The sequence below is a fragment of the Pongo abelii genome, chromosome 18 (genome assembly GCF_028885655.2).
Source record: "Pongo abelii isolate AG06213 chromosome 18, NHGRI_mPonAbe1-v2.0_pri, whole genome shotgun sequence".
In the NCBI taxonomy this organism is placed as follows: domain Eukaryota; kingdom Metazoa; phylum Chordata; class Mammalia; order Primates; family Hominidae; genus Pongo; species Pongo abelii.
This window is the reverse complement of record NC_072003.2, coordinates 25,645,176-25,772,928: the sequence shown is the minus strand read 5'-3', so window position 1 is coordinate 25,772,928 and position 127,753 is coordinate 25,645,176. Positions and strand designations below refer to the sequence as shown.

Here is a 127,753-nt window from a genome sequence, read left to right as displayed (position 1 = left end):
CAGAAGACTTCTAACTGGAGTTGAGCATTCCAGTAACAGGACAGTGATGGTGGGCCAACACACCTACAAAGTGCTTTGGGATCAGGTTTGCTCAAAACCTGTTAGAATGCATGGCTTTTGGTGTCTGAGAACTACAAAAGTTTTACTGTTTTTGTCCTGGGCAGTAAAATAAGCATAATTGTTTTCAAAGCTGGTTGTGGAGGTTCCCTGGGGGGAAAAATAATCTATTTGCATAACAAGTTAGACAATACGAGGGATATCTGTATTAAAGAATGCTGGGATGGCGGCTGGGCGCAGTGGCTCACGCCTGTAATCCCAGCACTTTGGGAGGCCGAGGTGGACAGATCACAAGGTCAGGAGATCGAGAACATCCTGGCTAACACAGTGAAACCGTGTCTCTACTAAAAATACAAAAAATTAGTCGGGCGTAGTGGCGGGCGCCTGTAGTCCCAGCTACTTGGGAGGCTGAGGCATGGTAACTCCAGTGTGGGTAACAGAGAGAGACTCTGTCTTAAAAAAAAAAACAATTAAATAAATACATAAAATTTAAAAAGGGCTGTCAAACTTTTTCAGTAAGGGAACATGGAATACATATTTTGAGCTTTGGAGGCCGTGTGGTCCCTGTCCCAAGTACTCAACTCTGCTATGGTAGCAGGAAGCTGCCATGGACAATAGGCCAATGAATGGGCATGGACATGTGCCAATAAAACTTTATTTATAGACACTGAAATTTAAATTTCACACAGGAAATTTTCATGTGTCAATAAATGTTATTCTTTTGGTTTTAAAAAACTATTTAAACAACCTAAAATATCATTTTAAGCTCATGAGCCACGCAAAATCAGGCGGCCATTTCGATTTGGCCCGTGGGTGATACTTTATTAACCCCTCCTTGAAACAATAACGACTCCTTTAAAAATATAACCACGGTTTCATTATCATACTTAAAACTATTAACAATAATTCTTTAAAATCTTCAAATATCTAATCAGGGATTCAAATTTCCTCAACTGTCTCACAATTTTTTGGGTTTTTTTGAGACAGGATCTTGTTCTGTCACTCAGGCTGGAGTGCTGTGGCATGATCATAGCTCACTGCAGCCTCAAATTCTGGAGCTTAAGAGATTGTCCCATCTCAGCCTCCTCCTGAGTGGCTAGGACTACAGGTGTGCACCACCACGCCAGGCTAAATTTTAAATATTTTTATAGAGAAGGAGTCATGCTATGTTGCCCAGGCTGGTCTCAAACTCCTGGCCTCAAACAATCCTCCTGCCTTGGCCTCTCAAAGCACTGGGATTAGGTGTGAGCCACTGTGCCTGGCCTAATTTTTTATTTTATTTTATGGTATTTTTTGTTTGTTTGCTTTGTTTCTTTTTTTTTTTTTTTTTGAAACAGAGTTTCACTCTTGTCATCCAGGCTGGAGTGCAATGGGATGATCTAGGGTCACTGCAACCTCTGCCTCCCAGGTTCAAGAGATTCTCCTGCCTCAGCCTCCCGAGTAGCTGGGATTACTAGTATGCGCCACCATGCCCAGCTAAGTTTTTGTATTTTTAGTAGAGATGGGTTTTCACCGTGTTGGCCAGGCTGGTCTCAAACTCCTGACCTCAAGTGATCTGCCCGCCTCGGCCTCCCAAAGTGCTGGGATTACAGGTGTGAGCCACCGTGCCCAGACATGATGTGTTTGAATCAGGATCCAAATAAAGTCTAGATTCTACAAGGGATCAATCTTTTGTTTTTGAGTTAATAGGTTCTCTTTCTCTCTCTCTCTGTAATATATTGGCTAAAGAAACTAGGTTGTTTGTTTTGGGGAGTTTTCCACAGTCTTGATTTCTCTGGCTGCACCTAGTCTACTCAATGTCTTGGCAATGGGGGTGCCAAGGGTCTCAGTCCTTAAAACTCACCTAATTTCTCCGTAAATTTACTTTCTTGGTGATGTCATTCAGGGTTTAAATACATGCTGACTATCTGGGGCCGGGTGCAGTGGGATTACATGCCTGTAATCTCAGCACTTTGGGAGCCCATGTCAGGTGGATCCCGTGAGGTCAGGAGTTTGAGACCAGCCTGGCCAACATGGTGAAACCCCGTCTCTACTAAAAATACAAAAATTAGCTGGTGTGGTGGCACAAGCCTGTAGTCCCAGCTACTCGGGAGGTTGAGGCATGAGAATCGCTTGAACCCGGGAGGCAGAGGTTGCAGTGAGCTGAGATCGCGCCACTGCACTCCAGCATGGGTGAAAGAGCGAGACTCTGTCCCCCACCCCCAAAAAACCCCAAAAACAAAAGAAAAAACAAACAAACAAACAAAAACCACTGATTATCTCTGTTTAGATAGCTGCTTCTGACAGCACCTCTCCCCAACCTGCAGGCTGAAACATCAAACTGCCTACTTGCTGTGCTGTCTGCACTCTAAAAGGCTTCTCAAGCTTAGTATGTCCAAAACTGAGCTCCAGGGATCCTCCCCTAAATTTGGAACGCCCATGGTTTTCCCATCTCCCTCTCTATGTGCTCAGGCCAAGTCTTTGTCGTTGTCTTTGACCTGTCTATTTCTTTTATTCCCTACATTCGATCTTTTGGTTGCGCCTTCCAAATACCTCCAAAATCCAACCACTTCTCACCACCTTCACTGCTATCAATGACCAAGTTATTGTCATCTCTTTCCTAGATTGGTCTGCCTGCTACAGCCATTGTTCCACTCCAGGGTATTCTCAACACAGCGATCAATGTGCTTGATGTGCTTGATCCAGTTAAAATAAAAGTCAGGGCCAGGCACAGTGGCTCACACCTGTAATCCCAGCGCTTTGGGAGGCTGAGGTGGGTGGATCACTTGAGGTTAGGAGTTCGAGACCAGCCTGGCTAACAGGGTGAAACCCCGTCTCTACCAAATATACAAAAATTAGCTGGGTGTGGTGGTGGGCACCTATAATCCCGGCTACTAGAGAGGCTGAGGCAAGAGAATCACTTGAGCCATGGAGGCAGAGGTTGCAGTGAGCTGAGATTGTGCCACTGCACTCTAGCCTGGGCGACAGAGTGAGACACCATCTCAAACAAAACAAAACAAAAAACAAAAACAAGTCAGAGCATCCATCCTGGCTAATATCCCTTCAGTGGCTCCCACCTCCCTCCAAGTAAAAGTACGAGTGCTCACAATGGCCTGAAAGACCCTACTCACTCTGGCCCTGATACCTCTCCAACCCCATGTCCTACTGTTATATCCTCTTCATGCAATTTACTGAAGAACATGCAAATTATGCTCCTAATGTCAAAGCCTTTGCACTGTCATTTTCTTTTCTTTCTGGAACTTTCTTTCTCCAGATATTCCCATGATTCATTCCTTCACTTCCTGAGGTCTCTGCTTAAATGTCACCTCCTCAGGTCTTCCCTGACCAAACTGTCTATAATAGTACCTGCTCCTTCTTTGGCTCCTTTTTCCTACCCTGTTGTATTTTTCTCCATGGCACTCATCACTCCCTGACATAATATAGTTATTTGATTATCTATTTATTTTCTGCCTGGTTCATTCCAACACACCAGCAGTTTTGTAAACTGCTGTATTCTCAGAGCATAGAATAATGCCTGGCTCACAGCAGTACTCAACAAATATTTGAAGAATGAAAGCATGAAATAATTACACAAACATAAATATGTATTATAGCTGTGCTTGGTGCTATAAAAGAGAAGTATTGGCCTTTTCTTCTGGCTAATTGCTTTGGCCTGGTCAGAGAATTCAGGGAAGGCTTCATTGAAGACTTGAAATTTACAGTGAATTGATCTTAGCTGGGCAAAGAGGAAGGGGAAGAATCCTCTGGGCCGAGGAACAGCCTGTGAGAGGGTCTTAATTTGGGGAGGATAGCACCTTGGAGGGACAGACAGATGGCCCGGGCAGGAACCTTGGGGAATGAGGGGCAAAGAGGCGGGTGATACAGCCACTGAAAAAGCTTTGGGCTTTATCTTGAGGGTAATGGGGAGAGGAGGAGGGTGACATGAGTTTATTGAGATGGTGTTTTTCAAAACAGCATCTGTTTGAAAACAGCAATCTGGTTTATTTGCTTATTTAATAAACTTGTATACAGAGCTGACTTTTTGTCAAGCCCTGTTTGAAATGATTCACTATTAACAACTCATTTTACCCTCATACGACACAATGATGCTGGTACCATCATTAATCTCATTTTACAGACGAGAAAATTGGAGTGCAGAGAGATTAAGAAACTTGTCCAAGGCCGGGCGCAGTGGCTCACACCTGTAATCTCAGCACTTTGGGAGGCCAAAGCAGGTGGATCACTTGAGGTCAGGAGTTCGAGATCAGCCTGGCCAACATGGTGGGAGCCTGTCTCTACTAGAAATACAAAAATTAGCCTGGTGTGGTGGTGGGTACCTGTAATCCTAGCTACTCAGGAGGCTGAGGCAGGAGAATCTCTTGAACCCGGGAAGCAGAGGTTGCAGTGAGCCTACATTGCACCACTGCACTGCATATCAAAAAAAAAAAAAAAAAGAAGAAAAAAGAAAAAAAAAAAAAGAAATATGTCCAACATCTCACAGCTAGTAAGTGGCAGAGATATGATTCAGAACAGGTGACTGGCTCCACAGTCCATGCTTTTCCATTTCTGTTTGATACTGACTTGTGAGGTATAAATTTACAGGCAATACAATGCACGCTAAGTGTACAGTTCAGTGAGATCTGATAAATATATGTATCTGTGTGACAACCACCACAATCAAGATACAAAAAATGGGGGCTGGGTGCAATGGCATCCACCTGTAATCCTAGGACTTTGGGAAGCTTGAAGGGAGGATTGCTTGAAACCAGGAGTTTGAGACTAGCTTGGGCAATATAGTGAGACCCTATCTCTAGAAAAAAAATTTTCCATCACCCCAAGAAGTTCCCTTGTGCCCTGTTGCAATAAACTTTTCCCATTGCACCCTAATAATGCCCCAGACCATTCCTAATTTGTTTTGTGTCACTGAAGATTATTCTGCATAACCTAGAGTTTCACAGAAATTGAATCATATGTTATGTGGTTTTTTTTGACTGGCTTATTTTGCTCAGCATAAGCACAATGTTTCTGAGGTTCATCTGTGTTGTTGCCTATATCAGTAGTGTGTTCCTTTTCCTATGCATATAATTGTGTTTTTTCCCTTTGGGTGCTTAAAAATTTATTATTTTATTTATTTAAAAAATTGACATATACGCCGGGCACGGTGGCTCACACCTGTAATCCCAGCACTTTGGGAGGCCGAAGCAGGCAGATCACCAGAGGTCAGGAGTTCCAGACCAGCCTGACCAACATGGTGAAACCCCGTCTCTACTAAAAATACAAAAATTAGCTGGGTGTGGTGGCGCATGCCTGTTATCCCAGCTACTCGGGAGGCTGAGGCAGGAGAATCGCTTGCACCTGGGAGGCAGAGGTTGCAGTGAGCGGAGATTGTGCCACTACACTCCAGCCTGGGTGACAGAGTGAGACTCCATCTCAAAAATAAAAATTGACATGTAATAATTGTACATATTTATGGGGTACATAATGATGTTTTGATGTGTGTAATGTATGGTGATCAGATCAGGGTAATTAGCATGTCTGCCGTCTCAAACATTTCTCATTTCTTTCTGTTCAATATCCTCCTTCTAGCTATTTGAAACTATATATTATTGTTAACTATTGTCATCCTACAGTGGTACAGAATACTATAACTAAATTAAAAAAAAATTGTGTGGCCAGGGATGGTGGCTCATGCCTGTATTCCTAGCACTTTGGGAGGCCGAGGTGGGAGGATTGCTTGAGGCCAGGAGTTTGAGATCAGCCTGGGAAACATAGCAAGAACCCATTTCTACAAGAACTGAAAAAGTTAGCTGGGCATGGTAGTGCATGCCTGTAGTCTCAGCTCCTCAGGAGGCTGAGGCCAGAGGATCGCTTGAACCCAGGAGTTCAAGGCTGCAGTAAGCCATGATCATGCCACTGCACTGCAGGCTGGGTGACAGAGAAACACTCTGTCTCTCAAAAAAATAAAAAAGAATTTGAAATAACTACAGATTCATAGCGAAGTTGCAAAAGAAATATCCTGTGTACTCTTCACCCAGTTTCCCCCATTGGTTACATGTTATGTAACAACAGTACCATATAAAATTCAGGAAATCATGGTACAAATTCAGGGCTTATTCAGATTTCACTAGTTTTACATGCACTTCTTTGTGTGTATATTTTATATCGTTTTCTTCAATTTTGTGACGTGTAGATTAATGTAAAGCTACCCTAATCAGGACCCAGAACTCTCCTGGTGATCACAAGCCTCCTTCATGCATCCCTTGATAGCCTTATCTCCCTCTCCCCATGGCAAATACTAACCTGTTCTGCATTTCTATAATTTTGTTTCAAGAATGTTTTATAATTGGAATCGTCAGTATATAACTTACAGTGATTGGTTTTCTTCCCTCAGCATAATTCCCTTTAGGTCCATCAAAGTTGTTGCCTGTATCAATAGCTCATCCCTTTTCATTGCTGAGTAGTATTCAATGGCATGGACTTACCACAGTTAGTTTAACCATTCACCTATGGAATGACATTTAGATTGATTCAATTTTTTGACTACTATGGATAAAGATGCTATGAACATTTGTGTACAGGTTTTTTTGTTGTTTGTTTTCTTTTTTTTTTTTTTTTGAGATGGAGTCTTGCACTGTCGCCCAGGCTGGAGTGTGGTGGTGCAATCTTGGCTCACTGCATCACTGCAAGCTCTGTCTCCTGGGTTCATGCCATTCTCCTGCCTCAGCCTCCCAAGTAGCTGGGACTACAGGCACCCGCCACCAGGCCTAGCTAATTTTTTTGCATTTTTAGTAGAGATGGGGTTTCACTGTGTTAGCCAGGATGGTCTCGATCTCCTGACCTCATGATCCACCCGCCTCAGCCTCCCAAAGTGCTAGGATTACAGGCGTGAGCCACCGTGCCAGGCCTGTGTCCAGGTTTTTATGTGAACATAAATTTTCATTTTTCTGGGATAAATGCCCAAGAGTGCAATTGTTAGGCTGTATGTTAAGTACACATTTAATTTTATAAGAAACAACAAAACTATTTTCCAGAATAGCTGTACCATGTTATATTCTCATCAGCAATGTGTGAGTGATCCAGTTTCTCCTCATCCTTTCCAGTTAATGGCATTATGGTTATATTTACTTATTTATTTTTGAGATGAAGTCTCACTCTGTTGCCCAGGCTGGAGTGCAGTGGCGCAATCTTGGCTCACTGCAACCTCTGCCTCCCAGTCACTGCAACCTCCACCTCCTTGGTTCAAGCAATTCTCCTGCCTTAGCCTCCTGAGTAGCTGGGACTACAGGGATGAGCCACCACGCCCGGTGGTGTATTTTTGTATTTTTAGTAGAGATGGGTTTTCACCATGTTTGCCAGGCTGGTCTCGAACTCCTGATCTCAGGTGGTTCACCCACCTCAGCCTTCCAAAGTGCTGGGATTACAGGCGTGATTTGCTGCACCTGGCTTCATTATGGTTATTTTTTATTTTAGCCATCTGATAGGTCTGTGATTATATTGTAGTTTCAATGGTCATTTTCCTAATGGCTAATAATGCTGAGTATCTTCCCATGTGTTTATTTGCTATCTGTATATATACTTTGATGATATATCTGCTCATGTCTTCTGCTCATTTTCTGATTGGATTGCTTATTTATTTATTTTTTAGTTTTGAGAGTTTTTTCAATATAGTCTAGATGCAACTCCTTTTTGTTGGATTTAAATTTTTTTTTTTTTTTTTTTTTTTTAGCGATTTGATTATTATATGCCTTGGCATGGCTTTATTCATGATTCCTCTGCTTGGGGTTGGTTGAGCTTCTTGGATCTGTGGATCTGTAGTTCTATCAAACTTTACACAAATTTGGTCATGATATCATGTTTTTTTTCTCTTTCTTTCTTTCTTTCTTTCTTTCTTTCTTTCCTTCCTTCCTTCCTTCCTTCCTTCTTTCTTTCTTTCTCTCTCTCTCTTTCTTTCTTTCTTTCTATCTTTCCCTCCCTCCCTCCTTTCTTCCTTCCTTCCTTCCTTCCTTCTTTCCTTCCTTCCTTCTTTCTTTTTCTTTCTCTTTCTCTTTTTTTTTCAGTCTCGCTCTGTCACCCAGGCTGGAGTGCAGTGGTGCAATCTTGGCTCACTACAACTTCCGCCTCCCAGGTTCAAGTGATTCTTGTGCCCAGGCTCCTGAGTAGCTGGGATTACAACCACCACACCTGGCTAATTTTTTTTTTTTTTTTGTAGAGATGGGGCTTCACCATGTTGGCCAGGCTGGTTTTGAACTCTTGGCCTCTAGTGATTTGCCCGCCTCAACCTTCCAAAGTGTTGGGATTACAGGCATGAGCCACTGTGCCCTGCTAATGATTTATTCAGATATTTTTCTGCCACCCCCTCCTTTCCTGGGACTCCAATTACACAATTTCAAATAGTTTCATATTGCTCCAGAGCCCTCTTAATTTTTTCAGTCTTTTTCTCCCTGCATTTTACTTTGGGTAATTTATTTTGCTATGACTTCAAGTTCACTATTTTTTCTTCTGCAGGGTCTAATATGCTGTTAACTCTATCCAGTGTATTTTCATTTCAGATATTGTATTTTTATCTCTAGAAGTTCCTCTTGGGGTTTTTTTCATACCTACCATGTCTCTTCCTTTAACATGTTCACAGTTTTGCCTACTTTCTTGAACTTACAGAGTATATTTATAATAAACATCCTTGTCCATTAATTGGATCTTCTGTGTCATTTCTGGATCTGTTCTATTGATTGGATTTTTCTCCTGATAATCAGCCATATTTTCCTGCTTCCTAGTATGCCTGATAATTTTTATTTATTTATTAAAAAATTTCTTTGGGACAGGGTCTCGCTCTGTCACCCTGGCTGGAGTGCAGTGGCATAATCATGGCTCACTGCAGCCTCAACTTTCCAGGCTTCAGTGATCCTCCCACCTCAGCCTCCTGAGTAGTTGGGCACCTGCCACATCCCTGGCAAATTTTTGCATTTTTGGTAAAGACAGAGTTTCACCATGTTGCCCAGGCTGGTCACAAACTCCAGAGCTCAGGCAGTTCACCCTCCTTGGCCTCCCAAAGGGCTAGGATTATAGGCATGAGCCACTGTGCCTAGTCTGCCTGATAATTTTTGATTGGATACTGGACACTTTGGATTTTACATTGCTGGATTTTTTTTTTCTTTTTTTTCTTGTTCCATCTTCTGGTTTTCTAAAGTTTCTGGGTTTTATGATACTGCTTTAAATATTATTGGGTTTTGTTCTGGAATGCAATTCAGTTACTTGGAATCAATTAGATCCTTCCAAGACTTGCTTTTGAGCTTTGTTAGGGCACATCTGGAATAAACTTTAGCCTAGGGCTAATTTGGCCTATCGTGGAGGCAATTATTCTTTGATGATTGACCCTGTTGCCCAATGTATTTGGAGGTTTTTCCATTGCAGCTTGTAGGAGCTATTCTCATTCCCCTGTGAGGTCCAAGGATTGTTCTGCCTACTGGTGGTTCATTCTCCAGCCTCAGATGGTTTCTTACATGCATAGGTAGATAAGTATTCAGGCAAAGTCTCAAAAGACCCTTCTTCAGATCTCCAGAACTTTCTCTCTGTGCAACTTCCTCCTCTCCAAGTATTCTTCTTATGGATTCTAGCTGCCTTGATTTCCCTGAAGTTCCACTCTGTCTCTTCTGCTCAGTGAGACCTGTAGGCTGTTTGGATTCTCCCTCCTTGTGCTATGGAATGGAGACTCCAGGAAGTGATCAGGAGCAATTATAGAGCTCAGCTTGTTTGCTTTCCTTGCTCAGGGATCTTAGTCTTGTGCTACCTGCTGCCCAATGTCTGAAAAACATTTGCGTCCACATATTTCAGCCAGCTTTTTAATTATTTGAGGCAGGAAGGTTTACCCACTACCAATTACTCCATCATAGCTAGAATAAAATTATAACTAATTTCTTTTTACTGTTATTACTGAGTGGTATCCCACTGAATGGAGATACCATGTTTAACCTTTCACCTGTTATTGGATATATGATTGTTTCCAACATCTGGCTACTATGAATGAAGCTATATAAATCTTTGTGTAGACATGTTTTCATTTCTCTTGCTTAAATACCTAGGGGTGGCATTTCTTGATCATAGGGTATTGTATATTTAACTCTGTAAGACACTGTCAAACAGTTTTTCCAAGTAGCTGTATCAGAGTTTCTGTTGTTCCATATCATCACCAACATTTGATAGTCAGTCTTTGAAATTTTTGCCCATTCTAGTGCCTTTTAGTGGTCTCGTTTTGAGTTTAATTTGCTAGTTCTTGTTAGCTAATGTTGTGATAATCGTTTGTGTGCTTATTAGCCATTTTTACATCTGTTTTTATGAAGTTTAGCTTCATATCTTTTTTTTTTTTTTTTTTGAGACGGAGTCTTGCTCTGTCGCCCAGGCTGGAGTGCAGTGGTGTGATCTCGGCTTACTGCAAGCTCTGCCTCCAGGGTTCACGCCATTCTCCTGCCTCAGCCTCCCAAGTAGCTGGGACTACAGGTGCGTGCCACCACGCCCGTCTAATTTTTTTGTATTTTTATTAGAGATGGGGTTTCACCGTGTTAGCCAGGATGGTCTGGATCTCCTGACCTTGTGATCCACCCACCTCGGCCTCCCAAAGTGCTGGGATTACAGGCGTGAGCCACTGCGCCTGGCCAACTTCATATCTTTTTAACATTTTTTCCCCTTGGCTTGTATATCTTCTTATTGAATTATAAGAGTAGTTTTTATATTCTGGATATAAATTTCTTGCAGATAAAATAGAGTCTAAACTTTTTTTTTTTCCAGACAGAGTCTTGCTCTGTTGCCCAGGCTGGAGTGCAGTGGCACAATCTTGGCTCACTGCAACCTCTACCTCACAGATTCAGGCACTTCTCCTGTCTCAGCCTCCCAAGTAGCTGGGTCTACAGACATGCGCCACCATACCCAGTTAATTTTTTATTTTTAGTAGAGACAGGGTTTCACTATGTTGGCCAGGCTGGTGTCGAACTCCTGACCTCAAGTGATCCACCCACCTTGGCCTCCCAAAGTGCTGGGATTACAGGTGTGAGCCACCATGCTTGGCCCAGAGTCTACTTTTGACTATACCTTTTTGCTGGATTGAGAGGAGTTGGGGGTAGTGGTAAGATAAACAGGCCACTGTAGTCACCAAGAAGAGAGATGATAGTGTCTTAGACTAGAATGGGGGTTTAGAAGGAGGAAAGTAGGTGAGTTTTAAAATTATTTTTTAAAAAGACTTCAAGGGATTCTGAGTCTACTTGGTTTTTCCTTTTGTCTTCTGAATGTCCATATATATATATATGTTTATATACATGTATATATGTGTATGTGTATATATATATTAAAAAAACATGAATAACTTCTATTCTTAAATTAACTACAGGAGAATGTCTCAGGAACCTACAACATACTCCCTTTTCCTATTCCTTTTTCTGAGCCATGGAGTGTCGAGTTATACAGTGCCAAATTCCAGGCAGGGTAAGTCCTGAGGGAAGAACACCCTTTGTGGTTTCCACACAGTTTAGGGAATGAGGTGGGATAGATACATTAGGTACATGATGCTGTAAGTTGTTTTTGGGGGTGTGTGTGTGCATGTATGATTTTTCAGGATTATTCTAAGAGGATTTTTCAAGCCATGGTTTTCTCAGAGTGGACAGTTATAATTAAAATTCACTAAAAATTTCCTTCATGAGTGGCTTTCTGGGGCTTTTCCTCTAACCCATATTTGTAGTTTTGAAGGTCACATAATTCAATTCTAGTTATACATTCAATGGCTTTCTTACAGATTTGCATCCATTGTTGCAAAAAATGGCGGTGAGTATTCTATTTTCTGTTAATCAGAGTCCCCTCTACTGGAATTGCCAACTTTTGGATGTTATACTTGATGTTATCTCTTTGCCTTTTAGGAAGAAATAATAGATGGAAGCTATCTGAATGGTAATGTGCCCCCTTGATCTCCACTTGCTTCTTCTAAGAGTTTCAAACAGAATTCAGCTGTGATGTCTCTGGAATGATTCCTTTTAAAGATGTCTCTTCATTTTATTCCCATTGTAGCACTGCTGGATCTCATACAGTTTCAAAGGTAACCTGCCCTAGAGGAGAGGGGAAGGGATGGTATAGATTTTTAATAAAAATTCTTAATGGAAGTCTCTTAATTGTAAAAAGTAATATGTGCTCATTACAAAAAATGTCAATCAATGCACAATGTTTTAAAAGTCAACACCCTTGCTCCACGGACATCATTCCTCCTCACTCTAGCATAAGAGCCGATTTTTTTTTTTTTTTTGGACGGAGTTTTGCTCTTGTTGCCCAGGCTGGAGTGCAGTGGTGCTATCTTGGCTCACTACTGCAACCTCTGCCTGTGGGGTTCAAGCAATTTTCCTGCCTCAGCCTCCTGAGTAGCTGGGATTACAGGCACCTGTCACCATGCCCGACTAATTTTTCTATTTTTAGTAGAGATGGGTTTTCACCACGTTGGCCAGGCTGGTCTCAAACTCCTGACCTCAGGTGATCCGCCTGCCTCGGCCTCCCAAAGTGCTGGGATTACAGGCGTTAGCCACCACACCCGGCCTAAGAGCTGAAATTTATTGAGTGCTTTCTATATAGTGGGTATTCTACTAAGTGCTTGGTATAGAAACAATCTAATCCTCACAAGTGCCACACAAGGTAGGTCCTGTTGTTATCCCATTGCACACAATGGTGAAACTGAGGTCCAGGGAGGGTAAATCAAGGACAAACAACTGGGATGTGAACCAGTGGCCTGGCTCCAGGACCCATTCCCTTTACTGTTGCGCTATAAGCTGCATACAGACAGATACCACGGACATGGGGCAGGGAACTAGGTAGTGTGGAAACGCCAATATTAAGAAACAATTCTAATATGATGAGTACTATGATGGATAAGAAATAGGGATCTTGGGGCCCCAAGTCAGGGATACCCAGTTAAAGTGAAAGATCCCCATAACCACTCCTTTCCCTAAGATAACACCAATGGGTAATTTTGGATATATTCTTTCAGTCTAAGTATTTTATTTATTTATTAATTTATCCATCCATCCATCCATCCATCCATCCATCCATCCATCCATCCATCCATCTCTTTATAAGATTACAGGCTGGGTGCGGTGGCTCATCCCTGTAATCCCAGCACTTTGGGAGGCCAAGGTGGGAGGATCACTTAAGGCCAGGAGTTCCAGCCCAGCCTGGCCAACATGGCAAAACTCAGTCTCTACTAAAAATAGAAAAATGAGCTGGGTGTGGTGGTGCACGCCTGTAATTCCATCTACTTGGAAGGCTGAGGCAGGAGAATCGCTTGAACCTGGGAGGCGGAGGTTGCAGTGAGCTGAGATTGCACCACTGCACTCCAGCCTGGGTGACAGAGTGAGACTCTGTCTCCAAAAAAAAAAAAAAAAAAAAAACGAGAAAAGGCTATTCATGGGCATTTACTGGTTGGGCACTGTCTTACACAATTTTCATGTGTGAACAAATTTTAATCTCACAGTCGTTAGCCATATTTCATATAAAGGGAAACTGAGGCATAAGAAAATTTAGCAAATTGTCTCAAGTCACACAACTAAGCGATGGAACTAGGATTCAAATCCACTTTGGAGCCCACACTCCTAACTATGCTATTCCAGCCTCTCATGGTATACCTAGCATCTTCTTTTTTAAATGTACATCTTTCTAACGCAATCAGTTTGGATTTCAGTCAATCTAAGCAGATTGTTACAGGAATTAGAATATTGCATACAGCTTAGAAATTTGGGAATTGGCTTTGAGAGAATGGGATCCAGGTAGATTCCTAGAATTGGAAACTCTCCTGTCACTGTGCCTGGTTAAGAAATTTTTTACTTCAGGCTGGATGCGGTGGCTCACTCCTGTAATCCCAGCACTTTGGGAGGCAGAGGTGGGAGGATCGCTTGAGCCCAGGAGTTTGAGACCAGCCTGGGCAACATAGTGAGACCCCATCTCTACAAAAAATAAACAAAATTAGCTGGGTGTGGTGGCATGCACCTGTGATCCCAGCTGCTTGGGTAGCTGAGGTTGGAAGATCACTTGGGCTGGGGAGATTGAGGCTGCAGTGAGCCGTGATCGCGCAACAGAGCAAGATCCTGTTTCAAAAAAAAAAGAAAAGAAAAAAGGAAGGAAAAGAAAAGAGAAACCTCCCACTTCCAAGAACAAAGTCCTAACACCCCTGGTCCATCCCTACCTGTTCCCTGGGCACTTAGCTAGTACAGTAGTGCTTGTAGGAGAATCTGTCATTGTGATCTTTTCCTGTCTATCTTCAACTGAAGCTCCCACTTGTGGACGGATGACCTGTCCCACAGAGTCCTGGCCTATCTGAATTCCCGGAATGTTGCCTTCACCATCCCCAGCCTGCAGGTGTGTACCTGAGACCCATCTATATGTTCCCATCTCAGTGCTCAGGGATTGCAAACTCAGGGGCCAGGTAAGTTGGAGAAGTGGGCTGGATGTAGAGATAGTCTTTGCTTCTGCAAGGAAAAGGGTTCTGTCCAGTTTTTCTTGAATCGTGATATAAGCTATTTTGTCTTTCTTTCATTTTCCCACCTTTGATGAAGACATGGTATATTAGGATATAGGCTGAGCTGCTATAACAAAAAGACCCCCCAGATGACAGCAGCTCAAACAATTTAGTTTATTTCTTTCTCGTACAATAGTCCAGAGCTAAGTGGGAAAGCCACAGAGAAAAGGCAGCTCTATTCCATGAGGTTCTCCAAGGACCCAGGTTCCTTTTATCTTTTTGCTTTGTCATCTCCTGGGGAGTTATTGCCATGTGGTGGAAACACCTCTTCCCTTCTCCAATCCAGGGGAGGGGTGGGAAGAAGAAGACAAGGATAAGCATCTTCTCTTCTGAGGATATGACTTGCAAGTTACACAATTCCCTCTGCACACATTAGCTTGGCTCACACACCGTAGTCACATCTTACTGCAAAGGAGCCATGTACCCAACTAAAAGTTGAAGGGTTCAATTGATGAAAAGCAGCGAGAGAGTGGCTATTTGGATATAGTGATCAGTCTTTCTACCATGGGTCCAAGAAATGTACTTTTTCCTCTTTTAACTCTACTGTAATGAAAACAATAGCACAAGTGTGTTGATAGGTGGCAAAGGATATTTGCCTTAAGGGGAAATAGGGCTCATGCCTGTGGTGGTGACTGCGGTGAACTGCACAGCACCTGCCCGACTATTAGCCTAGTGTGGCATGTTGTGTCTTTATCATCACACTGTGGATAACACAGAAAATTGGAGAAAAATTCTTTCAGTATTGAGAAACAATTATTCAGTTTAGCAAAAGGCCATTTATGTCATTAATTAATGAATAAAGTTCTGACATATGTCTTCATTGTTTCCATTTTTACTTAGGTTTTAATGAAAATGGAAACATCAACCAACATTGATATCACAAATATACTCAGAGAGCTTGTTGTCTGCCAGGTCCCAGGACAGCCACTAGCTGGAGGTGGCTGTTGGCCCCACATGGCATCTGCTTTTCTTCTCTTCTTCATCAGTCAGGGCAAATGAAAGAGAAGCAATGCTTGCCCCTTTTCTCTCTAGCAGTAATGGATACTCATGAGATGTATCTACTTTAACCTGATACGTCTCTTCCTGTGTATATGCCATATTTATTTATTCATTCAATATCTACTGAGTTAACATCTGCTTTCTGCCAGGCATAGCTCCAGACACTGAGGACTCAGTAGAGAACAAGACAGTCATGATACTACCCACAAGGACCTTTCATTTTAAGGGTGAGGCTTTAAGTAAGCTATTATTCACCTTGGTCAAGATAGAGAATAATAGCTGGCACTACTGAGCACCTACTGTGTGCTAGCCACTATTGAAAACACTTTACACACTCAATCCTCATAATAACTCTATGTGGTAAGTCCTCTTATTGCCTCCATTTTGCAGGTAAGAAAACTGAGGCCCAGAAGTGTTGCTGATTTAGCAAATAAAAATACAGATATGGCTCTGTGTGGTGGCTCATGCCTGTAATCCCAAGACTTTGGGAGGCATAGGTGGGAGGATTGCTTGATACTAGGAGTTGGAGACAACCCCTGGCAACATAGCGAGACCCTGTCTCTACAAAAACAAACAAAAAATTAGCTGAGTATGGTGGTGTGGCCTGTAGTCCCAGCTTCTTGGAAGACTGAGGCAGGAGGATTGCTTGAGCCCAGGAGTTTGAGGTTACAGTGAGCTATGATCATACCACTGCATTCCAGCCTGGGCAGCAGAGCAAGACCCCATCTCTAAAACAAAAACAAAAAACAAATGTCCAATTTCGTTTCAATTTCAGATAAATAATGCGTGATTTTTTTTTCGAGACAGAGTCTCACTCTATTGCCCAGGCTGGAGTGCAGTGGTGCCACCTCAGCTCACCGCAACCTCTGCCTCTCAGGTTCAAGCGATTCTCTTGCCTCAGCCTCCTGAGTAGCTGATCCGCCTGTCTTGGCCTCCCAAAATGCTGGGATTACAGGTGTGGACCACCGTGCCTGGCAAACAATGAGTGATTTTTTAAGTTAAGTATGTCCTATGCAACATTTGAGACATACTTATACTAAAAAAAAAATGTGTAATTTTTCCCGAAATTCAAATTTAACTGAGCATCCTCTATTTAACCCAGCAACCCTAGTTAAGTAACTTGTCCAAGCCACACAGCTAGTAAGTGTCAAGGCGGGGATTTGCACGTGGCTTGTCTGGGTCTAGAGTTCACCTTTTGCCCATGACATCACACTGGGCATGTCTGTTTAAGGGAGGTTTAGAGAACAATTCCCCAGACAGCAGAGGAAATCTCTTTCAGGAGAGGCTGACGGCTTCTGCTCCTTTCCCTGTACAGGGCGCCACAGAGTTTGTTCATTTCGCCTGTATTTTGCTCCTGCGCTGGTAGCTTGGGTTTGGCCACAGTGCCATCTGGGGTTCTAAACTTCCTGGACAAAGGCCAGCTGCTGTGGATGGGAAACTCAATCACCTACAGGGACCAGGCAGGCCATGGAATGGGGGAATCGGGCAGGCTGGGCCTGAGAGTTACTTCAACAAGCAGCTGTCCCTTGGCTTGCCAATTATTACCAAAAAGGGGATGTGCGCCCGGTGTTGCCAAACCTTTATGTTTTTCAGGAGAAGTTGGAAATCTTGATCTTCTGAGGAATCCCCTTATTATTATTTTTTTTTAGATGGAGTCTCGCCCTGTCACCAGGCTGGAGTGCAGTGGCGTGATCTCGGCTCACTGCAACCTCCGCCTCCCGGGTTTAAGCGATTCTCCTGCCTCAGCCTCCCGAGTAGCTGGGACTACAGGCGTGTGCCACCACACCCAGCTAATTTTTGTATTTTTAGTAGAGACGGGGTTTCACCATGTTGGCCAGGATGGTCTTGATCTCTTGACCTCGTGATCCACCTGCCTCGGCCTCCCAAAGTGCTGGGATTACAGGCATGAGCCACTGCGCCCGGCCTCTCCTTTTTAAATGTTGGCTGCTAATGAGGAAATTTGGAGGTGGCCAAACGAGACTGCTGGCCACTAGTTGTGGTCTCTGCAGGGAATGAGGTGGCCGGGCCGGGCTGCTGGCCATGGTGCTGACCATGTGCTCCTGCTCTTTCTGTTCTCACCGAGTCTCCCAACACCCCAAATACAGGCAGCCGTGGAAAACCACCTGGAGCAGCGTCTGCATCAGCCCCAGAAGCTGCTGGAGGACCTGAGGAAGACAGACGCCCAGCAGTTCCGCACTGCCATGAAATGCCTCTTAGAAGACAAGAAGGACCGCTTGGTGAGGCGCCCTTGGCATCCCGGGGATAGAGGAAGTCTAGCACCACGTGGTGTTTGTTGAATTGAATAAAATGGAGCCTGACTTAGGCCTTGGCCCTTCATTGTCTCTTCCTCTCTCCTTCTGCCTCCTCCAACCCCTGGGAGCTTTAGGATCTAAGTTTTCTCACTTACTTTCTCCAAAGTTAAAATGAAGAGCCTTACAATTTTTTATTTTATTTTTGTTTTAGACAGAGTCTCACTCTCACTCAGGCTGGAGTGCAGTGGCACAATCTCAGCTCACTGTAACTTCTGCCTCCTGGGTTTAAGTGATTCTTGTGCCTCAGCCTCCCAAGTAGCTGGGATTACAAGTGTGCCCCACCATGCCTGGCTAATTTTTGTATTTTTAGTGGAGACGAGATTTTGCCAGGCTGGTCTCAAACTCCTGGCCTCAGGCAATTTGCCTGCCTTGGCCTCCCAAAGTGCTGGGATTACAGGTGTGAGCCACTATGCCTGTCCTAATTCATATTTTTGTCAGTACTAAGAAATGAGGGGTCCTAATTAAGGATCTGAGGATCTGCTGGTTGTTTGGGTCAATAAACATCCACTAATAAAAATTACTATGCACCAGTGGACACAGAGATCCTTCTGCACTCAAGGAGCTCACAGTCTGGAGGGGAGACAAAAAACAGAAACAGTTAATTTCCACAGAATGAGGTTAGTGATCCAAGAATATCACAAAGCAAGGCCTCTGAGACCTTAAAAACTGGGACTTAAAAAAGGTAAGTCATTTGCTCAGGACACACAGATAATGGAGGCCCTGGGATTGGAACCTGGGAATGCCTGACCCTAGTACCCATGGGGCTTAACCTGTAGGAGTGTCATGAAAATTAATCAGATGATGCGTTTGCTCCAAGCTTGGCACAGTAGAGTCAATGCTCAGTAAAATGGAGGCTTTTTTTTTTTTTTCTTAGAGACAGGGACTTGCTCTGTCATCCAGGCTGGAGTGCAGTGGTGTAATTATAGCTCACTGCAGCCTTGATGTCCTGAGCCCAAGTGATCCTCCCACCTCAGCCTCTCAAGCAGCTAGGACTACAGGTGTGCACTAGCACACCCAGCTAATTTAAAAAAATTTATTTTTTAGGGATGGGGTCTCCCTATGTTGCCCAGGCTGGTCTCAAACTCCTGGGCTCAAGCGATCAACCTGCCTCAGCCTCCCGACATGCTGGGGTTATAGATGTGAGCCACTGTGCCAGGCCAATCAGTCCTTTTCAAAAGCTCCCCAGATGGGCTGGGCATGGTGGCTCATACCTGTAACCCTAGCACTTTGGGAGGTTGTAGGCAGATTGCTTGATCCCGGTAGTTTGAGACCAGCCTGGACAACATGGCAAAACTCCATCTCTACAAAAAACAGCTGAGCGTGGTGGTGTGTGCCTGTAGTCCCAGCTACTTGGGATCCTGAGGTGGGAGGATTGCTCAATCCCAGGAGGTTGAGGCTGCAGTGAGCTATAATCACACCACTGCACTGCAGACTGGGTGACAGAGCGAGACCCTGTCTCAAAAATAAAATAAAACTTTAAAAAAGCTCCCCAGGTGATTCTGATGTGCACCCAGAGATGAGAACCATGGGCTTGGAGGAAAGACACATGAGTTCCTTTAATGCATTATAGAGTTTGGTTCACGATGCCCTGGGGCCACATAAGGGAGGGAAATCTGATCTGAAGTAGGAAGTTGGAGAGATCAGAGACTTCACCAAGGAAATGGCAATGGAGCCCAGACTTAAAGGATGAGCTAGATTTCGCCAGAAAAAGGAAAGATGCAGAATTCCAGGTAGACCAAGGGCCTGAGGTATGCCGGTCAGGTGTATCTGGAGAGTGGGGAGGCTCCAGAGTTAGTGGAGCAGGTAAAGGCCTTCACTTTGTTCTGCAGGGAATGTAAAGTTCTAGAAGTTTCAACATAGCAGCATGGTGTTAAACAGTGATCCTGACTTTCCCCACTGTTGCAATGTGTGGTCCCACCCAGGACTTCCAGATTGAGAGGCAACTCTCAAGCTGACCCTGGCTTCTGTCATTGCTTTAGGACCTGAAAGACATCATCATCGACTTAGGAGAGATTCGAGAACGAGCCTTGCAGAGCCCTGGCGTGAACCGCAGCCTGTTTCTCATCACACTGGAGAGGTGTTTCCAGGTGCTGAACTCCCTGGAGTGTGTGGAGATCCTGGGCAAGGTGCTGAGGGGTTCCTCAGGCAGCTTTCTCCAGCCAGACATCACAGAGCGGCTCCCTCGGGATCTGCGCGAGGATGCCTTTAAGAACCTGTGAGTGGTTCCTCCGACCTTTTTTTTTTTTTTTTTTGGAGATGGAGTTTCACTCTGTCGCCCAGGTTGGAGTGCGGTGGCGCAGTCTCGGCTCACTGCAACCTCCGCCTCCCAGGTTCAAGTGATTCTCTTGCCTCGATTCCAAGTAGCTGGGACTACAGGGGCACCTACCACACCCGACTAAGTTTTGTATTTTTGTAGAGATGGAGTTTCACCATGTTGGCCAGGCTGGTTTTGAACTCCTGACCTCAAGTGATCCACCTGCCTTGGCCTCCCAAAGTGCTTGGATTACAGGCGTGAGCCACTGTACCCAGCCGCTCCCACCTTCTTAACTCATCACACTATCCTTCAGGGGCTGACGTGAGAATTCAAAGAGATATCACCTGGCAGCAGGGAGAAGACAGGTGGGGACAGGTTGATATGCACGTTTTGGAGCAAAAGCTTAACATCTGTAGAGTTAGGCTGGGTGTGGTAGCTCACACCTGTGATCTCAGCACTTTGGGAAGCAGAGGTGGGGGGATCATGAGGTCAGCAGTTTGAGACCAGCCTGGCCAACATGGCGAAACCACGTCTCTACTAAAAATACAAAAATTAGCTGGGCATGGTGGTGGGTGCCTGTAATCTCAGCTACTTGGGAGGCTTGAGGCAGGAGAATTGCTTGAACCTGCAAGGTGGAGGTTGCAGTGAGTCGGGATCAGCTGCACTCCAGCCTGGGTGACAGAGTGAGACTCCATCTCAAAAACAAAAACAAACAAACAAACAAAAAACAAAAAAACCCACATAAATAAATACAGTGGGCAAAAAAGTGTTACTAAATCCTAGCTAGATATGTTGCTTGCTTAAGTGTGTTAGTCAGGTTGGGCTGTTATAACAAAAATACCATAGACTGTGTGGCTAATAAACAACAAGCATTTATTTCTCATGGTTCTAGAGGCTGGGAAGTCCAAGATCAAGGTGCTGACAGACTTGGTGTCTGGTGAGGGCTCGCTTTCTGGTTTATAGGTGGCACCTTCTCGCTGTGTCCACTTGTGGTGGAAGGGGTGAGCAAGCCCTCTGGGATCTCTTTTATAAGGGCACTAATCCCATTCATGAGGTATCCAGCCTCATGACCAAACCACCTCCTCAAAACTCCACCTCTTAATACCTTCATGTTGGGAGTTAGGATTTCAACACATGAAATTTGGGGAAACGCAAACATTCAGTCCACAGCACAAAGGCTCTGAGCCTGGGTCTTTTTCTATTGATTTAAAAACAATCTGAGTGTGTTTTAAAGATTCACTGGCACTAAACTGAGACTTCGTTCTTGAGGGATAGCAGAAGGAGTAACAGAGCACTGAAAAAGGAGGACTTTTCTTCTTTTGAGACGCCATGCCAGCTTAGATTGGTTACACCTAGCCCTGCATGAAATTGCGCTTTGATGTAAACCAAATTCGAGGACAGTGTCTAGGACTTGAAGGGCCATAGGCATGACAACCACCACCAACTCCCTCCTTTTACTAATCGTAGCACTTTATGGCCATAAAGCACTCTTTCTAAATCTAAAAATGATTTAGAAGAAGGAAAAGACCAATATGATGATAACAATGTGGGAGATTCCTTTTATCTTTTGCAGCCAAAGGACAGCAGGGAAAATAGACAGTATGCTGACCTCATCGTTTCTCTAGGTTGTCAGTTTTTTTTCACTAAGATATATATACATGAAACCCTTTTGCTCTGCAGGCTATTACACTATTCCTTTCAAATTCAGCATCTCCTCTCTCCTCCGTTCATGCAGGTTGTGGAAGAGAACATCATTGGGAGAGAGAGTTTATTGGTTACTGCTCACCTGAGTAAGCAGTAAGCCCAAGTGGCAGAAAAACCCATTCAAACTGGCTTGAAGCAAAAAAGGAATTATTGGAACACGTAATTGAATAGTTTTAGGTGTAGGGCTGACTTCAGACACAGCTGGATCCAGAGACTCAAATGATGCCATCAGGAACATCTTTGGCTCTTTGTCTTATATGCTGAAAACCACTGAATTGTGTACTTTATTTATTTAAATTTTTTTTTTTTTTGAGACAGAGTTTCACTCTTGTTGCCCAGGCTGGGAGTGCAATGGCCCCATCTCGGCTCAGTGCAACCTCCACCTCCCAGGTTCAAGTGATTCTCCTGTCTCAGCCTCCCAAGTAGCTGGGATTACAGGTGCATGCCACCACGCCTGGCTACTTTTTGTATTTTTAGTAGAGACAGAGTTTCATCATATTGGTCAGGCTGGTCTCGAACTCCTGACCTCAGGTGATTGGCCTGCCTTGACCTCCCAAAGTGCTGGGATTACAGGTGTGAGCCACTGCACCCGGCCCAATTGTGTACTTTAAATGGGTGAATTGTAAGGTGTGTGAATTATATCTCAACAGAGCTGCCCCCACTTCCCCAAAAAAGGACCAAGAGGTGAGGAAGTGGAGACAATATGTATGGAATATTCTTCGGAAGGTGTTTAGCTGTGAGGGGGAAGAGGAAAATGGGAAAAATAGTTACATATAGCTAAGGAGTGTGTTGTGGGGGTATTTTTTATTTTTAAGTTCTGGGGTACACGTGCAAGATGTGCAGGTTTGTTACATAGGTAAATGTGTGCCATGGTGGTTTGCTGTACCTATCAACCCATCACCTAGGTATTAAGCCCAGCATGCATTAGATATTTTTCCTAATGCTCTCCCTTCCCCCATCCCACTCCCTAACAGGCCCCAGTGTGTGTTGTTCCCCTCCCTGTGTCCATGTGATCTCATTGTTCAGCTTCCACTTATAAGTGAGAACATGGGGTGTTTCATTTTCTGTTCCTGCGTTAGTTTGCTGAGGATAATGGCTTCCAGGTCCATTCATGTCCCTGCAAAAGACATAATCTTGTTCATTTTTACGGCTGCATAGTATTCCATGGTATATGTGTACCACATTTTCTTTATCCAGTCTATTATTGATGGGCATTTGTGTTGACTACATGTCTTTACTATTGTGAACAGTGCTGCAATGAACATGTGTGCATTTATCTTTGTGACAGAATGATTTATATTTTCTTTGGGTATATACCCTGTAATGGGATTGCTGGATCAAATGGTATTTCTAGTTCTAGATCTTTGAGGAATCGCTACACTGTCTTCCACAATGGTTGAACCAATTCACATTCAGGAAAGGGAAGGTTTTTTTTTTTTTTAAATATACTTTAATTTCTAGGGTACATGTGCACGACGTGCAGGTTTGATACATAGGTATACATGTGCCATGTTGGTTTGCTGCACCCATCAACTCATCATTTACATTAGGTATGTCTCCTAATGCTATCCCTTCCCTCTCCCCCCACCCCCCGACAGGCCCTGGTGTGTGATGTTCCCCTTCCTGTGCCCAGGTGATCTCATTGTTCAATTCCCACCTATGAGTGAGAACATGTGGTGTTTGGTTTTTTGTCCTTGTGATAGTTTGCTGAGAATGATGGTTTCCAGCTTCATCCGTGTCCCTGCAAAGGACATGAACTCATCCTTTTTTAGGGCTGCATAGTATTCCATGGTGTATATGTGCCACATTTTCTTAATCCAGTCCATCATTGATGGACATTCGGGTTGGTTCCAAGTCTTTGCTATTGTGAATAGTGCCGCAGTAAATATACGTGTGCATATGTCTTTATAGTAGCATGATTTATAATCCTTTGGGTACATACCCAGTAATGGGATTGCTGGGTCAAATGGTAATTCTAGGTCTAGATCCTTGAGGAATCGCCACACTGTCTTCCACAATCGTTGAATCAATTTACATTCCAACCAACAGTGTAAAAGCATTCCTATTTCTCCACATCCAGGAGAGGGAAGAGTTTTAACACAAGACAGCTTTGGGTCACATTTGCTGTTGTGACTCCCTCTTTAAAGCAGCCTCCACCTGCTTGTTATTAATTGATGCCTGTGTTTGTGTCATTTAGATCTGCAGTGTTCAAAGATCTTTACGACAAAACCTCGGCTCATTCCCAGAGAGCTCTCTATTCCTGGATGACTGGAATATTGCAGACATCCTCCAATGCCACTGGTGAGCCTGTACTCGGAGGTGGGGTCACTTTTTGGGGGAAGAATATCTTCAAAAGAGGTGCTTCATCTCCGAAAACATGGATTTGATGTTGTTCTCTTCTGATTTTTACCACCTCCCACCACTTTGAAAAACAGTTTGACACGGCTTATGGAGTAAAACACACACCCCATTTCGTCAATGCAATTCGCACATGTGGAAGTCTCTGAAATAATGATGTGTTTGTATTTCACAATCCATGTTGTGTCCTAGTTTTTCAGTGGAATATAAATAATGATGGTAATTTAGATTCAATGTGAACCTTGAGTAGGGTTACAAGTTCAAAATCTGTATTAAAAAATCTATATTAAAATGAGAGAAGAGGCTGGGTGCGGTGGCTCATGCCTGCAATCCCAGCACTTTGGGAGGCTGAGGTGGGAGGATTACTTGAGGTCAGGAGTTTGAGACCAGCCTGGCCAACATGGTGAAACCCCATCTCTACTAAAAATACAAAAATTAACCGGGCGTGGTGGTGGGCACCTGTAATCCCAGCTACTCAGGAGGCTGAGGCAGGAGAATCGCTTCAACCGGGGAGGCAGAGATTGCAGTGAGCTGAGATTGCACCACTGCACTCTGGCCTGGGTGACAGAGTGAGGATCCATCTCAAAAAAGAAAAAAAAAAGAGAGAGAGAGAGAGAAGAGAATTTTGTTAGGAAATCTAGGCAATAAAGCACAGAAATTTAACTCTAAGTGTCCTGGCAACCAAAGCAGATAGGTCAGGATTTATTTATTTGATGGATGTTGATTAAAAGCCTCCTTGTGTCCTACAGCAGTCAAATTCATAGAGACAGAAATTAGAATGGTGGTAGAGTTTTGATTTTGCAAGGTGCAAAAAATTCTGGATATGGCTGGTGGTGACGGTTGCACAATAATGTGAATGTGAATGTACTTACTACTGCTCAACTGTACACTTAAAAATGGGGCCAGGTGGGCTGGGCACGGTGGCTCATGCCTGCAATCCTGGCATTTTGGGAGGCTGAGGCAGGCAGATCAACTGAGGTCAGGAGTTGAAGACCAGCCTGACCAACATGGTGAACCCCCCTCTCTACTAAAAATACAAAAAATTAGCCTGGCGTGGTGGTGCGTGTCTGTAATCCCAGCTACTTAGGAGGCTGAGGCAGGAGAATCGCTTGAACCCAGGAGGCGGAGGTTGCAGTGAGCTGAGATCACACAATTGCACTGTGTCTTGGATGACAGAGAAAGACTCTGTCTCAAAAAAAAAAAAAAAAAAAAAAAAAAGAAAAGAAAATTGGGGCCGAGTGCGGTGGCTCACACCTGTAATCCCAGCACTTTGGGAGGCTGAGATGGGTGGATCACTTGAGGTTAGGAGTTTGAGACCAGCCTGGCCAACATGGCGAAACTCTGTCTTTACCAAAAAAATACAAAAAAAAAAAAAAAAAAAAAAAAAAGCCAGGTGTGGTGACGCACACCTGTGGTCCCAGCTACTCAGGAGGCTGAGGCGGGAGAATCGCTTGAACCCGGGAGGCAGAAGTTGCAGTGAGCTGGGATTGTGCCACTGCACTCCAGCCTGAGTGATGGAGTGAGACCTTGTCTCAAAACAAACAAACAAACAAACAAACAAACAAAAAGGACAGAAAAGAATGGCTATATAGATTAGCAATACAAACAATTTCTCAGATCGCTTCAATTTGTTAAACCTTTAATGTCAGTAATGTAAACAGAATAAACTTTTTAAAAGCCCATTATGTATCAATAGCTGAAGATAGAGAAGGAAACAAAACAAAGTCTCTGCTCTTACGGCCCTATTGTTTTATTGTGGGAGGGTTGGTGGAGAAAATTTTTTTAAACATGTAAGTAAATAAAGAGAGAGAGAGAGAACTTAGAAGTTTAGATACTGGTAGCTGCTATGAAGAAAATAAAATAGTTTGTTGAGACGGAATCTTGCTCTGTCACCCAGGCTGGAGTGCAGTGGCACAATCTCAGCTCACTGCAACCTCTGCCTCCCCGGTTCAAGTGATTCTCTTTTCTCAGCTCCCAAATAGCTGAGATTATAGGTGCCTGCCACCATGCCCAGCTAATTTTTGTATTTTTAGTAGAGACCTGATTCCTCCATGTTGGCCAGGCTGGTCTCCAACTCCTGACCTCAAGTGATCCAGCCGGCTTGCCTCCCAAAGTGCTGGGATTACAGGCATGAGCCACTGCACCCAGCCAGAAAGGATTACTACAGGTACTTTAGACTAGAAGAGCGCTTGGCAAATGTTTTCTGTAAAGGACCAGGTAAATATTTTAGGCTTTGTAAGCCTACCATCTCTGCCTCAACTATTCAGCTCTGATATTGCAGCTTGAAAACAGCTGTAGACAATAGATGAACGAGCATGCCTGTGTCCCAGTAAAGCTTTATTAATGGATGCTGAAATTTGAAATTTGTATAATTTTCATGTGTCACCAAACAGGATTCTTCTTTTGATTTTACTTTCAGCTATTAAAAAAGGTAAAAAGCAGGCAGGGTGCAGTGGCTCATGCTTGTAATCCCAGCACTTTGGGAGGCCCAGGCAGGAGGATTACTTGAAGCCAAAAGTTCAAGACTAGCCTAGGCAACATAGCAAGACCCCATTTCTTAAAAAATTAAAAAAAAATAGCCGGTGTCCTGGTACATGCCTGTAGTCCCAGCTACTCTGGAGGCTGAGGCGGGGAGGATCCCTTGAACCTAGGAGTTTGAGGCTGCTGTGAGCCGTGATGGCGCCACTGGACTCCAGCCTGGGTGACAGAGTGAGACCTTGTCTCTAAAAAAAAGTCCAAAATAATAAATGTAAAAACCACTTTTGGCTCACGGGCTGTATAAAAACAGGTGGTGGGCTGAGTTTGCCCCATGGATTGTAGTTTGCCAACTCTTGGACTAAGGAATCAGGGAAGACTCTCTCAAGTGGGTGACATTTGAATCAATACCAAAATGAGGAGATGGAACCAGTCATGTAAGGCTCTGGAGAAAAGGCATCCCAGAGAGAAAGCCCAGGAAATACAAAGATCCTGAGATGGGAATGAGCTCGGCGTGGGGAAAACAGAAGGAAAGCAGATGGGGCTGGAGGATGGGGAATGCCAATCAATCTTTTCCTGGGATTCAGCTCTGAGATTTGTGCATAATGAACATTAAACAACATCATAATCAAAGTCTCAAATGCATAGTAGAATTCCCTCTGCCTGGTGCATAATTATGGTCTCCAGGAATCAGAGTCTCACACTGGGTAACCATGAGAAAGCCGCTCAACCTTCAGACTTCTCTGTCTTTATTGCCAGAGTTTAATTAGGCACAGACTTTCCTTCTAAAATTCTTATACGGTGTGCTTCATTATTAAACTACAGTGAGTTAAAATTAATTCTGTTTGGACTTAAATTTTTTTTTCCATGAAGGCCCTTGAGGGAACTGGAAATACGTTGGCTGTTAAAAATATCCCAACCTTGCTGGCCAGGTGTGGTCGCTTACACCTGTAATCCTAGCATTTTGGAAGGCTGAGGAAGGAGGATTGCTTGAGGCCAGGAGTTCAAGGCCAGCCTGGGCAATGTAGTGAGACCCCTCTCTATACAAAAAAATTAAAAGATTAGCCTGATATGGTGATGTGTGCCTGTAGTCCTAGCTACTAGGGAGGCTGAGGCAGGAGTTTGAGGCTTCAGTGAGCTATGATCATCCCACTGCACTCCAGCCTGGACAACAGAGGAAAAAAAAATCCCAAGCTTGGGGATGATTGGTCTGCAGAAATACAGTTTATACTTAGTAATGAGTTAAAAAATAAACAACTAAGCTTGGTTCTTTGTGAATGTGTGGTTCTAGCTTCAAAATTTTCCAGCCCTCTATATAGGCAAGGCAAATGTCCAGGGTCCCCATCTAGAGGATCGTAGGAGTCTGCCTGTGTCACCCCAACATCTTTGATTTCTGGTTTGGGGGAGGCACTCCATATTTTCTTGTGAATCAGTCCATATAAAAGTTGATTCTCCATCTCGTTTGGGCATCTGTCATTGCCCACGGCTTCTGCAAATAGCTCTTGGTGTTAAGAGTCACTGCACCCTGTAAATGCTCCCCACTTCTTTCATTTTCCCCAAATGCCTCCAATACAATGTTGTTGTGTGTAAATGTCTTTCGCTAAAGAACTGGGGAGCATTGGCAGCCACTTACAGCTCAGTGAAACTTGAAGTCTGATCCTAGACTTGAGATATATATATATATATATTTTTTTTTTTTCTGAGATGAAATCTGGCTCTCTCACTCAGGCTGGAGTGCAGTGGTACGATCTCAGCTCACTGCAACTTCTGCCTCCTGGGTTCAAGCGATTCTCTTGCCTCAGCTTCCTGAGTAGCTGGGACTACAGGCGTGCGCTACCACGCCTGGGTAATTTTTGTAGTTTTAGTAGAGATGGTGTTTCACCATGTTGATCAGTATGGTCTCAATCTCCTGACCTTGTGATCCACCTGCCTCGGCCTCCCAAAGTTCTGGGATTACAGGCGTGAGCCACCGCACCCGGCTGACTTGATGGTTTTTAAAATTCCACTGACATCTCAGTGGTGGGGAATTTCAAAAGCCAGAACAGGGTGTCAGAGAGAGTCCTCTGGGAATTCAGTGGAGGGAGGAGGTACTTCTTGTGAAGGAGATAAGAGAAGGCTTTAAGGGAGAGGAAAATTTGAGCTTGATCTTAAAGTAGGATTTGCATGCAGAAGGGTTAAGGAAAAGCATTGCAGGTGGTGAGCAGGGCCAAGGCCAGCCAAGATTTGGAGAACGTTTTGGGGAGGTACAAGTAGTTTGCTTTGGTTCAAGTACAGTAACATGGTGATAATCAGTGAAGATGATCCTTATTAGTGGTAGTGATGCAAGAGAGTCAAACATATTTCATGTTGCCAGATTATTATTATTATTAGAGTCTTGCTCTGTCGCCCAGGCTGGAATGCAGTGATGTGATCCCGGCTCACTGCAACCTCCACCTCCCGGGCTCAAGAGATTCTCCTGCCTCAGCCTTCCAGGTAGCTGGGATTACAGGCACCACTACCCCCGGCTAATTTTTCTTTGTATTTTTAGTAGAGACGGGATTTCGTGATTACAGGTGTGAGCCACTACACCTGGCCTCTTGTTTCCAGATTATTTAGTAACCAATTGAATGAAAAAATAAAACTACATTTTGTAGGTTTTAAGTATTAAAAATAATCTGCGTTTCTTATTTATTTATTTTTAATTATTATTATTTTTTAAAGAGACAGGGTCTCACTCTGTTGCCCAGGCTGGAGTGCAGCAGAGTGAGCGCATAGCTCACTGTAGCCTCAAATTCCTGGTTTCAAGCGATCCTCCCTTCTCAGTTTCCTGAGTAGCTGGGACTACAAGTACATGTCACGGCAGCTGGCTTTTTTTTTTTTTTTGTAGCGATGAGGGTCTTGATATATTGCTCAGGCTGGTCTCAAACTCCTGGCCTCAAGCAATCCTCCTGCCTCAGCCTCCCAAAGTGCTGAGATTACAGGTGCCTGCCCAGAAAGAAAAATCTGCATTTCTAACAAGTGGCCAGGTAACACTGATGCAATTCCAAAGACCACACTATTGAGTAATGAGGTCTGAGGTGGTGCGAATCTGTGGTCACATCCTACGTGTGATCTCACAGGTAGGCCCTATGTGTATGGTTGTTGAATGAGTTAATAATAAATTAATGTGGCTGGGCGCGGTGGCTCATGCCTGTAATCCCAGCACTTGGGGAGGTGGAGGCGGGCAGATCACCTGAGGTCAGGAGTTTGAGACCAACCTGGCCAACATGGTGAAATCCTGTTTCTACTAAAAATACAAAAATTAGCTGGGCATGGTGGTGGGTGTCTGTAATCCCAGCTACTTGGGAGACTGAGGCAGGAGAATCACTTGAACTGGGAGGCGGATGTTGCAATGAGCTGAGATCACACCACTGCATTCCAACCTAGGCAACAGAGTGAGATTCCATCTCAAAAAACCCCGAAAAACAAAATAATGAATTAATGAATGCAAGAAGGAGATCTTGACAGCAAAGATGCTGTTGACTATCACATACCAGTGTAAAGGCTTTTATTTATTTATTACTCATTTATTCATTTCTTATTTTTTGTAGATGACTCTGCTTCATGGGTCAGTGCGGAACACTTATGGGTTTTGGGCAGATACATTGTTCACCTATCGTTTGAAGAAATTATGAAAATTAGTCCTATAGAAGTAAGTTGGAAAAGTACATTTATATGTCACCATTACTAATACACTTGGGGTAAGGTGTATTCTCAAACTCTAATGTTCATCCAGCCAGTCAAGGTGCCTTGGAAACTGTATACCCTCCTCAGCCCAATAGAGCTTGGGCCTCTGAAGAAAACTATTGGAAGAAAGTTTCAAGTGGGCAGTCATGGGATTGTTTTAGTGTGGAAGGGCTAAGAAAAGAAAAAGAATTGTGGACAATTAAGATCACATCTCTGATGTGAGCAAACATGATTTAAAGGAATTGTTGGCTATGAACCAAAAATCACTTAAGGGTATTTTTGTACTGGAGAAGGCCAAGGACAAAAGATATAAAGTTTCCCATCCTTGGAAGCATGAACTCAAAGCAAAAGCAAAATGGATTAATAGCTACTTCTATTTATAGCTACTTCTGTTAATAGCTACTTGAGCATGAGCAATGGTTAGATTTTAATTCTAGAGTTTACAGTGGAGAAATACACACAGTCTAGGATTACTTAACTCACTAGTTAACCTGTCCCTCTCCTTTTGATGTTGACCCAATGACACTAAAATCCCTTAGGCATCATGATTCTTGAATGCGGTCTCCAAAGAATGCTGCCAACACAAAGGGATTCATGAAGAGACTGTGGGCCTTGCTTCCAATTTTTCTTCTTCTTCTTTTTTTTTTTTAAATCATATGTGCCCTGACTCTTCTGGCTAGTGAGAGAAGTGTTTGCATCAAATGACTGGCCTGTTCAAGGACCCGTTGACCCAGCAATATCTGGTTATTATGAAACCAGAGGCAGAATGAGGTTTCTGTCTTTTACCTAGGGGGCTGGGAGTATTTCGAGTGTCTTCTGATTTTTATAACCCGCAGTCCTAGAATTAACCCCCCACCCCACTGCCATTTACTCTCTCAATGTAGAGTTGCTTTGAGTAGGTAACAGCTTAAATTCTTAGACAGCTGAGCCCCCTAGAGGAAATTTCTAAGATCAAGCACTCATTTGCAACTTTTTATTCTTTACAAATGTAGAGAAGGGAGAAGTCAAGAATAACACTGCTAAAAGGGAATTTTATTTTATTTTATTTGTTTATTTATGAGACGGAGTCTTGTTCTGTCATCCAGGCTGAAGTGCAGTGGCATGATCTCAACTCACTGCAACCTCCTTCTCCCAGATTCAACTGATTCTCCTGCCTCAGCCTCTTGAGTAGCTGGGATTACAGGCACGTGCCACCACGCCTGGCTAATTTTTGTATTTTTAGTAGAGACGGGGTTTCGCCATGTTGGCCAGGCTGGTCTTGAACTCTTGACCTCAGGTGATCTGCCTTGCCTCAGCCTCCCAAAGTGCTGGTATTACAGGTGTGAGCCACCGCACCCAGCCTAAAAAGGAATTTTATATGGACAAAGAGTACAATCCACAAAGGAGAGACAACTTTATGAGCCCCTTTGAGCACAGTGTAATAGTACCTCAAAATATAGAATGTGCCAGCTGCTGTGGCCCATGCTGGTAATCCCAGCACTTTGGGAGGCCAAGGTGGGAGGATCACTTGAGCCCAGAAGTGCAAGACCAGCCTGGGCAACATAGTGAAACCTCATCTCTACAAAAAAAATTTAAAAATTAGCCAGGTGTAGTGGTGTGTGCCTGTAGTCTCAGTTACTTGGGAGGCTGAGGTGGGAGGATCAGTTGAGCCCAGGAGGTTGAGGCTGCAATAAGCCATGATCACACCACTGCACCCAAGCCTGGGTAAAAGAGTGAGACCGTGTCTTGGCTGGGCGTGGTGGCTCACACCTGTACTCCCAGCACTTTGGGAGGCTGAGGCGGGTGGATCATGTGAGGTCAGGTGTTCGAGACCAGCCTGGCCAACATGGCGAAACCCCATCTCTACTAAAAATACAAAAATTAGCCGGGCATGGTGGCACATGCCTGTAATCCCAGCTACTGGGGAGGCTGAGGCAGGAGTATCACTTGAACCTGGGAGGCTGAGGTTGCAGTGAGCTGAGATCGTGCCACTGCACTTTAGCCTGGGTGACAGAGCGAGACTCCATCTCAAAAAAGTAAAAGTAAAAATAAAAATAAAAATAAAAATAAAAAGAGTGAGTCAGTGTCCCCCCAAAATTATGTATATAATGTATAATCTGCTAGAAATACAAGGAAGAATAGATAGATATGAGTCCTATAGTAGTAGAAGACTTGCATATGGCACCCTTGGACATGTCGGCCAAAAAGGAACAAGAATGTCGGGAATCTGTATAGTATATTTAATAAGTTGAATATATATGCACCAAACTCTGTGTCTTACAAAGAGAACACATACTCTTTTCCATCACCCAAGGGCCATTTATAAACTCATTCATCTATTAAAAAAATTCTGATTCTTCAAAGCAGAAAGTTTGTGGACCACATTCTCTGACCTCAATATAACAAATCTAGAAATAAATGTGCAAAGATTAGCTTTTAAAAAGCTCAGTTTCTCAGATATTAAAAAATATTTCTTTCCTAAAGAATAGTTAGGTTGAGGAGGAAGCCAAAGTAGCAGTTACAGACCACTAAGAAATCAGTGACAATGAGGCCAGGAACGGTGGCTCACGCCTGTAATCCCTGCACTTTGGGAGGCCGAGGCGGGTGGATCACTTGATGTCGGGAGTTCAAGACCAGCCTGGACAACATGGTGAATCTCCATCTCTACTAAAAATACAAATATTAGCCAAGCATGGTGGTGGGCACCTGTAGTCCCAGCTACTCTGCAGGCTGAGGCAGGAGAATTGCTTGAACTCAGGAGGTGGAGGTTGCAGTGAACTGAGATCATGTCACTGCACTCCAGCCTGGGCGACAGAGCAAGACTCCATCTAAAAAAAAAAAAAATAAAAAAAAAAATAAAAAAAAAGACATCAATGACAATGAGAACCAGGAACGAGGAGGTGTATCCAAGTGTCCATGATGCGGCACAGTGCAGACCACCAGGGTGGGGCCACACTGGGCCACTTCCACCCTCCTCACTGATATTCTCGTCCTTGTCCACCGACCAGATTGGGCTGTTTATTAGCTATGACAACGCCACCAAGCAGCTGGACACGGTCTATGACATCACACCTGAACTGGCCCAGGCGTTTCTGGAGAGGATCAGCTCCTCCAACTTTAACATGAGGAATACCTCCACCATCCACAGGCAAGGGCATGGGGTTCTGGGCCTTGGAGCTCTTTCCCAAGATGTGATCTAAGCATCAGAATTCTCTGAGTAGCAAAACACCCACGGAGAGAAGGGAGGTGGCTGGTCCATCTCTTTGAATAGTCCCATGTTTCTCTGTGCATGTGAGGAGAGGTGTCTGCAACGTTTTTTATGAAGAGGTTATGAAGCAGGGTCAAAAGGTAAATGCTTTCTGAGCATCTCCTGTGTGCCAGGCATTTTATGCAACCTTATCAAGTGCTAATTCTGGCTCTCAGCACAGAAATGAAACATTTTAAATACTCAGGACTGGGTCCTGTTCCAAAGTGAATGTGTGATTTCTGTTTAAGTTGAGTCAAGTGTTGGAAATAACTCATGGGTCCCCGTATTTGGGAACCGCTTATCAGACTCTTAGCTGGGGAGCCCCTGGATGAGATCAGCTCTAGAATTTAGTGACTGTAATGTGATCCTCCCTAAAACCATTCCCAGCAGGGGAGGAGGGACAGGAACTCTACATTCCAGGGGTGTCAGGAAGGGAGTGGGCAATGGGAAGGAGGTGGTGAGTACAGCTCAATATGCCCTCCTTTTCCTTTTATTTATTTATTTTTTTGAGACAGAGTCTTGTCCTGTCACCCAGGCTGGAGTGCAGTGAGGTGATCTTGGCTCACTGCAACCTCCACCTCCTGGGTTCAAGCAATCCTCACGCCTCAGCCTCCAGAGTAGCTGGGACTACAGATGTGTGCCACCATGCCCAGCTAATTTTTTTTGTATTTTTAGTAGAGATGGGGTTTTGCCGTGTTGGTCAGGCTGGTCTCAAACTCCTGACCTCTTGAACTCCTGACCTCAGGTGGTCTGCCTGCCTTGGCCTCCCAAAGTGCTGGGATTACAGGCATGAGCCACCACACCTGGCCCATTCAAGCCTCTTCTTTTTTTTTTTTTTTTTTGAGACAGAGTCTCACTTTATTGTCCAGGCTGGAGGGCAGTGGTGCAATATCAGCTCACTACAACCTCCACCTCCGGGTTCAAGAGATTCTCCTGCCTCAGCCTCCCAAGTAGCTGGGATTACAGGCACGTGCCACCACACCCAGCTAATTTTTGTATTTTTAGTGGAGACTGGGTTTCGCCATGTTGGCCAGGCTGTTCTCAAACTCCTGACCTCAAGTGATCCACCCATCTTGGACTTCCAAAGTGCTGAGATTATAGGCGTGAGCCACTGTGCTGGGCCATCATTCAATCCTCTTCTGTCCGTCTCTCAAGGTCTTATTGCCACACTGCTCCCATCCCATATTACCTTAAGGTTTTTCAAATGAGCCACTCTTAGGGAATGTACTCATAGGAAACAATTACATCTGTTTCACCTACCTTTAGGAATTTTCACTTATTAGCATGTGTCCCATTTTTCTATGGTTTCAGACACACAAAAATAGCCTCATGATTAAGAACATGGGACGTTGAGCCAGACTTTGTGGCTTAATCCTGCCCTGCTGCTTACTAATGGTGTGATCTTTGCTATTTTTACATCACCTCTCTATGCTTCCACTTCCCCGTCTGTAAAATGGGAGATAAAAATATGCCTACTGAATTAAGGTCTTTGTAGGGATTTGCACACTTGACACATAGTAAGTGCTCAATAAATAATATTTTTTCTTTTTTTTTCTTTTTATTTATTTATTTTTTGAGATGGAGTCTCACTCTGTCGCCAGGCTGGAGTGCAGTAGCACAATCTTGGCTCACTGCAACCTCCGCCACCTGGGTTCAAGTGATTCTCCTGCCTCAGCCTCCCGAGTAGCTGGGACTACAGGCACACGCCACCACGCCCAGCTAATTTTTGTATTTTTAGTAGAGACGGGGTTGGCCAGGATGGTCTTGATCTCTTGACCTTGTGATCTGCCCACCTCGGCCTCCCAAAGTGCTGGGATTACAGGCGTGAACCACCGGGCCCAGCCTATTTTTTCTTTTATAATTTATTTTTTTAAATTGATAAATAAAAATTATATCTATGGTGTGCAACATGATGTTTTGAGATATATATTCATTGTGGAATGGCTAAATCAAGCTAATTATCATTACCTCACATACTTTTTTTGCGATGAGAACACTTAAAATCTATTCTTAGCAATTTTCGAGTATATGATACATTGTTATTAACTGTAGTCAGCATGTACAATAGATCTCCAGAACCTATTTTCCTATTTAACTGAAACATTGTATCCTTTGTCCAAGTCTCTCCAACTCCCTTCCCACCTCCAGCCCCTGGTAACAACCATTCTAAGGCTCTGCTTCCATGAGTATGACGTTTGTTTATTTGTTTGTTTTTCAGATTCATAATATAAATGAGGTCATACAGTATTTGTCTTTCTGTGCCTGGCTTATTGCAATTAGCATGAGATCCTTCAAGTTCATCCATGGGGTCTCATATGATAGAATTTCCTTCTTTATCAAAGCTGAAGAGCATTCCGTTGTGTATCCACCAAATTAAAAAAAAAATCCATTCATCCACTGACTTGTCAGACACTTAGGATGATTCCATGTCTTGGCTATTGTGAATAGTTATTCTCAACGTGGTTATTAACACTCAGCCCTCGCTTCCCCTGAGCCTTCTTTTCTCGAAGTTAAGCAGATCTCTTTTCCTCATGAGACACAATTTCAAATCTTTTCCCTGGACCTGGCAGCTCTCCTGTGGGCATGTCTGAATATGTCAATATCGCTCTGAGAGGGTGGAGCCAGGCTGACTGTGGTCAACTACGTAGTCTTCATTCCAACTCTAAGAGCATTCATTAATGAATGAGTGCTTGGTATCCACCAGGAAGTATGCAGATCAGTTGGTATACCACTTCTCATTTAAGTTTCACAATCATCCTCTTTCTTTCACTCATATTTATTATGATGTGCTGCGATGAACAAAGAAAACCTCCCATTTATTAGAGGCTCAGAGAGGGAGAGGCATCCTGTCTCTGTACAGTACAGGAGTACAGAGTGTGCACTGCAGAACTGTGTATAGCAGTCTCACAGAGAAGTTAAGTAACTTGGTGGAGATCAAACATCTCACAGAGCTGGGCTGCAGACTGCAGTAGGCCTGAAAATGCTCTTAATGATTAGACACATTGCTCTCAGTTATACTAGGGTTCCAATCCCACTTCTGCCCTTTCATTGTTTTCCTCCAGTCTTTTTTGTTTTCCTTCTGAAATCTTTGCATCATCTGGGTGGGTACCAGAAGGCATCCTAGAAACAGATCTCTGCCTCAGAAAATCCCTCAGGGTGAGATCAGCTCTAGAATTTAGTGATTGTAATGTGGAAAATGGGGAGTTTTCTGTGGCTACTGGCACCTTTCTTTCCTTATTCCCTTTATTCATCCCAGGTGGAGAGATGGCATAGGTGGATGGATCTACATTTAAGTCCCAGCTCCACCGACTTGCCTTGGACAAATCAAATCTCAGTTTCCCCATCTGTGAAATGGGGCTGAGAGCACCTGCCTTGTAGGGTTGCTGTGATGAGATAATGCAGGTAAACGGCTCAGCGCAAGACCTGATAAGTGGTAGCTGCTATTAATATGATCAGGACCCCATTGGTTTGGACTGGGGAGGGGGTGTCATTGTGTCCACCAGCTCTCAGCCCTCTGTTATGGAACCAAACTGGGTCTGTTTGCCCATGCACAATGGAAAACCAAACACTGAAGCACCAGGTTTTTGTAGAGAGAAACATTTACTGTGAATCAACTGCCAAGGAGACAGAAGGCAGTGCTCAAATCTGTGTCTCTGAGCTGGGGACTGGGGCAGGTTTTATAGGCAGAGGGTAACGAGACTTGATCTGATTGGGTCTTGCTATGAGGTGATGCTGGGAGGTGTGATCTGATTGGATCATGCCATGAGGTGATGCCAGGGCTCAATCTGATTGGATCATGGACCATGCCATGTGGTGTCCACTTCATAATTCAGCCCCCATTCCTCGGTCCTGTCTGAGCACTTAGGTTCCACCTGTGGTTGCACATTTTGTTCATCTGAGGATGTTCAGGTTATGTGACCTTCAACCTGGGAGTCCGTGGCAACTGAAAAACAACTCACCATTTTATTGCACAAAATTGAACCAGAATGGGCTGGTTCTGCGGTTACACCTCCACCACCATCCCTCCTCTTCTCACACAGGCTGGGGCTGCTGGTTTGTTTCTACAATGACCTGGAATTGCTGGATGCCACTGTGGCTCAAGTCCTGCTTCACCAGATGATCAAGTGCAGCCACCTGAGGGGCTTCCAGGCTGGCGTCCAGAAGGTACAGCTGGGGTGCAAGGCCCTGAGGCCTCTGCTGCAGTTTCACTAGCCAGAGAAATGGGGAGAACAGCCTAGCTTAGCCTTTGAGAGAAAACACACAGCACTAGTCGGGATTTAAGTCCAGTCACAGCAGATGGCATCTCAAATACTGAGATAAGTGTAACATCGAAGCCCAGACAGAAAATGGCAAAGGAACAGACCCTGGGGAGATCAAAATTTAATCAGAACAGCTGTCTCAGCCAGGTGCGGTGGCTCATGCCTGTAATCCCATCACTTTGGGAGGCCAAGGCGGGCAGATCACCTGAGGTCAGTTTGAGACCAGCATGGCCAACATGGTGAAACCCTGTCTCTACTAAAAATACAAAAATTAGCCAGGCGTGGTGGCATGCGCCTGTAATCCGAGCTACTCAGGAGGCTGAGGCAGGAGAATTGCTTGAGCCTGGGAGGTAGAGGTTGTGGCGAGCTGAGATCGTGCCACTGCACTCCAGCCTGGGTGACAGAGTGAGACTCTGTCTCAAAAGAAAAAAAAAAGCCATGTGCCTATAGTGCCAGCTACTTGGGAGGCTGAGGTAGGAGGATTGCTTGAGCCCAGGAGTGCCAGCCTGCAGTGAGCTATGATAGTGACTTTGCACTCCAGCTGGATGACAGAGCAGCTATCTAAAAAAAAAGAAAAGAAAAGGAAAGAAAAGAAAGGGACAGCTACCTCAAACTTAAATATGCATACAGATCACCTGGGGATCTTAAATGCAGATTCTGATTCAGGAGCTCTTGGTTGAGGCCCAGGACTCCCATCTTCCTCTTCTTCCTCCTTCTTCCCTTGGCCTCCCAAAGTGTTGGGATTACAGGTGTGAGCCATTGCGCCCAGCTGACGCTGCACTTCCAACAAGCTTCCGGGTGATTCTGGAACCGCTGCTCTGGTGAGCACGCCTGGAGTGGCAGGAGATAAAGCAGTGGTTCTCAACCTGCCTCTAGATTAGTAACATCCCTGCCAGGTGCCACCCCCAGAGAATCTGATGTTATTGTTCTGGGGTGTGGCCTGAGGTATGGCCTGATTTTAATGCTTCTCAGGTGATTTCAATGCAGCCAGGATTGAGAACACTGGATTGCAGAGTGGTTATGAGTTCCCAAGACCAGATGAGCAAACACATTCTCTCTCATTTTCCTTCCTCTCCATCTCTCTCTTCTTCCTTCCAGTCAAGTCTCAAATCTACCCCCTTCCATTCCACTTTTTGTGGCCCTTTTCAATTTGCTTAAAATCGAAAAGATGACATGAAAATCATATTAAATGAAATTTTGATAAAGCCATCAATAATTTCTCAGCAGTTTTCCACACATCACCATAAAGTCCCCAAACACATTTGACATTTGAGAGTGTGGTCATCTATCTTGGTCAGCGCATCTTTTTTTTTTTAAGATTCATTTTTTTTTTTTTTGAGTTTCATTCTGTCACCCAGGGTGGAATGCAGTGGCATAATCTCAGCTCACTGCAACCTCTGCCTTCCGGGTTCAAGTGGCACAATCTCAGCTCATTGCAACCTTCGCCTTGCCTCAGCCTCTGGAGTAGCTAGGACTACAGGTGCATGCCACCATGCCTGGCTAATTTTTTGTATTTTTAGTAGAGATGGGGTTTCACCATGTTGACCAGGCTGGTCTTGAACTCCTGATCTCAAGTGATCCACCTGCCTTGGCCTCCCAAAGTACTGGGATTACAGGCATGAGCCACTGAGCCTGGCCTGTGAATGCATATTTTTGTTTCCAAGGAAAAGAATCCCTCCCAAGCAAGCTCAAGCAAAAATAAGAAGATAAATGTATTTTAAGGCCCAGGGGTCTCAACATGTGGCAGCCCTGACCAAGGAGAAGGTGGCATACAATTAGATATGAGGGAGCCCTTTCATCTAGCTCAATCGTTCTCAAACTGGAGAGTGCATCTAAATCACAGGGAGGGCCTGTTAAAATACAGCTTGTGGCAGTGGTCCAGTTTTGTGGAAGACAATTTTTTGGCCAGGGACCGGTTTTGTGGAAGACAATTTTTTCCATGGACTGGGGCCGGGGGATTGTTTCAGGATGATTCAAGTGCATTACATTTATTGTGCTCTTCCTTCCTTCCCTCCCTTCCTCCCTCCCTTCCTCCCTCCCTTCCTCCCTTCCTTCCTTCCTTCTCCTTCCTTCCTTCCTTCTCCTTCCTTCCTTCTTTTCTTTCTTTCTCTTTCTTTCTTCCTTCCTTTCTTCTCTTTCTCACTCTCTCTCTTTCCTCCTTCCCTTCCTCCCTCCCCCTTCCCTCCCCCTCCCCCCCGTCCCCTTCCCCTTCCCCTCTCCTCTCCTCTCTTGATGGAGTCTCGCTCTGTTGCCAGGCTGAAGTGCAGTAGCACGATCTTGGCTCACTGCAACCTCTGCCTCCCAGGTTCAAGCAATTCTCTGCCTCAGCCTCCCGAGTAGCTGGGACTACAGGTGCACGCCACCATGCCCAGCTATTTATTGTATTTGTAGTAGAGACGGGGTTTCACCATGTGGCCAGGATGGTCTCATTCTCTTGACCTCATGATCCGCCTGCCATGGCTTCTTAAAGTACTGGGACTACAGGTGTGAGCCACCGCGCCTAGTCTGTGTACTTTATTTCTATTATTACATTGTAATACATAACGAAATAACTATTCAACTCACCATAATGTGAAATCAGTGGGAGCTCTGAGCTTGTTTTCCTGCAACTAGACAGTCCCATCTGGGGGTGATGAGAGACAGTGACAGATCATCAGGCATTAGATTCTCAGAAGAAGCACACAGACTAGGTCCCTCACATGCACAGTTCACAACAGGGTCTGCTCTTATGAGGATCTAATGCTGCCTCTGATCTGGCAGGAGGCAGAGCTCAGGCGGTAATGCTCACTGGCCTGCTGCTCACCTCCTGCTGTGGCTGGTTCCTAACAGGCCAGGGTCCCGGTGGTCCCCATCTGTGACCCGGGGGCTGGGGATCCCCGGATTTCAGAGCCCCACCCAGTCTCTGATTCAGGAGGTCCGGGAGCAGCCTGGCAATCTGCATTTCTAACAAGTTCCCAGGTGTTGCAGATGCCGCTGGGTGTGCTCCACACTTTGAGAGCTGCCACTGTAGTCCACCCCTTCGTTTTACAGATGTGAAAACTGATTTCTAGGGAAGGCAGTTGCTGAACTTAGAGAACCCAGGCGCTGACAGTTGTTTCTTCTACTTCACTCTGCTGCCCCCCAGTGGCTATTTCAATATGGCCAGAAACCCGTTTTGTGCACCTGTCTGAAATGACTACGTTATTACGTAAATTCGGGTGTTAAAACATGAACCATTCTTGTTTTTTGTTACAGAGCTCATTGTATAGTAGGTGACTTTATCACATTCCTTACCGAAAGCAGTTGTAATGCACACTTTACTATCACTAGGCAGGCATATTGCAATAAAATAATTATTAAAATGATCATAGAAACGTGCAAACAGGTGCAAGAGATAATTTTAAGGAGAAATATAGAAGAGCAAATTGTGCTGCTGTTCATATTACAACTCTGTAAAAACTACATCGTGTCTGTATAAAAGTATAAGAAATCTTGGAAGCATATACATCCAATTGCTAATCATGGTTATTTTTATGAGGTAGGATGTTCAGGAGACTTTTACTTTCTTGTACTGTGAAGAGTTATTTTTGGCCGGGTGTGGTGGCTTGTGCCTGTAATCCCAGCACTTTGGGAGGCTGAGGTGGGCGGATCACTTGAGGTCAGGAGCTGGAGATCAGCCTGGCCAATGTGGTGAAACCCCGTCTCTACTAAAAATACAAAAATTAGCCTGGTGTGGTGGTGGGTGCCTGTAATCCCAGCTACTCAGAAGACTGAGGCAGGAGAATTGCTTGAACCTGGAAGGTGGAGGTTGCAGTGTTGCAGTGAGCCGAGACCATGCTATTATACTCCAGTCTGGGTGACAAGAGCAAAACTGTCTTAAGAAAAAAAAAAGTTATTTTTACACAGATTATAAATTATTGTGAAAAGGCCCATGGCTATTTCATGAAAGGAAAACAGCCTATATATATGAATATAGAGTTCAAGGTCACCAGAGGACAATAGATGCTATAAGAGTGTGGTGGAGTTATAAAGGGAACATTTCTTTCTGACATGGATTAAGGTTGATTTAATAACAAATTAATATTTAAATGAAGTACAAAGGGAATTTTTGGCACATGAAAGGCAAGGCCAGAGGAGGTGTCCTCCGTGTGATGTCTCACTGTCTGGGCATGGCAGGAGTCCCTTTCCTTCCTTGTTTCTGGGCCCAGAAGCTTTGATGGGACAGGGTCGAGGGAGGGTCCTGTGGAGTCCTAATAGCCCTGGATATGGTCAGAGGGAGTCACCGCCCTGCTTCCTGTCAACACTCATTCCAGTTTGCTCTCCTTCCAGCTCAAAGCAGAACTCCTGGACATTGCCGTGGAGAACCAGACCCTCAATGAGACCCTGGGTTCTTTGTCGGATGCAGTTGTAGGTTTGACCTACAGCCAACTGGAATCCCTCTCCCCCGAGGCTGTGCACGGAGCCATCTCCACCCTCAGCCAGGTCTCAGGTTGGGCCAAGAGCCAGGTCATCATCTTGTCTGCCAAATACTTGGCCCATGAGAAGGTCAGCTGGAGTTTTAAACTCTTCTTTATTTTCCTGAGATGACCTAAATGTATTAGTCCTCCCAGGCTGCCATAACAATATACCGTAGATTGAGTGGCATAAACAACATAAATTTATTTCTCACAGTTGCGGAGACGGGGAAGTCCAACATCGAGGTGTCAGAAAGGTAGGTTTTATTCTGACGCCTCTTCTCTTGGCCTGTAGGTGGCCGCCATCTTGCTGTGTGCTCACCTGACCACACGAGAGCAAGCTCTCTGGTGTTGCTTCTTACAAGGAAACTAATCCCATTGGATCAGGGCCCCACCTGACCCTCATTATCTCATGACCTCATCTAACCCTTAAAGGCCTCTTAAAGGTCCTTCCTCCCAATGCCATCACGTTAGAGGTTAGGACTTTGACATATGAATTCTTGGGAAACACAAATATTTAATCCATAACAGTCAGTTATACACACACAGCAGGGGGCAACCAATCAGTAAGAAGATGATGCTGAGGAGGACTGCCTGGGTTCAAATCCTTGCTCTGCCATTTACTAGCTGTGTGACACTAGGCAATTTGCTACTTTCACTTTGACTCAGTTTCTTTATTTGTAAAATGTGGACAACAATAGCACTTACTGCCAGGCAAGGTGGCTCACAGCTGCAATCCCAGCACTTTGGAAGGCTGAGGTGGGAGGATCACCTGAGGCCAGGAGTTTGGGATCAGCCTGATCAACATGGTGAAATCCTGTCTCTACTAAAAATACAAAAATTAGCTGGGCGTGGTGGTGCATGCCTGTAATCCCAGCTACTTGGGAGGCTGAGGCAGGAGGATGGCTTGAATCTGGGAGGCAGAGGTTGCAGTGAGCAGAGATTGTGCCACTGCACTCCAGCCTGGGCGACAGAGCAAGACTCCGTTTCAAAAAAAATTAAACAACAACAACAAATCAGTAGCACTTATCCTGTAGCATTGCTGTGAATATTATGTGAGTTGGTACACATGAAGAAGCTAGACCACCAGGTAACACCACAGAGTATGAGCTCAAGGGGCGTTAGCCGTCCCTGAGTGGGATCAACATGTGGGACTCATCCCAGGATTTTCCTGCCTGCTGTTAAGCTGCTATTAGGTTGATGCAAAAAGTAATTGCGGTTTTTGCCATTACTTTGGGATTAGGGATGATGCTATTTTATTCCAATCTTGGGCTGCAGAGAGGGAACTGTCAGGCAGACAGTCCTTTTTGGTGGGGACAGGAGTCTTAATCTGTGTTCTAGCTGCTCCTGGGGTGGAAAATGGACATTCTTTTGAGGACAATTAATGTCCCTGGGTTGAGTCCAGTCCAGAGGGCTCCAAATCTGGGAGACTTGAGTTCTAAGCATTTTGGTGTCATCTATTTTTTTTTTTTTTGAGATGGAGTCTTGCCCTTGTCGCCCATGCTGGAGTGCAATGGCACAACCTCAGCTCATTGCAACCTCCGCCTCCCAGGTTCAAGCAATTCTCCTGCCTCAGCCTTCTGAGTAGCTGGGATTACAGGCACCCACCACCACACCCAGTGAATTTTTGTGTTTTTAGTAGAGACAAGGTTTCGCCATGTTGGCCAGGCTGGTCTTGAACTCCTGACCTCGTAATCCACCCGCCTCAGCCTCCCAAAGTGCTAGGATTACAGGCATTAGCCACCGCGCCTGGCTTTTGGTGTCCTTCTCATTTAGTCCACACTCATGGCCACTTCCCAGGATGCAAACTGGCTCACAAGGATTGGATTAGGACCCATTCCAATCAAATAATAGTAACAAACATTTATTTATTTTTGGCTTCTGGATATTAATTTTAATTACCTTGAAACAACATAATTTACTACCAAGATGTTTAACAAGCACCCATTATAATTGCTAAACTGTGAATTTAGTTTTAACTGTGTCTGACCAACTATACAAAACTCATCAATTTTTCTTTTGACAAAAGGTAGTAGGCTGGACGTGGTGGCTCATGCCTGCAATCCCAGCAGTTTGGGAGGCCAAGATGAATGGATCACTTGAGGCTAGGAGTTTGAGACCAGCCTGGACAACATGGTGAAACCCTGTCTCTATTAAAAATAGAAAAATTAGCTGGCCATGATGGTGCACGTCCGTAATTTCAGCTACTTGGAAGGCCGAAGCAGGAGAATCACTTGAACCCAGGAGGCGGAGGAGGTTGTAGTGAGCCGAGATCGTGCCACTGTACTCCAGACTGGGCTGGGCTACAGAGCAAGACTCTGTCTTAAAAAAAAAAAAAGTAGTAGAAATCCCAAAGAATAAAGGAGAGACTACTCCATAAACGTCATGTTTATTAACCTAGCACCATAATTCCAGTGTTAGTACCTCCCATGCAGCTGGAAGGAGAATATGGGAAGAGGTGAAGATGTTGAAAATGTAAGGGGCCCCATTTTGCTTGCTCTAAAGCAAAATACCACAGTGTCTCACAAAGAAGAAAATCACTGAGGTTGGAAATGAAAACAAAAGCTTTTGATTCAGGTAGTAAAGGGGTTTAAGGGTTATAGAGTAGAATCCATGCATCCGGAAGGCAGTGCTGGAGTCAGCCTCAGGAACTGGGGGGTTTCTTCTTCTTTTTTTCTTTTTTGAGACAGGGTCTCACTATTTTGCCCAGGCTGGAGTGCAGTGATCTGATCTTGGGTCAATTCAGCCTTGACCCCCCAGGCTCAGGTGATCCTCCCACCTGAGCCTCCTGAGTAGCTGGGACCACAGACGCATGCCACAATGCTGGGCTGATTTTTGCGTTTTTTTGTAGAGATGGGATTTTGCAATGTTGCCCAGGCAGATCTCAAACTCCTGGGCTCAAGCAATCTACTCGCCTTGGCCTCCCAAAGAGCAGGAGTAGGGGATTTCTTCTTGGCATCCAAGTCTTTTTAAATTTCTTCAGATTTTTAAAACTGGGTTTGGTATGTCATGGTTCTGAGCCAGATATATTCCAACCACATTCCCCAAAGTAAATCCAAGTGGGAACTGGAGCAGGATGTCAGCAGAGAGGGCGAGGGAGGGATGAAGGGCAGCTGCAGCTCTGAGGGCTGGTCCTAGCCTGCTTCCTCCATCGTGGGGCCAAGGGAGTGGGGGTGTGGAATAACAAACATTTACTGAACACTTACTATGTGCCAGGTTGTGTTCTAAGTGAGTTAATCATTTAATCCAACAATCCTCTGAAGTCAGGAGTGCTATAGTCTTCATTTTCCAGTTCATTCATGTGAGGTACAGAGTGTGTAAGGGAACTGGAAAAGGCCACGTGAAAGTTACACAGCTGGGATTGAACCCAGGGCACCTGGCCTCAGAGCCATCTTGTTTAACTCCCGTGCTCACTGTCTCCGTCATGGCACCAGGACCAATGTCCACCCATTCCCACTTTCTGACTCAGGTACCAGGCCAGCCCATTCATCTGGTCTCTTCTAGCCTCGTGGTGACTTTATGTTGAAGGCTTTGAATCCTTGTTTCTGGAACTTGATTGGGGCTCCATGGGTCCACCTTGACAGTCCTCTCTGAATTTGATTTTAGGGAGTTGAGGGAGACTGTTTTGTTCCCTCCCAGCCCAGGACAAAGTGGTTTGTCTCTTTCCTAATATCCAACTCTTCCTACTGAGGGGTGAGGCCACTTTTACTCAGAAGGCAAGTGGTCAAAAGGTCTTGCCTTCTTTGAAGGCAGCATGAGATCACCCATTATACACAGAATAACTAAAGGAACCCACTCAGCTGTCTTTTCATAGAACCAAAGCATGTCCTTGATTATATGGAAAACTTTCTAGCATCTTCACTCTAAAGGAAGGAAAAGAACCCAAGTATAATTTCTTTCTTTCTTTTTTTTGAGATGGAGTTTTGCTCTTGTTGCCCAGTCTGGAGTGCCATGGCACAATCTCAGCTCACTGCAACCTCCGCCTCATGGGTTCAAGCAATTCTTCTGCCTCAGTCTCCCAAGTAGCTTGGATTACAGGAACCTGCTACCACGCCTGGCTAATTTTTGTATTTTTAGTAGAGATGGGGTTGCACCACGTTGGCCAGGCTGGTCTCGAACTCCTGACCTCAGGTGATCCACCTGCCTTGGCCTCTTAAAGTGCTGGGATTACAGGCGTGAGCCACCACGCCCAGCCAACTCTCTTTCTTGACAGAAGGAAGGAAGGCCTGTGGAGGCAGCATCTGTCTGGCTCACTGCTGTGCCCCTAAGGTGTCACCCATCCCTATACTTGGCACATAGATGGGCTGAGTGCACGTTGGAGAGGTGAAAGGCAGGAGCAGAGCCTGAATGCGCGGCCGCTCCTCTTCCAGGTGCTGTCTTTCTACAATGTCAGCCAGATGGGCGCGCTGCTGGCTGGGGTCAGCACCCAGGCCTTCTGTAGCATGAACCGCAAGGACCTCTCGCAGGTCCTGAGAAGTGCCGTCTCCCAGTATGTATCCGAATTGTCACCTGCCCAGCAGCAAGGTATCCTCAGCAAGGTGAGAGGAAGATGTCTGGTGCTCAGCCACATGTCACAGGGGGTGTGTTTTTGGGGTTGGTGAGTGGGCTGTGACTTTGGGCCATGAACCCAGGGCTGGGATTGTCTCAGCTGTTGGTGTCTGGGGTTGCTCTGCCTTCTCCTGGTGGCACACCTTCCTTCCTTTCCAGACGGAGCCCTTCGGTCATGCTGTCATTCTTCCCAGACCGCTTTGTTCTCCCAGACAGTCTAATCTGGGAGACTTTTCTTAAATCAGGTTTACTGATCTTATAACACTTCAAGTTTTTTTTTTTTGAGACTGTCTTTTTGTGTTGCCCAGGCTGGAGTACAGTGGTGTGATCATAGCTCACCACAGTCTCCTGGGGTCAAGCAATCCTCCTGCCTCAACCTCCTAAGTAGCTGGGACCACAGGCATACAACACCATGCCTGGCTAATTTTTTTAACTTTTTGTAGAGACATGGTCTTGCTATGTTGCCCAGGCTAGTCTCAAACTCCTGGCCTCAAGCCACCATGTCTGGCTAATTTATTAATTTTTTGTAGAGATGGAGTATTGCTATATTGACCAGGCTGGTCTTCAACTCCTGGCCTCAAATAATCCTTCTGCATCGGCCTCCCAAAGTGCTGGGATTACAGGTGTGAGCCACTGTGCCTGGCCTAAAATTTGTTTTTCAAATCTAAAAATAAACCCCAAAATTCTAGGGTGCATCTGAAAGCCCTTTTCATGGTCCACAGCCATGTCCATATTCTGTTTTTTTGTTTGTTTGTTTAGATAGGGTCTTCCTCTATTACCCCAGTCAGCATGCAGTGACATGATCTTGGTTGGCTGCAGCCTCGACCTCTGGGGCTGAAGTGATCCTCCCACCTCAGCCTCCCAAGTAGTTGGGACTACAGACCTGTGCTGCTCACTAATTTTTGTTTTTCTAGAGATGGGGTCTTGCCATGTTGCCCAGGCTGGTCTCAAACTCCTAGGCTCAAGTGATCCACCCGCCTCGGCCTCCTACAGTGCTGGGATTACAGGTGTAAGCCACCATGCCTGGCCCCTTTTTTACTTGTCAGGAGTCTTTTGGCATCTTGCTCTATCAGGTCCGTTCTGTCCAATGGCAAAATCTGTTAAGAAACCAAAACTTGGCCAGGTGAGGTGGCTCACGCCTGTAATCCCAGCACTTTGGGAGGCCAAGGTGGGTGGATCAAGAGGTTAGGAAATCGAGACCAGCCTGGCCAACGTGGTGAAACCCCGTCTCTACTAAAAATACAAAAAATTAGCCGGGTGTTGTGGTGCACTCCTGTAGTCCCAGCTACTCGGGAGGCTGAGGCAGGGAAATTGCTTGAACCCAGGAGGCGGAGATTGCAGCGAGCCAAGATCGTGCCACTGAACTCCACCCTGGTGACAGAGGGAGACTCTCATCTCAAAAAAAAAAAAAAAAAAAAAAAAAAAAAAGAAAGAAAGAAAAAAGAAAAAAAACCCTAAAACCTAAAGGGTTTGGCCTAAAACACCAATACCTTGCAGACAGCAAGTAGCCCATACAGTTAAAATAAAGAAATAAGGAGCATGGGTTTTGGAATCAGACAGACTTGGGCTTGAATCTCACTTACTGACTTTCAACTCATCACACTTGAAGTCTCTGTTTCCTCACCTGTGAAATGGGGATGATGCTACTCTCCACTTCCTAGGGTTGCTGAGCGGGTCTGATGGATTTTATTGCCTGTGATGTAGTGCCTGGCCCTTCCTCAAAGCTCAATGCATTTTTTACAATGTTGTTTTGTTGCTTCTCACTTTTGGCAGATGGTCCAAGCGGAAGACACTGCCCCAGGCATCGTGGAGATACAAGGGGCTTTCTTTAAGGAAGTGTCTCTGTTTGATTTAAGGAGGCAACCTGGATTCAACTCTACAGTCCTGAAGGATAAGGAACTTGGAAGGAGCCAGGTATTACCATGAAGCACAGACTGATCCTGTATTTCTGACTATCTGTCTTGTGAGAATGAATGGTCTGTTTAAAGGTTAATTTGATAAAAGAAATTTATTTCTGTGTGATTAATATAGGAGGCAGAATAGTATAGTGTTAAGAAGTTGGACAGGCTGAGGCAGGAGGATCGCTTGACGCCAGGAGTTTGAGACCAGCCTGGGCAACATAGCAAGATCCCGTCTCTACAAAAAGTTAAAAAATTAGCCAGGCATGATGATGCATGTCTGTGTTCCCAGCTACTCAGGAGGCTGAGGCAGGAGGATCACATGAGCCTGGGAGTTCCCCAATGCAGTGAGTTATGGTCACGCTACTGCACTCCAGTCTGGGCAACAGAGCAAGACCCTGTCTCTTAAAAAAAAGTTAGACAAGATCTGAGCATGAATTCTGGCTCCCACTTATTTATTAGCTTTGGAGAAGTTCCTTATATGGCCTCAGTTTTCTCATGTGCAAAATGGGGATAATTTTTATAATAAAATGAGGGTCACTGATACATGCCACCTGGGCCGTGTGCTGTAAATATTCGCGGCTATTATGTGTATTATTAAATGCTGTGAGCATTGAGGCCACTTGGGGGGATGGTGCTGTTGAAGTAGATGCTCTGCCTTAGTACCATTGTTGACTACCTTTGTATTCAGTCAGTCTTCATTACATGCACCCAGCAAATGTTTATCAAGCACCGCCCAACAATGCGCCAGGCGCTGCTCACAGTGCTGAGTGTGCAAAAGTGAATGAAACAGACACAAATCCGTCTGTTCCAGGGGCTCTTGCTCAGGGTCTCTCATGAGGCTGGATGATGTCCCGCTGATCTATTGCTGTGTCACAAACCACCTCTAAATTTAGTGACAGTGACAACCATTTTATTTTATTTTGTTTTATTTTTTGAGACAGAGTCTCTCTCGGTCACCCAGGCTGGAGTGCAGTGGCACAATCTTGGCTCACTGTAACCTCCTCCTCCCGAGTTCAAGCAATCCTCATGGCTCTGCCTCCTGAGTAGCTTGGATTACAGGCACACGCCGTCATGCCTGGCTAATTTTTTGTATTTTTTACAGAGACAGGGTTTCACCATGTTGGCCAAGCTGGTGTCGAACTCTTGACCTCAAGTGACCTGCCCGCCTTGGCCTCCCAAAGTCCTGGGATTACAGGCATGAACCAGGGCACCCGGCCAATAGTTTTATTTGGAAAATACATCCTGCCACCGAAGACTTCAAGATACTTTTGTCTCGGCCATTGAGCTGATGGGATTGCCATTTCCTGAGATGGGGAAGACTGTGGAAGGGTCCCAGAATTTGACCCTGAGCCCAAGGAAATCTCTGGGGCCACAGTGTCCAGAACTTCCCTCCATCGCCCACCCCTTTTGCCTGGGCTACCATGTCTAACGCTAGCTCATAATTTATTCTGTTTAGGGAATGATGCTCAAAGTTTCAGAGTCTATAAAATAGACAAATGTAGTACTTGATTGCGTCTGCAAGTTAGGGATTCTGTAAAATTATATTCCTTAAAACAAATGACTCCCCTGTCTACTTGGCATTGTTCTAGAGTGCTCATCGGGGGGTGGTTTGAAGGGAGTGCATGCTGCTAGCTGCAGGTACTTTATTGCTGGTGCTTTCTAGCCCATCCTGGTCTATTCTGGGATGCTTGGTGTTCAGGACCTGGCAGGTGCACATGTAAATAGGAGCCACAGGGAGTTCTCAACTGGTCAGCAGCTTCCTAAAGCACAGGAAGTAAAACTCCAGCCCTGCCACCAATGTCTTTGCCTCTCATCTGCCTCATGGGGTGTAGAGAATCACCTGGAGTGTGAGAGTGGGGCTCTGGAATTACCTTGACAGTGGTTCAAATCCAGGCACTGCCACTTAGCAATGATCTAGTCCTAGGTAACTCACATAGCCTGTTAAGCCTCCATTTCCCCATCTGTAAAATGGGATTGTGGAGCGCCTTCCTGATAGGGCCTCGCAGTGTTGGGCACACGCTGAGTGTGCCATCAGTGCTAACGATCATTCTCTTCTCGCAGGCTCTCTTCCTGTATGAGCTTCTGTTAAAGACCACCAGAAGGCCTGAGGAGCTTTTGAGGTAGGAAAATGTAACTCAGCCTGGGTGCCAAACAGGCCTTTCAGAGCCTTCTGCCAGAGCAGCCTACTTTCCCAGGAGGGAGAGTTAGGCAGTCATGTCTGTAGCTTGTATCTGATCATATCTGCCTTCTCTTGTTCTTTCTTTCCTCTCTTCCTCACCTCCTTTCTCTCCTGAGTCCCTTGTTTTGTTTTCTAGTGCTGGGCAGCTGGTCAAAGGCGTGACCTGCTCACACATTGATGCCATGAGCACTGACTTCTTTCTGGCTCATTTCCAGGATTTTCAGAACAACTTCGCCCTGCTTTCACCCTATCAGGTACCGTTAAAGCATTTTCCAGCTTCTAATTCTCTCTCCCTACCCCAGTCACTGGGCCTGGATTGGCTGTGGCATCTAAAGATCTTCATGCCAGAATTATTCAGATCCAAGTGATGACTTAGGGCCAAAGATTGAGCCAGGTTTTTTCCAGTTTCTTTTTAAACAGCTCCAAATACCCACATCTCTACAGCCAAAGTATCAACGGATTGGTTATTCCATACTCAAATTTGAGCCTTAAAATATATTCATAAGGGATAGTATTTTGTGTGTTCGTAATTATGTTCCCGTGGGATGGAAGGTACTCCTTCAGCTAATATTCCAACACTTTCCAGGAGTAGCTGTGAATGCAAACAGTACTCTGAGAACATTTTCTTTCTCACTTAAAACTTCATTTTCCAAAAGGTTATGGAGGCTATTTAACCCTTTGGGGAGACTAGAAGCAGTAACTGAATTTTTTTTTTTTTTTTTTTTTTTTTTTTTTTTTTTGAGACACGGTCTTGCCCTGTCACCCAGGCTGGAGTACAGTGGCATAATCATGGTTCATTGCAGCCTCAACCTCCTGGGCTCAAGAGATCCTTCCGACTCAACTTCTTGAGTAGCTGGGACTAAAGGCACACACCACCATGCCTGGCTAATTTATTTATTTTTTGCAGAGATAGGGTCTTGATATGTTGCCTAGGCTGGTCTCAAATTCCTGGGCTCAAGTGATCCTCCTGCCTCAGCCTCTCAAAGTGCTGGGATGACAGGCATGAGCCACTGCACCCAGCCAGTGACTGATTTTTCAGTGTCTAAGCTAGTAAACACGGGCTTTGCAACATTTGAACTTTTGGTGTGAACCGTTGGCTTACAGACTCCTGTAATGGATATTAAAAAGCACCTTCTCAACTCTGGCCTTGTGTTTCAGACCAGAATGAAGAATTTCCAAAGAGTAAATTATCTTCCAGAAAACCAGGAAGCATAGAGTGCTTGGTGTATACTCCTTCAAGATCATTAGAGGAATATGCAAAGTTTTAATGAAGCTCTCTCATTCCCTTGGACTGTTAATTCTGTTAGTGAGTCTCAAAGTTGAGCTTGCGTCAGCATTGTGTGGAAGGCTGTAAAAACACAAATTGGGGGCCCCACTCCCAGAGTTTTACATATAGTAGGTAAGGGGTGAGGTCTGAGACTTTGCATTTCTAATCAGTTTGCTGGTACAAACCACTGAACTATTTTAAAAGACCTGCCCAGGTGGGCAAGCCAATAACTGAGCAAATGGATGGAAGCTAGACCTGCTTTGAGGAAGACCTACATGTTCGAGCAGGAAGAGTTGCCCCAGTGAAGGTGCTTTCCTAGGCTTCCAGCTCTCAGAACCTTCAAATACCAGTTAATTAGAAAATTTGCCTTTCTCATTTATATTTTTACTAAAACACATTATTATTATTATTATTATTATTATTATTATTATTATTGAGACAGGGCCTTGCTCTGTTGCCCAGGCTGGAATGTAGTGGTTCAATCTCACTGCAGCCTCCGCCCCTGGGTTCAAGTGATTCTCCTGCCTCAGTCTCCTGACTAGCTGGGATTCTAGGTGTGCACCACCACACCTGGCTAATTTTTGTATTTTTAGTAGGGACGGGGTTTCATCATGTTGGCCAGGCTGGTCTTGAACTCCTGACCTCCAGTGATCCATCAGCCTCAGCCTCCTAAAGTGCTGGGATTACAGGCATGAGCCACCACGCCCATCCTGAAAACACATAATTATTACACACACACACAAACAACCAATACGGAGAAAGTAAAATTTCCCCAAATTTTCCCCAGAGCAGTTGTTCTCAACAGAGTACTGTTTTGCCCTCTTAGGGGACTTTTGGCCATGTCTGCAAACATTTTTGATTGTCACAACTGGAGCAGAGCTACTGGCATCTAGTGGGTAGAGGCCAGGGGTGCAGCTCAACATCCTACAATGCGTAGGACAGCACCACTACACAGAGGTATCTGGTCGAAAATGTCAATAATACTGAGGTGAGCAACCGTGTTTCAGAGGTAACTATAAAGAACAGTTTGCTATTACTTTTGAGAGTTTTCTTTTATATATAAAATATAGGCCGGGTGCAATGACTCATGCCTGTAATTCTAGCACTTTGGGAGGCTGAGGTGGGAGGTTCATTTGAGGATAGGACTTTGAAACCAACCTGGGAAACATATACCAAGACTCTAACTCTACAAAAAAATACAAAAATTACCCAAATATGGTGGCACATGCCTGTAGTCCTAGCTACTTGGGGAACTGAGGCAGGAGGATCACTTGAACCCGGGAGTTCAAGGCGGCAGTGAGCTATGATTGAGTCACTGCATTTCAGCCTGGGTGACAGAGTGAGACTCTATCTCTAAACCAAATTTAAAAAAAGTATCTATTTACATGTAATATAAAAACCACAAGTGGGCCGGGCACAGTGGCTCACACCAGTAATCTTAGCACTTTAGGAGGCCGAGATGGGTGGATCACTTGAGGTTAGGAGTTCGAAACCAGCCTGGCCAACCTACAAAATAAAAAAAATACAAAAAAAAATACTAAAAATACAAAAAAAAAAAAATTAGCTGTGCATGGTCGGGGGTGCCTGTAATCCCAGCTACTCGGGAGGCTGATGCAGGAGAATTGCTTGAATCCGGAAGGCAGAGGTTGCAGTGAGCTAAGATTACGCCACTGTACTACAGCCTAGGTGACAGAGTGAGACTGTCTCAAAAAAAAAAAAAAAACCACAAGTGAGCTCATACTATACATACTGTTCTGTTTATATATATAGCTAAGAGAGAGAGATATATATATGTATAAAACTATATATATAGTTAAGCTATATATAACTATGTATAATTAAATATAACTATATATAGTTAAATATAACTGTATAACTATATGTATAGTTAAGCTATATATATAGTTTAACAGAATTGTGTGCACAATATGAGCCCATTTGTGGTTTTTACATTATATATAACTATATATATGCACATGCATAAAATAGCAGAGACATCATTTAGTGTTAATATATATATAAATCTACCTTATTAAAACAAAGTAGGTGCACTATTCCGTTGTATGTGTATACCATAATTTACTTAACCAATCCCCTGCTGAGGAACATTAAAATTATATCTCCCTTTCTTGCAGATATAAGCAAAATTGCGAGGAGCATTCTCACACTTAAATGTCTGTGTTAATGTTTGTTATTGCCTCAATGTTCTCATCCATAAACTGGGCACAGTAGTGGTACCTACATCATAGGGTGCTCTATTGCATAAATGAACACATATGAAGCACTTAGAATAGTACCTGGCACATGGAAAGCACTGTGTTTGTTCTTCTTCTTACTGCATTAAATCCCCAGAACTGCTTAATCTTTCAGGTTAATTGTTTGGCGTGGAAATACTGGGAAGTTTCCAGGTTGTCTATGCCACCTTTCCTCTTGGCTGCACTCCCGTAAGTGAACATCAGCCCCCACCTTCTGGCTCAGCAGTGAGATCGGTGGGAATCACTGAAGTCAAAATGATTCTCTCACCACTGGGTTTTCTTGAGGAACCAGACGCAGAGTGGAGCGTGCCTTAGACAGTTAAGCCCTGGAGATCCAGGATTTCAATTCTGAGTATCACACAGACATTTGAGACAGACTTTCTTGCTTTTCTTGTTATGTAAAAACCAAGCCAAAGCAACCCAAGCCTGAATGAGTGTCAGTGAGGCAGGTCCCATCTGGCCTGGCTTTGTGGCTGTGCCAGGCTCCAGGAGAATCAGGGCTGAGGGGAGCAGTAGGCGTTTCTCCTGGCATGTGTGAGCTTTCAGGCCTGCAGGGTAGCCCTGCTTTGCAAACATGATCTGGACATTGTTTCTCTCCTTCTCTCCTTCTTTATTTCTGTCTACCTTCTTTTGCTCTTATTGTCTTCATTCATTCAAAAAAAAAAAATTTCATTGAGTACTTGCTGTGTGCTAGTTCTCAGATAGCTAAATTTTCTATCTGAAAACTTAGAAATTCCTGTTAATTTATAAGACCTTATAATCTCATGGTGGGAGAGGGAATACACAAGCATGAAGCCAATTATAATATCAGGTTGATATTTGGTTGAAAGCAACAGAACTGAAACTGAAACTGGCTTATGCAATAAAAGGGAATTTTTGGTTCAGTTAACTGGAAAGTTCAGAGACGGACTTCAGGCATGGCTGGATCTAGGGGTGCAAATGATGTCATTTGTCTCTTGTCCCAGTTTTTCTCTGTTGGCTTCACTATCAGGCAAGTTATTCCTCTGTGGGAACCCTGGAAGATCTAAGGTTAAATTTTCCCAGTTTCATATTCAGGGAAAAGAGAAAAATGTTCTCTTCCCATCATTCTCAATACACATCTTGGGTTTGACTCTCATTGACCTTAATTGGGAGAATTTGTTTTCCTTGAACCAATCAGTGAGGTTGGGAGGATGGGTAACTTTGACTGACTTCAATCTGTATTGCACCCCTGGAGCTGGAGAGAAACCACAAGGACTTAGAGTGAGGGAGATGGTTCTCCAAGAAAAACTAGGTGCTTTCCAAGAAAGCCAGGTGCTGTTACACACCTCTGTTAGGACAGAGGTGGAAGAACATGTTTGGGGGAAGATGTTGAATCTGGTTTTTGAACAGTCAAGTGGTGGGGTTGACTAGGCCAGATGGGTTTCATGCAGCCTTTCTCAACTTTTTTATTGCCTTCCAAAGGAGAGGCAAAGGGGAGGGATAATGAGCACTGGACATAGAGGAGGGAATATCACCCATAGACTGGAGAGACAGGGGAGACCGAACTAATGCTGGATAGAGAGTTTAAGATGGACATTCCAGGCAGTGGAATGGGTATGTCCGGTTCAGCAGTGGGTAAGAAAAGCAAATCACTCTGAGAACACATGGGGGTATAACTGTAGAGTAGATAGGGGAGAGAAGGCCAGAGAGTTAAGGGACATCAGATCATGGGGGCTTTGTGAAGTGAGGTGTTTCACTCATATTCTGTGTGCAGCCATCAGATTTATATTTCAGAAAGATCATAGCCACTACCCACATAGAGGATAGAATGCAGGGAGGCTGAATGGAAAGAAGGGAGACAGCTGAAGATTATTTCAGTAACCCAGATCTTGGCATGGCACTTCTACCACTCATTCATCTCAGCTCAAATGAAACTGCCTTAGAAGGGGCTCGTTTGATTATCCCCATTGTCATTCTGTTTTACAGAGCCATTTTATTTTCTTCCTTACATTAATTAATTAATTAATTAATTTATTTTTGAGACAGAGTCTCCCCCTGTCACCCAGGCTGGAGTGCAGGGGTGTAATCTTGGCTCATTGCAACCTCCACCACCTGGGTTCAAGAGATTCTCCTACCTCAGCCTCCCCAGTAGCTGGGATTACAGGTGTGCGCCACCACGCCTGGCTAATTTTTGTATTTTTTGGTAGAGACAGGGTTTCACCATGATGGCCAGGCTGGTCTCAAACTCCTGACCTCAGATGATCTGCTTGCCTCGGCCTCCCAAAGTGCTGGGATTACAGGCGTGAGCCACCATGCCGGCCTTCTTCCTTGCATTTATTAATAGCTGAAATGTCTTGTTTTATTCACTGGTTTCTGTATTTCTTCTCTCTGCTAGAATTAAGGACCACATGTGTCTTGTTCATTGTTATATTTGGTGACTAGAACAGTGCCTGGCTTACTGTAGATGCTTTGTAGATATTTGCTGGATGAATGAAGAAATAAATAAGACAGTGGTACTGGGAATGGAGAAGTTAGAATAGTTTTTTTGTTGTTGTTGTTTTGAGACAGGGTCTCATTCTGTCACCCAGGTTGGAGTGCAGTGGTGAGATCTCAGCTCACTGCAACCTCTGTCTCCCATGTTCAAGTGATTCTTCCACTTCAGCCTCTAGAGTAGCTGAAACCCCAGGTGTGTGTGCCACCACGCCCAGCTCATTTTTTTTGTATTTTTGGTAGAAATGGGATTTCACCGTGTTGCTCAGGCTGGTCTCAAACTCCTGATCTCAGGTGACCCACTTTGGCCTCCCAAAGTGCTGGGATTACAGGTGTGAGCCACGACACCTGGCCGGAAGTAAGAACAGATTGGGATAATACTAAGGAGATAGCAATGACAGGCTTGGGATGAAGAAAAAAAGGAGTGTGGGATAGCATAGAGGCGGAAGAACATGTTTGGGGGAAGATGTTGTATCTGGTTTTGGAACAGTCAAGTGGTGGGGTTGAGTAGGCCGGATGGGTTTCATGCAGACTTTCTCAACTTTTATTATTGCCTTCCAAAGGAGAAAATTTTAATTTCTCCTGAATGAAAGAAATTATACACTGAGGAAAAATATTTTGAGTAGGAATGAGCTTCAGTGGGTTACAGATCTTTGTCATAACAGTCTTTTTAATCTCCCATCCAAACCAGTTTCTCCTTCTTGAGGGTGACTTTGACCCTGTTGAGAATACATTGTCAAGAGCTGAAGGATCAAGAGCTGAAGGCAGAGTTCTGGACTGGAGATGACAGAATTTCTCTTTCCACTCTTTTTCTTATCTTTCTTTCTCACTTTCTAGTTATTCTCTCTCCTCTTTGTCTCTTTTTTCATCTACTTTTTCCTTTCTTTTTCATCTCCCCTCAACCAGTCCATCAATCAACGTGTTTATTTACGGAGAACCCATTCTCTGATCAATGTTCTGGGGCATAGAAGAGGAGCATGATGGGAAGTTTGTTCCCACCCACAGAAGAGGGTCGTGATGGGAAGTTTGTTCCCACCCATAGAAGAGAGCATGATGGGAAGTTTGTTGCCCATTCATAGAAGGGGAGCATGATGGGAAGTTTGTTCCCACCCACAGAAGAGGAGCATGATGGGTAGGAAGCTTGCTACCTGCTGCAGGGAGCCAAAGCATCACTGGGGAGAACAAACATTTAAAGAATGTCTTTGGGATGAGCTCTTGGGCATGCGGACCCTGATTTTAGGGGCCAACAGGAGCAGCCATGTGTTCCTCCTCTTGTTCTCCCCATCTCTCTCCAGGGCCCGCTACCTGGCTTCTGTCCCAGCCTCCCAGTGTGTGCCTTTTCTGATCAGCCTGGGGAAGAGCTGGTTGGACTCCTTGGTTTTAGATTCCCACAAAAAGACTTCAGTCCTCAGGAAAGTGCAGCAGTGCCTGGTAAGAAAACTCTTCCTGGGTGTCCCCTCCCTCTGGGTATCTGTGGCCATGTTGGGGAGCCCTGTGAGGGATCTGGCTAGGATCTTGAGCCTGCTTGATGGCCAGAAGTCTGACTGGTGGGTCTTGAAGCTTACTCTAAAGCTGCTGGTTGGAACAATCTTTTCCATTGGTTCTGGAGACTTCTGCCCCAGGGCCCAAAGGAGAGGAGGCTACTCTGGAGGAATGGAAAGAGCACAGTACCCAGAGACTGGGTGCCAGTGATTGGTTATGTGGCTTTGGGTGAATCACCTTTCCTCCCTGAGCCTCAGTCTTCTCATCTGTAAGGTGGCGGTAGTAGCACATCTCCTGTAAAGTACTTTTTTTTTTTTTTTTTTTTTGGGACAGAGTCTCACTCTGTCACCCAGGCTGGAGTGCAGTAGCGCGATCTCAGCTCACTGCAACCTCTGCCTCCCAGGTTCAAGTGATTCTCCTGCCTCAGCCTCCCAAGTAGCTGGGACTACAGGTGCGTACCACTACACTCGGCTATTTTTTGTTTTTTTAGTAGAGATAGGGTTTCACCATGTTGGCCAGGATGGTCTCAAACTCCTGACATCAGGTGATCCATCCACTTCGGCCTCCCAAAGTGTTGAGATTACAGACATGAGCCACCATACCTAGCCTCCTCATAGAGTAATGAGAACATGACATGGGCAATGTATTATTTAATGTAAAAGCTCAAAGGCCAGATTGTCTAGGTGTGAATCCTAGCCTTGCCATTAGCTGGCAGTTTCTTTTTCTTTAAAAAATGGATAATAGTAGTACTTACTTCTTACAGTTACTTTGAAGATGACTAGATTGAGACCCATAGATACTCAGGACAGTGCCCGCACATAGGAAACACACAATAAATGTCAACTATTTTTGTCATTTTGTGAAAGTGCAAAAGAGCTTTGAAGGCTTTCAAGTGGCATACAAACTTTGAAGTGCTGTTTTCATTGTTGTGGTGCTAATAGTATAATGGTGGTTGAACTCTGGAATATTCTCAGAGCAATAACAGTGACAGTAGCGCTCAATTACTGAGTGCTCCTGGTGTGCCAAGCCAGGGTTTTCCAGATTTCTGAGGCCTGCATCCCTGGGGAAGATCAGGTCCTGTTCCATCTCTAGGAATCCACGGCAGGGTAGGCAATTCAGATCCTGGAATAATCTTTAAGAAGTTTGGGATCGGAACTTTTTTTTTTTTTTGAGACAGAGTTTTCCTCTGTCACCCAGGCTGGAGTGCAATGGCATGATCATCTAGGCTCACTGCAACCTCCGCCTCCCGGGTTCAAGTGATTCTTGTGCCTCAGCCTCCTGAGTAGCTGGGACTACAGGCACGCACCACGATGCCTGGCTAATTTTTGTATTTTTAGTATAGTTGAGGTTTCACCATGTTGGCCAGACTGATTTTGAACTCCTGGCCTCAAATGATCTGCCTGCCTCGGCCTCCCAGAGTGCTGGATTATAGGCGTGAGCCACAGTGCCCACCCCACAGGATGTGTTTCTAATGGCTCACGATCTTATGCTCTGCTGGAACTGCCCATTGGCTCCACTTTTTGGGTTCAGGACGACTCCATTGCTGACGAGTACACTGTGGACATCATGGGGAACCTGCTGTGCCACTTGCCGGCAGCCATCATTGACAGGGGGATCTCCCCCAGGGCTTGGGCGACTGCTCTACACGGCCTCAGAGACTGCCCAGACCTCAACCCTGAGCAAAAGGCTGCAGTGAGGCTCAAGCTCCTGGGACAGTACGGGTAAGGAGTGGCTGGGCTTGGCTTTTGGGGGTGTGGTATGCTCTGTGGAGGCACACTCAACTTTGGCTCTCCTACCCTGCAAACAGCGTCTCTGGTTTAGGATGAGATAAAATTCTTATGCTTATTTTGGAAATGCGACCTTTCTTCTTTTGGCTTCAGATTTTTTTTTTTTTTTTGAGACGGAGTCTCGCTCTGTGGCCAGGCTGGAGTGCAGTGGTGCGACCTCGGCTCACTGCAACCTCTGACTCCCTGGTTCAAGCAATTCTCCTGCCTCAGCCTCCTGAGTAGCTGGGATTACAGGCATGTGCCACCACACCCAGCTAATTTTTGTGTTTTTAGTAGAGACGGGGTTTCACCATGTTGGCCAGGATGGTCTCGATCTCCTGACCTCGTGATCCACCCGCCTCGGCCTCCCAAAGTGCTGGGATTACAGGCATGAGCCACCGCGCTTGGCCTTGGCTTCAGGTTTGCTGTAAAGTGGAATCAATAGTAGCTGCCCTATAAATCTCAAAGAGTTGTTACTTACACAGCTTGGCATATGAAGGGGAAATCTGGAAAAGGCGGCCCTTTACAGATGCAAGGTAGTGGTATTATTATTAGTATAAAGACTATTTTTTTTTTTTTTTGAAATGGGGTCTCTCTCTGTCACCCAGGCTAGAGTGCTGTGGCACAGTAATGGCTCACTGCAGCCTCTGCCTCCCTGGGCTCAGGTGATCTTCCCACCTCAGCCTCCCAAGTAGCTGAGACCACAGGTGCACATCACCGTACCCAGCTAATTTTTTAATTTTTTTTTTAAGGGATGGAATTTCACCATGTTGCCTAGGTGGGTCTTGAACTCCTGGGCTCAAGGGATTCACCCACCTAAGCCTCCCACAGTGTTGGAATTATAGGTATGGGCCACCATGCCTGACCCTAGAGACTATTTTTAAGACTAGTTTTAGGTTCTCAGAAAAATGGAGAGGATAGAGATTTCCCATATCCCTCTGACCCTGTACACGCATAAGCTCCGCATGATCAATATCCCCCACCAAAGTTGTACATTTATTAGAACTGATGAACCTATGTTGACATTATCGTCATTGGATTCTCATTATCATCCAAAGTCCATATTTTACATTAGGGTTCACTCTTGGTGCTTCACATTCTATGGGTTCAGACAAGTATATAATAACATGTATTCACCATTATAGTATCATACGGAGTATTTTCACTGCCCTAAAAATCCTTCCGGGCTTTGCCTGTTCATTCCTCCCCCACTCCTAATTCCTGGCAACCACTGATACTTTTGCCTTTTCTAGAATATCATATATTTGGAAGCATACAGTAGATAGCCTTTTCAGATAGACTTCTTTCACTTAGTAATATGCACTTAAGTTTTCTCCAGGTCCTTTTTTGACTTGATAGCTCATTTCTTTTTAGTGCTGAATAATATTTCATTCTCTTAATGAACCACAGTTTAGCCATTCATGTACAGAAGGACATTTGTTTGCTTCCAAGTTTTGGCAATTATGGATAAAGCTGCTATCAACATCCATATACAGGTTTTCATGTAGACGTAAGTTTTCAACTCCTTTGCGTAAATACCAAAGAGTGTGTTTGCTGGGTTATATGGCAAAAACATGTTTGCTTTTGTAAGAAGCCAACAAAATGTCTTCCAAAGTGGCTGTATGATTTTGCATTCCCACCAGCTGTCACTGCTAATTGGGCAGACCTCCTTTAGAGATGTCACCAAAGATAGTGTAATGCTCTTCACTGTAGGCATTTATGATCTATATAAGAACAACAGTGGATTCTGGGTCAGTGCTTTTATTTCATCCTGCCAAGTTCAAGAGAAAGTTTTTTTCTTATTCTAAGAGAAGATTGTTATGGTAAATTAAAAGGAAGAAATATATAATTACTCTTTTATTGAAGAGGGGGAAGAAGGAAACACTGTGATGTAAATGGCAGAAATTCAATAATTTAATTCAAACTAAACAGAATGGGAATGTATTGAATTCAGGAATGGAATGTAACGGGAAACTCACTGGTGGTCTTCAGGCGTGGCTGAATCCAGTGTCTCAAATGATATCATCAGGAATACATTCCTCCCATCCCTCAGCTCTGTGTTCCTTGGTGTGGTCTTTACTTTTTCCACTTGGTAATATGAATGTCCTCCAATTTCCTCTTTACTGCCAGAGATACCAGAGAAAGGAGAGCTTCTCTGATAGTTCCATCAAAATTCCCAGGGATGACTCTGATTGGTCAGCCTGCATCACATGACAATTTTCTTGGTCAAGGAAGTAGGACCATGTGATTGACAGTTTCTCTGAGTATAAGACAATCTGTTCCTGAAAGAAAAGGGTGCTGGGGGAAAAGGCAACAGATGTCCACCACAGCATGTTTTTTCACTTTAGTGGTTATTATCTCTTTTTAGATTCCCTCAGCACTGGACAGCCGAGACCACGAAGGACTTGGGACCCTTTCTAGTACTTTTCTCAGGAGATGAATTAAGCTCTATAGCCACAAAGGTAATGTTGTGCTCCATCTTAAGAAAGCTGAAGGAGTTTGAAGGGGAGAGAAAGTGTGGTCAGTTATACAGCATTGGGTTTACTGCTGTCTATGGTTCTGGAAGCTTCCTCCCTGCCTCAAAGGGCTAAGATGTTTCCAGCTCCATTCCAGGATGTGCAAGTTTCTGGAAAAGGGAGTGAGGCCCACAGCTAAATGAACTCAGGCCCTTTTGTGTGTCCCCCCAGGCAGATGTGTGCAGACAGTTGTTACTTAGCTACCACTCTGCTATTAGTGTGCATCTCACACGCACGCCTGTTCTGGCTCTCACACTGGCTGGTGCCCTATGCACATGTATGTCCAGTGTATGCAATCACATGTGCAAACACATTTAATCCAATAACAAGTCTTTATTGATCATTACATTTGGGCATGACACTTTTCTTGGAGTAAGGCTCCAGAAGTTAGGCAGTCTAGGCCAAGGGACATGCAAAATAAGCATGAATTGGTCATTTTTGCTGCATAACAAAGCCACACAATCTCAAGGGCATAAAACAATTCACATATGTTTCTTGCTGCCTGATTTGTGGGTCACTGCGGCAGCCCTGCTCCATAAGGCTGCCTTTGGAGCCCAGCCTCTAGAACTTGTTCTTCTCACCATGAAGGTGTGAAACTACCAAAAAGGGAAAGGATAAGTACAATTCTCCTTAAGTCCTAGGCTGGAAATTGGCATGCTATCACTTCTGCTACACTCCAATGGCCAAAGTAAGTTACATGACCAAGACCAACTTTAATGGGGCAGGAAGGAGTTTCCTTCCATGGAGGTAGAGGGTAGGAAAGGAGTGAATGTTTGCTGAACGATAATCAGATCCCTCACGAAGCACATCCACACACTCTCATACCTGCACTTGCAGGTGCCAGGTGCACATGGTCACACAAGCTCAGCAGGGCCTGAACACACAGAACATCACCTAGGATCCTGCATGTGCAGCACACATTCTGAAGTGCAGTCACAGTAAAATCATATTCTGGATGTCCAGACATATAAACAGTTGATGCACAAATGTTTATTTTTATTTTATTATTTTATTTTATTTTGAGATGGAGTCTCCCTCTGTTGCCCAGGCTGGAGTATAGTGATGCAATCTCGGCTCACTGCAACCTCCGCCTCCCAGGTTCAAGTGATTCTCCTGCCTCAGCTTCCCTAGTAGCTGGGATTACAGGCGCCTGGCACTATGCCCAGTGAATTTTTATATTTTTAGTAGATACCGGGTTTCACCGTGTTGGCCAGCCTGGTCTTGAACTCCTGACCTCAAGTGATCTGCCCACCTCGGCCTCCCAAGTGCTGGGATTACAGGCATGAGCCACCATGCCTGGCCCTGTTGTACAAATGTTATATATCCATCTATTTTTTTTCCTTCCTTGTTTTTCTTATGTTTAGATGTTTATTATTATTTTTATTTTTCTATAAGTTATTGGGGAATGAGTGGTGTTTGGTTACATGAGTAAGTTCTTTAGTGGTGATTTGTGAGATTTTGGTGCACCCATCACCTGAGCAGTACACACTGCACCATATTTGTAGTCTTTTATCCCTTGCCCCCTCCCACTCTTCCATCCAAGTCCCCAAAGTCCATTTTATCATTCTTATGCCTTTGGGTCCTCATAGTTTAGCTCCCACATATCAGTGAGAACATCCATATATCTATCTAATCTTAAAAAAATCAACTTCTGAAATTGAAAAAGTCTTGTATCAACACTGTGAAATCTCAAAAACACAGTGTAGAGTTAAAAAAAAAACCCAGATTGCAAAAGAATATCTATAGTAGGATACAAAGTAAATAAATAAATACTAGCTGAATTAATTTAAAGCAAACGTAAACCGAGTTTATATGTAAGAGAAGTGTAAAAGTGAATGCCAAATTCAGAGTGACAGTTACTTCTGGGGAAGGAGGAAGGCAAAGAGTGAAGGAGGGACTTATTATTTATATTGTGATGTTTTATTTCTTAAGCTGGGTTGTGAGGACATGGGTGTTTTGTTGTATTATTCTGTATACTCTTTTTTTAAATACTGGAAATGTTTAATAAAACAAGTAATACATGCTCCTGGTTAACAAATCCCAATTGCACCAAAAGTAATAGGATGAGAAGCAAGTCTCCCTCCCACCCCAGACTTCTAGTTCCCTAGCCTCCCTCTTCAGAGGGCAATTGCTGTCCCCAGTCTCTTCTGCATCCTTTCAGAAAAATCCTGACTACCTATATAATGAGTTTTACATAGGTATAAAAATACCTATATAACAAGCCTTGCCAACATGGCGAAACCCTGTCTCTACTAAAAACACAAGAGCATATACATACTTTTCTTTAAAAAATACAAAATGGAAAATACCGTTCACTCCGCTATGCACATTGCTTTCTAAAAGTTAACCGTCTTAGAGCAGTTGCTTTCAGCCTTAGCTTCGCATTAGAATCACCTGGGGAGATTCCAAGATGGACCAATCCATGGTATCCAGCCCAGACTGAGTCAGAATCTTTAGGGGCTGGCTCTGGGTGTCCCAGGTGACTCTTACGTACAGCCAGGGTTGAGAACTACTGGCCTAGACTGTGACTCTAATTCTGAAGATGAGACTAGAAAGGGGAGCTGCATAGGCTGAGAGACTTTCTCTCTGGGTGAGCTGGGACCCAGTGAGGCATAGCTGTTTGTAGAGCTTGATGAATTATCTGGGCCCATGGACAGGCCTCCTAATAATATACCAAGTTGGCTGGACACGGTGGCTCACACCTATAATCCCAGCACTTTGGGAGGCTGAGACGGGCAGATCACGAGGTCAGAAGCTCAAGACCATCCTGGCTAACAAGGTGAAACCCTGTCTCTACTAAAAGTACAAAAATTAGCCAGGCGTGTTGGCAGGTGCCTGTAGTCCCAGCTACTCGGGAGGCTGAGGCAGGAGAATGGCGTGAACCCAGGAGGCGGAGCTTGCAGTGAGCCGAGATCGTGCCACTGCACTCCAGCCTGGGTGACAGAGCGAGACTCCGTCAAAAAAAAAAAAAAAAAAAAAAAAATCCCAAGTCTTGACAAAGTGCATTCATTCTAGATGAGAAATGGCACTTTCTCCAAGGAAACCCAAAGTCCCCTAAGTCCCCTCATTGCTAGTCTCCACCCAGAATGTTGAGACAACCCTTTTTCACCTCCTTTTCATGACAAATGTTGTGTTAGGCAATTCTTTCTTTCTTTTTTTCTTTTCTTTTTTCTTTTTTTTTTTAGACGGAGTCTTGCTCTGTTGCCCAGGCTGGAGTGCAATGGCACGATCTCAGCTCACTGCAACCTCTGCCTCCTGGGTTCAAGTGATTCTCCTGCCTCAGCCTCCCGAGTAGCTGGGATTACAGGCATATACCACCACGCCCAGCTAATTTTTGTATTTTTTGTAGAGACAGGGTATTACCATGTTGGCCAGGCTGGTCTCGAACCCCTGACATCAGGTATCTGCCCGCTTGGGCCTCCCAAAGTGCTAGGATTACAGATGTGAGCCACCTCACCTGACCTGTGTTAGGCAATTTTTGCATTGCTATAAAGAAATACCTGAGACTGGGTAATTTATAAAGAAAGGAGGTTTACATGGAATACTATGTGGCCATAAAAAAGAATGAGATCGTGTTCTTTGCAGGGACATGGATGGAGCTGGAGGCCATCATCCTTAGCAAACTAATGCAGGAACAGAAAACCAAATACCGCATGTTCTCACTTACAAGTGGGAGCTAAATGATGAGAACACATTGTCACATAGAATGGAACAGCAGACACTGGGGCCTATTGGAGAGTGAAGGGTGGGAGGAGGGAAAGGATCAGGAAAAATAACTAATGGGTACTGGGCTGAATACCTGGGTGATGAAATAATTTGTACAACAAACCTCCATGACACAAGCTTACCTATGTAACAAACCTGCCATGTACCCCTGAACTTAAAATAAAAGTTAAATTAAAAAAAAAAAAAGGGCCGGGCGCAGTGGCTCACGCCTGTAATCCCAGCACTTTGGGAGGCCAAGGCAGGCGGATCACGAGGTCAGGAGATCCAGACCATCCTGGCTAACACGGTGAAACCCCGTCTCTACTAAAAAATACAAAAAATTAGCTGGGCATGGTGGCGGGCGCCTGTAGTCCCAGCTACTCGGGAGGCTGAGGCAGGAGAATGGCGTGAACCCAGGAGGCGGAGCTTGCAGTGAGCCGAGATTGCGCCACTGCACTCCAGCCTGGGCGACACAGCGAGACTCTGTCTCCAAAAGAAAAAAAAAAAAGGCCAGGCACAGTGGCAGTGGCTCACACCTATAATCCTAGCACTTTGGGAGGCCGAGGTGGGTGAATCACTTGAGGCCAGGAGTTTGAGACCAGCCAGGCCAAGAGAGTGAAACCCTGTCTACACTAAAAATAAAAAAAAAATTAGCCTGGCTTGGTGTTGCATGCCTGTAATCCCAGCTACTCAGGAGGCTCAGGCACGAGAATTACTTGAGCCTGGGAGGTGGAGGTTGCCGTGAGTGGAGATCACACCGCTGTACTCCAGCTTGAGCAAAAGAGAGAGACTCTGTTTGAAAAGAAAAAAAAAAGACAAGAAAAGAGGATTGATTGGCTCATGGCTCTGCAGACTGTACAGGAAGTATGATGCTGGCATCTGCCCAGCTTCTGGGAAGGCCTCAGTAAACTTACAATCATGGCGGAAGGCGAAGGGGTAGGAGGCATGTCTTACTTGGCCGACGCAGGAGCAAGAGAGTGATGGGGGAGGTGCTACATGCATTTAAACAACAAGATCTCGAGAGAATGCATGCACTATTGTGAGGACAGTATCAAGGGGATTGTATTTAACCATTCATGAGAAATCTGCCCCCATGATCCAATCACCTCTCACTCGGCCCCACCTCCAACACTGGGGATTACATTTCAATATGAGATTTGGGTGGGGTACACATCCAAACTATATCAAATATAAAGTTTAGCAAAAACTTTGAAACAGCACCAAACCAAAAAAGGGGTAGGTACACATACTTTTTTTTTTGTTTTTTTTCTGAGACAGGGTTTTTATTCCCATCGCCCAGGCTGGAGTGCAGTGGCATGCTCTGGACTCACTACAAACTCCGCCTCCTGGACTCAAGTGATCCTTCTGCCTCAGTCTCCTAAGTGGCTGGGATGACAGGCTCATGCCACCACGCCTGGCTAATTTTTGTATTTTTAGTAGAGATGGGGTTTCACCATGTTGGCCAGCCCAGTCTTGAGCTCCTGACCTCAAGTGATTTGCCCACCTCGACCTCCCAAAATGCTGGGATTACAGGTATGAGCCACCACACCTGGCCTAATCTACATTTTTTGCCGATATTACCAGATTGCTCTGCTAATAGTGCACAATTTGACAGTCCCACAGAAAAATGAATGTGCCCAGCATTAAGTATTAGCACTTTATTTTATTTTTGACAATCTGGTGAAAAGTGATGTACTTATGTTTTTTAGACTTTATTGGATTTTTATTGGTTGAGTATCATTTTATAGGATTCTTTATAGAGACCACATTAGTGGGACGAGGGATTACATTTATATGAGAAGTTGCTATAACAAAGAATGAAGGCAGTAAGTAGTGCGACAGTTTCAACTCTGATTTCAATCTGTATTTAAGGGGTTTTAATTATATTCCTCTTCTTTTATCTTCTCTCACACAGTTTCCTGACATCCTTCTACAAGCAGCTTCCAAGATGGTCATGACTCTGCCCCCTAAAGAATTCCTCTGGGCTGTCTTTGAATCTGTTCGGAACAGCAGTGAAAAGATCCCCAGCTCTGACCCTATACTTGGTGAGTGTTTCCAGGGTATCTGAGCCACTGCTGGGATAGCAATGTTTTGGGCAGGGTCCCTGACATCAAGAGGCCTCCTTATGCAGGGAACTGGATGAAATGTCTGCAAAGCAATAGAATGACAAAATCTATAGGCAAAAGAATTACACTTTGGGTCAGGTGCGGTTGCTCAAGCCTGTAATCCTAGCACTTTGTGAGGCTGAGGCAGGCAGATCACTTGAAGTCAGCAGTTCGAGACCAGCCTGGCCAACATGGCGAAACCCTGTCTCTACTAAAAACACAAAAATTAGCCAGGCATGGTGGTGAGTGCCTGTAGTCCCAGCTACTCAGGAGGCTGAGGCTTGAGGATTGCTTGAACCCAGGAGGAGAAGGTTGCAGTGAGCTGAGATGGCACCACTGCACTCCAGCCTGGGTGACAGCAAGACTCTGTCTCAAAAAAAAAAAAAAAAAAAAGAGTTACACTTTTGTAAAGTGACCTGGAATCATGTCCCATACTCCATACCCAGGCTAGTAGGTTTAATGCGTGAATATGTGTAACAAACATTTCAGTAGGATTGACTTAAAGGACCAACATGGGTTAGTGGTTTAACATAGCAGTGACAGGGCTGGGCTGGCTAGATTTCACTCCTGAGTCTGCCACTTACTGGCTGTGTGGCTTTGGGTAAGCTCTTTAACCTCTGTGTGCCTCAGTTTTCATCCTTTATCAAATGGGGATAATGAAAGTCTCCACCTCACTGGGTTATTGTGAGAATTAATGGGTTTAAACCCAGAAACATGTTTATAGGAATGCCTGGCATGTAGCAGATCTTTAATAAGTATTAGATATTTTTAAAATTTGATTTTTTTTTATTTTTTGAGATGGAGTCTCGCTGGAGTGTCACCCAGGCAGGAGTACAATGGCATGATCTCAGCCCACTGCAACCTCCACCTCCCAGATTCCAGCAACTCTCCTGCCTCAGCCTCCTGACTAGCTTGGATTATAGGCATGTGCCACCATGCCTGGCTAAGTTTTGTACTATTAGTAAAGATGGGGTTTCACCATGTTGGCCAGGCTGGTCTTGAACGCTGGCCTCAGGTGGTCCACCCACCTTGGCCTCCCGAAGTGCTGGGATTACAGGCGTGAGCCACTGCGCCCTGCCTAAAATTTGATTTTATAGAGGCAGGGCCTCACTCTGTCACCCAGGCTGGAGTGCAGTGGTGTAATCATGGCTCACTACAGCCTCGACCTCCTGGACTCAAGAGATCCTCCCACCTCAGCTTCACAAGTAGTTGGGACTACAGGCATGCACCGCCACATCTGGATAATTTTTAATTTTTTGTAGAGATAGGGTCTTGCTATGTTGCCCAGGCTGATCTTGAACTCTGAGCCTCAAGTGACCCTCCTGCCTTGGTCTCCCATAGTGCTGGGATTATAGATGTGAGCCACCATGCCTGTCCAAGTGTTAGATATTTTATTATCATTACCATACACCTACTAAGTGCAGACTGGGGCCAGGCATGAGGAGACAAAGTTAATCAGACCCAATGATAGTAGTTGACGGTCAGTGCTTGCTTTCATCCACCCAACAAATATTCATTAAGCACCAATTTTGTGAACAAAGAGCTTACTTTCAAATGGAGGGTAGCAAGACAATAAATTCCATACATAAGTAAAATATATGATATATTGTATGAAAAGTGCCAAGAAGGAAAATAAAGCAAGGGAATGGGCCACGAGTGTTGGGAGGGGGACTGTCATGTGAAAAGAGAATCATGAAGGAACGTCTCATTGAGAAGGTGACATTTGAATGAAGACCCAAGGGAGAGTGGGCCATGTGGATATTTTCAATTAGAGTCTTCCAGGCAGAGAATGCGACAGGATCACTTCCATGAGTGGGAGGTAAGGGCCAGTGTGTTTGGAGGGGAGTGAGAGATAAGGCCAGCCATGTAGGGACTGATAAAGAAAACCCTAATGACTTTGGCTTTTACTCTGGGTGGAGGCATCATGTGACATAGAGCAAAGAAGTGTCACAATTGGATTTATGTCTACCTTGGGTGATTATCCCTCAATGCATTATCTTGTTCTCCCGTTTTTTTTTTTTTCTTGGTGAATGTGGGGATTTTATTGGGTAATGGAGGTGGCTCTCAGTGGGATGGATGGGGAGCTAGAAAGGGGATGGAGTGGGAAGATGATCTTCCCCTGGAGTTTCGCTGTCCTGTGGCCAATCTCCTCTCCAACTGTCCCCAGCCAAACTCTTCTTGGCATTCAGACGTTCCTTTCTCTGCCATGCTGCTCTTCTGCTCCTCTTCTCTTCTATTCATCTGCTCATCTGTTTGTATGCTCATGGAGCCTGGTGTTTGGGGTTTACATGGGTACGAGATAGTGGGATGTGGCAGGCCAAAAGCTAACATTTGGGTGTGAAAACAGGAATGCCTATTCCCATTTAGGGCTGCACATTTCCAGGCTTAGGTGTTCTCTTGATTTTTAAATGAAGGAAACTGGGGCTTAGGAGACTAAGGGACTTGTCTAAAGTCACAGAGTTAGTAAATGGCAGTTCTTGGATTTGTACCCAAAGCTGGTGGTGACCACTACTGGCTCCCACTGCCCTCAAGGTCTAGCAGTCCATGTCATCATATTGCAGAGCTCTTACTATGTGCATGTGGTATACAAAAGTAAGGCTTTCCTTGCTCAGGGGAAGGAAGCTCTGGTATCAGTGCATAGTTTGAGTGTTCTTTAGTTGGTTCTGGGTATTAATTGCTGCTATGCTTTAGTGATTAATGGATTAGCAGAATTACTGCTTGGCTTTATATTAATTTGTGTGTGTGTGTGTGTGTGTGTGTGTGTGTTCACTCACTCCACAGATATTTGCTGAACACCTACTATGTACCAGGCTCTATTCTAAGCCCTGGACAGACACAGTGATAAGACCAAGTCCCTGATGTACTAGTCAACCATTCTGCCCTCTCTAGTTCTGTGCTATCACTGACGTTGTTTTCACTAGAGGGTGAGGTAGGGGTTGGCCTAGGGAACGACGGGTCTTTAGTCCTCTCTAAGTGGCTTATGATAAAGATGTTTGAGGACCACAACTGGCATCTTTGATCTGGTCTACTTTTGCCTCTTGATTGGAATGCAGTGAATTTCCATTGAAGGTGCAATGAGAAGAGAGAGGCCATGGGCTTGGGAAATGCCCTGGCCTCGGGTGGGGTTGGTGCATCTGTCAGCATCAGTGGTGGTCTGCTGCTAAGACAAGAAATCCAGGGTTGCTCTTAAGGATCCTAGAGTTTTCTCCCAGGTTGGGCACATCAGATCCAGCAAAGACAATATCTCATTTGCATGTTGGTTGGTAACTGGTTTGAGTAGGTAAGGTTCACGTTATTCAAAGACTGAAATGGATGTTTTTCCTGTTGCCAAGGGAAATGCAATGGGCTCATTTTTCTTTTCTCTTGGGATGGGAAAGCCACAACCCCCACTATGATTTTCATGGACAGCAACTCATCTTCCTGGTTTTTATTTTTTATTTTATTTTGACACAGGGTCTCACTGTTACCCAGGCTGGAGAGTAGTGGTGTGATCATGGCTCACTGCAGTCTTGACCTCCCAGGCTCAGGTGATCCTCCCACCTCAGCTTGCTGGGTAGCTGGGACTACAGGCATGTGCCACCATGCCCAGCTAATATTTTGTAGTTTTTTTTTTTTTAGAGGTGAGGTCTTGCCATGCTGCCCAGGCTGGTCTTGAATTCCTGGGCTCAAGTGATCCTTCTGCCTTGGCCTCCCAAAGTGCTGGGATTAAAGACATGTGCCACTGCGCAGCCCATCTTCCCATTTTTATAGGAAGGCTCCTTCATAGTTTTGGAACCTTTATGCTGGGTTGCAAACTCAAAGGCATAGGGGGTGAGATAGGCAACAGAAATTGTGTATTGAGTGCTTACTGTATGCGTGGCACTGTTCTAAGTGCTTTATATATAACACATTTAGTTTTCACAACCATCTTATGAGGCGATTTTATTTCCATTTTATAGACAAGAAAACTGAAATACAGAGAGGTTAAATAGCCTTGGATTTGAATAGAAAGTCAGGACTGTTCACCAACAGCTCTTACTGCCCTCAAGGAATTTGCAGTTTAATTGTAATGTTGCACCACTCCTAGTTTGTGCATATGGATGTGCAAAAAGCTGGCATTTCCATGACTTTGTTACCCAGTAATTAGCAAGAAATGGCAGAAGTGGGATTCAAACTGGTCCCTGGGCTCCTGCTCTCTGCTTTTACTCTGTAGTCGCTTCCATGCATAAATCTGACTGGCGAAGAATGTTACTCATTTCAATACACAGACTAACATTTCCTGAAATTCTGTTTCCTCTTCTCCTTCCCTGCATCTCCCCTTTGTTCAGGTTGCCATGGAGTCGTGGCCCCCTCTTCTGATGACATCTTCAAGTTGGCTGAAGCCAACGCCTGCTGGGCCCTGGAGGACCTGCGGTGCATGGAAGAAGACACATTCATCAGGACTGTGGAACTGCTGGGAGCTGTCCAGGGTTTCAGCCGGCCTCAGCTGATGACCCTGAAGGAGAAAGCAATACAGGTGAAGCCCACCTCAGGGAGGAAACGTTAAACAGAGGAAAAAAGAAAAACACCAAAATCAGTTCAGCATTTCTGCACATAGAGCCCTCCTCAAGGAGTTTTCACATACATCATCTTGAAATTTTACTGCGTCAGCTCAGTGATATTGTGATCTCCTTATCTGAGAAAGGAGGAAATTTCCAGTTCCTCCCTCTTAGGGCTGTGGCAGAGAATGGGATGAGATGTGTCTTGGCATCTAGCAGATGCTCAGTGAATCAAGTTCTGTGGATGTCCCAATGCCTCTGACCAAGGCGGCTTGCAGGAATTAGGCCTTTTATTCCTTCACCTGGAGAGCCCAAGCTGCTGCTCACAGCAGGTTTTCTCAGAGTCTGTTGCAAATTTGTCTGAGAATATAACAGAAAGGAGTAAAAAGAGGACTGGAAGTAGCTTTCCATCTTTAAGAAGGTCCCTTTGTTGGCTGGGTGCGGTGGCTTATGCCTGTAATCCCAACACTTTGGGAGGCCGAGGCGGGCGGATCACGGGAGGTCAGGAGCTCGAGACCAGGCTGGCCAACATGGTGAAACCCTGTCTCTACTCAAAATGCAAAAATCAGCCAGGCATGGTGTCATGTGCCTGTAGTTCCAGCTACTCAGGAGGGTGAGGTAGGAGAATGGCTTGAACCCGGGAGGTGGAGGTTGCAGTAAGCCAAGATTGCGCCAGTGCACTCTAGCCTGGGTGTCAGAGCTGAGACTTTGTCTCAAAAATGAATAAAAATAGGCTGGGTGCAGTGGCTCATGCCTGTAATCCCAGCACTTTGGGAGGTCAAGAGATCGAGACCAGCCTGGCCAACATGGTGAAATTCCATCTCTACTCAAAATGCAAAAATTAGCCGGGTGTGGTGGCATGCACCTGTAGTTCCAGCTACTCGGGAGGCTGAGGCAGGAGAATTGCTTGAACCCGGGAGGCGGAGGTTGCCGTGAGCCGAGATTGCGTCACTACACTCCAGCCTGGCGACAGAGCGAGACTCTGTCTCAAATAAATACATACATAAATAAATAAATAAAAGAAAAAGTCCCTTTGTGGCCTGGTTTAGCTTTTCTTTCTTTCTTCTTTTTTTTTTTTCTTTTAAGACAGAGTCTTGCTCTGTCGCACAGGCTGGAGTGCAGCAGCACAATCTGTGGTTCACTGCAAACTCTGCCTCTTGGGTTCAAGTGATTCTTGTGTCTCAGCCACCTGAGTAGCTGGGACTACAGGCACAAGCCACCATGCCTGGCTAATAATTGTATTTTAGTAGAGATGGGGTTTGTTTGGCCAGGCTTGTCTCAAACCCCTATCCTCAAGAGATCTGCTCACCTTGGCCTCCCACAGTGCTGGGATTACAGGCATGAGCCACTGCACCCAGCCCTGTTTTAGCTCTTTATATGGTTGTGGAATATCTAGTTACCCTCAAGGGTTAAACAATTCAATTTCTTAAAATTGTAAATATAACTGTATTTATGTATTATATGAGTACTTCAAGTTTATTGTAGAAAAGTCAGAAAATAATAAAGAAGAAAATCAGTGATAATCTTTTACTCACTGTTGATATTTTGATAAGCACTGATCAGCAGATAAGCACTGTTGATATTTTGGTATATTCACTTGAAGCTTACCAGACTCCAAAACTATGTGTATAAAAATATTATTTTATATATTTCATACATATATCTCATGTTTTACAAAAATGATATTACACTTACCTACTATTCAATAACTTGCTTTCTACACCCAACAACACAGACTGCATATTTTTTCATATCCAAAATGTAAATCCGTGTCAGTATTTTATTTATTTATTTTTTGAGATGGAGTTTTGTTCTTGTTGCCCAGGCTGGAGTACAATAGTGTGGTCTTGCCTTATTGCAACTTCTGCCTCCCAGGTTCAAGCAATTCTCCTGCCTCATCCTCCCAAGTAGCTGAGATTACAGGCATCTGCCACCATGCCCGGCTAATTTTTGTATTTTTAGTAGAGATGGGGTTTCACAATGTTGGCCAGGCTGGTCTCGAACTCCTGACCTCAAGTGATCTGTCTGCCTTGCCCTCCCAAAGTGTTGGGATTACAGGCGTGAGCCACTGCATCTAGCCTATATCAGCATTTTAGATAGCTTTGTAATACAATTAGCCTTCCATATCAATGGATTCCACATCTGCAGATTCAACCAACCTCAGGTAGAATGTATTTAGAAAAAACGCTCCAAATAACAATATAACAATAAAAAACAATACACATAAAAATACAGTAGCATTTTTGACACAACATTTTGTACATATTTGCATAACACTTACATTGCATCAGGTATTATAAGTAATCTAGAGATGATTTAAAGTATACAGGAGGATGTGCATGGATTATATGCAAATACTACACCATTTTATATAAGGGACTTGAATATCCGTGGATTTTGGTATCTTTAAGGAGTCCTGGAACCAATCCTTGGTGGAGGTATCTACAGGGGCAACTTCATTTTATTTATGGTTAGTTCTTATTTATTTAGCTAATTGTTAGACTTTCGGGTTGCATTAAAAAAAATGCCACAATGTATGCCTTTATACATATACTGTTGGGTACTTGTCTCATTTACTCAGGCTAAATTTCCAGAGGTAGAATTTCTGGGTCAAAGAATATAAATATGTTAAAAGCTTTTGATACAGATAGCCAAATTGCCCTCTCAAGAGCATGTACCAGCTTATATTCTCAACTACAACAAATGAGGATATCCCTTACCTTGTATCTTTCCAGTATCATAAATGATGATAATTCTTTTTACTTCTTGTCATGTGATGCATCAACATGGTCTTCTCTGATTGTTTTTAATGTATATTTCTTTAATTATGACTGAGAATAAACTTTTCCCCATACATTTAATTTTTCTTTTGCGAATTGCTTGTTGATGTCTTTTGTCTATCTTTTTTTAAAACAAATATAGTCATCTTTTTATTATTGATTTAAAAGAGAGCTTTATGTTAAGATTTACCCTGTGTCTTTTTAATTTTTAATTTTTATTTATTTTGTATTAAGGGATAGTTGACAAATACAAATTATATATATTTATGGTGTACACATATATACAATATGATGTTTTGATATATGTATACATTGGGGAATGGTTAAAGCAAGCTAACATGTCAATCACCTTTCATACTTGTCCGTTGTCAGTTTTTGTTGTGAGAATATTTAACATCTACTCTCTTCACAATTTTCAAGCATTCAACACATTATTATCAACTACGGTCACCATGTTGCACAATAGATTTCCCTATTTCTGTTTTATTTTTATTTCTTTGAGACAGGGTCTCGCTCTGTCACCCAGGCTGGAGTACAGTGGCACCATCTTGGCTAACTGCAACTTCTGCAAGTGAGTCTTGTTCCTCAGCCACCCAAGTGGCTGGGATTACAGGTGTGCGCCACCATGCACAGCTAATTTTTTTTTGTATTTTTTGTAGCAGCATGGTTTCGTTATGTTGGCCAGGCTGGTCTTGAACTCCTGGCCTCATGTGATCTGCATGTCTTGACCTCCAAAAATGCTGAGATTCCAAGTGTGAGCTACCGCACCTGGCCTCCTATGTCTGTTTTAGATACTGTCTTTGTCCATTCAGGCTGCTATAACAAAATATCATAGACTGGTAACTTATAAACAGAAATTTATTTCTCACAGTTCTGGGGGGTGAGAAATCAAAAATTGAAGCACTGGCAGATCCAATATCTGGTAAGGACTTGTTTTTCATAGATGCTGCTTTCTCACTGTGTCCTCACATGGTGGAAAGGGACTAGCTTGTAGCTAGCTCTCTGGGGTCTCTTTTTCAAGGGCACTAATCCCACTCATGAGGGCTCCACCCTTATGACCTAATCATCTCCCAAAGCCCAACCTTCCAATACTATCACATTGGAGATTAAGTTTTAACATATGCATTTTAGGGGGGCACAAACATTCAAATCATAGTAAATACCATCACCAGTGTTCAGTCTAATCTGTTTCCTTTTTTTGCCTAAAGGTTTGGGACATGCCATCTTACTGGAGAGAACACCATATCGTTTCCCTGGGGCGCATTGCTCTGGCTCTTAATGAGAGTGAGCTGGAGCAGCTGGACCTCAGCTCCATAGACACTGTGGCTTCCCTAAGCCGGCAAACAGAATGGACCCCAGGACAGGTGGGTGGATGTTTCTGGGTCTTTTAACTATTCCATATTTATAAGAGCTGTCTTCATGTCTTTACTGTTAATTTCATCATCACAGTCATTTTTGAGTCTGTTTCTGTTGACTGATTTTTCTCTTAGTTATGGGTCATATTTTCTTTTTTTGTTTGCAAGCCTAGCAATTTTGATTGGGTGATGAGCATTGTGGATTTTACATTGTTGAGTATTTGATTTAGTTGTATTTCTTTGAAGAGTGTTGGGCTTTGTCTTGTCATACACTTAAGTTACTTTCAAATCAGCTTGATCCTTTTGATGCTTCCTTTTGAGCTTTGTTAGGGCAAAACCAGAGTGACCTTTATTCTATTGTTAATTTATCATCATTACTGTGACATGATTCCTTTGAGGATGCTACCTAATGCTCCATGTATTTCAAGACCTCTCTACTTTGGCTGGTGAGAATGTGAACTATTTCCAGCTCCACATGAGCTCTGGAAATTGCTCAGCCTAATCCTTTTTGATTACTGATGACTCTTTTCCTGCCTATGTGGAGTTTCACTCTTTGCATGTGCAAATTAGCAGTCAATACTAGACATCTCTGCAGCCTTCTGGAACTTTCTGCAGTTTCCTCCTCTCCGACACTTTGCCCCACAAGTGATAAGTGCCCTGGCCTCTCTGAACTTGGATCTCTGTATCCTCAACTCAACTGGGCCACTGCGCTTGTTTTGGTTCCTCTTCCTGATCCATGTCCTGGAAACTGCTTTTTGGCAGTAAGTGAGGGTAATTTTAGGACTCATCTTGTTTGTTTTTCTTCTTCTGGGATTATGATTCTGTTGTTCCATATCCAGATGCAGTTGTCTGATATATTTTGTTAAGTTTTCTAGTTGTTTATGGTGGGTGGACAATTCTTATGTTAATTAATCCTTTATGGGCTAAAGAAGAAGTTCTTCCCAGAATTTTAATTGTTTTGATTGGGAGAGAAGTTTAGGGTGTCTAATCCTCTGTACTGCTGGAAAGGGAAGTATTAGCCCTTCCATGTTATCTTCATTCTGAGGCAGCTCTCTCAGTGGTCATTTTCAGCACTAGGCTTATATACAACCTATTAACAAGCCCATAAAAATGTGCCTTTTCTTTATTAGTTTTTGGAAAAGCCCCAGCGTTGACTCCACTCATGTAGTTGCCCACCCCTGAGCAACCACTCTGGTCAGGGGTTGAATATGTTGGTTGGCGAGGCCTGCATCAGGGAGCGGAGTCCATCTTATCACCATCTCATGACCACGTGAGCTGAGTGGGGAAGGGTATGTGGTAGGCTGATTAAGGTCCCCCAAAGATGTCCATGTCTGAATCCCTGGAAGCTGTGAATATGTTAACTTACAGAGCAAAAGGGACTTTGAAGATGTGATTAAGGATCTTGAGATGGGGAAGTTATCTTGGATTATTTGGGTGGGCCCAATGTAATCACAAGGGTCCTTTTAAGAAGGGGCAAGGAGGGTCGTAGATAGAGAAGGTGACGTGATAATGGAAGCAGAGGGACCTAGAAAGAGATCTGAAGGTGCTCTGCTGCTGATTTTGGAGATGGAGGATGGGGCTATGAGCCAAGGATATGCAGGTGGCCTCTTGAAGCTAGAAAAAGCAAGAAAATGAATTCTTCTTAGAACTCCCAGAAGGAACCCATTCTTCTAGTCCATTTTAGGACGTACAGCCTCCAGAACTATAAGAGAATAAATGTGTATTTTTAAAGCCACTATGTTTATGGTAATTTGGTAGAGTAGCAATAGGAAGCTAATAGAGGGTACTTTTCCAAAGAAAAAGTGTGGACGCTGAGCAGCCAAAACCAGTGAATGTCCCTCTACTCTTGTGAGCTTTTTGTAATCACAGTTGCCATGTTTCATAACTCTGAGTGGCACCATTCAAACAGAATACAGTGTGAATGGTGCACCCCTGGATCTGGGCAACATGCAGATCCTGGCCATGAAGATTACATGAGTTAATACTTGAAAACATTTTGAACAATGTCTGGTACATAGTACTCAATAAAAATTAGCTGTTTTCATGTTGACATTGACATCATTGCTTTGTCATTATCAACATTATCACCGTCATTACAGCCCCTTTCTCTGGGTTAGTCTCCTCCTTTGCAAGATGAGAGGGTTAGCCCCAACAATCTGAGGTTCCTTCCAGTCTGATATTCTATAATCCCATGGTTCTTTGACTCTAAAACTGGTTTTGACTAGTTTGAGAAGTGCCACATCACACTGTGCTATTAAAATCATTCTATTTGCAGTCTGGGAGAAACAGAAAAATACATCCAGAAACTAGGGTATCTCCTTCCTTTTGCACTGATTTTAATTCTCATGGATGGCAGTGAGATTTATCAATATGTTTGAAGAGGATATGAAAACCTAACATTTGCATGTATCATTTGTAGTCAGTTCTTCAACTTTAGCTCCCAATCAACCTTGAATGCATGTTTCTAGATTAATAGTCAGACCTGACGGAACTACATTAACAGATAGTTCAGCTCGAAAACCAATATAAGGGAAAAAACTATTATAGAAGCCAGAGGGATGAACAGAGAGATTGAAATCTTAAAGCTATTCATTTTTCAACAGTTAATATTGCCTAAAAGTGTTGGTATTAATTGTCTTGGAATCATTACATATACGCTGGTCTAGTCACTCAAGGAAATTTATTTTAACTTATCACCTTGCAGGCTGAGTTTGCATTTTCCGGGTTTCAGTGGCAAGGACAATTTAATACCATATCTTCAAAGTAATTTTATTTAAATTGTATTTTTGCACTTTCATTTTAAAGTGAGCATGCCTGATAGTTGAGGAGCCCAAATTGCTCTGAGTCAACTAGTGAAACCTGATTGTGAAGACTTAATAAGAAAAATTTGAAAGCTAACTTGAATCTCCATCTTTTCTCCATAGCCAAACACCTTCACTGGCTAAGAGTATTGGCCCTGGAATCAGACTGCCTGGGTTTTGATTCTAGAACCATCATTTTCTTTTTTCTTTCTTCTTCTTCTTTTTTTTTTTTTTAGAATGAGTTTTGCTCTTGTTGCCCAGGCTGGAGTGTAATCTCCACTCACTGCAACCTCTGCCTCCCAGGATCAAGCAATTCTTCTGCCTCAGCCTCCTGAGTAGCTGGGATTACAGGCATGCACCATCACACCCGGCTTATTTTGTATTTTTAGTAGAGACGGGGTTTCTCCATGTTGGTCAGGCTGGTCTCGAACTCCCGACCTCAGGTGATCCGCCCGCCTTGGTCTCCCAAAGTGCTGGGATTACGGGCAGGAGCCACCGTGCCTGGCCAGAACGATCATTTTCTAGCTGTGTGATCTTGGCCTAGTTACTTAACCTCTCCTTGGCTCAGTTTGCTCATCTGCAAACGAGGGATACTATTAATACTTACCTCATAGGGTTATTTAGGAGGATTAGATGAGATAGTATGTGTAAAGTGGTCAAAGTAGTGCCAGCACACAGTATGCACTCAAGAAATGTTAGCTACAAGAAATGTTAGCTACAATAAATGTTAGCTATTACCACTTTGGATATACAGTCCCATTAAGTCAAAGACATATAAGTCTAAGCATGGTGTTACTGAATCCCCCACCCCCATAGTAGCTGTGAGCTTTGTAATCATGGAGGACAACTTGATGAGGACACTGACCAGTCCGATTTTCAGAAACATGAGAAATCTTCCTGAAGCCAGTCTATTACATGAAGGCAGCAAAATGAAGCATGTCAAATAATATATATTGCCCATGACTTCTGTAAGTCACTCACTCAGATGTTGTTTCTTTCATTGATTGATTCATTCATTCATTCATTTACTCAAGAAGTACTTATTGAACTCCTACTGTGTGGCAGGCATTATGCTAGGTGCTGGGGACTCATTGGTAAACTACCTGGATATGGTCCTTTTCTTTTGGGAGCCTACTTGGTGATACAGACAAAAAAGTGAGTAATCAAAGTGAAAAATTTGAAAAATCACGATAAGTGATGTGGAAAATGGACAAGGTGCTCATGGGAATAGTGGGAAGAAGGCCTGTTTGAGATGAAAGAGTCCAGAGGGCAGTTTTCTCTGAGTAGGCAGCATTTAAACAGACCTGAGGGGTGGGAAGCACCAGCCCATGAAGATGGAATTTCATTGCAACATTTCACAATCTTCCTCAACACTTTCTCTCAACACCTTAGTGATCTATATTGTGTGGTGGGGATGACTAACATTAAACGGAGATGGGAGCCGGGCATGGTGGCTCACACCTGTGATCCCAGCACTTTGGGAGGCTGAGGTGGGTAGATCACTTGAGGCCAGGAGTTTGAGACCAGCCTGGCCAAAATGGTGAAACCCTGTCTCTACTAAAAACACAAAAAATTAGTTGGGTGTGGTGGCGGGTGCCTGTAATCCCAGCTACTCGGGAGTCAGAGGCATAAGAATTACTTGAACCCTGGGGGATGGAGGTTGCAGTAAGCCAAGACCATGTCACTGCACTCCAGCCTGGGTGACACAGTGAGACTCTGTCTCAAAAAAAAAAAAAAAAAAAAAAAAGAGAGATGGGAAGATTGACTATAGCCTGTGATTTTCACTTCCACTTAGATGTCTGTCCTTGGATGTCTCCTCATCTTTGCCTTGTGAGGTCTTATAATCTGTTTTACTTGCTCCCATGAGCACTGAAGGAACCAGACTTTATTTTGCGAGACAGAGTCTCACTCTGTCACCCAGGCTGGAGTGCAGTGGTGCAGTCTTGGATCACTACAACTTCCACCTCCCAGGCTCAAGCAATCCTCCCACCTCAGCCTCCCAAGTAGCTGGGACCACAGGCATGTGCCACCACGCCTGGCTAATTTTTGTATTTTTTGGTAGAGACAAGCTTTCACCATGTTGGCCAAGCTGGTCTCAAACTCCTGACTTTAAGTAGGGATCTTCCTGCCTCGGCCTCCCAAAGTGCTGGGATTACAGGTGTGAGCCACCGTGCCCGGCCCAGACTTTATTTTATAGCTGATCTTCATAGGATTGGCTTGGATGCCTCCTCAGGTCCTACATAGGTAGATCAAATGAATCAGCACATGTTTAGTTACAAGTGGCAGAAAACCCAACACAAACTGGCTTGAACAAATAAAGGGGCTGGGTGCAGTGTGCAGTGGCTCACACCTGTAGTCCTAGAACTTTGGGAGGCTGAGACGGGCAGATCACTTGAGGTCAGGAGTTTGAGACCAGCCTGGCCAACAGTGAAACTACTTCTCTACTAAAAATACAAAAATTAGCCAGGCATGTTCACGCCTGCCTGTAATCCCAGCTACAGGCTGGGGAGGCTGAGGCATGAGAATCGCTTGAACCCGGGAGAGGGAGGTTGCAGTGAGCAGAGATCATGCCACTGCACTCCAGGCTGGGTGACAGAGTGAGACCTTGTACAGCTGGATTCAGGATCTTCAACACTCTTGGTGGTAATCTGTCTCTTATCATGTTTTTGAACTTTGCTTTTCTTTGTGTTGGCTTCATTGAGAGACAGGCTCTATGCCTGCATGTGGTAGGTTCCAGCAGATCCTTGTGTATATCCTTGTAAGTTCAAGTCCAGAGTAAAGAAAGCTCTTCTCCTAATGCTCCACTCAAAGTTCTGGTTGACTCTGGTTAAATCACATGTCCAATCCAGAACCAGTGACTGCAGCTAGGCTAAGGTATGAATTGAAATTCATCACTCCTGGAACTTGGTGCAGTTAGCTTTGACTGAACCACATGAAGCAGGAATACAAGAGAGGTGGTTCTCCAGAGGAAGTTATGAATGATGAATAGCCACTGTGCTAGAATTATGGAGACCTATGTGTCAGTCGCCTTAAATGAAGGCTTAGTTTAAAATAGTTTAACACCAAAGCATTTTGTGTGCTACTCTTGGAATTGAAGAGTAAACATTGGAATTGAAGGGGTAAACATATTTCTGTAGGACCATAGAGGAAGAAAAAATCATTCTGGCTGAAACATCATGAAGAAGGTGACATTTGAGTTGAACCAAAAAAAAAAAAAAAAAAAAAAAGAATGTCTGCACTTGGAAGTGCAGAAGGGCATTTCAGATGAAAGGACTGGTTTGAACAAAGGCAAAGAGACAGGAAATTATCAGGTTTTGTTGTGAGGTTGTGGAAAGGCTGGGTGCAGTGGCTCATGCCTATAATCCCAGCACTTTGGGAGGCCGAGATGGGTGGATCACTTGAGGTCAGGAGTTTGATACCAGCCTGGGCAACATGGTGAAACCCCGTCTCTACAAAAAATACAAAAAGCCAGATGTGGTGATGTGCACCTGTAATTCTAGCTACTTGGGTGGCTAAAACACGAGAATTGCTTGAACCTGGGGGGGTGGAGGTTGCAGCGAGCTGAGACTGTGCCACTGCACTCCAGCCTGGGTGACAGAGCAAGACTCCGTCTCCAAAAAAAGAAAAAAAAAAAAAAAAAGGAAAAGAAACGTTGTGGAAAAAGATGCTGGAAAAGTTTGGATCCTGATGCAGAAGAAGTTGTATGTCCAAACTGTCTGAAGGTCATAAGAGTGACTGAAGGAAATAAGCAGCAGAGACACAGGACACAAGTGCCTTTAATATTGGTGAAGGATATAAGAGATTCGTTGCCTGAAGACACCTCCATAGATTAGGGGACATACTCAGTTGAAGTAGCATCTTAAGGACATGAACTTGGATGCAGAGGCCAGGATGGTTTGGAGTGGGGATTCCAGAGGAGTAGGATGGGAGATCAGTCAGGAGACTACAGCAACAGCTTATTTATCCCCTCAGGCCTGGGGACCTTGATCATTCCTGGATGGTTTATCTTTTATTCTTACTATTTTTTAGGCTGAATCCATTTTGCAAGGGTACCTGGATGATTCAGGATACAGTATCCAGGACCTGAAGAGCTTTCATTTGGTAGGACTTGGTGCAACCCTGTGTGCTATAAACATCACTGAAATCCCACTTATAAAGATCTCAGAATTCAGGTAACTAAAATATGAATGTGCAAAATGGCAAATGGGTTAATTCATCCATCCATCCATCCATCCATCCATCCATCCATCCATCCATCCATCCAGATATTCCACCTCCTGACACTTGGCACCTTTCTAGGCTAAAATCCCACTGGGCTAATGGGATAAGCTGGATCTGCTGTCCCTGCTGAGCCTACTGTGCAGTGTGCATGTGTGTGTGTGTGTGTGTGTGTGTTTGTTTTTGGCTGAAGAGTCCAAGCTCATATTATATCCCTCCCTCTTTAACCACTACCAGGGTGGTAGTGGCCAGAATTGGGACCCTGCTCTGCGGCACACATGTCTTGGCCGAGTTTAAGAGGAAGGCTGAAGTCGTGTTTGGGGATCCCACTGAGTGGACCAGTTCTGTCCTGCAGGAGCTTGGGACCATTGCAGGTAAGACTCACCCTGAGCATGCCTTTCTCTCCCTTTCCAAACTTAAATGTGGGGACACAAAATAAAACATGATCCTTGGCCACGTGTAGCAAACATCAGTGGCGTTACAGTAGAACCTACATTTCATGATTTGAAGTTGCAGAGGGTGGGTCTGCAAATCTGCTTTTAAAACAAGTTCTCTTGGAGATTCTTGTGTACACTAAAGTTTGGAAAACCGCTAGTTTAGAATGTGATTTAATTGGCCCCTAAGTAGGTTTATACAAAATTTGAAAGTGTGTACATTGAAGTTCCTTCTGGGCATGTGTTTCACTGTAGGAGGCCAGTCAGGGCTAATGTGACCCACATTTATTTTTTTTCTGAGTTGATGAAGGAACTTGATTCCCCAGTGTGATTTCCAGGGCCTTTTGTAAGGAATGATGCTTGCCTCGAACACTCAGATCTGAGCATTATGCAGCACCATTAATAAAACAAGCGGAGTTCTGATGGCTTGAACTAAACCCCCGTGATTCCTTTTTCTCCCCAGCTGGATTAACTAAGGCAGAGCTCCGGATGCTTGACAAGGATTTGATGCCATATTTCCAGCCATCAGCAATAAAATGCCTTCCTGATGAGATATTCAAAGTAGGTGCTCGGTACTTCAAGGAGAAATGGGAGCTTGACCCCATTTCAAATCACACAGGGAAACAGGTGATGGGCCTTGGAATTTAGAGGCTTGTGACCAGGCTCTGCTGATGGGGTCAGAGGAGATCTGTATGAGTTTAGGTGTTTTTAAAAAACATTTTTTCTTAAAATTACAACATGTAGTTTAATTATATTTATTTTTATGGTCATCTTCTCTTCTTCCAGCAGGTAGTACTGATTTTCTACTTATGGTGGTATGACAGGTTCATAAACCCTTATGAAAACCCCTGGGGACAAATATAGTTCAGAATTCAGAATTTCTCAGATTTTGAAAAGATCACCCTGTACATTTACCGTATGTAACTTCATACCCCCAGCAGTGTCTGGGGAAGCGCCTTGTAAGCAAACACATTAATATTTCTGTGAAGAAATCTGTGACAAGCCACACTAATTGGAATAAATAGAGACTATAAATAAATAGCCTCACATCACTTCAGGTAAAGTTTTGCTGATAAATAAGTTTGACTTAAACTTTGGGGGAAAACTTGCAGTTTTCAGATTATTTTTGGACTTCAGAATTGCAGATGAGGGATTGTGGACCTTTGTAACATTTCCTTTTAAGACATAATTAAATAAAAATATTTTAGTTGATTTAGGTCAGGCATGGTGGCTCACACCTGTAATCCCAACATTTTGGGAGGCTGAGACAGGCCAATCACCTGAGGTCAGGAGTTCGAGACCAGCCTGGCCAACATGGTGAAACCCCGTCTCTATGAAAAATACAAAATTAGCTGGGCGTGGTGGTAGATGCCTGTAATCCCAGTTACTTGGGAGGCTGAGGCAGGAGAATCACTTGAACCTGGGAGATAGAGGTTGCAATGAGCCAAGACCACACCATTGCACTCCTGCCTGGGCAACAAGAGTGAAACCATCTCTCTCTCTCTCTCTATATATATTTTTTTCTTTCTCTCTATTTTTTTAGTTGATTTAAAGAAAAGTATTAGGAAAATCACAAGAGGACAGGTGATAAACTGCTATGGAAAAAATTGAGAGGGTGAAATTGGATCATTTGAAGTAAGGGAAGCAGGGTATCTAATGACAGGTCCTTTTTTTCTGTCTGTTTACAAGATTAGGGGAGTGTTTGGTGAGAATAGTCTGCTCTGATGAGGAGGCAGTGACTCTGGGGTTCCTGTTTGCTTGGTAATGTGGGAACACATTTTGTCCACCACTTCTGGATAAAACACGCAAACCAGGCTCAACAAACTCCCCCAGTGCCACATCACTTGTTCATTTCAAGAAAGATAGCCGAGGCCGGGTGCAGTGGCTCACACCTGTAATCCCAGCACTTTGGGAGGCCGAGGAGGGTGGATCACGAGGTCAGGAGATTGAGACCATAGTGGCTAACATGGTGAAACCCTGTCTCTACTAAAAATACAAAAAAATTAGCTGGGGTGGTCGCGTGTGCCTGTAGTCCCAGCTACTTGGAAGGCTGAGGCAGAAGAATGGCGTGAACCCAGGAGGTGGAGCTTGCAGTGAGCCAAGATCGCTCCACTACATTCTAGCCTGGGCGACAGAGTGAGACTCCATCTCAAAAAAAAAAAAAAGAAAGCCGACCTTCAATCACTTCAGCACCCCGGACAGTTCCGAGCACATTGCAGGCATAATAGCTGTTTGAGGGCAATAAATAGCAGTCCTCAAAGCCATTGAGCAAATACCTGCTTCCCCTCTGGGGCACTCTGCATGGGACAAGCAGCTTGGTCTTGGATGCTGGCATTTTGCTAAGCACTTTCTCTTGGTCTTGTTTGGAGTGCTGTTGTGCTGCTTCCTTGTACAGGTATTTATCTATTCCAGAAATCCCTACCGATCACCTACATTGTGGTAGGCTCCAGGGTAGGTGCATCTAAGGATGCACAGGTGAAGGGGTTATCACATAGTGCCTTCAGGGGCCTGAAAGGTAACATAAGGTGCAGTAGGCTAGGTAGAGACCGAAGTGAACTGGAGAGCCCTGTCTAAATGTGGAGGCTGCTTCTCATTCCTAGCACATTCATGCAGTGTGACCATGTGGGCCCAGGATTGCTGAATTTTCCTTTTTACTTTTTCCGAGAAGAAGTCAGAAATCTTCATTTTCATATGGAATTGCTTGATAATTAAATGTTGGCAGCCAATCTGAATTTATTTTTGAAAACACAGTGCCGTAGGCCTAGAGATTCAATCTGGCCTGTGGGTCGCAAGTCAGCAACATTGATAAAAGAGATAATTTTTAGAACACAGACTCTGTGTTAATGTTATATGGAAGCCAAAAAAGTACCTGTGTGACCACCCCACCGTGTGTGTGTGTGTGTGTGTGTGTGTGTGTGTGTGTGTGTAGTGAGAGGAGAGGAGGTGATGCTGAATTTTAATTTTTTTGAGACAAAGTCTCACTCTGTTGCCCAAGGGAGTGCAGTGGCACAATGATGGCCCACTGCACTCTTGATCCCCTGGGCTCAAGCAATCCTCTCACGTCAGCCTAAGTAACTAGGACTACACACTTGGCTAATTAAAAAAACTTTTTGTAGAGGAGGGGGTCTCACTGTGTTGCCCAGGCTGGTCTCGAACTCCTGGGCTCCGTTAATCATTCTGCCTCAGCCTCCTAAAGTGCTGGGATTGTAGGCATGAGCCATGGTGCTTGACCAACCAGATGCTGAATCTTGGAGAACAGCTGGCGATGAAGAAGAAACAGTGTTCCAGGCAGAAGGAGGTGCACAGAAAGATGCTGCCTCTAGGGAACTGTAAATATTGGCACCCACTCTCCTGGAGTGAAGAATGCCAGGTGTGAGGCCGGAGAGGTGGGCAGAGTTTTTTCCAGGAGCCTGAACTGTGTTCTGGAGTGGGGTGCCTTGAAGGGCTTTACACAGAGGGATATGATTCCAGGGAAGTATCTACCTGGACAAAAGAGGAGGAGAGGGTGACTGACAGGAGAGGAAGGGATAAGGGAGCATAAGCATCTTTCCCAGATTCTTCAGGGCCTTTAGAAAATAAACATGATGATGTAGAGTCCCCTTCGTATTCCAGTCCCATTGGAACGAGTCACCAAGTCCTTTGATCTGGAAGTGACTTCAGAAGACACCTTGTTCACAGTCCTTGAAGACATAGTCTGGCCGGCAGAATTTCCAACTCATGTTGTCCATAGCAGATATCACCAATAGATGACTGCATTTTCCCTCCATTGAGCCCTCACAGAGCTCATCACATGGTGCTCAGGCAGTCAAACCAAAGGATCAGAATCAGTCAGCAGAGGAGATGAGTTCTCTATGCCGTCTCACATTTATCCCCAAAGCCCAGGGAGGCTGTGTAATTTGTCCAAGGCGACACAGCAAGCATGTGGCAGAGCATGGGCTCGAATTCAGGCCTCTGGTCTTTAGGGCCTGTGTTTCCCCCTCCACATCAGTGTTTCAGTTTTGAAGCACTGGGAAGCTGTCTTGCATTGCATTAAACAACATTGCCACATAGGGAGGAAATCATGCCTCCGTTTTCAACTCTCCATTAGTACTTCTAATTACCTCAAGGAGGAAGTGTCAATTTAACACCTATATAGTACATTTTACATTCTCTCTCTCTCTTTTTTTTTTTTTTAAGAGGCCAGGGGTTCAGATATTGTTGGCGGACAAATCTAGCTAGGATTCAACAATATTGTTTTATTTTTATTTTGCGGCTCCTATTTAATGCTTGCTTATGGCAAGTCTGCCGGCTTTCCGTTTTTGGAAATTTCCATTTTAAATTTTCTATTTTTAAATGCGTTTATTTTGGTAGTGCAAGAGTGATCTAATTTTAAGGAAATATCTTAAAGAGGACCACACATGATACACACAAGGGGATGGCAAAGTTGTGCGCATCCGGCGCGGACGCCCGAGGTGTGGGAAATCCGGGGAGGGGCCCCGTGTGAGGGTGCTGCCCCTTTGCCTCCTTCAGGAGCTGTCCGCGGAGCAGATCGCCTCCCTGGGTCCCGAGAACGCGGCGGCGGTGACCCACGCCCAGCGCCGGCGGCTCAGTCCACTGCAGCTGCAGAGCCTCCAGCAGGCGCTAGATGGCGCCAAGACTCACTCCTGGCAGGACGCGCCCGCTAGCGCCAGTCCCACTAGGACCTCATCCTCGCGTTCTCCCGCAGGTGAGCAGAGCCGCCCTCTGCCCCGTGTCCCAGCCCCACTCTCCTTCCGTGTCGCCCCTGTCAGGCCTGGGGTGGGGAGATTCTTAAGATTCAGAGCGAGGTCTCTGACAGTCACTGGGGATTCTGCCCTCAGTGAAAAACCCGAAGTCCCTATCAAGCTTCCCTACCAAGCTTCGGAATTAGTGATTCTCAACTATGGCTGCACTTGGGTGGGGAGCATTAAAAATCTTCCAGTTCTCCCGCCCCTACCCAGAACGCATAACATCAGAATCTCAGGACTAAATTCATTTTAGCCGCTCCTTTGCAAACTCCCTCCTCACTATGCAATAATAATGAACTATTATTATTATTATTATTATTATTATTATTATTATTTTGACTCAGAGTCTCGCCCTGTCGCCCAGGCTGGAGTGCAGTGCCGCGATCTCGGCTCACTGCAACCTCCACCTCCAAGGCTCAAGCGATCCTCCCTCCTCAGCCTCCCAGTAGCTAGGATCACAGGTGTGTGCCACCACACCTGGTTAATTTTTGTATTTTTAGTAGAGATGGGGTTTCACCATGTTGGCCAGGCTGGTCTTGAACTCATGACCTCGGGTCATCTGCCCACCTCAGCCTCCCAAAGTGTTGGGATTACATGCGCGAGCCACCAAGCCTGGCCTGTCCAATATTAATTAATTCAACCCATGTTTACTGGGCACCTACTATGTTCCAAGTCTGCAGTAGGGGTTGGGAATACAGAGGTGAGCAAGATAGATAAGGCCCTCTTGTAAATGAAGAAGATATTTCAAATCTGACAAGACCAGGGAGGGTGATAGGGACTGAGGGCTGAGCTAAGATAGAGAAGCCTCCCCAGGGAGTGGCACTGGATCCTGGGAACATGGCCTTCTTTCCTTTTTCTCCCCCATGCCTTTCTTACAGCTCTCCCCATTTCCCCTTCACTTTCTCACTTCTTTGTGATGCCTTCTGTTCTTAACACCACATTTGGACCATGCTCTGGGGAGATAGCTTCTAACAAGATGGGGAACAGAGATGTTCCCTGCCCTCATTGAGCAGCCTGGCGTGGAGGGAAGACATGTACCCTAGTGAGCATGAGGCAGGTGCTGGGTGCTGAGATGGGGAACACACAGGGAACACACATGGGTCAGGAAACCTCCTAAAGTCGGTGATGTCTCAGGTGAGACACAAGGTGTGAAGAAGATGGGCTTAGCGAGGTAGACAGTGTCTCAGGAGTAGGTACCAGCATGGGCAAGTGCCCAGAGAAGTCAGAGGATTTGGTGCTTGACTAAAACCTCCACTCCACCTTTTCCTGACTTGAATGTCTCCCTACCCTACCTTCACAAAGGGATGGTGAATTGGAGTATTCCCCATTTCTGCAGCCACAAGTGGCCAGAGGTGGCACTTGAAAACATAAATCATGCCTTTTGATGTATTATATTATTACTTTAAAACACTTTTCATTGAGGCTGGGCACATTGGCTCATGCATGTAATCCTAGCACTTTGGGAGGCTGAGGTGGGCGGATCACCTGAGGTCAGGAGTTTTGACACCAGCCTGGCCAACATGGCGAAACCCCGTCTCTACTAAAAATACAAAAATTATCCGGGTGTGGTGGGGGGCACCTGTAATCCCAGCTATTCGGGAGGCTAAGGCAGGAGAATTGCTTGAACACTGGGTGCAGAGGTTGCAGTGAGCTGAGATCATGCCAGTTCACTCCAGCCTGGGCAAAAGAGCAAAACTCCATCACAAACAAACAAACAACAACAACAAAAACTTTCCATTGAAATATGATATGCATGTATTTAAAAGTTATTTGTAAATGTTACAGCGTTTTGCACGAATAGATAATATGTGCAATAGATAATGCACAGGGTTCCAAATATATAAAGTCTGAAAGGCATGTGGTGAAACCTTTTCCTCCATCCCCTGTCCCCCAGCCACCCAGTTTCCTCCCCAGAGGCAACCAATGTTACCAGCTTCTTGTGTATTTGTCCAGAGATATTCTGTGCATACACAGCAAATCAAATATAGATAATCTCTGCACTTTTCACAAAAGCTTATTATACACCTTATTCTGCACCTTGTATTTTTCACCTAACAATATACTTTGGAGGGAGTTCTGTATCTGTGCACAGGAGCTGTGCCATTGTTGGTTTTATGGCTATGCCATAACTGTATTCAACCAGAGGTCTGTAGATGGACTTGCAGTTGTTTCTATTTTTTTTTTTTTTTTTTTGCTGTTACGAACAATGCTGCAGTTCCTGACCTGATATAATTTGCATCTGTGCAAGTATGTCTGTAGAATAAACTCTTCAAAGTGAGATTGCTAGATCACAGGGTCTGCATTTATAATTTTGATGGATGTCGGTTGGGTGTGGCAGCTCATGCCTGTAATCCCAGCACTTTGGGAGGCCGAGGCAGGTGGATCACTTGGGATTAGAAGTTTGAGATGAGCCTGGCCAACATGGTGAAACCCCGTCTCTACTAAAAATGCAAAAATTAGCCAGGTGTGGTGGCACGTGCCTTAATCCCAGTTACTAGGGAAGCTGAGGCAGAGGAATCGCTTGAACCTGGGAGGCGGAGGCTACAGTGAGCCGAGATGGTGCCATTGCATTCCATCCTAGGTGACAGATCGAGACTCTGTCTTAAATTTTTTTTTTTAATGGATGTTGTCAAATCCCCTGCAGAAAGGTGTGACCAGATTTCCCTTGAAACAGCAGTGTCAGAAAGTGATGAGGGCCCCTTAAAAAGATGTTCCCTGCATGTCCCTGGCTGGGCAAGATCCTGGATGCCCCTCCTTCCTTCACCCCAAGGGCCTAAGTGAAGGCTGCCATTGGGTGAACCCTTCCTATGGAACAGAGCCGTAATCTTTTGTTTCCTAAAGTTGCTTAATTATCAGAATCACCTGGGAGAGATGCTTAAAATACAAATTCCTGGGTCTCCTGGCAGACTTGCTAAATCAGAATCTCCAGGGGATCCTGGAATTGGTGTTTCTAACAAGCTCCCTAGTACATGCTGACTGACACAATCTCATTTAATTCTCACTCCCCCACCTTTCCTCCTCTTTAGGGGTCATTGTTCCCATTTAAGAGATGAACAAATCAAGGCTCTGCATCAAGTGGTCCCAGAGAGAGACTCGGGGAGTTGGACATGACATGTCCACCTTCTGCTTGCTGCCAGAACTTCATGTGTACTCTTATTTTGTATTTGCTTTTAGGAGCTCTCCAGTCATTGGGTCTTTGGCTTGGTTGTCCCCTGCTGGTTCTAATGGCCAAGCCCCTGTGGTGAGTGGCGTGAGCGCATCGTCCTGTGTTGCCCCAAGCAGCTGGCCAACGCGTGTAGAGACAGGATGCTTCAGATGGTGGGACACCCTTCCCTGGATCCAGACCCTCATCTAGGGCAGGGAGACCCTGGGGCCTTGATGGTGAAAATGCACCCCAAATGAAAAATAATTATTAAAAATGATCTTGCAAATTATTTTTAATTTTTTTAAATTTTAATTTTCGTTAGTACATAGTAGGTATATATATTTATGGGGTACATGAGATGTTTTGATACAGGCATGCGATGTGTAATAATCACATCATGTAAAATGGGGTATCCATTACCTCAAGCCTTTATCCTTTGTGTTACAAACAATCCAATTGTACTCTTTTAGTTATTTTAAAATGTACGATTAAATTACTATTGACTATAGGGTCGGGTGCAGTGGCTCACGCCTGTAATCCCAGCACTGTGGGAGGCCGAAGCGGGTGGATCACCTGAAGTCAGGAGTTCAAGACCAGCCTGGCCAACATGGTGAAACCCCATCTCTATAAAAATACAAAAATTAGCTGGACATGGTGGTGTGCGCCTGTAATTCCAGCTACTCGGGAGGCTGAGGCAGGAGAATCGCTTGAACTGGGGAGGCAGAAGTTGCAGCGGGCAGAGACCATGCCACTACCCTCTAGCCTGGGTGACAGAGTGACTTTATCTCAAAAAAAAAAAAAAGTTACTGTTGACTACAGTCATCCTGTTGTGCTATGGAAGAGTAGGTCTTACTCATCTTTCTGTTTTTTTGTACCCGTTAACCATCTGCCTCCTCCCCACCAACTCTCCCATTACCCTTCCCAGCCTCTGTTCACTCTCCTTCTACTCTATCTCCATGGATTTAATTGTTTTGATTTTTGATCTTGCAAATTCTTAAGCCCGCTCATCTCCTCAGCAGGAAGCCTTCTCTGTCCCATTGCAGCCTCTTTTGTTTTCCAGCTTGGAGACAGAGAACCTGTGGGGAAGGAAGGGTGTTTTCCATTAACAGCACGAGACCCTTACAATCAAGTTGCTGCCCTCACTTTATAGAGATACCAGAGAGAGGCAGTGCAAGAAAAGGCACCATTTTAGCCAGGGCCTCATCTAGTTTCTACTTGGGCTTAATTTCACTTTCTTGAAGCTACAGGCTACATTGGATTTCTCCTCTACAATATTTAGCAGAGCTGAAATAAATGAATCCCTGAGCAGAAGCCAATATTCTTGCCTGATTACTGGGACTAATTGATGTTTTGGTGGGCATTGCATTGGTTGGAAATTAAAACATTTAACATGGCTCAACGTTAAATCAATTTAAAAATACATTTTTCAGATGTCTTCCATTTCCTTGGGACTCAGCTGAATGGATGGCTGTGAAGTTATCATTAAACTCTCAAAATATTCCCTGTTTTTGGTGGAGATGGTGGTGGCTCTTCTGGTTTTAAGTTGCTCTGGGCTTTGGGGAATTGGTTGAAATAAAAAATAAAAGTACGTTGGGTAAGTCAGTCACTGATGTGATCCTGGCGCAGCTGAGAAAACTCCACCCACTGGCTCGATGCTGCTAGAATGAAGTTACTTCCGGGAATTGCCAGGATGCTTTTAGCCTTAGGTTTAGGAAGTCAGGGCTCAGGGAAGGGGGGCAGCAGTGGTGTTTGCAAACACCTTCTCGAAGACAGCATCACAGCTGCTTGGCAGGGCGTTTCTCTGGTGGCATCCTAGGCGCTTCTGTTCTGCCACCAGCACACCTTGGGTTCTCCTCCTAGTCACCCATCCACAGTAGACATCTCATCTGGAGGTAAGAAAACTCTGCATGTCTCTGAAAATCTTGGTGTCCCTAAAAGGCGGTGGATTTTACAAAGCATCATGAGTAGGTGTTGCAGAGGCTGGAGTGTATTTTCAGAGGTCACGTGGTTTTATAGAAAACTAAGACTGCAGTGTGAAAGGTGTGATCCTACGCGTGTTATTTAATGTCTGACTTGGTTTTCCTTCATCCCGGCAGGGAAGTGGCAGCAAATGGTGCTCCTCAGGTACAGAACATTAATTTTTTTTGTTTTTGTTTTTGAGATGGAGCCTCACTCTGTCACCCAGGCTGGAGTGCAGTGGCATGATCTTGGTTCACTGCAACATCCACCTCCCGGGTTCAAGTGATTCTCCTGCCTCAGCATCCTGTGTAGCTGGGATTACAGGCATGCACCATCACGCCCGGCTAAGTTTTGCATTTTTGGTGGAGATGGGATTTCACCATGTTGGCCAGGCTGGTCTTGAACTCCTGGCCTCAAGTGATCCGCCTGCCTTGGCCTCCTAAAGTGCTGAGATTACAGGCATGAGCCACCGTGCCTGGCCCAGAACATTAATTTTCTTACAAACAGCAGCCCCCAGTTTAGCTGGGCTGGACCAGCTGCTTGGAGAGGGGTGCTTGATGAGAACGTGTCTGCACAGACTCCCATGAGGATGTCCTTGGATCTCAATCGTTATTCTCACTTTCTGCCGGTCTTGGATTATCCTGGACAAGAAAAAGCAAACAGTAACAAAATCCACTCTCCTGTGAGTCAGGCTTCACGCTGCCAACTTCATGTAGCTTTTGTATTTCATCTCTTTCTGGTCATTTGTTTCTGATCTAATTCCTGTTTCTTTCCTCCTGTCTTGAATAATGACTCCCATTACAGAGGGCTGACTCTGGGTCAGGCTGTCTAAGGGCTTTCACTTTGTCATTAGCTCATTTCATTGTGGCTATGCTCCTGCCAGGTAGGCACTGTTAAGATTCCCATTTTCCAGGTGAAGGGACTGAGCCTGAGAGAGGTTAAGGAGCTCTTGTCTAAGCTTCCCAGATAGGACGAATTTGAATCCTGACTTCTTTATCCCTGCACTGTGCTGCCTCCTGGATGGGTGTCCTTTAACTTCTCTAATAAGTCAGATCAGAGAGAGATTCTGTAAATCCCTTCACCTCCTCCTCTGGTGGGAGGCCAGTTTGCCTCACAGCACATATAATTGGTGATCGCTCCAGGCAGGAAGACAAATCTAGCTGATGCCCTGCAGGAACCCCAGGGTCTCAGGTTGAAATGCGCAGTCCTTTGCATGCAGGAAAGCAGCAGGCCATGCTGGCAGGTGCTGCTCCCATTCCCCTTTCAATGTCAGCTCTCCTGATGGATTTCTAGCCTCCATCCTCCACAGCCCTCCTCAGCTGGAGGCAGGGATCACTGGCAATTGTATGCAGATCACAGCGTGTTGGCTTTGGTTCTTATCGGTCAGGACCTGTGCCATTCTGGCTTCTAAATTTTTTGAATATCACCCCAGTTAGATCCTTTTGCAGAATCTCCACCTTCAGGCCTGCTCCAGACACCAAGCCTGGCTTGATGGGGGCTGCAACTTCAGCCTAACATCCAGTGGAACTTAGAATGAACTTATTCTCTCTAGTCTTGGTACCCAGGGGTTCAGCCACAGCTGCTTGTGATGGGCTGTACTACCAAAGAGAGGTTACTGTGTCTTGGTGTGTGTGTATGTTTACTCTGCTTTACTGAAGTCATAGAAGAGAGTTACAACACAGCAAACAACTTAATATTCAATACTAGGCATTTTTTTGTCCTTAAAAGTCCTTTGCCCACTTTTGCCTCTTGAGGGGCCTTTAAAAATATTGGGCCAGGCATGGTGGCTCATACCTATAATCTTAGCACTTTGGGAGGCTGAGGCAGGAGGATCACTTGAGGCCAGGAGTTGGTGTCCAGCATGGGCAACATAGGGAGATCCTGTCCCTACCAAAAAAAAAAAAAAAAAAAAAAAGGCTGGGGGCACTGGGTGGGTCACTCCTGTAATCCCAGTATTTTAGGAGGCTGAGGTGGGCAGGTATCTGAGCTCAGGAGTTCAAGACCAGCCTGGGCAACATGGTGAAACCCCGTCTCTACTAAAATACAAAAAATTAGCTGGGAGTGGTTGCACGTGCCTGTAGTCCCAGCTACTTGGGAGGCTAAGCAGGAGAATTGCTTGAACCTGGGAGGTGGAGGTTGCAGTGAGCTGAGATTGCACCACTGCATCTGAGTCTGGGCAACAGAGTGAGACTCTGTCTCCAAAAAAAGAAAAATTAGCCCCTGCCTGGTGGCACACGCCTGTAATCCCAGCCACTCAGGAGGCTGAAGTGGGAGGATCAGTTGAGCCCAGAATTTTGAGGCTGCAATGAACTATGATTGTGCCACTGCACTCCAGCCTGGGTGATGGAATGATCTATATCTATCTGTATATGAGATATATATCTCTTATATATGATATATATGTAATATACATATATATATATATACAAACTATCTATGGTATTGGAAGAATCCCAGGAATCGTTGGAGGTCTTGAATGAATTTGAAGCGGGTACTCACTTCAAGACTACTTTAAGACACACATTTTGTTGATGTCCCAACTAGACACTGTGTGGCCTGGGAATATAGATGCAGATAGATATCTATATCTATCTGTATGTGAGATATATAGCTCCTATATCTTATATATATGAGATATATATCATATATAAGAAGATAATATATATGAGATACATATAACTCATGTATATGATAATATGTCTTATATATAAGATAATATATGAGATATATATCATATATAAGATTATATTTAGATATATAAGATATGTATATTATATATAGATATCGAAGATATCTAAATATCTTAGATATCGAAGATATCTAAGATATATATAATCTTATATATAAGATTATATATATCTTATAAATATATTATAACATAATATAATATAATTGAAAAAAAGTAAACATTGCAGAATTCCCAGGCCACACAGTGTCTAGTTGGGACATCTACAAAGTGTGTGTCTTAAAGTAGTCTTGAACTGAGTACCCTCTTCAAATTCGTTCAAGACCTCCAACGATTCCTGGGATTCTTCCAATACCATAGGTAGTTTGTATTACACTTTTCTGTTGTCACTTCCCCGATTACTGATTGTTTCAGAAAGAGACATGGGCTTGACTGATCCATGGAGATATCTGCAGCTTGGCAGCAGCTGAAGTCTTTATTTGCCTTTATCTCCATTGTGGCCTCTGATGAGCCAGACTACAGAGATGCTGATGAAATCTGGGAGGCAATGGTGGAGGCTGTAGTTTCCCAGGAGAACTCTGGCCCTGGGAAATTCCTTCCAGTCTCTGAGTCCCTGTGGCACATCTCCATGTGTGGCGAACTAGGTGATTGCTCCTAGTGATTCCGCTTAGTTCCTTTATTAGAATTATAAGCTTTTTGCCATGTGACTTTGTAGTACATCTCAATAGGTAGAGTCTAATTCCTTGCCCTTCTAACTTTGGGCTTTGGTCATTGGAATGTGAGCAGACACAACATTTTCCCCCAGCAGAAGTTTTAAATGTGCTGCATGATTTGACTTGACCTCTTGGCAATTGCTTCTCATGTGAAGGGACATGTGGAGCAGACCTGAACTCAACCCAAATCTTGGAGCCAAGCTGAGCTCAGTAGAACCTAGCTGAGCTCAGCCAAGCCAAACCCAGTGTAATCACAGCCAACCTGAAGACTCAGAAGCAAGAAACAAATATTTGTTATAGGGATCCATTGGGATTTGAGAGTTATTTCTCTTTTTTTAAGTTATTATTTTTTTTGAGATGGAGTCTCGCTTTGTCACCCAGGCTGGAGTGCAGTGGAGTGATCTCGGCTCACTGCAACCTCTGCCTCCTGGGTTCAAGCACCACTAGTGCCTCAGACTCCCGAGTATCTGGGATTACAGGCATGTGCCACCTTGCTTGGCTAATTTTTGTATTTTTTGGTAGAGATAGGGTTTCGCCATGATGGCCAGGCTGGTCTCGAACTCCTGACCTCAGGTAATCCACTCACCTTAGCCTCCCAAAGTGCTGGGGTTACAGGCATGAGCCACCGTACCAGGCCTAGGGAGTTCTTTGTTATTGTAGCAAAAGCTGTCTTATATATCATGTCATTAACATGCCCACCTTACACAGTGCTGGTCCCATTCTGATGACAGGAAGATGATACATTTTATCCTTTACCCTTACCATCATTTACTATGTACACTATGCCCATTTGTCAAGCTCTTCTGCCTCCAAAAAGTGCTATGGTACTTGATACCTGATAATGGTCTTTAACTTCTGTCATGCACCCATTTATTTCCCATCTCCAAGACCAGGGGTCATAGAAATCACAGGAAAGCTGGGGTCAGAGCTTATACTCATAACATGGTTGTTCCACCTATTTTGCCATGGCAGACTTTGTATCTCATGGCTCACTTAACTACTTTACCTTGAGCACTCACTGTTCTAACACTCATTTCCCCCAAATCTATAACTTAGCTTCTCTCCCTGGAGCAATCAAGGCCCTTTTACCTGGAGTCTCCCAGAAGGATTTTCAGGTCATGTGCTATATTAGCTCATCCTTAGGGAGGAACGTTCCAATTGAAGAAGCCTTCTGACTCTCCCTCAGGTGTGTGGTCATCTTCTCTGCTCATGCTGGAAGACAGAAGACCCTTTGAAGTAACTTAGTTCAACAAGTCTGCCCTTAAGTTGTCTTCCCCCTGAAGATCTGCCCCATCTTCGTCTTCTCCCTGCCACACCAGGTTCATTGAGAGCTCACTCTCCACCGTGGTCCTCTCTCACGCTCCCTGGCATCTTGCAACAGGGAACTTGAGATGCTGATGGGCAGTTGGGTGGATTCTCAGTGGTGGCCAGTCCAGCTCCAGGACCTGCCATAATGGAAAGGGTTTGGGGTTGGAGGAATCAACATGACAACTCACCAGCCTGTATTCCACCCGAATGTAAGCTTCTGTGGGCAGGAGGTTCATCTGTCTTGTTCGCTGCTGTGTTGCTACTGCCAAGCAGTCCCCAATAGGCTGGTCATGGCTGGTGTCCGTTACATATTTGTGCAGTGTATGGGTGAACATACACACATCCTTTCTCAAACAAAACTGAACTCAGTAGGACATTCACTCAGGCAAAGATTGGGAAAATTTACCTCCATTCTGGAGGAGGAAGGGAGATAGAATCAGAACATATTCATTTAACAAACATTTATGGAGAACCTATTTTTTTGGCAGACCCCGTGCTACAGAAACAACAGCACACAAAGACCTGCTTTCATGAAGTTTACAGTCTACTGGGGGCTGGGAGAGGCAGATCATAAACACACACATGCACACACATACATGTTCACATCCACACACCCCTGTATCAGATAGTGATAAATATTATGGAGCAAAGAAATCTGGAGGAAAGGATTGAGAGCTCCAGATGGTGATGGTAGGGATAGGGGTGGTGGAGAACAAGCTTTAATAAAACATTAGGTGGTCAGGAAAGGCTCTGCCCTCAAGAGGGATACAATCGCTTCTTCAAGGTCCCCCCTCTCAATGCTGCCACATTTGGGATTCAGTTTCAACATGAGTTTTGGGGGGGTCATTTGAATCATAGCACATGGTGTCCACCATCAGCTCTAAGTTTACAGCCTAACACTTCCACAATAACGAGAGAGAGAAAGAGAGAGAGAGGTATTTCCTAGTTACTTCAGCAAAAGTCTCCAGGTTAGGTCTGATTGGGCTTGCTTGAGGCAGATGCCCATTTCTCATCCGACAACTGTGGCCCAGACAATGGTTACACCAATTGGCCAAGGCTAGGTCTGATTACCCTAAATCCTACCACAAATAACATTGACTGAGCAGGAAAGGACTGATTCCAGAAGAGATCAATTACTAAATGTGGTAAGCAGAATTCTGAGATGGCCCCCAAGATCCCTGCTCCCTGGTGTGCACACTCTGTGCAATCTCCTCCTCTCCAGTGCTGCAAAACTAGAGGATGTGATGGAATAGCCCTGCCATGACTGGGCTACTAGTTAGTCGATTTTGAGTTAATCAAAAGGGAGAGCATGTGGGTGGGCCTGACCTAATCGGGTGCACCTTTAAAAGGGACTAGGCCCTTCCTGAAGTCAGAGATGCTCAAAGTGTGAGAAATCCTATGGAGAAGCCACAGGGCAAGGACCTAGGGTGGTCTTTAGGAGGTAAGAGAGGTCTCTGGTCGATAGCCAGTAGGAAAACAAGACCTCAGTCATAATGATGCAGGGTAGATGAACTCTAAACTGGGGCTTAGCCTGTGAGGGTTCTTGGCCTTGCCCAGGAAAGAATTCAAGGGCAAGCTGGAGGAAGAAGAAAACAGCTTTACTGAAGTGGTTGTGTTACAGCTCCTGCAGTGTTACAGCTCCATGACGGCTCCTGCAGAGCAGGGCTACCCCATAAACAGTAGCATCTCTGGGCAGTTTTGCAGTCATATTTATACCGGCTTTTAATTATATGCAGATTAAAGGGTGGTTTCTGCAGAAATTTCTAGGGAAGGGGTAGTGACTTTTAGGTCATCAGGTCATTGCCATGGAAAGGAGTGGTAACTCCCAGGTATTGCCGTGTCAACGGTAAACTGACCTGGCACACTGGTGGGTGTGTCTTAGGGAAAGCTACTTCCCTCCCAGCTCTGTTTTAGTTAGTCCTGAACTTGGTTCGGCGTCCAAGCCCCACCTCCAGAGTCAAGTCCTGCCTCCTATCTCAAGATAATCAGAAGGAAAAGAAGTCTGAAAACAACCAGTCATCCTGGAAGAAGACCCTGAGCTTTAGATAAGACTGCAACTCCAGCTAACACCTTGATTTCAGCCCCATGAGACCCTGAGCAGAGAATCCGGTTGAGCCATGCTTGGATTTTGACCTATAGAGCTGTGAGATAATACATTTGTGTTGCTTTAGTTGATGCACTTCTGTCAATTCGTTACACAGCAATGAGAACTGAATAAGGGAGAAACAAATGCCAGGTAGACAAAAGCGACGATGTGCATGAGGAGCTGAGACAGACAGCTGCCTGTAATTGAGCCTTACTTAGCCTGGAAGGTATGGCTATGTCTCTGAATCCTCATTGGAAGAAGTTTTATTGGTCAGGCATCCTGTCCCATGTCAGCCTCTCCCTCTAGGATCTTTTGCTTCCTGCAAGGAATGGGGCCTGGTATGTTTATCTTTTGCATTTGTCATTTATAGTGACTCAGCATCAATTCATCTTTTCCCACAGTATTGTGAATTTCCTTTGGGGAAGCACACTTTTGGTACTCTCCAGTGGATTAAGTGGCATTAGCCCCACCTTCACTCCAGTGCTGGGCCCTGATTCCCTTAAGTCAATTAGCATACTCCATTCCCCAGGCCATAATGACTGATTCAGGGATGGACCAAAGAGAGCCAGGCTTTGGATGTTTTATTCAACTGTCAGAGTAAAGAGAAAGAGAAGTTCTTTCTCTTTCTCTTTCCTTTCGATAGCCAGTAGGAAAACAAGACCTCAGTCATAATGATGCAGGGTAGATGAACTCTAAACTGGGGCTTAGCCTGTGAGGGTTCTTGGCCTTGCCCAGGAAAGAATTCAAGGGCAAGCTGGAGGAAGAAGAAAACAGCTTTACTGAAGTGGTTGTGTTACAGCTCCTGCGGTGTAACACAGAGGAAAGGGAAGTTCTTTCCTCTGCACATGAATTGGGCAGCATCTTGAAGTAGTAAGAAGAGAAGCTTTCTAAAGGAATGAAATTAAGAAATGGAGTGAGAAGAACGGAGTTAAGAAATGGTGTGAGGTCAGGCACGGTGGCTGACACCTGTAATCCCAGAACTTTGGGAGGCTTAGGTGGGAGGGAGGGTCACTTGAGCCCAGGAGTTCGAAACCAGCCCTGGCAACATAGTGAGACTCCCTGTTTCTTTTTTTTTTTTTCTTTATTTTACTCTTAGTTCTGGGATACAAGTGCAGAATGTACGGGTTTGTTACATAGGTATACAAGTGCCATTGTGGTTTGCTGCACCTATCAAGCCATCCTCTGGTGTTAAGCCCCGCATGCATTAGGTATTTGTCTTAATGCTCTCCCTCCCCTTGCCCCCTACTGCCGACCTATGTGTGATGTTCTCCTTCCTCCCTGTTTCTATAAATAATAAAAAGAATTAGCTGGGCATTGTGGTGCATGCCTGTGGTCCTAGCCACTCAGGAGGCTGAGGTGGGAGGATTGCTTGAGCCTGGGAGGTTGAGGCTATAGTGAGCTGAGATTGCACCATTGCACTCCAGCCTGGGTGACAGAGTGAGATCCTGTTTAAAAAAAAAAAAGAAAAAGAAAGAAAGAAGGAAAGAAAAAAAGAAAAAGAAAGAAAGAAAAAAAGAAAAAAGAAAGGGTGTGAGAAACACTGGGTCCTGGCAAAAGATTTTTGCACCTGCATCAGACCATACCTGCAGGTTTGCCCCTGGACCTTTCAGTTATATGAACAAATTTGGGTTGGATTTCCTTACACTTACAAGTAGTTGGGTTGCTTTCTTTTTTCCTGTTTATTTTTCTTGCTCATGAGATGCACACAAATTGTTTTTTATTATGGGTATAAGTGATCACAAAGTGCCCATTTTCTCTATAACCTGAACAGAGAGAGTATGGGCATCTCAGCTTCACTGGGCCACAGCATCAATCTTTACCCTGAATTCAGCTTTGATGCACCTGAGTGCCTGATGAGCTACAGGGATCCTGTTTTTGAAAACTTTACGTGGGTGACAAAATAGCAAAATAGTGTGTGAGGCCTTTGCCTTGAGACCTGGGTTTGTTCCGGAGACAACTCTAATTGGAGGAGAGAGATTTGCTCCTCCCACTCTCCTCGCTGACATTTGGCCTCAGGGGACTGAGTCATACCCGACTGACTCCATGTATCTAAGTTTGAATGGCAGTCTGCTAGTCCAACCAGGTGATGCTTCCTGTCCCCTGAGGGTAGCCAATATCATCTCCTGCTTTTCTTCCTCCTGATTTAGCATCACTCAGGGCAGGAATTCTGGGCTGGAGGAGAGGGGCCTATAGTTCTCTTGTATGGTCTGAGTTTGCTCACACAGCAACATGCTCTTATCTAGTCTGATTTTTTTCAACAGCATCCTGTTGTACCTTGTCATTTGGCTCTGTGGACAGGCCTTTCTGGTCTTCACACTGATGCAGGTTTGTTAGTTTTTTTTCCTCCTTGTTAATGTATAGTCAGGAATTTAACATCCCTGACTGTCCTCATCATCGGACACCCTCACCAGTCTTGTCAAGTCTTAGCTATACAAATGAAAGCATGGAAGCTTGGAGGTGATATGTCATGATGCTGAATCCTAGGACTGAGCCCTGTGAATATGCTGTTAAGGTTCTTCAATCCCCACTTCCCTTCTGGGCCTGCCGCTCTTGCAACATCCTTGTGTCATGCTCAAAGACCTTTGCAGTGCCCAGTTCTGTGTTTCCTAACAGCGTCTTTGTTTTGGGCGCATTCTTTGATATTGGATGCTTGAAATGGACTAATCAGGTCCTGGCAGGCAATGGATGCACATTAAAATCAATTACTTGAGGACAGTTTAGCAAAGAGAGTATTTACAGAAGCATGGACTGGGTTAAATGAAACAAAGGACGTGAGGTACTCTGGAATTGTCAACAGCACAGAGCCCTTACTAACCAGGTCTAAAAGGGAAGGGGAAAGGGGAGAGAGACTCCTGGAATCCAGAAAGAACTGTAGTGTAATTACTCAACCTCCCTACCCAATGCATAGACAAAACCAGTTTACTGAGACTGTGGTATTGCAGTGAAGAAAGAGTTTAATTAACCTGAGTCTGGCCATATGGAAGAACTGGAGTTATCACTCAAATCAGTCTCCCCAAAAACTTGGAGGCTGTGGTTTTTCTTTTCTTTTTGAGGTGGAGTTTTGCTCTTGTTGCCTGGGCTGGTGTGCAATGGTGTGCTCTTGGCTTACCACAACCTCCGCCTCCCGGTTTCAAGTGATTCTCCTGCTTCAGCCTCCCAAGTAGCTGGCATTACAGGCATGCACCACCATGCCCGGCTAATTTTGTATTTTTATAGAGACAGGGCTTCTCCATGTTGGTCAGGCTGGTCTCAAACTCCTGACCTCAGATGATCCCCCTGACTTGGCCTCCCAAAGTGCTGAGATTACAGGTATGAGCCACCGCACCCAGCCTGTGGTTTTTCAAAGATAGTTTGATGGGCAGAGGACTAGGCAACGGGTGCTGCTGATTAGTTGGGGATGCAATAGGGGTGTGGGAAATGGTCCTTGTGCTCTGAGTCCACCTCTGGGTAGGGGCCACAGGACCAGTTGAGTCATGAGTTACAAGTCCAGGTGGGGTCAGTTATTTGCCAGAATGCGAAGTCTGAAAAATATCTCAAAAGACCAATCCTAGGTTCTATAATAGTGATGTTATCCATAGGAGCAATTGGGGAAGTCACAAATCTTGTGACTTATAGAACAATGGCTGGTTCTAAAACTATGCCTAAGACTATGCCTCCATTTTAGCAGAATTCAGGCCCCTCCCTAATCTTGTGGCTTTTCCTTAGTTTTACAAAGGTGGTTTCAGCCCTGAAACAATGAGGGAATCAGTTTTAGTGGAACACTATTATCATCCTTGCTTTCAAATTAAACTATAAACTAAATTCCTGTCCAGGTGCAGTAGCTTACACCTGCAATCCCAGCACTTTGGGATGCCGAGGCAGGCAGATCGCTTGAGCCCAGGAGTTCAAGACCAGACTGGACAACATGGTGAAGCCCCATCTCCACAAAAAATACAAAAAAATTAACATGCACCTGCAGTCCTAGCTACTCCGGAGGCTGAGGTGGGAGGACCACCCTGAGACCAGGGAGTTCGAGGCTGTGGTGAGCCGTGATCATGCCACTGCACTCCAGCCTGGGCGACAGAGCGAGGCCTTGTCTCAAAAAGCATATAAATAAAATAAAAAAATTCATCCCATGATTAACTTGGCCTGTGAGGCTAGAAACAAGATGGAGTCAGCAACACCAGATTCTCTCACTGTCATAATCTTTGCAAAGGCAGCTTCAGTAGCTGTGAGAAAGGGCCGCCCAACAAGGGCTGTAGCAGCTTTTCCCAGAGGCGCCAATGCTTCCCTAGTCCAGGCTCTGGGGAATTCTCTCTCGGAAGATGCAGCAGGCTGGAGTTGAGGGTGGGGACTTTAATCCTCCTCTGCACATTGCCAGGAACCACCTTTTCCCGTCCAGAACAGACTTTCATTTTAAAAGCTATTTTGTGTTCAGCTTCTGAGAGCCCATGTGTTTGCTCATTCCCAGGAGAATTTTTATGACTTCTACACTTTTAAAAAGCTCATGTGAAGCTGCCTGGCTTTCTGTCTAGGTTTTGGATACTTTCTGCTTGCGCCTCCAAATCCGCTCTCCATTCTTCTCAACTTTGGTGTGCCCAAGGAGCCAGATTGGCCAATGGGGACCCAGTAGGAGATTGGAGGGTGGAAGGAGACTTCAAGGTATTTATTCCCTTGGCTTCTTTCCTTCCGGACTGAGAGTTTGCAGTGGCTCAGTTTCTCCCTAAAGGCCACAGTTCCTGTTGGGTGGCTTTGTCTTACAGTGACAGCTCTCTCTGGGTTCCAGGATTCTCTCTCTCTCTCTCCTTCCCTTTTAGACCCCACTGTTGATAATACCAGTGTGCTCCACATCCTTGTTTTCTCTTAATCCTGTCCATACTTCTGTAAATAATCTCTTTCCTAAACTGTCCTCAATTACCCCATTGGAGTGTGCATCTGTTTTTTGCTGGGGCCTGATTGCTCCATTTCAAACACCCAATATCAAAGAATTCACCCCTGAAGGCTGCAAGGGGAACCTCAGGGAAGCTTCCGCAATGTCTCTCTGTTTCCAGGTGGTAGTCCACCTCCAGCGTAGCCTGAACCAGGTCAATGAATGCTACCTATTTTATATGATCAAGTTTGTCATTGAGGTCCTGAAGATGCATACCTTTTACTTCTGGCTTGGGGACAGCTGGGCACTGCCCTGTAGTTAATGACTGTGGTTACAGTTCTCAAATTAATCTGGGTGTCAGCTGAGTCCATCAGCCAGTGAGGAGCCCCTGATTCCATGGCCAAGGAAAACCAAAACCTCACCAGGGTTTCTGCAAATGACTGTCTCAGGACTCCTTCTAGTTGCATGCTATCAATGTACCTCCTCGCCCCAGGTGTGAATCCTCTGAAATAATTCATTCATACGAAACCATAGTGGAACATTGTGGTAGACAGCTTCTAAGATGACCCCAAATGATCCCTGCCACCTCATATTCGTGTCCTTTTGTGACCCCTTGCCCTGACTGTGGGCTGGACCTAGTGACTAGCTTTTATTTTTTAATTTTCATTAAAAAAATAATTTCTTGGCCAGGTGCGGTGGCTCACGCCTGTAATCCCAGCACTATGGGAGGCTGAGGAGGGTGGATCATGAGGTCAGGAGTTCAAGACCAGCCTGGCCAAGACAGTGAAACCTCGTCTCTACTAAAAAAAAATACAAAAATTAGCCGGGTATGGTGGTGCACTCCTGTAGTCCCAGCTACTTGGGAAGCTGAGGCAGGAGAATTGCTTGAACCCAGGAGGTGGGGGTTGCAGTGAGCTGACAGTGAGCTGTCTCTTTTTATGAGACAGGGTCTTGCTCTGTGGCCCAGGATGAGTACAGTGACACAATCACGGCTCACTGCAGCCTTGAACTCCTGGGCTCAAGCAATCCTCCCACCTCAGCCTTCCAAGTAGTTGGGACCACAGGTGCACACCACTATGCCTGGCTAATTTTTAATTTTATTGTAGAGAGGAGGTCTCCCTATGTTGCCCAGGCTGGTCTTGATTTCCTAGACTCAAGTGATCCTTCTGCCCCAGCCTCCCAAGATGCTGGGGTTACTGGCATGAGCCACTGTGAACAGCCTATAATTTCAACTTTTATTTTAGATGTAGGGGATACATGTGCAGGTTTGTTACATAGGTATGTTGTCTGTTGCTGATGTTTGGGGTATGACTGGTTCTGTCACCCAAATAGTGAGCATAGTTTGTCAGCCCTTTTGTCCCTCCCTTTCTCTGTCATCTAGCAGTCCCCGTTTTTTTTAATTTTTTTTTAATTTTTTTTTTATTTTTTGAGACAGAGTCTTGCTCTGTTGCCCAGACTGGAGTGCAGTGGCATGATCTTGGCTCACTGCAACCTCCACCTTCCAGATTCAAGTGATCCTCATGCCTCAGCCTCCTGAGTAGCTGGGATTACAGGTGCTTGCCACCACGCCCTGCTAATTTTTGTATTTTTAGTAGAGACAGGGTTTTGCCATGTTGGCCAGGCTGGTCTTGAACTCCTGACCTCAAGTGATCCGCCCAGCTTGGCCTCCCAAAGTGCTGGGATTATAGGTGTGAGCCACCATGCCCAGCCGTAGTCCCCAGTTTTTATTGTTCGTATGTTTATATCCATGTGTACCCAATGTTTAGCTCTTGCTTATAAATGAGAACATGCAGTATTTGGTTTTCCATTCCTACGTTAATTCACCTAGGAAAATGGCTGCCAGCTGCATCCATGTAGCTGCAAAGGGTATGATTTTGTTCCTTTTTATGGCTGTGTAGTATTCCATGGTATATATGTACCACATTTTCTTTTTCCAATCCTCCATTGATGGGCACCTAGGTTGATTCCATGTCTTTGCTTTTGTGAATAGTGCTGCGGTGAACATATGAGTGACTAGCTTTTAATCAGTAGAACACAGCAAAGGTGATGGCATTTCAGTTTGAGATTAGGTTACCAAACACACGGACTTCTGTCTTGCTAGCACACACTCTGTCTTGCCTTCTTGCTGTTACTGAACCTAACTTGGGTCCCCCTGCCCAGCACAGCAAAACCAAACATTGATATTGGGATTGTAGCAAGAGGAAGTGGGGTATTTATTGGAGGGGCACCAAGCAAAGAAAATTAGTTAATGCTTAAGTCCCAAGCTCCCCGATGGCTTATAGGTAAGGATTTATAATTGCGGGAAGGCAGAGGTTACATGCAAAGTTATAAATCAATATATGGGAGGCTCTACATTGGTTTGACCTAAAAAGGCAGGACGTCTCAAAGCGGAAACCCATGGGTCAAAGGTAGATTTAAAGATGTTTTGATTTGTAATTGGCTTAGGAGGAAAAGCCTTGTTTAAAAATTTGAGAGCAGCGGAATGTTAGTTCTGGCCTGGGGTGTGACTTCCTCTACTCCCCTTAGGAAGAAATTTAGAACCGAGAAGAGTGTTAAGAATTTAGCCTTCAGTTCCCCGTTATCTGTGTCCTATGTGTCAGTGGACCCATTTAGTGGGGAGTCCTCATTTTTGTAAAACCATCTATGAACATTAGTTTTTATAGGGAAGCCAAACATCCCATGATTTTAACTTTCTTGCCCATTATTCTAAGCTACTATTAACTTCTTGCTTATTAAGTTGCTTATTTATGTATTTATTTATTTTTGAGACAAAGTCTTTCTCCATTGCCCAGGCTGGAGTGCAATGGCCTGATCTCGGCTCACCGCAACCTCCACCTCCTGGGTTCAAGTAGTTCTCTTGCTTCAGCCTCCTGAGTAGCTGGGACTACAGGCATGCACCACCACTCCTGGCTAATTTTGTATTTTCAGTAGAGATGGGGTTTTGTCATGTTGGCCAGGCTGGTCTTGAACTCCTGACTTCAAGTGATCCACCTGCCTCGGCTTCCCAAAGTTCTGGGATTACAGGCATGAGCCCCCGTGCCCAGCCTTACTTATTTTTTAAGGGCTAGCTAAGTTCCTGGAATTTTTCTTAAAGGAACTTAAGATTTTTCTTTATTTCTATGTTTGAGGGCGGGAGTGCTGCATGTCCCTAAGACAGTTCCCTGTTCTGCCTCATTGCCTGCTTGCTCTGATAAATCAAGCTGTTGTGTTGTGAACTGCCCTACGGAGAGGCCCACGTGGCAAGGATCTGAAAGTGGCTTCTGACAACAGTTCATGAGAAACGAATCTTGCCAATAATCAAGTGGGTGCACTTGGAAGTGGATCCTGCCCCAGTTGAATCTTGAGATGAGACCTAGCTGACACCTTGATAGCAACCCATGGGAGACCCTGAAGCAGGGGGCCCATCTTCGAATTCCTAACCCACAGAAACTGTGAGATAATAAATGCGTGTTGTTTTAGGCCACTGAGTTTTGGAATAATTTGTTACACAGCAATAGATAGCTGATATAGCAGTGTAGACTTTAGCTGATGATTCCAGTGGGGAGAGCAAAGTGAAATTTACATTGCACACTTCACAAAAAGTAACTAACTAACCAACCCATCAGTCACTTCTGTGCATCCTCAGCCCTCTCAATGCTGAGGGCTCCTCTTTCTTGCTCTTATTCTCTCTCAATATCATTTCCTAATTTGACCATGTCTAGCTTCATTGCATATTATCTTTCTCTGGATTGTCAGTTTTTTTCTGTGTCCATTTTGGCAGAGAATTTTAGTTTTTTATGATTTTTTTTTTCTTTAGAGATGGAGTCTCACTCTGTTGCCCAGGCTGGCCTCAAATTCCTGGGCTTAAGCAGTCCTCCCCACTTGGCCTCCCAGAGTGCTGGGATTACAGGCATGAGCCATCACACCTGGCCCTTTCTGACTTCTACTCCCAAACGTGTTGGCCAACTCCTCAAGGTATTCAGCAGGAAAAATTCCTCTCTATTAATGCAGCCCACCTTTCCTGGGCAGCAGTGTGGGTTATAGATATATGAAATATCTATTACATAAGTCTCTCAGCTTCTTCCTGCATATATTGCTATTCAACTGCTTAAAGCTATTGAAAAATTCATGCAAACAAAATTTTAATCTAGTGGAGAAAATATCTTTATGACATTGTTCAAGTCAAGTTATATCATGTATGAAGGAGAAGCACATTCCACCGAGAAAAGCTTTCTAAACCCTCTGCTTTTTGACATTTTAACCAGTATGTTAGATAAGAAGGCTGGTATGGAAATATAGTTAGCAACATTGTTGGAAAATATAGGCTAGAAAGGAGTTCAAGAATATGTATCCATTGAACTTGATGAAATAATTTTAGAAGCTGAGGCTGTGAAATCTTGACAGCAAAACTGAAGAGACACTGTAGAGTTCCCATTTTGCAGATTTATATTTGGTTGGTTCATGCAGGCAGACCCCAGGAGAACTAAGACTTTGTTACATACCTAACACATACCCAGTAAGAAGGATAAATGTAGGTGTTCACATCAGTGTTTTAAACACGTGATCCAATAAATCAGCAAAAAGGCAGCAAAGCAATTGTAGTAATGGTTAAAAAAAAAAAAAAAAAAAGTGGGGAAGACTTCAGGAGCAGGAATTGTATAAAAATACATCCAAATGTGGCTATTTCCGACTACTTCATTCAAATGTGAGCCTCTATCTGTTCTCACCTGGCTTCCAGCAAGAACTTCCTAGCAGTTTTCTCTGTCTGAGATTTGCTTTCTTGGGGTCTATTTTCAACAAGGCAACTGGAACAATACTTAAAAAAAAAAAAAAGTATCAGACTGGGCATGGGGGCTCATGCCTGTAATCTTGGTACTTTGGGAGGCTGAGGTAGGAAGGATCACTTGAGGTCAGGAGTTTGAGACCAGCCTGGGCAACATAGCTAGACTCTGTCTTTACAGTAAATAAATAAATAAGTAAATACATACATTAGTCAGGTGTGGTGGCACATGCCTGTAGTCCCAGCTGCTTGGGAGGCTGAGGTGGGAGGATCACCTGAGCCTGGGAGGTCGAGGCTGCAGGGAGATGTGTCCCTGCCACTGCATTCCAGCCTGAGTGACAGAGTGAGACCCTGTCTCCAATCTCTCTCTCTGTCTCCTATCTATCTTCTATTTAATTTATCTATCTATACACACACACGAAGTATCAGAACATTATTCATGATAGCCAAAAGGTTAAAAAACCCCCAAATGTCCATTAGCTGAATAGATAGTTAAATTGTTGTACAGTATATCCATACAATGAAACATTACTTGGCAATTTAAAACATGAAGTACGAGTAGTCATATTTATGGAGACAGAAAGTACAATGGTGGTTGCCATGCCAGGGACTGGGGTGGGGTGGGGAATGGGAGTTGTTGTTTAATGGGTACAGAGTTTCAGTTTGGAGAGGTGACAAGAGTTCTGGAGATGGATGGTGGGTATGGTTACACAACAGTGTGAATATACTTACTGCCATGAAACTATACACTTGAAAATGGTAAAGATTGTTAAAAAAAAAAAACCCAAAAGGACTGAAGTGCTGATATATGCTGCAACATAGATGAACCTTGAAAATCTTATTCTAAGAAGCCAGATGCAAAATGTCGCATGTTGTATGATTCCATTGATACGAAATGTTCAGAATAGGCAAATGTATAGAAAGTAGATTAGTGGTTGCCCAAGGCTGGGTGGGGGTTTTGCAGGAAGGGTTGAGAAAATGGGGAGTGATTGCTAATGGGTAAAGACTTTTTGGTGGTGGTGGGATGATAACAAGTTCTAAAGTAGATTACAGCCAGATGCGGTGGCTCATGCCTGTAATCCCAGCACTTTGGATCCGAGGCAGGTGGATCTCTTGAGGCCGGGAGTTTGAAACAAGTGTGGCCAACATGGAGAAACCCCATCTCTACTAAAAATACAAAAATTAGCCAGGCGTGATGGCACATGCCTGTAATTCTAGTTACTTGGGAGGCCAAAGTGGGAGAATCGCTTGAACTCAGGAGGCGGAGGTTGCAGTGAGCTGAGATCACGCCACTGCACTCCAGCTCTGGGCAATGGAGCTAGATTTTGTCTCAAAACAAAACAAAACAAAACAAAAAAAGATTATGGTGATGGTTGTACTACACTGTGAATATATAAAAATCCATTGAATTGTAAACTTTAAATGGGTGAATTTTATGTCAATTAAAGCTATTTAAAAAAAGACATATATGAAAAACTTGAATTTTGGGGAGTTAATTGTATTAACCAGGCCCTATCCAGTCTTTTTTTCTTTTTTTAAAATTAGAGATGGGGGTCTCACTCTGTCACCCAAGCTGGGGTGCAGTGGCGTGATCATAGCTCACTCCAGCTTCCTGAAGAGCTGGGATTACAGGTGGATGCCACAATGTCTGGCTAACTAAAAATAAATTTTTAAGAGATGAGGGGTCTCACTATGTTGCCCAGGCTGGTCTTCAACTCCTGGCCTCAAGTGATCCTCTCGCCTCAGCTCACAGGCGTGAGCCACCATACCTGGCTTATCTAAGAAAGCCACCACACCTGGCTTATCTTTCTCTTATCTTGAGAAAGAATGAATTCAGTTTGGTTACTGCGCATTGAAGAGTAAGCTATCCTCAACATCCAGTAACACACCATAGCCTTTCCAAAGGTAGAAATGGTGATAGGGTCAAATAAGTATCTGTTTCACAGCATTTGAAGAAAAAAAGGCAGATTATGTTATTCCTTTGCCCAAAACCTTTCAGTGGTTTTCCATGTTAATGAGTGGAAACTAAAGTTCTTAAAATTGCCTACAAGGTCCAACACACTCAGTCTCCCACCTGCGACTTGTTTGAGCTTACTCCCTACTTCCTTCAGCCATGCTGACCTTCTCCCCATCCATCCAATGCCCTGGACCCACTCCTGCCCCAGGTCTTTGCACCTGCTGGCTGTGACCTCTGCCTCCAAGACTCTTTTGCCAAATTCCCTCATGGCTTGCTCACTTATACCTTCTTTAGTTCAAATGTCACTTCTTGGCCACCTGCCTGGCCACTCCCCACGAAAGTGCATTCCTGACATTTTCTGCTTTTCCGCTTTTCTTCCCTCCTTCATTTTTTCCCATGACACACCTGCACAGTACATAGTTTGTTTATTCTTTGGTTCATTGTCTCCTCACACCCACTCCAGAATGTAGTACAAAGGCAGGGATTTTTGTCCATCTTGTTCACCGCTGTATCCTCAGTACCTTTATAATGGTGTTTGGCACATAGTAGTAACTCAATAAATATTCGTTAAATGAACGAATGAAGAGCTGCCAAGTGTTCAAGAAGTCATTGTGTGTTGCATAGGAAAACAGTACCTATTAAGGAGATACCAGCATCCTACAAATAGTGGAGGAAAATGCCACGCAAGTTGCCAAATTGATTAAAGTGTGCCTTTTAACTTGCAGACTCTGGAGGGTAACTTACACAAATATGGACAATTGTTCCCTTATATGTACAATTTGACCCTGATTTTTCATTCCAGCTGTCACACAATTGCCTGGAGGATTGTTAAACATCATTTAATAAGTGGGTCTTTGCTGCCCTTCTCCCAGGAATAGAGTATATAGAGTTGCCCATGTGAGAAGCAGCCGAAGCCCAGGTCAGCACCTGCAATGAGGAGTGGCTGCCTGGTTGAATGGACTGGGGCTTCTGTTTGAAACCTCACTGGTTTTCTCTGTTGACAGCATCTTGATATATATGGTGTGTGTCTCCTGACCTTAGTGGCCTCTCACAAAACTCCGGAGCATAACAGTGCATCTCTTTGAGATTCTCTTAGCAGCATAGTCCATAGGTGAATTCTCTATGGACTATGTGTCTTATATTTTAAACCAATTTAAACCAAACCCATCACAAAAGTACCCTCCAACTTTGGTGAAAACCTGTCCAGCCATTTTCTTATGATATTGTTAGACAGAAACTTATTTTTTTTTTTGGAGACAGTCTCACCTTGTTGCCCAGGCTGTAGTGCAGTAGTGAGATTTCAGCTCACTGCAACCTCTGCCTCCTGGGTTCAAGCGATTCTTATGCCTCAGCTACCCGAGTAGTTGGGACTGTCAGCACACACCACCACACCTGGATGACTTTTGTATTTTTAGTAGAGACAGGGGTTTCACCATGTTGCCCAGGCTGGTCTTAAACTCCTGGCCTCATGCGATCCACCCACCTTGGCCTCCCAAAGTGCTAGGATTACAGGCATAAGCCACCACGCCCAGCCTGTATTTTAATCTCCAGGTAAAATATAAGGACCAGAAAGAATGGGTCTTGTGTTTGCAGTATGTGGAACTGGAAATCCAGACTTTCAAATAAGGTTGAAGCCCGAGAGACAATGGTAGGTAAGGGATGGGTCTGTGGAGGGCTCTGGACAAAAACCTATGTCTACCCACAACTGGTATGCAGATTATCTTGAGTAGTTGGGATTACAGGTGCCTGTCACCATGCCTGGCTAAGTTTTGTATTTTTAGTAGAGACAGGGTTTCATCATGTGGCCAAGCTGGTCTCAAACTCCTGACCTCAAGTGATCCACCTGCCTTGGCCTCCCAAAGTGCTGGGATTACAGGCGTGAGCCACCACACCAGGCCTAGAAATGGTATTTAAGGTTTACTTATCTGATAACCTGATTTCCTCCCTAGAGAAAGAATTAAATTGTTTTCAGCTGATTGAATGGGGGCTTGGGTGACATTTCAGGAGAGTTAGAAAGTGTATGTGTATATTTAAAGACTGATTTGTAAGTTGACACTTGAATATATGTAAGAGTAGTCAACTTGGTTTGAAATAGTCTTTTTAATTCTTTTTGGTTTATTGGTAACTGTGAGTTGATTTATCCCTAAAATAGTTCAAAGCCTTTTCTGTTTTAGCTCTGGGAATAATGTTTTTCTTCTTTTCAAAGATGTAATATTTCTGCTAACAGTGTAGAAAGATAACAAAGATAAGAACCTTCAGGGCTCTTTGAAGACAAAATTGTATTCTGAATCGGACATTCATTAGACTGAGCGGATAAATCTCTAAATCTGGGTTTTATGATTTTAGGTTTGTTTGTTTAATGGATTTCTTTGCTTAAACTTCAGATGCATGCATGATAATTTTGAAGAGCAGAGAGATGGACAAATGTGATTTGATTTATAAGTCTTTTCAAAGGCATTTGAAAATGTATTTCAGGTTTAGTTAAGCTTATTTTTCACACTCTTAGTTGAAGGCAGGACTGATTGTTTTCCTCCCTCCACACCTCAGAAAGATGGAATGGTTTTTCACTTATAAATTTTTCCATCTCAGAAAAGGAGGAGCAGAGGTTTTCCAGAAGCATTAGGAATAAATGTGGGGAAGGCAAGCCCTTGTTACCATAAGAGCAGGAATCCATATGGAAGAGTGGCTGGTTTAGATTTGCTGGCTTGAGAGTGGATTATTTTATCCAACTCTTGATCAGTGTTGTGAGAATTAAGTAAGATAATGGATTTAAGGGGCTTAGAAGTGTCCAATCAATGTTAGCTACTGTTGTTATTCTCAGTACTGCAGGTAGGCTTGGTGGATATATTTGAAGACATTTGTGCCAAGGGTTATGGGGCAATAAGTGCGTGGTTCACCATTTGGCCCAGTGAACTTTTCAGGACTTAGGATGGGAAAGGCCCTGGGGCTGGCAGGTTTAGAGGGAGACTTTTGCATAACGGTCCTGAGAGCCCCAGGATAGGAGATGACCTTTATCACAAGACCTGAGAACTGCTGCTATCTCGGGCTTCTGGGATAATGAGCTGGAAGCTCACACTCTGACGATGGAGGGATTTTTTTTTTTTTTTTTTTTTTTTGATGGAGTCTTGCTCTGTCACCCAGGTTGGAGTGCAGTGGCGTGATCTCGGCTCACTGCAAGCTCTGCCTCCCGGGTTCTTGCCATTCTCCTGCCTCAGCTTCCCGAGTAGCTGGGACTACAGGTACCCACCACCATGCCCGGTTAATTTTTTGTATTTTTAGTAGAAATGGGGTTTCACTGTGTTAGTCAGGATGGTCTCGATCTCCTGACCTCGTGATCTGCCCTCCTCAGCCTCCCAAAGTGCTGGGATTACAGGCGTGAGCCACCGTGCCCGGCCCAATGGAGGGATTTTCTATAGCATTATGTCTACCTGGCTTTTCATATGACTTGTGTTCTGCTCTTGCAGCTTTGATGACTTCTGAAGTACAGATGTTCCTTGACTTACAATGAGGTTGCATCTCAATAAACCCATTGTAACTTGAAAATATCTTAAGTAAAACTTGCTTTAATACACCTAACCTACTGAACATCATAGCTTAGCCTAGCCTACCTTAAACATGCTTGGAATACTTACATTAGCCTAAGGTTGGGCAAAATCATCTAAAACAAAGCCTGTTTTATAATAAAGTGTTGAATATCTCACATAATTTATTGAACATTGTACTGAAGGGGCAAACCAGAATGGTTGTATGGGTACTTGAAGTACAGTTTCTACTGAATGCGTATTGTTTTTGCACCATTGTAAAGTTGAAAAATTGTAGGTTTAACCAATGTAAGTTGGGGACCATCTGTGTTTTGTTCCTCCTTAAAGCATACAGAAGTATAGCCAAAGAGTGTTTCAAAGCTGGATTACATAATTAATTATTATTATTTTTTTTGAGATGAAGTCTCGCTCTGTTGCCCAGGCTGGAATACAGTGGCGTGAGCTCGCCTGACTGCAACCTCTGCCTCCCGGGTTCAAGCGATTCTCCTGCCTCAGCGTCCCGAGTAGCTGGGATTACAGGTGTGCCTGGAATTACAGGCACACGTCACCACGCCCAGCTAATTTTTGTATTTCTAGTAGAGACAGGGTTTCCTCATGTTGGTCAGGCTGGTGTCAAACTCCTGACCTCAAATGATCTACCCGCTTTGGCCTCCCAAAGTGCTGGGTTTACAGGTGTGAGCCACTGCACCTGGCTGAAAATCCAGATTTTTGTCCAAGATTGCAGAATAAATTGCCTGGGACAAGTCAATGAGAGAGGAGAGATAAGTCAATGGACTGAGAAGGGGTAACCTCAGTCTTGCATAAACAGAATATAGAGGGGATTTGGGTGGGTGGGGAGCGGTGAGTGAATGGGCAAAGATAGGACAAAACCAAGCCCACTTAAAGAACAATAATATTACAAAGGACAAAGTTGAGAATATGAGGCAAAGGGAGGAAATTTAAAAAGCACATTTTTGAGCACTGACTAGTGATGCTTTCCCTGCATAATCTCATTTAACCAGTTTAACAACCTTAAAAAGGAAGTAGTAGTGTTCTTATTTCATAGATGAGGAAACTGAGGCTTGGAGACAGGAGAGATATTCAGAGAAGACTGTTTCTAAAAGGGTATACGGTTAGCTATATTCTAAACATTCTTGATACCTCCCCCCACCCCCTTGCCCTTGAACAGTCACTGTCTTCCCAGCCATCATCTATTCTACCTTCAAAACATACCCCCAGTTCATCCACTGCTTCCCATTTCCTGCATTGTCACCCTAGGCTACCATTGCGTCTCAACATATACAGCCTCTCGATTCTCCTATTTCCTAATCTGCCTTCTGCTTAAACTGTCCTTTCAACAAAATCCAGAGAAACCCCAAACAAGTGCACATCTAATAAAGATACTGCCCTCATTAAAACCCTCAAAGGCTCCCTTTAAGAATTACTTTAAGAATCTCAAATGCTCATGCTGGCCTTCAAGACCCAGCATGACTTTGTCCCTGCCAGCCTTTCTGGTTACATCTTCTTCATCAACTCCTTCATCCCGGTGCCCCACCAATGCGGTCCTTTCATTTCTCTAACTGCATCGTCGCTTTCCTTCTCCGTGGTCTTTACTCATGCTCTCCTTGCTACTTAAAATACTTTCCTTCCACTTTGCACTGACGATGTGACTTGTCTTACAGTTCTCACTTTAAATATCACTTTTCTAACTTTCCAAATTAAAGAAAGCCTCCTGTACTTATTGAAGTAGCATATTTTTCTTTGGGACACTTCACAATATAGAATTATGTACTTGTTTGTGCGATAATTTTTTTTTTTTTTTGAGTTGGAGTTTCGCTCTTGTTGCCCAGGCTGGAGTGCAATGGTGCAATCTCGGCTCAAGCAATTCTCCTGCCTCAGCCTCCCAAGTAGCTTGGATTACAGGCGTGCACCACCATGCCTAGCTAATTTTGTATTTTTAGTAGAGATAGGGTTTCGCCATGTTAGTCAGGCTGGTCTTGAACTCCTACTCCTGACCTCAGGTGATCCGCCCGCCTCGGCCTCCCAAAGTGCTGGGATTACAGGTGTGAGCCACCATGCCTGGCCTGTGTGATAATTTGTTTAACATCTATATCTCCCTAATAGATTGTAGCTCCACCTGGTGAAGGAGTGTGTTTTTATTGCTCACTATTGTATTTCCAGGGCCTCATGAAGTGCTGCCAGGTAAATAGGCCCTCCATAAATATTTATTGAATGAATACGTGAATGAATGAATGAATGAACTGCACCTAGGATTGCTGACAATTCTGGCTTTTGGGACTTTAGTGTCATTTTTCATTTACTTTCTTAAAGAGCAGTAGGTTTAAACTTACACTTTCACCTAGAAGACAGAAGAGTTTTTGAAGCAAAATCTTGAAGCTCGTGACGTGTGCCACGTAATGAATGGATGTCCAAATTCAAAGTCCCTGTGTTGTGATCTGACATGACCTCTGAGCTTGCCACAGTGAACTTGACCACAAAGACACTGTGTGCACTGCCGACCACAACTAGCAATTGAGTAGCGAGCAGTGGTGTCAATCTTAAAAGCCTAAGATATTCTTAGATGCTTATTTTTATAATCACTTTTATTATAGAGTTGCTAAAATGGGCCCAAACCATATGTCTCTCCATCGAGAAAAGTCAGCACTGACTGCATGAAACAAAACACTTGCAGAGACATTGAAAAGCCACTTGTTTGACTTTGGAAATAGAGCGCTAGTATTTTTTGCAACTCAAAAGACAAGCCTTATCTTGGAGCAGTACAATGAGAAGTGCAATCAAACAAATAGATACAAAATTGTTTGTCTCTTCATTCAGGTCAGTTTAGAATCACTGTGAAAGGTACATGCAATAATAGAAAGCCTGGTGAAGCCCAGAGCTGCAGAAAGGGTTGAAATTATTTTGGGTCAAAAAGAGGCAGCCAAGTTGAAAAAGGTGCCCTTATTGAGTGACACCATCAAATGGGTTCAAAAGATGTACTTGAAAATTGGTGGAGAGTCCCAGAGGCAGCTAGTTCTTTACATTTTGATGAAAGGGGAGACATCCGTGACTTGGCTATTTTGCCATCTTTAAAATAATGAAGTCTAAGAAGGCATGCTGATTTTCCCAATGCTGAATGGTATAGCAGCTGGTGAATTTTCAATAAGATACACTTTTCTCCTGTTCTAGCAAGTTTTGATATTTGCCATTTGGTTCCGGAAACTTATTCTGTCTATGTTCCTAAAGCACTTTGACTCTGAGAGAGAGGACAAACTGAACCTGATATATGATGTTTGTGCCCCTTGACAGAGGCTGAATTTTCTGAACTTGAATGATCAATACAACAGTGTCTTGCTAAAAATTGTCTCGCAGAAAATTTTGCATTCGTTTTTCTTGATGGCAAGTAATGTATTCCTTCATCAGAACAATTAAACATCTTTAATGATTTTTAAAGAGGGGGTGTAATTACATGCACATGGTAAAAATTTAAGCAGCACCAAGGGTGTTCAGTGAAAATTAAGTCTCTTTCCTGACTGGAGACCATAGTACGAGTGTTTCATGGCTCCTTTCAGAGAGATTCCGTGTCTAGCATTTATGCATGCATATAAATTCATTTCCTTTTTAAAATTAACACAAATGACAGCCTGCTGTATTCTCTCTCTTTTAAAACATTGAGGTGGGGTCAGGCGCAGTGGCTCATGCCTGTAATCCCACACTTTGGGAGGCCGAGGCAGGCGGATCACCTGAGATCGGGAGTTCAAGACCAGCCTGACCAACATGGAGAAACCCCGTCTCTACTAAAAATACAAAATTAGCTGGGTGTGGTGGCACGCACCTGTAATCCCAGCTACTCAGGAGGCTGAGGCAGGAGAATTGCTTGAACCCAGGAGGCGGAGGTTGTGGTGAGCCGAGACTGTGCCATTGCACTCCAGCTTGGACAAGAGTGAAACACCATCTCAAAAAACAAAACAAAAAAAATTGAGGTGAAATTCACATAGCAAAATTAGCCACTTTAAAGTGTACAATTCAGTGACATTTTACTCCATTCACACTGTTGTTCGGTTATCACTTCTGCCTAGTCCCAAAACGTTGTGTTCTCTTTTGCAATTTACTATTACTCTTTCACTTAAAAATCTATCATGGAGATTGTTCCATACTAATACATATAGATTCATGTCTTTCATCTTCGTCCTATGGGTAACCCTTGTGCCAGACTTGGAGGTGAGCTGCTCAGATCCTCCTTAAAAAAAGGCCTCTGTCCACCTGTGGGGAGTGAGGAGCTGATAGCCTTAACCTGGCAGCTCTTTCAGGGTACCCTTAGCTGTTAAGTCATGGTCATGCTCTTCTTGGAGTGGCTCCCAGCCAGTAACTGAGGGTACAAGGGCCTGACCATTTCTCTAACAGGTAATCTTTGCTGCCTTCTGAAATGGTGTTAGCTCTAAATTGTGCTCTAATGGCCCCTCCTGCCCAATCCTATCTCTTCTGCTTTTCTGGCAGAGGTGTTACTCCCTAATGAATCTTTTGCATTCTATCTGGGCATGCGCTTCTCAGAGAACCCAACCAACATGTACAGTATCTCATGTATACAGTCTTCTAAGGATTGACACTGAGGTTGCTTCTGGATTTTTGCAATTACAGATAGTGCTGGATACAAATCTTTGCAAATATACCTTGCGCACATGCATGAGAATATCTGGAGAATAAATTCCTAGGGTCTAATTGTGGGTCTTTTTAAATTTTGCATAAAAATTCGATACACATTTTCTAACCACCTGCTCCTCCCAAGAGATTGCACCAGCTTACCGTCCCACCAATCAGGGAAGAGGGATTTTTTTTTTTTTTTGAGACAGGGTCCTGTCCTGCCACCCAGGCTAGAATACAGTGGCGTGATCATGGCTCATGGCAACCTGGCCTTCCCCAGTTCAAGCAATCCTCCCGCCTCAGCCTCCCCAGTAGCTGGGACAATAGCCGCATGCCACCACACCCAGCTAATTTATATTTTACTTTTTGTAGAGACAGAGTCTCACTATGTTGCCTAGGTGGATCTTAAATTCCTGAGCTCAAGCGATCCTCCCACTTTGGCCTCCCAAAGCTCTGGGATGACAGGAGTGAGCCACCATGCCCTGCCTGAGAATTGTTTTCTCACACCCTCGTTAATAGAAGTATTATCACATTTTAAAATGTTCTCAATTTTATAGGTGAAAATATGTCACATTAGTTTTAATTTGCTTTTATTTTATGATGAGTGAGGTTGATTGTATTTTCAACTCCTTAAAAATGATGGCAAGCAAATGAAAACTATTTCATACTAAAACAAGCAGAGAATATAAACATTTGCCTTGGAATCTTGAGATAAAACACAATGCTTTAAAGAAATCCTCTGCTTGTAAAGGGCTACTTTGTGCTAAATTTCCATACATCTTTTGGCACAAATTCTCCTTCCTATTAAGAAAACTGCGATAGAAAAGTTTGAGAAGTCCCGCATATTGATGTAAAATTTTCTTAAAGTACAGGAGGAAAGGTGTCTACCTGTATAAGGGATTTCCTGAGTACTGAATCTATTAGGTTTGGACATTAAGCATGTCATAATTTAATATGTATAATGAGTTAAAATGATTTTTTTCGGGAGTTGTTACGAGTTGGCAATTAGAATGTTTTAATTCCTACCATTAGTTACACTCTGTCAGGCTCCATGAGATAAAGGTTATGGCAGAAATAATTACGTTTCCTGTTTTCCCAAATGAGTCTAAGGAGGAACCAGGGCAGGGAAGGCTAAGCTCCCATTTCAAATGTAACAGCTGTGAGTGCAAAGGACCAGTGGGGAATTTGTCCTGTCTGATGACAGGGGCAAGTTGAGGTGACATAGGAAAGGAATATCATAACATTCTGAGCTTTGGTCACAGACCAAGGCTATATCTATTAATTAATGGTCTATTTATTTTTATTTTTATTTATTTTTTTGAGACAGAGTCTTACTCTGTTACCCAGGCTGGAGTGCAGTGGCATGATCTTGGCTCACTGCAACCTCCCCCTCCCGGGTTCAAGCAATTCTCCTGGCTTAGCCTCGTGGGTAGGCGGGATTACAGGTACACAACATCATATCTGGCTAATTTTTGTATTTTTAGTAGAGACAGAGTTTTGCCATGTTGGCCAGGTTGGTCTCAAACTCCTGACCTCAAGTGATCCACCCGCCTTGGGCTCCCACAGTGTTGGGATTACAGGTCTATATCTATTCCATTTGGATGATGTTTTGAGACTCATTTTGCTTCTTTGTCTCCCTTAGGAGCAGGAGACTTGGTGAGGTATATTGATTAGACTAGAGGGTAGGCTGCTGTCACAAAGAAGCCCTAAAATGCAGTGCTTCAAAAATATGATTAGGACTTATTTTTTTCTCATGTTATAATCCAGGTGGGCCCAGGGTTGGATAGGTAGCTTGGTTCTGTGAACTTGTCTAGGGACTTGGGTTCCTTCTGTCTTATTGCTTAGTCATCTCCTGGAGTTTGTTTTTATTCATGTGACTGAAGCTGACTCACCAGCATCACATGCATGTTCTGGCTCATTGGAAGGGTAAACGAGAGGAAGTTGAGGACCAGCAGTTCCCTTTTTAGGAAAGTGATGAAGATACTGACACATCACTTGCACTCACATTCTGTTCATGAGAATTTAGTCACAAGGCCACATCCAGTTGCAAGGGAAGCTGAGAAGTGAGATCCCAGTAGGGTGGCCACATGCCCTGTTAAAACTCCATGGGAGAGTATAAATGGAAGAAGAGGGGATAAATTTTGGAGGACAATTAGCCATCTATGCCACACGGACTCAGAGCCTGGCAGAATTATGATCCAAGAAAGGCAATAATAAGTCTACGTCTATCATTAGCCACATCCATTCCAAACCTCCTGAACTGGCACCACAAGTGGGGAAGATAGTGGCAGGGGAGAAGGTAGCACCACTTTCTTCTTTGATCCTTCAAATAGGCCAGAATCTGTTATCAACGGTGCCCAGTTAACTAACTTGGAAGCCATTCAGTCATTCGACAGATAATTAATGGAGCATCTGCTATGTGTCTGGCATTGCCTAGGCACTGGGTGCAGGGAGGTCCTTGTGGAGTTTCTAGGAGGGTGGAGGAAGCAGATGTTTAACAACAAAGAACTTTGCTAGATATATAATTATAAATTATGATAAGTTCCATGAAGGAAAGGGTAGAGGATTCTGTGAAGAACTTGAGACATGGATTTCATTCATGTTAGAGATAGAGGGAGGTCTTGGAGGGAGTATTTAAGCTGAGATATAAAAGATGTGCTGGAATTGGCTGGTGGATGATGAAAGGGAAATAATGGTCTAGGTAGACTGTCTTAGTCCATTTAGGCTGCTGTAACAAAATACCATAGGCTGGGTAGCTTATAAACAATAGAAACTTACTGCTCACAGTTCTGGAGGCTGGGAAGTCCAAGATCAAGGCATTGGCAAACTCGTGTCTGGCAAGGGCCTGCTTCTTTTTTCACTGTATCTTCACATGGCAGAAGGAGCAAATGAGCTCTCTGGGTTCTCTTTTATAAGGATACTAATCCCATTCATGAGGGCTCCACCCTTATGACCTGATCACCTACCAAAAATCTACCTTCTAATACCATTACCTTGGAGAGTAGGATTTTGACATGAATTTTGGGACACAGACTATAACACAGAGGAATTAGAATAGTAAATGAGAAGAGAAAGAAATTGTGTGGCTGGAGAGAGAGGCAGCGTAGTTTTTCTATAGACTTGTAGGCCTGTATGTATCAGAGAGCTATTGTTGCATATCAAATTCCCCCAAAAGGTAGTGACTTAAAACAATAGTCCCTTATTACTTCATGATTTGGCAGGCTGGCAGTCTAGGCTAGACTCAGCTGGGAGGAGTTCTGGATCTAGGCTGAGCTCCCTTATGCATCTGGAGTCAGCTGTGGGTCAGCAGATGCCTCTGCTTCTGGGGTAGGCTGGTTGTTGGCTGGGGCACCTTAGCTCTCTTCCACATGGTCTCTCATCCTCCATTAGGCTAGCTCAGGCAGGATTGTTCACATGGTGGCAGGGTTCTAAGAGAAAGTTGCTGCATGCAAAACCTCTTGAGACTTATGCTTAGAACTGGCACTCCATAATTTCTGCCACATCTATTGGCCAAAGCAAGTCCCATGGCCAGCCTAGATTCAAGGGGTGAGGAAATAGATTTTAACTCTTGATGGGAGGAGCTGCCAAGCCACATTGTAAAGGGGGCAGGATAGAGGGAGGGGTGAATTATCAAGGGCATTTTTGCAACCAGATAGGAAATTTGTGTGGTTGAAAGTCACAGGAGATTTTTAAGCAGGGACCAGCAATAACAGGGCACATAGCCAAGGTCATTTGTGCTGCACTGTGAAGGAAACTTTCAAGAGCTTGTGTCTTACCTTGCCGTTGTGGTTATGAGTTCTTAGGATGCAAAGTCTGCGATGTCCTTTCCCAAGGCTGGACATATGCCCATCTGCCAACTCAACTCCCTTGGTTGCAAACAAGAATTGAAAGCTCTGTTTTCAGCACCTCCAGGTTTGCCAGTGAGGTGTTGTTGAGGAGATTTCACACAGACAGCTTAACTTCTTTGGAGTTGCGAAGCTAATACCATCACCACAAGCTGAGCTGTGAAGAATCCCAGACTTGCCTAAATTATAATTTGTTTGTTGGGCCTTAAGGGGGTCTGAAAAGCCTGTTCCAAATTCTTTCTCTCCAACACAAAAGCATATTTACCCAAACTGGCATTTCCCCTTTTGAGCATGTTTTTTTTTAATGATAGTGTTTTGCCAGCTATGGTGTGCTGGTTGTTAAGCTATTGTCTCTCAATGAACCCATGAACCCATCCTTCTAGACTTTTCTCTGCAGTGGCCTTTCTCCTTTCTTTCTCTCTCTTTCTCTTTCTTTCTTTATTTCTTTTTCTTTTTTTCTTTTTTTTTTGACAGAGTTTTGCTCTTTTTGCCCAGGCTGGAGTGCAATGACATGATCTTGGCTCACTGCAACCTCTGCCTCCCAGGTTCAAGTGATTCTCCTGCCTCAGCCTCCCAAGTAGCTGGGATTACAGGCATGCACCACCACGCCTGGCTAATTTTGTGTTTTTAGTAGGGATGAGGTTTCTCCATGTTGGTCAGGCTGGTCTCGAACTCCTGACCTCAGTTGATCCGCCCGCCCTGGCCTCCCAAAGTGCTGGGATTACATGTGATAGTTTTTCTATAGTCTTGTAGGCCTGTATGAATCAGATAGCTATTGCTGCATACTAAATTCCCTTAAAGGTAGTGGCTTAAAACAATAGTCACTTATTAGTTCATGATTTGGCAGGTTGGCAATTTAGGCTAGACTCAGCTGGGAGGTGTTTGTGTGACCTAGGCTGAGCTTCCTCATCTGCAGTCAGCTGTGGGTCAGCAGATGCCTGTGTGATGTTGGGGTGGTGCTCTGTGGAGCACCTTTTCCCATCACCAGCCAGATGCTCCTTCATGAGGGAGACTGGAAGGAAGGAAGAAGGGGAAGGGACACCCTCCTTTTTGTTTGCTTGCTCTTCCAGTAGCATCTCTTCAGCAGTGATTCTTTACCCTGGCAAGGGCCATTAATTACAGAGGAAATTGTTCCAGTTTCCAGTTTCTTTCCCTACACTGCTAGAATCAGCCTCAGGAGCTCCCTTAGAGAGACCAGCATTGTCAGGGGCCAACCCTCTCCTCATAGGGTCCCAGCTCCTGGTGGTTCCAAACTTCTAGGTTCTAATAACCCCATGCTCTTCCCTTTATTCTTTCAGGGCAGTAACTACTTTACATAGTTCTTATCTCTTTGTTAACTCAAGCGTTCCCTTTTTTACTTTTTTGCTTCGCCCATACTGTTTAAAAAATTCTGATAAAATAAACTCATGCAGTTTCTGTTGTGTTGCCTAAACCTTGACTGTTATATATAGTATATAAGATTATTTTAAATGATACCCACTTGAGCACTCAGACAAAAATTTGAATGGGCATTTATTAGTATAATATATATTATGGAAAATATAATGAATACACCAAACGCATTAGTTCTTGAATATTATTGCTTAAGATTAAAACAATAAATTAAGAATGGGTTAACTTAAGGAACAATATTATGCAAATAGGACAAGTGGAACATAGGCAAAATAGCTGCGGGTGTAGGCTAGCTCTTGGCTGGGGCACTTCAGCTCTCCTTCACGTGGTCTCTCGTCTTCCATTAGGCTAGCTTTCGTAGGCTTGTTCACATTGTAGTAGAAAGCATATGCAGGCAAGAAATTTTGAGAGTACGCTACTGAGGTATGTCTACCCTGCCCATTACTGTAATAAAATGACCTTTTTAGAAGGAAAATCATCTTGATTCCAAAAAAGGATCCCGATAGAGAGATTAGAAAAGTCATAAAGTCTGATTTCCTACGTTTCTTTACATTCCCAGGTCCATATGTGATGTCACCAGGGTTCTCAATGTAGCAGCCAACCGTGGTCATTCCCCAGCACCTGAACTCTATCCTATAGCTGACTGTTTGCTGGATTTGAAGGCTGAACTTTACATATTCAGATCAACCAACAGTTGAGAGGGTTGGCTGCCACTTTGAAAGTTATATAGAAAGAGCTGCACAAAAGCAACCAGTGGAGTCTCAGAAATTGGGGGCCCAGATATTTGTGTTTCATCATCATGGTTTTGCTGAGCTCTGAGTTGCTTTCTGGGCGGCCGTCTGGAGGTCAAATACCAGACCTGGGAAGACTGTGTAGTGAGGTCGGAGAGGGGGTTGGGGAGGCTTGAGGAGCCACTCAAATATCTTACCTGTAGCTGACAAGGCACAACTTGTAATGACATCCTGTTCTCAGAACTCTAATGCTATCTTTTTTTTGCTTTCGTGACAAGGAGTTGAGGTAGCTATTTTTGTTCCAAGCAACTCCAGATGGGTGAAAGTCAACCCACACAGTCTGGAAAGGATACTAATCCTTCAAATCAGAGATTTCACAAGAAGCACAGAGGTGGCCAGGCCTAATGAGGTTACCCCAGTGGAAACTGTGAACCCAAAATGTGACTTCTGGATTATGTTCAAATGAGTAGAAAAGTGCAGCCCACTAAGTGGGGACCTGGCCTTAGACAGTTGACTCTGGAAACAGTTCAGCAAAGGCTAAGTGGGGAACATGTCCCTCCATGACTGACACTCAGTGTCATAGCTTTAATTTTATTTCACTTCCGAGAGGAAAGTTGACACAGGTGAGCTACAGATGGGAAGGAAGGGAGTATGAAGAACGGTTTCACTTATACCTGAATATGACAGCAAAAATTTTTCAATTTATACATTGAGACTTCTTCAGAGAGACTTCTTAATCTTCAGAGAGATTGTGATGTGCTAAAATTTTCTGGTTGAATGTTTTCCTTTAGGAATGGTGGTTCAGAGTTAGAGGCAAAAGCAATTGAGAACCACAATTTTTCTAA

At 44.3% G+C, this 127,753-nt stretch overlaps 1 protein-coding gene and 1 long non-coding RNA gene across 2 annotated transcripts; one reads left to right on the top strand and one right to left on the bottom strand.

The window, feature by feature from the left end:
* Window positions 1-11,414: 11,414 nt before the first annotated feature.
* OTOA (otoancorin) lies at window positions 11,415-92,711 on the top strand. Its single transcript, XM_024233703.3, is given in 29 exon segments — window positions 11,415-11,505; window positions 11,813-11,841; window positions 11,934-11,964; window positions 12,082-12,109; window positions 14,322-14,409; window positions 17,674-17,805; window positions 19,860-20,095; window positions 24,036-24,139; window positions 30,241-30,341; window positions 33,364-33,519; window positions 33,521-33,546; window positions 37,643-37,766; window positions 42,170-42,385; window positions 46,665-46,832; window positions 48,616-48,756; window positions 50,805-50,863; window positions 51,059-51,176; window positions 54,560-54,633; window positions 58,191-58,326; window positions 59,908-60,098; window positions 62,512-62,605; window positions 68,280-68,409; window positions 72,777-72,964; window positions 76,975-77,130; window positions 83,952-84,094; window positions 84,378-84,514; window positions 85,038-85,135; window positions 89,084-89,279; window positions 92,494-92,711. Coding segments are annotated over 29 exon segments (3,462 nt in total). The 3' UTR covers window positions 92,565-92,711.
* LOC129050725 (uncharacterized) lies at window positions 91,638-100,846 on the bottom strand. The gene is made up of 3 exons (XR_008514438.2): window positions 99,319-100,846; window positions 98,912-99,034; window positions 91,638-93,540 (listed from the first exon to the last, which is right to left on the bottom strand). It is a non-coding gene; the product is annotated as an uncharacterized LOC129050725 (long non-coding RNA).
* Window positions 100,847-127,753: the final 26,907 nt, after the last annotated feature.